This window comes from Crinia signifera, chromosome 1 (genome assembly GCF_055691185.1).
Source record: "Crinia signifera chromosome 1, ASM5569118v1, whole genome shotgun sequence".
NCBI lineage: Eukaryota > Metazoa > Chordata > Amphibia > Anura > Myobatrachidae > Crinia > Crinia signifera.
In genome coordinates this window covers 477,084,760-477,228,938 of record NC_139217.1, presented here as the reverse complement: position 1 = coordinate 477,228,938, position 144,179 = coordinate 477,084,760, and the positions used below count along the sequence as shown (strand labels likewise).

The window sequence follows — 144,179 nt, the reverse complement described above, 5'->3', positions numbered from 1 at the left end:
ACCATGTTTATGTGACTTCCCTGGAATGGGGGGTAAGGTAATCCACTGACTCTGGCAGACAGGACAGATAAATCCTGCATTGTATTGCAGCCAGCTGTGTGGACACATTCTCCAGCATAGATGTTATACCGCTGGCCCATGTAGTCTCCTGAGAGTCCCCCTGTGACACCCCACTGGGTTGTGGGGACACAACACTGAGCTGGGGTGACATACATTGCTAACAAGTGACCTGCGAGGTAGATGCAGGGGTGAATTCTGTGCTTCATATTATACATGTTATCTTTCTCACCTTGTTGGAGACTTTAAGCTTCCCACACATGCACACACAGTGTATATATATCAGTGTGATATATATATACATTGGTTGCTATGAAGCAACACACAAACACACACCACCTTATATACATATATGTATCCCGGTGTGTATGTATCTATGAATGTTATGCTTAAATAACACGAGTGTGATGGCTATGGTCCTGCTAGGAAGGTGAGTCAGCCACAGAAGGGATATAGAGGGCTTTCAATTAACTGATACATACTTGCAGGGGAGCAGAGGTGCCCCCCTGGAATCAGGAGCCCAGTGGCAGATGACTCTGTTGCCTTCCAGAGTTACACCTCTGTGACAGTGTATAGAAATCTACAGTATGTGAAGGTCTCTATCACTTGTGTGCCCAAGGTTTAACAAACTCATGGGAATAGGACTCCGAGATACTGAAGGGGACCAGTACACCCTTAACCGCAGGTCCCAGATTGAGGAGCTGGTTATGCTGCATAAATAAAACCACAGTAATATAAATACAATAGAAGTGAACAGTGGCGTAGCTACGTTTTGGGCGCCCCCCCGCCGCTGCCCCGCCAAGCACCCCTACCCCCCTGCCCTGCCGCCCCGCCGCCTCGCCGCCTATGCAAACCCCCCCCTCAATCCCCCACAGACTTACCTATCGCGCTGGTCCCGGCGGCTCCGTTCTGCTGAGGACCACCACAAAATGGCTGCCCCCATACAGCAGACAGTTTCAGAGAACTGTGTGCTATATGGGGGCGGCCATTTTGTGGTGGTCCTCAGCAGAAGAACGGAGCCGCCGGGACCAGCGCGATAGGTAAGTCTGCGGGGGATTGGGGGGGGGGGGGGGTTAACTATAGCTCTGAGCAAATCCCACAAATTACAATGGTGCTCGTGCTTTTGCTAATACTTATACTGGTGCCTGCTGTGAACAGCATATTTGTGGTAAAACTTGCCCTGGTGGCAAGAGCCGAATTTCCCATTAGGCACGTGAGGCACGTGCCTAGGGGCGGCACATGTTTGGGGGCGGCACTTCGATGCCTGTGATAGTACTGTCAGCCCAAAATGTACCAATAACTGCAAAATATCCACTGTACTGTACTATATTCCATCTTATATAGAGTGTAAATGGACAGGACAAGCAGATACTGCCCCTATAAACTGTCCTACTTAGTAAAGTATTCATAATAAAGAACATGTCACAGTTACTGGCTTTTTTATAAATCCATTATTTTGGCTATTATCAAATGAGGGCTTATATGTAATCAATAATACAATTAGGCGGGGGTGGGGGAGGCGAACATTATTGTTGTGCCTAGGGGCGCCCTCATCCCTATATCCACCCCTGCTGGTGGCCCAGTGGCAGTACCCAGCATCCAGTCTGAGCAGAGGGCTTGCGGCCCCTGTGCAGGGACACCACTGTCGCTGCTGCCATCTTGCTGCACAGTAAAACTGGGGTACACCTCTGAGAGGACCCCAGGTAATACTCACCACAGACGTCTTTGGACTGACCCAGGGGTGTGCAGCATGCTGGGGGTGTGCTCGCTGCAACACAATGCCCATGGTGACAGTGGTCCTGCAGCAGGGATAGTTTAGTACCAACTGTATCCTTCCATGGGAAGGATGAAGAAAAACTCTCTGGAGCTCCAGCAGTGTGCATCCTCTCCTGAGGGCACATTTTTCTAAACTGGCTTGTGGGTGGGGTCGTAGAGGGGAGGAGCCAGTACACCCAGCTGAAGATTTTTTTATGTGCCTGTCTCCTCCGGATTCCCCATTGTATTGAGACTATCCCAGTATCCCATATGGATGATAAAAAAAATATATGTTTGTATATTTTGATTACAACCTTTTATCCAGTGCTGGGCTATACTGACTGCAGGGTTCTCCCACCCTCACTGCTGGGATTACAGAGAGCTGCACCTCTTATCACCGACATGGAGCTCTACTCCTTACCCTTGTGCAGAGTACCAGGGGTGGACCTGCAGCCTCTGGCAGCGAACCCCACCTCACCAATCCCACCCCAGCCCACCACCTTAGCTTCAACCTCAGCCTCACCACTTCAGCATCCCCACCTCAGCCCCCCCACCTTAGCACCCCCACCCCAGCACACCACGTCTACCCCCATCTCAGCAACCCCACCTTAGCCCCCCATTTCAGCACCCACACCTCAGCCACTTACTTCAGCTGATAATGACAGCAGGGTCAGCCAGTTCTATTACATGTGCGATTTTTGGAATACGTGCAAATTTGGAAGTTTTTGACCAAAAATCACAAATGTAAAAAAAAATGGGAAGCAGCACCAGTAACCTGCAGCACTTGGCTTCTGTGATAGAGAAGGTGCTGAGCACTATAAGGATCTATGGGGCAACCAGCATGACTCCCCGGCTAAGCCACGCCGTTGTAGTGATGTCATTGGGGATCCTGCATGGCCACACTCTCTGTGTGAGAAGTAACACACCTTTTTCACACTGCATGACTTATTGAAGCCAGATTTATGAGGACACAGCTGTACAGGGGGGGCTATTGTGTCATACGCAGTGGTGGTTGTGTACTCGCTAATGTGATTCCTCTGTACGCCCCACTTTATATGGGGAGATACGGGGGGCAGCTATTACTGATTGTCCGTTGCATTCTGGCTGATTCTGCTTATTGTTATCCCCATGCAGGCTACATCGCTGTCTCCTGCACCTGCAGCCCGACCAACAGCTTGTGGGAAATCCTGGGGACGAATAGATGTCACTGCCTGTGCAGCAAGGTCTTGTGGACTACAGTGCGCTGCTGCAAGACGCAATGAGGAGAAGAAGAGAACGTCATGTATCACATTTATTGCATCTGTAACCCAATAAAATATAACTAAGCAACAAACGAGGTTGTGCTGACCACTGTGCTTACTGTACCATATTGTAGGTGTATCCTATCAGGGGAAGGGGGGGTCGCTTGGCACATATATACATGTACAGTATGTAATATAATAAAGTGCATAATGATTAAAAACATATACAAATATATATGAATCAATATCACAGGGATAGTTGACGTGATGTTTAAGTCACTATAGAAGAGATTGGTGACATGTAGAAGTTTATAGAACCATCCAAAAAGATCTTCTGTTATGTCATTTGTATCCAGAGTTCATGGTGGTGTCACGTGGGGACGTGGTAGTCCGGATTGATCTGTAATTTGAAGAGCTGAAGCCTCCCGTTTAGACGTTTCCTCTGTTCTGTAATATTAGGGATCATGCAGGTATCCCAATTGCTTGGTGATCCGGATTGTTTAGGACACCAGTGGGAGTGGGGACTGGTCACTCGGATGGATAAAGATGTGGCCAGCTGAATATATTACGTCTATGCGTTTCCCCGGACAATATACCTCCGGCTTCCTCAGGAACAAGTGTCTGACTGGTTTCCCAGTGCTCAGTTTTATACCAGAGTCCCAAGGTCTCATTGATTCACCTGCGAGCTAATTACTTCTAAAACATACTTAAAGAAAGAAAAGAACCATCTTGACAAACATATATTATCTATTTTGTTAGTATAGGAGGCAGTATACTACATAATCTAGTTATTTTGGGTGGCAGAAACATGTTAATGTTTATAAAAATACCCAAGTAACACAGCACAGCTGTTTAAATCGTATATAAGCACCACAAGACCCAGAAGTTTGCATTGTGTAATACCGCTTTCACACTGCCTAAACGTTTTAAAAACCGGTATTTTGAAATGGTATTTAACACGGGTCTGAGCCTTCACAGTGCAGTAGATTACCGTTTTAAATACCGTTTAAATACCATTCACATCAGTCAACCCGTTTAATCCCCTGAACCCGTTTCAAGGCAGAATGCAGGGGACAGCCAATCGCAGGTCTGTAATCTGTTGTTGTTACTAAATACCGTTTCAGAGCCATTCTCACTGCATAATAACCGGCTCTGTAACGTGTAGGACTCTGCTTTTAAAATGTTTTGAAATACCGGTTATCTTTATCCGGTAAATCAACTCTGGCGCTTTCCCACTGCAGCCTGAAATGTTTAGAAATGGAAAAAAAATGGCAATATACCGTTTAACAAATACAGTGTGAAAGGGGTATAAAACGTGAATTACATAAAGAAAACACAAAGAGTTACAAACCTATTGCCCCCATGTGACTCTAGACGTCCAGGGGACCCCACCGTCAGCCTCCAATTGCCGGTAGCAGCGGTGAAGACAGCGGGATCCCCATAGACACCCCGGGCCATGTCCGTCGCGTTGCCTGGCAATGGCGCCCGGTCACATGAGTACTCACGTGACATGGATGCTGTCCGGCATCAGAAGGGATGTCCCCCATATGCCGGGTTTCCCAAAGGGAGAACTCCATGCATAGGGTGGTTATGTCCATTCATCACGTGTGATGTGACGACAAGCTCCAGCGGCCGGGGAAGGTTCCCCTGTGGCAACACCCAACGGTAAATCTCCTAATGGTGTGAGATCAAGAAAAGGGGGGGGGGAACCTTTATAATGATGTAAAATACGTATAATGGTAATTAAATGAATATTAACCCCTTCCCGACATATGACGTATATATACGTCATATGTCGGTTGGGGGTGAATCAAGCCAGCTCACGGAGTGAGCTGGCTTGATAGAGAGCAGGTAATGGCTGTATATTACAGCCATGTCCCTGCTCTCACGGCCACGAGCGGCGAGTTCGCCGATCGCGGCCGTTTAACCCTTTAAGCACCGCGGGCAAAGCGCCCGCAGTGCTTAAATAGCTGATCGGCGCCGATCGGGGCCCCCCGCAGCGCGATCGGAGGGTGCCGATCGGTTGCCATGGTAGCCAGGGGTCTAATGTAGACCCCTGTGCTGTCCGTGTATTCATACCTATTACATCCTGCCTCAGGCAGGATGTAATAGGAAGTAAGTAATAGGAAGTGAAAAAAATCACTACGTTCAGCCATAGAGCTCTATGGCTGAACCTAGTACAGGCGATCGCGCCCCCTAGTGGTCAAGTACACTAGGGGGCCTTGTAGTAAAAGTAAAAAAAAAAAAAAATAAAGTTTAAAAATAAAAAAAAAATAATAAAATATTAAAAGTTCAAATCACCCCCCTTTCCCCATTTCCCAAATAAAAATAAATAAATAATAAAAAAAATAAACATATTTGGTATCGCCGCGTTCCTAAAAGTCCGATCTATTAAAATATAACATTAGTTATCCCGCACGGTTAAAGGCGTAAACGGAAAATAATCCCCAACGCCAAAACTACGCTTTTTGGTCGCATCGCCTACCCAAAAAAAAATAGCTAAAAGAGATCAGAAAGTCGCCCATATCCCATAATGGTATTAATTAAAAAGTACACTTCAGCCCGCAAAAAATGAGCCCTCACCCAGGTCCGTAGGTGGAAAAATAAAAAAGTTATAAGCCGCAGAACATGGCGACGCGACGCAAATTCGAAAAACCGTAACATTTTCTATTTTTTTTTTTAGTGGTAAAATGTAACGAAAACTATATAAGTTTGGTATCACCGGAATCGTAACGACCCATAGAATAAAGATAACCCATCATTTTAAACGAACTATGAACTCCAAAAAAACCGTAACCAGCGCAAAATTGTGGAATTGCGTTTTTTTTTTTTTTTACCCCACATTGAATTATTTCCTGATTCCCCAGAATATTATACGGTATAGTAAATGGTACCATTAGAAAGTACAACTTGTCCCGCAAAAAAAAAGCCCTCATGTGTCTATATAGCCGGAAAATTAAAAAAGTTACGCTTATTTGAACACAAGGAGGAAAAAAAAAAAAAAAATTACCTTAAAAGGCAATGTCGGGAAGGGGTTAAGCATATTACAATAAATCTGAATGAATGTTGGCTAAATGAACAGTAAAAAACATTGTCCAGATTAATGAAGATATGTAGGTAAATAAAATAATAATAATAATAATAATAATAATAATAATAATAATAATAATAATAATAATAATAATAATAATATACCAATAAAATAATGATAATTCATAGTGCATAATTAATTTCATAATAATGGCAAATATATATTATTAATAAAGAATAATAATACACATAAAAGAATGCATATATAATAATAATAATAATAATAATAATAATAATAATAATAATAATAATAATAATAATAATAATAATAATTTTTACTTAAATAGAAACATAGAAACATAGAATTTGACGGCAGATAAGAACCACTTGGCCCATCTAGTCTGCCCCTTTTATTAAACATGTTACCTCAAACCATATTTGATCCTTATTTTTTTGTAAGGATATCAATATGCTTATCCCAAGCATGTTTAAATTGTACTACTGTATTTGCGTCTACCACCTCTGTTGGGAGGCTATTCCACTTATCTACTACTCTTTCTGTGAAAAAATTCTTCCTCGCATTTCCCCTAAATCTTCCTCCCTCTAGTGTCAGTGCATGTCCTCGTGTTCTGCTGCTCCTCTTCCTGTGACTAATGTCTCCCACCTGTACCTTCCTCCCTCTAGTGTCAGTGCATGTCCTCGTGTTCTGGTGCTCCTCTTCCTGTGACTAATGTCTCCCACCTGTACCTTCCTCCCCCTAGTGTCAGTGCATGTCCTCGTGTTCTGCTGCTCCTCTTCCTGTGAAGAATGTCTCCCACCTGTACCTTCCTCCCCCTAGTGTCAGTGCATGTCCTCGTGTTCTGGTGCTCCTCTTCCTGTGACTAATGTCTCCCACCTGTACCTTCCTCCCCCTAGTGTCAGTGCATGTCCTCGTGTTCTGCTGCTCCTCTTCCTGTGAAGAATGTCTCCCACCTGTACCTTCCTCCCTCTAGTTTCAGTGCATGTCCTCGTGTTCTGTTGCTCCTCTTCCTGTAAAGAATGTCTCCCACCTGTACCTTCCTCCCTCTAGTGTCAGTGCATGTCCTCGTGTTCTGCTGCTCCTCTTCCTGTGAAGAATGTCTCCCACCTGTACCTTCCTCCCTCTAGTGTCAGTGCATGTCCTCGTGTTCTGGTGCTCCTCTTCCTGTGACTAATGTCTCCCACCTGTACCTTCCTCCCCCTAGTGTCAGTGCATGTCCTCGTGTTCTGCTGCTCCTCTTCCTGTGAAGAATGTCTCCCACCTGTACCTTCCTCCCCCTAGTGTCAGTGCATGTCCTCGTGTTCTGGTGCTCCTCTTCCTGTGACTAATGTCTCCCACCTGTACCTTCCTCCCCCTAGTGTCAGTGCATGTCCTCGTGTTCTGCTGCTCCTCTTCCTGTGAAGAATGTCTCCCACCTGTACCTTCCTCCCTCTAGTTTCAGTGCATGTCCTCGTGTTCTGTTGCTCCTCTTCCTGTGAAGAATGTTTCCCACCTGTACCTTCCTCCCCCTAGTGTCAGTGCGTGTCCTCGTGTTCTGCTGCTCCTCTTCCTGTGAACAATGTCTCCCACCTGTACCTTCCTCCCTCTAGTGTCAGTGCATGTCCTCGTGTTCTGCTGTTCCTCTTCCTGTGAAGAATGTCTCCCACCTGGACCTTCCTCCCCCTAGTGTCAGTGCGTGTCCTCGTTTTCTGTTGCTCCTCTTCCTGTGACTAATGTCTCCCACCTGTACCTTCCTCCCTCTAGTGTCAGTGCATGTCCTCGTGTTCTGCTGCTCCTCTTCCTGTGAACAATGTCTCCCACCTGTACCTTCCTCGCTCTAGTGTCAGTGTATGTCCTCGTGTTCTGCTGCTCCTCTTCCTGTGAAGAATGTCTACCACCTGTACCATCCTCCCCTAGTGTCAGTGCATGTCCTCGTGTTCTGCTGCTCCTCTTCCTGTGACTAATGTCTCCCACCTGTACCTTCCTCCCTCTAGTGTCAGTGCATGTCCTCGTGTTCTGCTGCTCCTCTTCCTGTGAATATTGTCTCCCACCTGTACCTTCCTCCCCCTAGTGTCAGTGCATGTCCTCGTGTTCTGCTGCTCCTCTTCCTGTGAAGAATGTCTCCCACCTGTACCTTCCTCCCTCTAGTTTCAGTGCATGTCCTCGTGTTCTGTTGCTCCTCTTCCTGTGAAGAATGTCTCCCACCTGTACCTTCCTCCCTCTAGTGTCAGTGCATGTCCTCGTGTTCTGCTGCTCCTCTTCCTGTGAAGAATGTCTCCCACCTGTACCTTCCTCCCTCTAGTGTCAGTGCATGTCCTCGTGTTCTGGTGCTCCTCTTCCTGTGACTAATGTCTCCCACCTGTACCTTCCTCCCCCTAGTGTCAGTGCATGTCCTCGTGTTCTGCTGCTCCTCCTTCTGTGAAGAATGTCTCCCACCTGTACCTTCCTCCCCCTAGTGTCAGTGCATGTCCTCGTGTTCTGGTGCTCCTCTTCCTGTGACTAATGTCTCCCACCTGTACCTTCCTCCCTCTAGTGTCAGTGCATGTCCTCGTGTTCTGCTGCTCCTCTTCCTGTGAACAATGTCTCCCACCTGTACCTTCCTCGCTCTAGTGTCAGTGCATGTCCTCGTGTTCTGCTGCTCCTCTTCCTGTGAACAATGTCTCCCACCTGTACCTTCCTCGCTCTAGTGTCAGTGCATGTCCTCGTGTTCTGCTGCTCCTCTTCCTGTGAAGAATGTCTCCCACCTGTACCTTCCTCCCTCTAGTTTCAGTGCATGTCCTCGTGTTCTGTTGCTCCTCTTCCTGTGAAGAATGTCTCCCACCTGTACCTTCCTCCCTCTAGTGTCAGTGCATGTCCTCGTGTTCTGCTGCTCCTCTTCCTGTGAAGAATGTCTCCCACCTGTACCTTCCTCCCTCTAGTGTCAGTGCATGTCCTCGTGTTCTGCTGCTCCTCTTCCTGTGAAGAATGTCTCCCACCTGTACCTTCCTCCCTCTAGTTTCAGTGCATGTCCTCGTGTTCTGTTGCTCCTCTTCCTGTGAAGAATGTTTCCCACCTGTACCTTCCTCCCCCTAGTGTCAGTGCGTGTCCTCGTGTTCTGCTGCTCCTCTTCCTGTGAACAATGTCTCCCACCTGTACCTTCCTCCCTCTAGTGTCAGTGCATGTCCTCGTGTTCTGCTGTTCCTCTTCCTGTGAAGAATGTCTCCCACCTGGACCTTCCTCCCCCTAGTGTCAGTGCGTGTCCTCGTTTTCTGTTGCTCCTCTTCCTGTGACTAATGTCTCCCACCTGTTCCTTCCTCCCTCTAGTGTCAGTGCATGTCCTCGTGTTCTGCTGCTCCTCTTCCTGTGAACAATGTCTCCCACCTGTACCTTCCTCGCTCTAGTGTCAGTGTATGTCCTCGTGTTCTGCTGCTCCTCTTCCTGTGAAGAATGTCTACCACCTGTACCATCCTCCCCTAGTGTCAGTGCATGTCCTCGTGTTCTGCTGCTCCTCTTCCTGTGACTAATGTCTCCCACCTGTACCTTCCTCCCTCTAGTGTCAGTGCATGTCCTCGTGTTCTGCTGCTCCTCTTCCTGTGAATATTGTCTCCCACCTGTACCTTCCTCCCTCTAGTGTCAGTGCATGTCCTCGTGTTCTGCTGCTCCTCTTCCTGTGAACAATGTCTCCCACCTGTACCTTCCTCCCTCTAGTGTCAGTGCATGTCCTCGTGTTCTGCTGCTCCTCTTCCTGTGAACAATGTCTCCCACCTGTATCTTCCTCGCTCTAGTGTCAGTGTATGTCCTCGTGTTCTGCTGCTCCTCTTCCTGTGAAGAATGTCTCCCACCTGGACCTTCCTCCCCCTAGTGTCAGTGCGTGTCCTCGTGTTCTGTTGCTCCTCTTCCTGTGACTAATGTCTCCCACCTGTACCTTCCTCCCTCTAGTGTCAGTGCATGTCCTCGTGTTCTGCTGCTCCTCTTCCTGTGAACAATGTCTCCCACCTGTACCTTCCTCCCTCTAGTGTCAGTGCATGTCCTCATGTTCTGCTGTTCCTCTTCCTGTGAAGAATGTCTCCCACCTGGACCTTCCTCCCCCTAGTGTCAGTGCGTGTCCTCGTGTTCTGTTGCCCCTCTTCCTGTGACTAATGTCTCCCACCTGTACCTTCCTCCCTCTAGTGTCAGTGCATGTCCTCGTGTTCTGCTGCTCCTCTTCCTGGGAACAATGTCTCCCACCTGTACCTTCCTCGCTCTAGTGTCAGTGTATGTCCTCGTGTTCTGCTGCTCCTCTTCCTGTGAAGAATGTCTACCACCTGTACCTTCCTCCCCTAGTGTCAGTGCATGTCCTCGTGTTCTGCTGCTCCTCTTCCTGTGACTAATGTCTCCCACCTGTACCTTCCTCCCTCTAGTGTCAGTGCATGTCCTCGTGTTCTGCTGCTCCTCTTCCTGTGAACAATGTCTCCCACCTGTACCTTCCCCCCTCTAGTGTCAGTGCATGTCCTCGTGTTCTGGTGCTCCTCTTCCTGTGAAGAATGTCTCCCACCTGTACCTTCCTCCCTCTAGTGTCAGTACATGTCCTCGTGTTCTGCTTCTCCTCTTCCTGTGAAGAATGTCTCCCACCTGTACCTTCCTCCCTCTAGTGTCAGTGCATGTCCTCGTGTTCTGTTGCTCCTCTTCCTGTGACTAATGTCTCCCACCTGTACCTTCCTCCCTCTAGTGTCAGTGCATGTCCTCGTGTTCTGCTGCTCCTCTTCCTGTGACTAATGTCTCCCACCTGTACCTTCCTCCCCCTAGTGTCAGTGCAGGTCCTCGTGTTCTGCTGCTCCTCTTCCTGTGACTAATGTCTCCCACCTGTACCTTCCTCCCCCTAGTGTCAGTGCAGGTCCTCATGTTTTGCTGCTCCTCTTCCTGTGACTAATGTCTCCCACCTGTACCTTCCTCCCCCTAGTGTCAGTGCAGGTCCTCATGTTCTGCTGCTCCTCTTCCTGTGACTAATGTCTCCCACCTGTACCTTCCTCCCTCTAGGGTCAGCGCATGTCCTCGTGTTCTGCTGCTCCTCTTCCTGTGAGGAATGTCTCCCACCTGTACCTTCCTCCCCCTAGTGTCAGTGCGTGTCCTCGTGTTCTGTTGCTCCTCTTCCTGTGAAGAATGTCTCCCACCTGTACCTTGTTAAAACCCTGATATATTTGAAAGTTCAGCATATAAAGGATATTAATGGCCTGTACTTCTCACCTCTGTTGCTGGTGCATAAAGGGCATCGGAGGGGCGAACGCTCTGACATCCACCCTATACACCACACTACATCACTACACTGCATACTGTGACGGAACAGAGGCCATGCCCCTTTCCGCTATGTGTTTTTTTCCGCCTCTTTCTTCGCTTCAGCAAGAGAATTGCAAAATGCCGGCGATAACCTTATATTATCACTGACTGTATTCACTTCTGGGCTGTATTCCCCAGACTGCTGTATACAGGGGACATCACAGGACTGTACGTCTGACAATAATAGGATGTTATACTGACTGTAATCACATCTGAGCTGTATTCCCCAGACTTCTGTATACCGGGGACATCACAGGACTGTGTGTTCTATAGTAATAGAATGTGACTTTATTAGATACCAGATGTATCAGGAAATAGTCCCTCATTTTTATAAGTATTGCGCCCATCAGGGAATATACCCCTGAGCCGGATATGTGTCTGTCACGGTGATGTATGGTTTACTGCATGTGTGTAATATTTTGTTGTCTAGTGTGGACCCAGCCAGGTAGTAGTAGTAGTACGTTTATTTATAAGGCGCCGCAAAGTGTCCGCAGCACTGTACATAGCAAACAAAAAACAAATTACAAGGTAACGTACAGGGTGTGTTGAAAAATACAGTATAAATAGGGGTATAGCTGGTAGAACTAAAATCAGCATCAGTTCAGTAGTAGGTGTCAAAATTGTCGAGTAGACTGAAGATGAAGTAGAGGAAGGGAAGAACAGGACAAGAGGACAGGTGAGGTAAAGAGGTAGGGTGAGTACGTGAGGAAGGAGGACCCTACTCATAAGAGTTAACATGTACTAAAAATAGGTGGGTGGACGAACGAAAAACAATAGGATAAGTAGGAACGGAGGGGAACGGAGGCAGGATAGAAGGATCAAAAGAGGTTAGGAGGAGGGATAGGCTAGTCGAAAAAAGTGGGTTTTGAGGGAGCGCTTGAAGGAGGTAAGGGAATCAGAAAGCCTGATGGGTGGCGGGAGGGGAACGGAGGCAGGATAGAAGGATCAAAAGAGGTTAGGAGGAGGGATAGGCTAGTCGAAAAAAGTGGGTTTTGAGGGAGCGCTTGAAGGAGGTAAGGGAATCAGAAAGCCTGATGGGTGGCGGGAGGTTGTTCCAGTGCAGGGGGGAAGCGCGAGAGAAGTCTTGGACACGGGAGTGGGAGGAGGTGATTAGGTGAGAGGTCAGTCGGCGGTCAGCGATGGAGCGAAGAGGACGGGAGGGAGTGTGGATAGAGATCAGTGAAGAGAGGTTAGGAGTGGTGGAGGAGGAGAGAGACTTGTAGGTGGTGGTGAGGAGTTTAAAGAGAACTCGGAAAGGAATGGGGAGCCAGTGAAGAGATAGATAGAGGGGGGAGGCGGAGGTAGAGCGGCGGGAGAGGAAGATGAGCCTAGCGGCAGCGTTAAGAATGGTTTGGAGAGGTGCGAGGCGGGTGAGAGGTAGCCCAGAGACAAGGATGTTGCAGTAGTCAAGGCGGGAGATGACAAGAGAGTGAATGAGAATTTTGGTCGCGTCAGTGGAGAGGAATGGTCTGATGCGTGAGATGTTGCGTAGGTGAAAGCGGCAAGACTGTGAGAGAGCACGAATGTGGGGGGTAAAAGAGAGGGAGGAGTCAATGATGACACCGAGGCAGCGCGTTTGGTCGGTGGGCTCGATCTCGGTTTCCCCAATGCTGATGGAGATAGTAGGAGAAGAGGGGATGTTCGGGGGATGGAAGATTAGAAGTTCAGTTTTAGCCATGTTTAGTTTCAGGAAGCGTTGGGTCATCCAGGCTGAGATGGCCGTGAGGCATTCGGAGACCTTGGGCAGGAGTGATGGGGATAAGTCGGGGGAGGAGAGATAGATTAGGGTATCATCAGCATAAAGGTGGTAATGAAAACCATAGGAGCTAATGAGGGTGCCCAGAGAGGTGGTGTAGAGGGAGAAGAGGAGAGGGCCAAGGACTGACCCTTGGGGAACACCGACTGGCTGCGGGGTAGTAGGAGAGGAGGAGCTCGGAGTGGAGACGGAGAAGGAGCGATTGGAGAGGTATGAGGTGAACCAGGAGAAGACCGTGCCAGTGATGCCAAAGGAGCGGAAGGTGTTGAGCAGGAGATGGTGGTCAACAGTGTCAAAGGCAGCCGACAGATCAAGCTGGATGAGGATAGAGAAGAGGCCTTTGGATTTAGCCGATAGTAGATTGTTAGTGACTTTGGTCAGGGCAGTTTCAGTGGAATATAAAGGGCGGAACCCGGATTGGAGGGGGTCTAGAATGGAGTTAGCAGTAAGGTGGCTTAGGAGACGATTATAGCTCAGACGTTCTAGGAGCTTGGAGGCAAAAGGGAGGAGGGAGATGGGCCTGTAGTTGGATGTAGAGTTGGGGTCCAGATTTGTTTTTTTGAGAATTGGGGAGACAAGGTGACTTTCCTGTGTGAGGAATACATAGGAAAGGCAGGGCTGACCTCCCCCCTGGTCACAATACCTCCCTGTACAGGAAACAGCAGTCAGCTGAGGGGGCTGTGACATCACGAATGACGACAAGGGGTTAACATGGCTCAGTAAAGGATCCCAAAGTGGACATCCCCCTTATCAGCATAATTACCTAGCCTTTTTACTAGCAGGGCTGCTGCCAGACTACACAGAGGGTCCCTGTACTGGCCTGAGACGCGTTCTAAAGGCCGCCATACACTATGCGATTTGGCCCCGATTTCACCCGATCCAGATGGATCGGGCAGTGAAATCGGACCAAATCGCAGGTTTTGACACCCGGTCCGATCCGATGCGCGGTCCCGTGCGCATCGGGTCAGAGTCGGGACGTCGGACCGGCTGCACATAAGATAAATCTTATGTGCAGCCGTGGGGACTCTGAGGACGCCGGCGAGGGAGGGGGGCGGGAGACGCCGGCGAGGGAGGGGGGCGGCAGGGGGAGCCGGAGCAGGGAGCTGTCATGCTCCGTCTGGGTAGGGGGGGACACGCCGCTAGTAGTGCGGACGCTGCGGGGGACACAGGCGGCAGTAACATAGAGCCGGGCGGGGGGATCCGGGAGCTGTCAGCACTGAAAAAAAAAAAGCCCATACAATGAATGGGCAGCCTGTGATTGGCTGAGCGCTCTCTCAGCCTGTCAGCAATTGGCTGAGAGAGCGCTCAGCCAATCACAGGCTGACCATTCATTGTATGGGCTTTTTTTTTTCAGTACTGACAGCTCCCGGCTCCCCCCGCCCGGCTCTATGTCACTGCCGCCTGTGTCCCCCGCAGCATCCGCACTACTAGCAGCGTGCGTCCGTCCCCCCAGCCGCCTTGCAGCATCCCCCGCCCGCCACCTCAATGTGCCCGGCCCCCCTGCTCGCTCCACATTGCAGCTCCCCGGGAGTTGCAAATGATACATCGCATGCGATGTATCATTTGCAAAACTTGGCACATCAAGTGCCAAATCGTGTGTCCCCCTCCCGGGGAGCTGCAGGGGGAAATCAGGTCCGACTTGTCCTTAGGACAAGTCGGACTAATGTATAGGGGCCTTAAGAGCAGGAGTGAAATCCCACCAATCAAGGCACTCTGCGAGGTCACCAGGTGAGAAGAGCTTCCTGGGAGTTTGGGAGGTTTTCAAGAAGTCTCGCACAAGGTTTTGGGAGATTGTTGAGTTTGAGAAACTGCAGAGGATAGGCGGCTGCCAGGAGAAACATCCCTGTCCACCTGGGACCAGTAGGTGGAAACACATCCAGGCGTATTGCCCACCAGAGCAATCACTGGTGCCTGGCTTAAGTGTGCCAGCTGGAGCTGGGTGACTTTTCCAGGGTGCCCTACTCCCAGGTATAGTGATTGGCGCAGGCCGAGATCAGCAGGACGACATCATCGCCCTCCCAGCCACCAACATCCGGCAGACGCAAGTATTCCCTGAGGTGGATATTCCCGGTATAAGGGCAGGGGTTCTTGCTTTGTGTGGTTCTAGTCATATTGGTCTATTCATAACTGTGTTCTATGTTAATGCTACCTGTATATATATGTACATAGTGTGGTTACGGTTTACATGTTTGATTTAGTCTTTATGTAATAAAGGTGCCGTTGTACCTTGCTATTGTGGTCTTTCTGTGCGATCTTTGGAACTCGGAAGGAAACTGGGGCCCATGCGAGAGGCATGTCGCGCTGCGCAGCTGCATGACCCCGGGATCCTCACAATTGGTGGCAAGCAGTGGGGATCACACAGGCCCGACGTCCGGGCAGAGCCAGGGGTCCGTATTGGTACAGTATATATGGCCAAGCTCTGAAGGCACAATAGCCCGTAACCCAGTAATATAGAACCACACAGACGAGAGCTCTTGTAACCCTAGCAGGGATTCCAGGGAGAAGAAAAAGGATCATGTGTTAGGGCATTAAGAGAGGGAAAAATTCTTCTTGTGCCCGCTTGTCTAGGGGGACTTTCACTGCAAGCAAGCTGACTTAAGGGGGTCCAGCAAGTGACGCTGACCGAGCTCTACGAGTGCAGCCCATGTGGAGAATGGCTCCAGGAAAAGGACAGAGACGTCCAAAGAGAGGCAAGAGGTGCTCCAAGTCGCCCAGAGCAGTGAGGCTCATAGATGAGGAATCGTCAAGGAGTCGTCTGGCTGAGGAATGGGACTGGAGAAGCCCATCCACGCTGATGCAGCCCCTATGGGAGGATTGGGAAGCAGCATATCGGTGGATTAATATATGGACAGGAGCTACTACAGAGGAGAAAGCAGCTTACCTGACCGATGAATTTGAGCAGTATGTATCTGAGGCTGCTGCAGGAAACCTGCTACATACTGTGGCGTGGAAGGCTTTTGTCACAGAAGTAAGTAACGCCATGCATCAGCTAATACATAGAAACCAGATCGTTGAGGCCAGCGTGCCAGCACCGGGTAAATTGGTTCCTGGGAAGGAGCCCGCGAAGAGAACCCAAAGAGAGGAGGAGTTGATGGTGCCACCTGGGTGGATGACCGAGGGGTCCACTACAGAGATCCCAGGTGGGGAGGCAGAGGAACGGTGGCCTGCAGAATCTGGAGCTCCATTAGCAAGAATGAGTCTGGAGGACCTAACTGACGAATGGAGGCTACGATGCAGCACACCCCCTGAAGGCCGCTCACACTGCACTCTTATCCGATGGGTGTACGAGCAACAAGAGGACCCGCTACATGCATTCAGCATGTATAGGAACTGTGTCCTGTGTCCAGGAGAACTGAGAAGTGTCCAGGAGCAGTTGCAGTGTCTCCTGCACTGTTATGAGAATGCAGAGAGGGTCGCCCTGGCACAGGGGCAGCTGAATTCCCCAGAGTGGCTGGACCAGTGTCAGCGGGGGGAGGCAGAGGAACAGCGGCTGCTGTGGCTCATGCATCCTCAGAGAGCCACAAAACTAGATTCCCCACTGACACAGGGAGAAATCACAGAACTGTTCCCATTCAGTGAGTTGGGAAATGAGGAACCAGCTGTGGAGGGTCCCTGCGATATTGCACCAGAGACCCCGGACTCTAAAGGAGCCCTATCATCATGGACTGTGATTGTGGCAGATGGATATCGGGAAGAGGATATTTATTCCCCCTGCATTGTGCCAAGTAGTGTGGCGGAGCTGGGCACTGTGGCCCCACATGGTGATGACGGACTGGTGCACATGGAGCCCGTGATAGATGGAGCAGTGCCAGTATACAGTGCAGGGGCTGCCCCAGAGAATAGCCCAAGAGCAGAGCAGATACTGTGATAGCTGAGTCCCCTGCAAGAGTGACTGACTGTAATTATGTGCCCGGGGAGCCGCTGCCGCAAACAGGCAGCCAAGCAAGCAAACATGGAGGGGATGGTCAGAGGCATAGCTCATCACCCCCCTGGGCCTCAGAGGAAGACACCTCACCACCCAGCATGGCACGAGCAAAAGAATGTGAGTATGCACCTGGAGCTGTGAGGGAGATGCCAGCAGTGCTGCCATACAGTGCCATCCTACCAGTCCCTAGGCCAGCCAGGCTGGGGAAGCAGTGCAAATGGAGGAAGAGGGAAGGTCACCCAGTTGAGGCCCAGCAGTTGTGGTCTAAATGGCTGGGGGAGGTGTTCAACCAAAGTTAGGGGTTTGTGGGGGCTTTTGAATGGGGGCATGGGGAGACTTGCGGATACTCCCTGCTCCTCTGCAGCCATTAAGGTGGGTCAAGGGGCAGGCTGGGGGTGGGTCAGTGGGTGGGCTGTGGGTGTGTCAAGGGGTGGGCCACTGTCCGGGAATCTCTCAACACAAAGGTGGTAACCCTAACTACACTACATTCAACCTATACACCACACTACATCACTACTTTCACGATCCGAGTACTGAAGCAAGCTCTCTTACTGGCTGGGTGTCTGTGCATGCTAAATTTGCGTTTAGGGTCCCGGTGCGGCAGGCGTCCTGTGTGCTGTGCGGCTCTCCTGCGGTCATCTCCCGGTTCTCTCAGCGCCGCTGAGTCCGTGGCTGTGCGGCGCATCGCTTCTCTCTCACAGAGTGACAGTGTCCAGTGCTCAGCAATCTCCCAGTCCGCCGCCATTGCTTCTGGCCACAATGGCGACTACAAACAGTAGCCTTAGCCTGACATGGGGGCTGCAATGTTCTTCCCAGTCACATGTCAATCCGGACCAATCATGCACAGACTGAACTCCCTGTCATACCTACCCGGCCAATCCTGGCCATCCAGTGGGTATAAGTTAGCTGGGAGCCCAAAGACCTTTGCTAGTGCTTCATTTGTCTTATGCAAGTGTTACCTGCTGATGTATGTGTTCTCTCTGCTGCAGTGTGATTACTCCAGGTGTTCGAGCTCCTGAGCCTCTCCAGGTATTCCATCTCCTGTGATCCGGTGTCCATTGCTAGACTCACCTCAGCAGCACCAAGCTTAGCTCCTGATTCCGATGTTCCTGTTTCCGATGTTCTGCCATCGATCCTGATTCTGAGATTTCTGGTTCCGATGTTCCGTCATCATTCCAGATAATCCCATCATTCCATATCTCCATCTGCTACAGTAAAGTACTGTATTGCATTCCTGAACAGTGACTGTTATTATCCAGAGACTCCATCTTGCATACTTTACTGCCCGTAAAATACAACCTTCCTGTCTTCAATAAACCTGGTTGTATTTTTACCACTGAATCATCTCTGGCTCTTGGTGCACTGTCGTAGAAGTGAATGTGCAAGGGTCTCCTGCAGCATCCCCGATTCCATTATCGGTCCAAGCCCCCACCAGAGGTCTTAGTCTCTGCGACTCAGACCCCTGGTGTGACAACTACACTGCACTACAACACTACATCCCACCTATTCGTATGTCGAATTACATGACTGCACTACATTCACCAGAATACCCTACTTGTGCCACCCTCCACATGATCTTACCATGGGGAAGTTTTCTATATGTCCTAAGGAGCTTTAGAGCAGAAGAAGGGCGACCCAGGAGACCGCTGGGCAGAGCAGGGCTTGATCCTAAGGCCTAGACTGGGCATAGAAGTCTAGACGGGAAATGGGAACTGGCTGAGCAGAAGAAGGGGCCCGGCTTTCTAGCCCCACTTTGCTGGGAGGGCAAGGCAGGGCACAGATGCCTGGGGAGAAGGGGGCGGGGCTTTCTCCTCTGACCCAGCAGGGTACAGAGAAAGCTGAGAGAGTTGGTTGCCTGAGTAAAAGGAGCAGGGCGTGTTACATGACGCAGCTGGGGCAGGGTACAGGGAAAGATGAGACTGGGTTGTCTTAGGGGAGGAAGGGGCGGAGCTTGCTCCCCCAAGCTGGGACATGCTGAGGAGCGCAGAAGAGAAGCAGAGAGAATTGCATGTGCGCCATCTCTGCAGGCGGCTGCTGAACAGCTGCTCAATACCACTGGTCCAGCCATTTATAAATGAATCAGCACTTTGGGGGTTATTCTAGTTCACTCTTTCTGACAAATTCCTTCTTAGATGGACAAAACCATGTGCACTGCAGGTGGGGCAGATGTTACTTGTGCAGAGAGAATTAGATTTGGGTGGGGTTTTTCTTCAAAGTGAGATCTATATTTCAGTGTAATAATAAAGCAGCCAGTATTTACCCTGCACAAATAACTCACCCAAATCTAATTCTCTCTGCATATTTTACATCTGCCCCCCTGCAGTGCACATGGGCCCTTATTCTAGTTGATTCGGACGGATGCGTATTTCGGACAGGAACCGAGTGTTCTTAGCCCTGCCTACCATATGGATCGCTCACACCGTCCAAATGCGGTAAGTCTCCAAGCAAACGGACCGCGAGTGGATGTTTCATGTGAACACCTCCCCCATCTGTGGGAACCTCCCCCATCCTCCGATGGTGGCTGACCATCGAATGATGGACCGAGCAGTCAGACAGCTCCGAGTGCTCCAGACCACTCGGACATTTCACAGTGCGAAAGCAGGGATATGGGCGGGCAGCTGACATCCGGCTATGTCAGCTGTCCGCCCCTCACACGTGCGTCACGGACGCATTACCATACGTATGCCCAGCATTTTCATGGGAACGCCCATGAAACGCGGGGTGTACGCATCTCAGCGGCATAACTATAGCACCGCAGCCCCCGCCACCGCGCGGGGGGGGGGGGGGGGGGCGCTGTGCATGTGGGGGCGCCGGGGGCTGCGGTGCTATAGTTACACCCCCCCCCCAATCCCCCGCAGACTTACCTATCTCGCTGGTCCCGGCGGCTCCGTTCTTCTGCTGAGGACCACCACAAAATGGCTACCCCCATATAGCACACAGTTCTCTGAAACTGTCTGCTGAATGGGGGCGGCCATTTTGTGGTGGTCCTCAGCAGAAGAACGGAGCAGCCGGGACCAGCGAGATAGGTAAGGCTGCGGGGGATTGGGGGGGGGGGGGTTGCATGGGCGGTGGGTGCTTGGCAGGGCGGCGGGGGGGAGGGTGCTTGGCAGGGCGGCGGCGGCGGGGGGGGGGCAAAACGTAGCTACACCACTGACGCATATGGTAATGAGCCCAAACATCCCTTTACGCCCCTCTCCACCCCCTGCTTAGATGGTTACAACTGATCATTTTCTGCACGGAACTCACGCCATGTTCGGACATGTGAGGCATTCGCACATGCGCAAATACGCCTCCGCACATGCGCAAACACCAAACATCGGCTATAAAAGAGGGGGTATGTGTGGTGCGCAATTAACAGCAGCCGGCACTAGGGGTGGTCAACCCCTAACAAAATAGAGGAACTAGAGATTTTTTTGTGTGCTGGCTCTGGCTGAATAATAAGGACAAGACGGTGAATCAATTGAAAGGTTTTACTAAACACAGTGGGTGACATTCTATGGGATGAGATTTTTAGACTTTTGCGAATTTTTTCGCAAAAACGGCCGAAATCGCATTTTTTCCCATTTTCGCATATTTAATGAGCTCCGAAAATGTGAAAAAAATTAGATTTTTGCCAACAAGTTGGACACACTGGAAATGCGATGGCTGCTTTTCGCAGAACATCGCATCCAGATGTTTTCACATGGAAAAGTATACAAATCGCATATTTAATGGTATGCGATATGTATAAAGTGTGACTATAATTCGCCCAAAAATCAGACCAGGTTCTGATGGGCGAATTAGCCAGAAACCTGCACAGATCGCAATGTTCTGTGCAGGTTTCTGGTGAAAAAAAAAATAAACAGTTAAAATAAAAAAAAAACGAGCGCGGGGTCCCCCGCCAGAGCATAACCAGCCCGGGCTCATTGAGCCGGTGCTGGTGACATAAAATCAGGGTCCCCGACAAATAGGGGTCCCCTTGATTTAATGAAACCAGCACCAGGCTCAAGGTCCGGCGCTGGTTCCCAAAATACGGGGGACAAAATGACTAGGGGTCCCCCGTATTTTAAGAACCAGCACCGGACCCAACCAGCCAGCGGGGTAATGCCACAGCCGGGGGACACTTATTATATAAGGTCCCGCGGCCAAAGCATTATCCCCGTGGCTGGTCAGCATGGGCAGGGGTCCTGGGGAAGTGGGGACCCCCCCAATGAAGGGGTCCCTCCCCTCCAGGACTTACCAGCCCTTGCTGAAAGTCCGGGGCTGTCCCCGATGCCCCTGGGCGGTGGGCAACGGGCTGATGGATTGTGTAAAAAAAAGAAGATAAACTATTGTTTTCTACTGGCGAACTATGAGTCCCAGCAAGCCTACCCCGCATGCTGGGACTTGGAGAACCACAAGTCCCAGCATGCGGGGCATTAAAGGGCCCGCTGGCACTTGTAGTTCTACAGTACAAAAAATAGTGAAATAAAACACACTGACACCCTGAAAAATAAAAGTTTAATACATACACAGCCCACACACACTGATACTTACCTACCTTGAGCCCGTAGGTCGGTCCCTGGATCCTGGGTCCGGGCTCCGGGGCTCCAGGGCTAAAGAGTCCGGTTCCGGGGCCTTGGTCCTGGTTCCGGGGCTGGTCCTGGGGTTCCGGGGCTGGTCCGGGGTCCAGGATCCGATGAAGTCCACAGGGGTACCTGAGGAAGGAAATCCTACTCACCTGCTCCTCGGCGACGACATCGGCATCCTCTCCGGCAGACGCGCTGCTCCCGGCTGCTGTGGTACCCGCTCTCGGACTGAAGAGGCGAAGAGATTTTCATCTTCCGCGCCTCTTCTCAGAATGATTCCATTGGCCGGGTAGCGGCCAATCAGGAGCCGAGAAAGTCGGCTCCTGATTGGCCGCTAGCCGGCCAATAGAATCATCTGGAGGAAAGGCACGGAAGATGAAAATCTCTTCGACTCTTCAGTCCGAGAGCGGGTACCACAGCAACCGGGAGCAGCGCGTCTGCCGGAGAGGATGCCAATGTCGTCGCCGGGGACCAGGTGAGTAGGATTTCCTTCCTCAGGTACCCCTGTGGACTTCATCGGATCCTGGACCCCGGACCAGCCCCGGAACCCCAGGACCAGCCCCGTAGGTAAGTATCAGTATGTGTGGGCTGTGTATGTATTAAACTTTTATTTTTCAGGGTGTCAGTGTGTTTTATTTCACTATTTTTTGTACTGTAGAACTACAAGTGCCAGCGGGCCCTTTAATGCCCCGCATGCTGGGACTTGTGGTTCTCCAAGTCCCAGCATGCGGGGTAGGCTTGCTGGGACTCATAGTTCGCCAGTAGAAAACAATAGTTTATCTTCTTTTTTTTACACAATTCATCAGCCCGATGCCCACCGCCCAGGGGCATCGGGGACAGCCCCGGACTTTCAGCATGGGCTGGTAAGTCCTGGAGGGGGGGGACCCCTTCATTGGGGGGGTCCCCACTTCCCCAGGACCCCTGCCCATGCTGACCAGCCACGGGGATAATGCTTTGGCCGCGGGACCTTATATAATAAGTGTCCCCCGGCTGTGGCATTACCCCGCTGGCTGGTTGGGTCCGGTGCTGGTTCTTAAAATACGGGGGACCCCTAGTCATTTTGTCCCACGTATTTTGGGAACCAGCGCCAGACCTTGAGCCTGGTGCTGGTTTCATTAAATCAAGGGGACCCCTATTTGTCGGGGACCCTGAATTTATGTCACCAGCACCGGCTCAATGAGCCCGGGGCTGGTTATGCTTGGGCGGGGGACCCCGCGCTCGTTTTTTTTTTTAATTTGCGCTTTCCTGCAAACGTGCGATTTTCAGACATGAAAATCACACATTTTCAGGACTAAAGACCACCTCGCACCTATTCGCACTATTTGGCTCGTTTTTCGCATCTCATTAAATATGCGAAAAACGGCCCAATCTTGCGATTTGCAAAAGTGCGAAGTGGTGCGATAAAAAAAACGCGATTTTATCTCATCCCATAGAATGTCACCCAGTAAGTTGCAAATTGACATAACACAATTACTTTATAATAAAAAAATAAAAACTGTATAAAATTGATGGAGATGACTTGGTATGTAGAACTCAGTCTCTCAAATAATCAGATAGTGGTTAAAATGTCATATATCAGCTGAACGGGAATTAATAATTCATATTACCATCCTTGGTCCTCCTCTTAGTTGTTACTGGAGGTGTTTACAATCCAAGGGTCTTCAATTGAACGGACCAGTGATTCCCAGTGCCCTATAATTTCAAGAGTTTAAGACTCCCATTGACTTGCTCACCCTGACATCTGATTGATTATGGATAGTGCTGTATCCCACAGGTTCTGTGTTTCTCAGATGCAGTGCAGTGTGGTGTGCTTGTAATCGGGAGAAGTGGGTAGGTCGCCAAAAGGTGTTCCCCGTCAGCAGATAATCATGATGCTCAACGCGTTTCCCCGGTATAGTAAATGTGCGACTCTCACCCACACATACTGTAGAGGACTCTCACCCACACGTGCTGCAGAGGACTCTCACCCACACGTGCTGCAGAGGACTCTCACCCACACGTGCTGCAGAGGACTCTGACCCACACGTGCTGCAGAGGACTCTCACCCACACGTGCTGCAGAGAACTCTCACCCACACGTGCTGCAGAGGACTCTCACCCACACGTGCTGCAGAGGACTCTCACCCACACGTGCTGCAGAGGACTCTCACCCACACGTGCTGCAGAGGACTCTCACCCACACGTTCTGCAGAGGACTCTCACCCACACGTACTGCAGAGGACTCTCACCACACGTACTGCAGAGGACTCTCACCCACACATACTGTAGAGGACTCTCACCCACACATGCTGTAGAGTACTCTCACCCACACATACTGTAGAGTACTCTCACCCTCACATACTGCAGAGGACTCTCACCCACACGTGCTGCAGAGGACTCTCACCCACACGTTCTGCAGAGGACTCTCACCCACACGTGCTGCAGACACACGTGCTGCAGAGGACTCTCACCCACATGTGCTGCAGAGGACTCTCACCCACACGTACTGCAGAGGACTCTCACCCACACGTGCTGCAGAGGACTCTCACCCACACGTGCTGCAGAGGACTCTCACCCACACGTGCTGCAGAGGACTCTCACCCACACGTGCTGCAGAGGACTCTCACCCACACGTGCTGCAGAGGACTCTCACCCACACGTGCTGCAGAGGACTCTCACCCACACGTTCTGCAGAGGACTCTCACCCACACGTACTGCAGAGAACGCTCACGACACGTACTGCAGGGGACTCTCACCCACACATACTGTAGAGGACTCTCACCCACACATGCTGTAGAGTACTCTCACCCACACATACTGTAGAGTACTCTCACCCTCACATACTGCAGAGGACTCTCACCCACACATACTGTAGAGGACTCTCACCCACACATACTGCAGAGGACTCTCACCCACACATATTGTAGAGGACTCTCACCGACACATACTGTAGAGTACTCTCACCCACACATACTTCAGAGTACTCTCACCCTCACATACTGCAGAGGACTCTCACCCACACATACTGTAGAGGCGCAGGTGCTGGGAGTCCTTGCTGTACTTAGAGGTTATACAGTACATTGCTTCCTGTGGGCTGCTGATACATGGGGACTGGTTTCTGCTTTCTCACCACTTCCTCTGATGATGTTCCCAGTATAACACTGGTAGTTACTGCCGGAGCACTCATGGCTGTGGTCTACGCCGATCTGAGGTTTGTGAGATCTTCCCCACAGACAGGTCAGTATCTATATGGGAACGCTGGGAACCGTTACTGGGAATTAGTGATCATTTGATGCGGGCAGATGTCAAGCAGAGTAATAAAACAGAGAGAGATAAAGTACCAGCCAACTAGCACCTAACTGTCATTTTCAAACACCTTTAAAACGGCCTATAGAACCTAAGGCTTTATCTCACTCACTGGCTTAGTACATAGTGGCAGATGTATTAAGCCTTGTAAAGTGCAAAAGTGTAAGGTGATAAAAACCCAATCAGCTGTGTTTGAAAAAATGACAGTTAGGTGTTGATTGGATGGTGTGTTATCACTTTCGACTTTATCACTTTACCAGGCTTGGTACATCTGCCCCATAGACTCCTATGTAAGGGAATGGGTTTTACTGATGTTGAGAGTGCGCAGAGTCTGGTGTCATCGTACGGACACGAGTGAGACGTTGGCTCTGAGATGGACACAGAAGGACCATAGAGAATACTCACAGGGCAAATAAACCTCAGGATTAAGGGAAAGATTGCAGCCTCCCCCCCTTCAAGACTGACCCTAACCCCCACCCTTCAAGACTGACCATAACGTCCCCACCTCCCGGCCTGACCCTAAACCTTCCCCCTCTAGGCCTGACGCTAACCTCCCCCCTCCAGGCCTGACCCTAACCTCCCCCCTCCAGGCCTGACCCTAACATCCCTCCTCCAGGCCTGACCCTAACCTCCCCAACCCCAGGCCTGACCCTAACCTCCCTTCCCCCATACGGGCCTGACACTATCCTTCCCCTTCCAGGCATGTCCGTAACCTCCCCCCTCCAGGCCTGACCCTAACCTCCCCCTCCAGGCCTGACCCTAACCTCCCCCCTCCAGGCCTGACCCTAACCTCCCTTCCCCGCTCCAGGCCTGACCCTAACCTCCCTTCCCCCCTCCAGGCCTGACCCTAACCTCCCTTCCCCCATCCAGGCCTGACCCTAACCTCCCTTCCACCATCCAGGTCTGACCCTAACCCCCCTCCAGGCCTGACCCTAACCTCCCCCCTCCAGGCCTGACCCTAACCTCCCTTTCCCCATCCAGGTCTGACCCTAACCTCCCCCCTCCAGGCCTGACCCAAACCTCCCTTCCCCCCTCCAGGCCTGACCCTAACCTCCTCCCTCTCCAGGCCTGACCCTAACCTCCCCCCTCCAGGACTGACCCAAACCTTCCCACCTCTGGGCCTGACTCTAACCTCCCGCTCTCTGGGTATGACCCTAACCTCCCCCCTCCAGGCCTGACCCTAAATTCCCCCCTCCAGGACTGACCCTAACCTTCCTCCTCCAGGCCTGACCCTAACCTCCCTCCTCCAGGCCTGACCCTAACCTCTCTCTCCAGGCCTGACCCTAACCTCCCCTCCTCCAGGCCTGACCCTAACCTCCCTTCCCCCATCGAGATCTGACCCTAACCTCCCGCTCTCCAGGTTTGACCCAAACCTTCCCACCTCTGGGCCTGACTCTAACCTCCCCCTCTCTAGGCCTGACCCTAACCTCCCCCCCAGGCCTGACCCTAACCTCCCCCTCCAGGCCTGATCCTAACCTCCCTTCCCCCCTCCAGGCCTAACCCTAACCTCCCCGCTCCAGGCCTGACCCTAACCTCCCTTCCCCCTCCAGGCCTAACCCTAACCTCCCCCTCTCCAGGCCTGACCCTAACCCCCCTCTCCAGGTCTGACCCGCGCTGCAGTGCCTAAACCTAACATCAATCCCCCCAACAGCTTAATCCTGACTCTTCCTTGGAAACTCATGCTTGGGACTCCAAATGTTGGGATTCCAGTGTCGGCGTTGTGAGCATTGTCGGTATTTCACCTGCCAACATCTCCTCTGCTTTTTCCCTGCATCCATCTGGGATCTGACTGAGCAGAAAGCAGCATTTCTTAGGAAATTGGGGCTCTTCATAAGATTTGTCAAGAAATGCTGCCTTTTGTGGGATCTTTGCAATTTGATGGGAAGCACCAATCGGGATTTGTTCCTTTATAAGCCTAAAACTCTGCACATTTACCAAGTAGGGATACTGTATATTCCACTGGGCCCGGAAGCGTTTCCTCATTGTTCCTCCTTTACCACAGGTACATGTGAGGATATTGCTGCTGTGATTTGTCTGCCATAATCCCCCATAAGTCTCATGTCGGGTTTAATAATAGTCCATGAATATGTCACGTGTTACAGTTACCAATAGGGTCCTCACATGGAGCATTATACACAGAGGAATCATTGTGTTCTAGCTGTTGGTATATTCTGTGTGCTGGGTGCTGATTCTGGGCCACCTTTGTGTTCTCCTGCTCCCTTACAAGCAACCAGATAGTAAATCCCGACAGCTTGTCCTTCCCCGGACTAACCCTTAATACATACTACGGAGAGAGGCAAAGCAAAAAGAGGGGTTTACCAGTCGCACTGGGAAAGTTTACATGAATGATATGATTTGATAACCCCTTTATTCAACTGTTAAATAATATCAAATGTGGGGTGTGCTGCCATTGGACAATAGATACACCAAATTATAGAGAAGAAGAAAGATTGTCACATAGAAGGCGCACCTGAAGAAATGAAGAATCAATGATAAAATATAACTTTTATTCTTTATTTTTAAGAATTGCGACGTATAAAAAACACATTTAGGGGTAAGACAAGGTAAGTATTAAAAAGGTATATTAATCCCAACGTAGTGGATCCCACATGTCCCCGTATCGCTTGTTTTAATTTTAATACCAGATTGGATCAATGTGTCTTATAGTGTATTGACCAGTGTGTGTTCACTTATATCTTTTGGGCAAATTGACAAGTTTAGGTTAAATATTCTTATGTGATGTTGATATACAGATTTCCATCTGCTAATATTGCACCTAAGAGCACAATAGTGACTGTTGTAGAGTATCCGCTGTACATATATGCCGGGGGTATCTACTATGAGTCACTACTGCTGTGTATATCGCGCAGTGCAAATATAATGTCTGAGCTGTTGGGCGCCAGAATCTGTGGGTATCTCGTGGTCAATTTTCCTGCAATGCCCACACCGGTAGAGCTACATCGTGCACTGGCTTCTCCCTGTGTTGTGGGAGAAAGCCGCGCCGGGGGCTGTCTACACGTGCGGCGCTGCACTTGTCTGGTGCCGGGTCCCTGTGATATCGCTAGCAGTGTGTGTTTCCGCAATTCACACCCGGTCACCTCTCTTTTGCCACAATCTGGTGCACGCTGCCACAGGTATTACAGATCAAAATACATTCAGATCAGTGTAGTGTCCCCATTTCACATTGTACCACCAGATCATATTGTTATGCCATGCTGTAATGCCCCAGTTCACATTACGCCACATGGTTCCCCAGGTCACATTATTCCACATGGTGCCCCAGGTCACATTATGCCACATGGTGCCCCAGGTCACATGGTGCCACAGCACTTGGTTCCCCAGGTCACATGCCACCTGGTGCCCCAGGTCAACTTTTGTCACAATGTGCCCCAGGTCCCATTATGCCATGTCGTGACCCAGGTCCCATTATGCCACATGGTGCCCCAGGTAACATGCCACATAGTGCCCCAGGTCACATTATGCCACATGGTGCCCCAGGTAACATTATGCCACATAGTGCCCCAGGTCACATTATGCCACGTGGTGCCCCAGATCACATTATGCCACATTGTCACAAGGTGCCCTGGTCACATTGGCCCTTATTCTGATCGGTGCGGATATATCCGCGTGCGTTCGGCCCGCCGATGTTTTGTGTCTGCGCATGTGCAGAGGCGTCTCTGCGCATGTGCAAGTGGGGCGTACGGCCAAATTCCGCATGATATGTGAACACTCCGAACAGGGGGTGGAGAGGGGCGTGAAGGGCTATTTGGGCTCATTACCATATGCATACGCCCCGCGTTTCATGGGAGTTCCCATGAAAACACTTGGCGTACGTATGGTAATGCGGCCGTGACGCACGTGTAGGGGGCGGACATATGACATCGCCGGATGTCAGCTGCCCGCCCAGATCCCTGCTTTTGCACGGAAAAATGTCCGTGTGGTCTGAGGTTGCGGGTGCTGGTGGAGCACTCGTTCCAGCATTCGATGGTCTGCGACCATCGAATGATGGGGGAGGTTCCCTTAGATGGAGGAGGTGTATTCCGTGAAAAATACACGTGCGGTCCGTTCGGACAGCTTCTTACCGCATACGGACGGAGTTGGCGATCCGTATGGAAGGCGGGGTTTCGCACGCACGGTCCTGGCCGCATAATCGGCTCCGGCCGCACCGATCAGAATAAGGGCCATTATGCCATGTGGTGCCCTGGTAACATTATGCCATGTGGTGCCCCAGGTCACATTATGCCACATGGTGCCCCAGGTCACATTTTGCCACATGTTGCCCAAGGTCACATTATGCCACAAGGTGCCCCACATCACATTACACAACATGGTGCCCAAGGTCACATTACACAACATGGCGCCCCAGGTCACATTGTTTTACAATGTGCCCCAGGTCACATTATGCCACATGGTGCCCACGGCACATTATGCCACATGGTGCCCCAGGTCACATTATGCCACATTGTTCCCCAGGCCACATTGTATCACATGGTGCCCCAGGTCACATTCTGTTACATGGTGCAACACGATATTGTGCCCCAGGTTACATTATGTCATGTTGTGCCTTAGTTCACATTATGCCACGTTGTGCCCCAGGTAATATTATGTCACATTGTGCCCAGTTCACGTTATGCCACATGGTGTCCCAGTTCACGTAAAGCCACATGGTGCCCCAGGTCACATTACACCACATGGTGCCACAGGTCACATGTGGCACCAAAACTATGAAATTGCTCCAATACAAATTCTATTCAAAGGGAGATAAGGCAGACTCTTTATTAGCTCATAGAATTCGGAAAAGAAGACAAAGAGATCGTATCCTAGCAATAAGGGATGCTAGAAATAACCTTAACTACCATCCACGCGGCATATCACAGTGCTTTAGAGATTTATATGACAAATTATATAATATTCCAAATAAAATCAACAAAGAGGAATTTGTGAGCCAGTTCGATAGTTTCATGTTATCATGTAGATTACCGACCTTGACTGACCCTCAAATTGTTATACTAGAAGCCCCAATTTCCCAGGAAGAAATTGAAGTTACTATTAAATCTTTAAAAAATGCCTCCGCACCTGGCCCAGACGGTTTTTCTGCTATGTATTATAAAACATTTAGTAAAATCGTTGTCCCACAGCTAAAAGTACTTTTTGCCTCGGTCTTGGAAGGCCAGCCTATGGATTCTGCAACAACTACTGCCAGAGGCGTAACTAGAATGATGTGGGCCCCATAGCAACATCTTGGCAGGGCCCCCCACCCCCCCATTTTTGGAAGGGGGGGGGGTAGAAGAAAGAGTGAGAGAGTAATAGACAAAGGGGGGGTTAGAGAAAGGAGGAGGGGCTTCATGGAAAAAGAGGGAAAGAGAGAGTAGAGAGGGATCAAGAGAGAAAGGGAGGGGGCGAGTAGGAGTGATATTAGGGAGAGAAAAAAAGGGGAGCAAGAGATGGGGAGAGAGTGTGTCAGTGAGAGACAGGGTAAGCGAGAGAGAGAGAGGTTACTGGGAAGAGATAGGGCTAAAGTTAGAGGGAGGGAGAGGCACTGTGTGCCTCCTACTTTACTCACTTTCCTTTAAGGTGCAGCTGTGAACCTTTTAATTTTAATACAGGTGCTGTGGTGTACAACATCCCATTCACATCCACCAAATTCATAGCTTCCTATAACATTTGTGCTGAAAGGATTACTATTTGTATAAGCTCTCCCAGCCCCTCGCTGATCGCCTGTATTGAAATTTACTCTCGTCAGCTGTAGGTGTGCTCGCGTTAAAGTGTGGCAAAGTGTGGCAAGTATATTAACAATAACATCTGTAACAGGAGAGTGTAAATATTACCGGTGATTAGAACGTGTACCAGTTGATAAGTACACCAGACACACTGGGCGGGTCTATACACCGCACATACAGTAAGTGCCGGAAGCTGCGCGCCGGGTCTCCTCACCTCCACACTGGGTCCCTGCAGCACACATGAGAAGTGTTGGAAGCTGCACCTGCACCGGGTCTCCTACCCTCAGCACCGGGACTCCTCACCGCACAGCTCCAGACCTAAAGCTGCACAGGCAATCGTGCGCTTTTATATTTCGCGCCGGGGCTGGTGACGTTAAGCCCCAGGAGGGAGGGGGAGGAGACGTTACAGTGCTGCGCTGTCACTGATGCGGCCAGCTTGCCACTGCCTGCGGCATTATTGAAAAAATGTAAAGGGTGCAACGAACTTCAACCTCATAAGGGTGCAGGGGATTGCTAGCTTGGGCTCGGGCCCCCCCAGCCGCCGGGCCCCATAGCAACTGCACCCCCTGCACCCTCCATTGTTACGCCACTGACTACTGCAGATATAACAGTTATACTGAAGCCTGACAGAGGCCCATCTTTGTGTAGCAATTATCGCCCTATATCTTTGTTGAACTCAGATGTTAAACTCTTCGCCAAAATGTTGGCGAATCGTTTATCAAGGGTAATAACTTCATTAATACATCCAGACCAGGTGGGCTTTATTCCAAACAGACAGGCATTTGAAAATATTAAAAGAGGAATTGATACAATCCTGTTTATTAATGGCTCCAATACACCGGCTATAATTATGAGCCTGGATGCGGAAAAAGCCTTCGACAGGGTTTCCTGGTCATATATGAATCAACTTCTTCCGAGATATGGAATTGGTGGACGTTTCTTAACTGGAGTTCAGGCTTTATATAAAAATCCTCTGTCAGCAGTGACAATAAATGGTCTCAAATCTCCTCTGTTTAAAATAAATAACAGAACTAGACAAGGGTGTCCCTTATCTCCGATAATCTTTGCCCTTATGATAGAACCTTTGGCAGCTAAAATAAGAAACGAAAAATAAATAAAAGGTATTAATATAGGCATGAAGGAATATAAAACAGCTTTGTAAGCTGATGATATACTCTTAACTTTATCTGACCCATTAGATTCATTAAATAAGCTATTTGAGATAGCCCATGACTTCAGTATTATATGAAATTTTAAGATAAACACAGAAAAAACGGAAGTGTTGGATTTCAACCTCCCGTCGATTTTAAAGGAGAGCATTACTTATCAGCATACTCATTTAAGTGGAAAAAATCCCACTTAAAATACCTGGGAATAAATCTAGCAAAAAACTCTCACCAACTCTACAACTTACATTTTCCCCGTTTAGTAAGGGAGATTACAAACGACTTGAAGGGCTGGGCCAAAATTCAGCTATCTTGGACTGGTAGAGCAAACATTTTAAAAATGAATGTCCTACCTCGCATGCTCTACTTATTTCAATCACTGGCCATAAGAATACCGGCCATTATCTTTAAAAATTGGCATAGTATGCTATCACGATTTCTATGGTCAGGTAAAAGACCCCGGGCCAAATGTAATAGGGTGAGAGTTTCAGAAAGTGAGAGATTTGGGAGAGTTTTCCCATGTTTTTTAAAGCAGCAATCAATTACACTGCAAAACCAGGTTGATTTTGCCATGTAATTGATTGCTGCTTTAAAAAACATGGGAAAACTCTCCCTGAAACTCTCACCCTATTACATTTGGCCCCCCGGGTCCGTCTTAAAACCTTACAAAGTGGAAGTAGGGAAGGTGGCTTGGGGGTCCCAAGTTTGAAATATTATTATTACGCAGCGCAGATGGCACAAATAATTCTCTGGCACTCCAATACTGGGTCTTGTAGATGGGTACAACTGAAGTCAGATTTACTAAACGTATATACGATTACAACCTTACTCTGGTTCCCAAAAAAAATCATAGACCCAATATAGCTAAAAAAAACGCAGTTATTGAGTTTTCTATATCATTATGGGATCAATTAAATAAATATTATAAATTAATTACTATTCCAACTACATTACAGCCAATGTGGGACAACACCCAATTCCCTGTCAGCAAAGATCATAATTTTAAAAAGACTTGGGTAAAAACAGGTATCTTATTCATTAATGATCTGGAAGTATCTGGTAAATTTCCTTCCTTTGCGGAGCTACAATCAAAGTATGAGGTTCCAGAATCCGGATTCTACCAATACTTGCAGATTCATAGTTAATTTTCCCGCACTCAGAGGGGGCAAAGTGCCCAGTCAAAAACAAAAATTGAAGGGTTGTGCCAGAAGAGGGTTTCCTCCAAAGGCTTAGGGGGAAATTTACTAAAGGAAATTTGTAAAAAATAGGTGTATTTGTATCCAGAAATACACTTATTTTTGACATTTACTATCCCGAAAATACGGCAATTCGTATTCGCATTGATAGCACATCAATATGACTACGAATTGCCGTATTTTCGGGATAGTAAATGTCATAAATAAATGTATTTCTGGATACAAATACAACTATTTTTTACAAATTTCCTTTAGTAAATTTCCCCCTTAATGTCAATTATTTATCAATTATTGTTAAATTATGGAAAACAGAAGCAAGCCCCATATGAATTAAGGTGGGAAGCCGAGCTGGGGAAACAACTAGATCCAGAGGTGTGGGATAGAATTAAGAAAAATCTGACGTCTGTATCTCAATCCTTACGATTTAAAGAAAACACTTTTAAGATCTACTGCCGGTGGTATTTAACTCCAAAAAGATTAAAACGTATTTATCCCGGGGCAACAGATTGCTGCTGGCGAGAATGTGTGAATAAGGGTGACTTACTACACGTATTTTGGGAATGTCCTCGGATTCAGGAGACCTGGAAATTTGCCCTGGACTTAATCCAGCAAACAGTAGGAATCAATGTTCCAAGGTCACCTGAATTCGTACTATTCCCTTTAAATATCCCGGGAATCAAGTCCCCAGCTCAAAGACTCATTTGGTTTGTGCCGAGTGCGGTAAAAATAAAAATAGCCACTCACTGGAAGACGGATAGGGCACCATCCAATCTGGCTATAAAAGAGATGATCTGGTACTTATAGCACATGGAATACCTCGCCAGCATTGTGGAGGAGAAATCTGACCTTTCTAGAGAAATATGGTCCCCATGGATAGCATATCATAATCTTACCTAAGATTAAGGACTATAAGTGTGGGTATAATTTGAGATGTATTATTGTTATCATCATCTTCGGATTACATAGACGTGGTGCCGAATGTGTCTGATATACATTATGAAAGACGAAGCAGTACTTGAGCCTTAGAACACCCTTCCCTTCCCTCCCCTCCCCTCCCTTCCCTCCCTTCCCTTCCCTTAATTTAAGTATTCTATGTATGGCAGACATTTATTATATTTCTTTAGCCTTATTGCAAGTTTCATCTCTGCAAATTCATCTCTGTATTGTACTACGTCATCTTGAATGGATGTATTTTTTTTTAAATATACTTGAATAAAAAATGTAACGATAAAAAAAAAGTGACTTTTCAGTCACTTACATTTGCGTGCACGCTGGCGCGGATATGGGCGGGCAGCTGACATCCGGTGATGTCAGCCACCCGCCCCCCACACCCGCGTCACTGCCTCATTACCATGAGAACACCCAGCGTTCTCATGGGAATGCCCATGGAACTCTGGTCGTTCCCATATGGTAATGGGGCAGCCCGGCGCACCCGCCCATCTCCGCCCCCACGCCGCCATGGGTGCGTGCACTCGGCAAACCGAAAGGTCACCGTGGGTGCACGCACCATACGCCTGCACATGCGCAGATACCCGCCTGCGCATGCGCAGATGCGCAACATCGGTCCTGTGTGTGAATGCATGCAGTACCGGCAGGCCCGGCAACAGGGGGGGTCAAGGGGGACAGTTGTGACGGGCCTCATCGATCTTAGGGGCCCCAGAGCATATTTTGTGCCGCCAGCCACTCGGCTGCTGTTGTTTGCTCACAGACGTCTCTCAGCATCGCCGCACTTCTCTCATCTGGTGCTCCCGGACAGTCACTGAATGGACGGAGGCAGTGACTGTCCGGGAGCGCCAGAGGAGAGAAGTGCAGCGGTGGGGGTCACATGGAAATCTGCTTCAGCGCCGCGGAGTGCAGCGAGTGGGTAAGAAGGCAGGGGGAAATGGGAGCAGCACGGAGATGCGGCTGCTAAGGGCTCAGTCTCCACTGCCCGCCACTTCCCCTGCTGCTGCACTGAGACGCGGCCACCGGCGCCTACACACAAAAGGGGGGGGAGGTACCTTGTGCCACATGGACCGGCAGGACAGTGACCTGCTGCCCGCAGCTTCTCCTCCCGAGTCCCGCATTCACGTTCAATGAACAAGATGGACTGCTGTCAGCCAACTGACCCCAGCAGAGAGAGCTGGTCAGTTACAGCATATCCATTTCTATTGAGTATGTTTTTTTATCTGGGCTTCCTCTCCCCACCCATGTCCTCTATCCCTGGCACAGGTCTAAGCCTCTCACCCCACACTCCTAGTTCCCACTCATCCTGTCACCCCACACATCCATTGCTTCCCCTGCCATCTTGCTCACAGCTTGTCACCCAACGCTTATCCCCACTCATCCTACCTTCTTGCTTACACAACCTGTCATCCCATGCTCCTTATCCCCACTTATCCTGACACCCCACAAATGCTACCCCCACCTTCCTGCTCACAGCCCATCACCCCACACTCCTTGTCACCACTCATCCTGTCACCTCACACATGCTACCCCCACCTTCTTGCTCACAGCCCGTCACCCCATGCTCCTTATCCTCACTCCTCCTGACACCCCACAAATGCTACCCCACTTTCCTGATCACAGCCCATCACCCCACACTCTTGTCCCCACTCATCCTGTCACCCCACACATGCTACCCCCACCTTCCTGCTCACAGCCCATCAACCCACTCTCTTGTCCCCACTCATCCTGTCACCCCACACACGCTCCCCCCAGCTTCTTGCTCACAGCCCGTCACCCCATGCTCCTTATCCTCACTCATCCTGTCACCCCACACATGCTACCCCCACCTTCCTGCTCACAGCCCATCAACCAACACTCTTGTCCCCACTCATCCTGTCACCCCACACTCGCTCCCCCCACCTTCTTGCTCACAGTCCGTCACCACACGCTCCTCGTACCCCACACCCATTAGTGGCTAAACAGTCCCTGGGATGACGGCTCACAGGGGTGCAGTGTTGCGGGGCAGTGAGGGTATTTGGGGAGGTAGGGGGGCCCCAGAGGTATAAGTGTATGGGGCCCCAAGATTTCTATTGCCGGCCCTGAGTACCGATGAGATCTGAATGAGGCCCCATGTCCGCAGACAGATGAGAACACAGACACAGCAGCCTCCCATCACAGAAACTCGAGGTGGATCTCAGTCTAACCCAAATCGCTGGGCCTTCAATCTGATACCTGGTCCATATGGGTTCATTGGTTCTAGAGATATTGCGGGTAAACCAATTTTTTTTTTTCATTTCTGAAATGTAATTTCATGGCTGTTCATGTTGTTTGAGGACAGATTTCTCTGGAACCAAACGGCCCAGTTTCACGGGACCAAAATAATTCGAAGGCTACATGTAAATGGGTCAGTTGGTTCTGAAGATATAGCTGGTTGTTTAAAGGGGGGGGGGGGGGGGGGCGGGGGGGGGTTTCTCTCCCCCTCACACCAGAAAATGCAGGGACTAGGCTGGTGTAAAAGGGGCCAGTCCGAGAATGTCCCTGCATGATCCTGGGACCATATTCCCTGCATTTTCTGGTATGAAAGGGGTATTATTTCAAATAGCCGGGACATGCAGTCGGGCATGCAGCCGGACAGCCCCCTGCTCTCTGCCCAGCTGTTAATGGCTGTCATTTCTGCCCGGCGGCGACTGTCCCCCAGTTACCGCGAGCATGTATTCCCCCTTGGCAATGAGCATGTAATTCCCACATGGCAACGAGCATGGAACCCCTGGCAATGAGCATGGAACCCCTGGCAATGAACATGGAACCCCTGGCAATGAACATGTAGGTAAGCAACACATATGTAGCATCATTTTTAATAGGCATTATGGTGTTTGGCATAATACGTAATGGAGATTATGGTGTGAGGCTTAACATGTAATGGGCATTATGGTGTACATTTTTAATGTGCGCCTTTGGCGCGCAATGCCCCTATTTGTGAAACATATTGTGCATTATTGCTCAATCTGTTTGGTATAGTGCAGGCATGTCCGAACTATGGTCCTCCAGCTGTGGAACTACAAGTCCCATCATGCATTGCCACAGTTTTGCAATTAGGGAATGCTAAAACTATATCAAGGCTTGCTGGGACGTGTAGTTTCACAACAGCTGGAGGGCCACTGTTTGGACATGCCTGGTATAGTGTGTATTTTGGCTCAATCCATGTGGCAAAATGTGAATTTTACCTTAATCTGTGTGGCATAACGTGAATTTTGACTCATTCTGTGCCATAGTGTGAATTTTTGCTCAATCGGTGTGAATTTTGTCTCATTCCATGTGGCATAATGTGTAAGAAGCAAGTACAGTATAAGGGGGTTCCTATTGTGTTGCATGATTTGTATAAGGGGTTATATGTTGTGGTAAACTAAGGTGACACATAAAAGGTGCTGACATATTGTCTACCAAGTTTCGGTTTTCAGAATTTTTTTATGACTGGAGTGCCGCCTCACCCCGCAAGTATCTTAGGACATCGGCATCCTGCGGGTGCACCTTTGGAGTGCACCCGCCAATATATCTATCTCCCTGCCTTTTACAGGCATATATAATTAGTTGAAAGTATTTACACAAATAGAGACACACCCATGAGCAGACCACCCAACCAGAACACTGGTCACGCCCCCCACATTATTAGGTGCTGGCCACAACCCATATTATTGCGCATAATAGGCCCGTGATCATTTTCAGCTCCAGGCCCATTTAGACCTTAATCTGGCTCTGGCTGTCCTTAGACATTGCCTATCTATCATCCGAATACCGAGCGGATTACTATTATAAGATACAGCAGTATTATAACATAGATACGTCCTCTGGATCCTGATTATTAGACACAGGAGTATTTAAGGCATCACATTCCCACAATGCAGTATATGCAGACACGGACAGACTAACGCATTACATACTGTATACAGTAGTTCTTGTCGATAAATGAGTCTCCCAAACCCGTCTCTATCTGTCATTGTAATATCTCACTGGATCCATCGTTATTGATACTGACAATAATATTATAAATGGTATTGTACTGTGTATCTATAAGTGACTCCTGCTTCCCCTCTGGTGGATATATAACTACTGTATGCTTGGGGTCATTACCCACCCCCCCCCCACCCCCCGGACTGCTATTTAAAAATGGCCATCAATGCCTTTGCAAAAGTGCAACTGGCCATCGATAGTGTAGAACTATGTATTGGACGACCATCAATGTTTTCACATATCGAGGGTCCTCCACTTTCGGGGACTGATTGGCCTGTGGCCCAATCAAAATACAGGGGTGGGGCTTCATAAGTGTCAGGGGTGGACTATGCTCCGTGTCCCAGCCCCTTAGGTGTAAAGCAAAACAAAACTATTCATTGAAGGTTTCTATCGATGGTGTGAAACCATCTGGTTCTCCAACATCGATGTCAAAGCTATTCAACATCAGCCATAAACCATCGATGATTTCTAATCATTGATGGTCAATGCCCACGTACTGCTGTTACGGTTATACAGCTGTGCGAGAGGCTGAGACATGTGAGAGAACACGGTTTCCTCTCGCCCACATAACCCATGCTACGCCCCACACACCAGGAAAGAGGATGTGAGAGTCACAGCGTATTATACAGATGTATCCTCATGCACTGTGGCTTCAGCCCCTCTCCGCGCTCCGGCGCATGCTCTCCCACCACTTGGCCACGTCAGGCGCTCTTTTCTAAAATCTGGAAACAAGAACAGGACTTAGCTGGATGACACTGATCCCCTCCATGTGCGATACCTGTGTGTGAATGAGGCTGAATCTCTATACGCACTGTATATAATCACTTCCATGCTGTAGCTGTAGTCGTTCTGTCGCACCGAAGCTCCGTTGTGCGTCATCTGCGACTTTGGACTGGAGGGCTGCAAAGCTGTGCTCTGTTGGATACACTCCATTAATACTGTACACTATAACTCACACCATATACTGACCCTATATATACTGCACGTCACACCATATACTGCACCTATACACTGCACCTCACACCATATACTGCCTCTATACACTGCAACTCACACCATATACTGCACCTATATGTACTGCACCTCACACCATATACTGCCCCTATACACACTGCACCTCACACCATATACTTCCCCTATACACTGCACCTCACACCATATACTGCCTCTATATACTGCAACTCACACCATATACTGCCCCTATACACTGCACCTCACACCATATACTGCCTCTATACACTGCAACTCACACCATATACTGCCACTATACACTGCAACTCACACCATATACTGCCTCTATACACTGCAACTTACACCATATACTGCCCCTACACATACAGCACCTCACACCATATACTGCTCCTATACACACTGCACCTCACACCATATACTTCCCCTATACACTGCACCTCACACCATATACTGCCCCTATATACTGCAACTCACACCATATACTGCCCCTATACACTGCACCTCACACCATATACTGCCTCTATACACTGCAACTCACACCATATACTGCCACTATACACTGCAACTCACACCATATACTGCCTCTATACACTGCAACTCACACAATATACTGCCTCTATACACTGCAACTCACACCATATACTGCCTCTATACACTGCAACTCACACCATATACTGCCCCTATACACTGCACCTCACACCATATACTGCCCCTATACACTGCACCTCACACCATATACTGCCTCTATACACTGCAACTCACACCATATACTGCCCCTATATACACTGCACCTCACACCATATACTGCCCCTATACACTGCACCTCACACCATATACTGCCCCTGTATGTACTGCACCTTACACCATATACTGCCCCTATACACACTGCACCTCACACCATATACTGCCCCTATACACTGCACCTCACACCATATACTGCCCCTATACACTGCACCTCACACCATATACTGCCTCTATACACTGCAACTCACACCATATACTGCCCCTATACACTGCACCTCACACCATATACTGCCTCTATACACTGCAACTCACACCATATACTACCTCTATACACTGCAACTCACACCATATACTGCCTCTATACACTGCAACTCACACCATATACTGCCTCTATACACTGCAACTCACACCATATATTGCCTCTATACACTGCAACTCACACCATATACTGCCCCTATATATACTGCACGTCACACCATATACTGCCCCTATACACACTGCACCTCACACCATATACTGCCCCTACACACACACAGCACCGCACACCATATACTGACGCTATATATACTGCACGTCATACCATATACTGCCCCTACACACACTGCACCTCACACCATATACTGCCCTATATACACTGCAACTCACACAATATACTGCCCCTACACACTGCATCTCACACCATATACTGCCCCTATACACAGCACCTCACACCATATACTGCCCCTATACAATGCACCTCACACCATATACTGCCCCTACACACACGGCACCTCACAACATATACTGACACTATATATACTGCACGTCACACCATATACTGCCCCTACACACACTGCACATCACACCATATACTGCCCCTATATACACTGCAACTCACACCATATACTGCCCCTACACACTGCACCTCACACCATATACTGCCCCTATACACAGCACCTCACACCATATACTGCCCCTATACACTGCACCTCACACCATATACTGCCCCTACACACACGACACCTCACAACATATACTGACACTATATACAATGCACGTCACACCATATACTGCCCCTACACACACTGCACATCACACCATATACTGCCCCTATATACACTGCAACTCACACCATATACTGCCCCTACACACTGCACCTCACACCATATACTGCCCCTATACACTGCACCTCACACCATATACTGCCCCTACACACACAGCACCTTACACCATATACTGACCCTATATATACTGCACGTCACACCATATACTGCCCCTATATACACTGCAACTCACACCATATACTGCCCCTATATACACTGCAAATCACACCATATACTGCCCCTATTCACTGCAACTCACACCATATACTGCCCCTATATATACTGCACGTCACACCATATACTGCCCCTATACACACTGCACCTCACACCATATACTGCCCCTATATATACTGCACGTCACACCATACACTGCCCCTATACACACTGCAACGCACACCATATACTGCCCCTACACACTGCACCTCACACCATATACTGCCCCTACACACTGCACCTCACACCATATACTGCCCCCTTTATATACTGCACCTCACACCATATACTGCCCCTATACACACTGCACCTCACACCATATACTGCCCCTATACACTGCACCTCACACCATATACTGCCCCTATATACACTGCAACTCACACCACATACTGCCCCTATATACACTGCAACTCACACCACATACTGCCCCTATATACACTGCACGTCACACCATATACTGCCCCTATATACACTGCAACTCACACCATATACTGCCCCTATAAACTGCACCTCACATTATATACTGCCTCTATATACACTGCACCTCACACCATATACCGCACCTCACACCATATACTGCCCCTATACACTGCACCTCACACCATATACTGCCCCTATACACTGCACCTCACACAATATACTGCCCCTATACACTGCACCTCACACTATATACTGCACCTCACACCATATACTGCCCCTATACACTGCACCTCACATTATACTGTATACTGCCTCTATATACACTGCACCTCACACAATATACTGCCCCTATGCTGCCCCTATACACTGCATCTCACATTATATACTTCCTCTATACACACTGCACCTTACACCATATACTGCCCCTATATACAGTACATGTCACACCATATACTGCCCCTATACATTGCATCTCCCACCATACACTGCCCCTATATACACTGCCACAATACACTGCAACTCACATCATATACTGCCCCTATTTATACTGCACCTCACACCACATACTATCCCTATACACTGCACCTTACATTATACACTGCCTCTATACAATGCACCTCACACCATATACTGTCCCTATAAATACTGCACATCACACCATACACTACCCCTATATACACAGCAACTCACACCATATATTGCCTCTATACAATGCACATCACACCATATTAACCTTTCTGCACTGCAGGGGTGAGGGGAGATGTAACATGTGCAGAGAGAGTTAGATTTGGGTGGGGTTTATTCAAACTGATATCTATATTGCCGTGTAACAATAATGATTGAGGATAATAATTGAGGATATGTGTGCGATTTGGGAGACATGTTAATCTGCATTTTTGTTTTAAAAAAACCATCACGTGGTCCCCCCTCCTGAGCATAAGTAGCCCCGGGCTTATTTAGCTGGACCTTGCTCCAAAAATATGGGGGACAAAAAAACTGGGGGTCTCCCATATTTTGGAACCAGCACCGGACCCAAACAGCCTGCTGTGTCATGCCACAGCCAAAGGTCCCCCGGCTGTATCATGTTCACTGTGGCTCCTTGGGGAGGCCTACAGCCAATCAGGGCTGAGAGCTTGTGTAGCACTCTGACAGCGGAATTCTCCAGGCAGCCGGCTCACCTCGCAGTCAGTGCGGTGTAAGCTGCTGCAGCTGACAACACTGGTACCTGGGTTTGTGAGTGTAGGTGTAAAATTAGTGTATATATAATAAAGTTTTACTGTTCTCTGTTTGTGTGTTGTTTCTTATTAACTTTCTTTTACAGGTGGACTTGAAGACCAAGAGGGGCTTTCACTTTCACCTGTAAAAAGCAATGTTTAAAAAAAAAAAACTTTTACACGTATCTGCCAGGCGTCCACTGCCCACGGATGCTGGGGACAGCCCCAGGCTTTAGCCCTGGACGGGTGAAGCATGAGGGCACCCCTTTATTGGGGGGGGGGTGGGGGGGGTCCCCACTCCCCATGCCATTTTTTTACATGAACTTTTACACATATTTTCAAATTCGCCTGTCAGAATCTGGTCTATTTCTTTGGCGAGTTTTAGTAAACATTTACCAACATTTGCATTCCATTAAATTTGCGAGTTGCATACTTGATAATGGGAAAACTTCTGGATGCGAATTGAAGTGTGACTAAAAATCACCAAATTTTCCCCGCAATGCGCATCCTATAAAATGTGCGATTTTTGTGAAATGTGCAAATTCGGCTGTTTTTTGCGTTAATATTGAACCTTATTAAATCTCACTCATTACTTCTGACCCACCTGCAGTTAGAGAGAGAATTTTCTTTTGAAATTGCACCAGAACCAGGCCCAATATTCCCCACTCAATGTACACGCACAGACAGTCTAGGGTTAATTTTGTTGGGAGCCAGTAACTTACCAATATATATTTGGATTGTGGGAGGAAACCCATACAAGCATGGGGAAATATACAAACTCCACACAGAAAGGGCCATGGTGGGAATCAAACCTATGACCTCAGTGCTGAGAGGCAGAAATGCTAACCATTACACCATCTTTATTGCCCGAATCATTGCTGGACTTCATCGCACTACAGCTTCATGCATGCGTACTGCGAACTGTATATACACACAAACACACACACAGTTTATTATGGTTTTCCCAGAAGCTTAAAGAGACCCAGCGACTCTCGCACTGACCCAGTGTCCCATCTCTCGCACTGACCCGGTGTCCCATCTCTCGCACTGACCCAGTGTCCCATCTCTCGCACTGACCCGGTGTCCCATCTCTCGCACTGACCCAGTGTCCCATCTCTCGCACTGACCCGGTGTCCCATCTCTCGCACTGACCCGGTGTCCCGTCTCTCGCACTGACCCGTGTCACATCTCTCGCACTGACCCGGTGTCCCATCTCTCGCACTGACCCAGTGTCCCATCTCTCGCACTGACCCGGTGTCCCATCTCTCGCACTGACCCGGTGTCCCATCTCTCGCACTGACCCGGTGTCCCATCTCTCGCACTGACCCAGTGTCCCGTCTCTATCACTGACCCAGTGTCCCGTCTCTATCACTGACCCAGTGTCCCATCTCTCGCACTGACCCGGTGTCCCATCTCTCGCACTGACCCGGTGTCCCATCTCTCGCACTGACCCAGTGTCCCGTCTCTATCACTGACCCAGTGTCCCGTCTCGCGCACTGACCCAGTGTCCCATCTCTCGCACTGACCCGGTGTCCCGTCTCTATCACTGACCCAGTGTCCCGTCTCTATCACTGACCCAGTGTCCCATCTCTCGCACTGACCCGGTGTCCCATCTCTCGCACTGACCCGGTGTCCCATCTCTCGCACTGACCCAGTGTCCCGTCTCTATCACTGACCTAGTGTCCCGTCTCGCGCACTGACCCGGTGTCCCATCTCTCGCACTGACCCAGTGTCCCGTCTCTATCACTGACCTAGTGTCCCGTCTCGCGCACTGACCCAGTGTCCCTTCTCTCGCACGGACCCAGTGTCCCGTCTCTATCACTGACCCAGTGTCCCATCTCTCGCACTGACCCAGTGTCCCATCTCTCGCACGGACCCAGTGTCCCGTCTCTCGCACGGACCCAGTGTCCCTTCTCTCGCACGGACCCAGTGTCCCGTCTCTCGCACGGACCCAGTGTCCCATCTCGCGCACTGACCCGGTGTCCCATCTCGCGCACTGACCCAGTGTCCCGTCTCTCGCACTGACCCAGTGTCCCGTCTCTCGCACGGACCCAGTGTCCCGTCTCTCGCACGGACCCAGTGTCCCGTCTCTCGCACGGACCCGGTGTCCCATCTCTCGCACTGACCCGGTGTCCCATCTCTCGCACTGACCCGGTGTCCCATCTCTCGCACTGACCCAGTGTCCCGTCTCTATCACTGACCCAGTGTCCCGTCTCGCGCACTGACCCAGTGTCCCATCTCTCGCACTGACCCGGTGTCCTATCTCTCGCACTGACCCGGTGTCCCATCTCTCGCACTGACCCGGTGTCCCATCTCTCGCACTGACCCGGTGTCCCATCTCTCGCACTGACCCAGTGTCCCGTCTCTATCACTGACCCAGTGTCCCGTCTCTATCACTGACCCAGTGTCCCATCTCGCGCACTGACCCGGTGTCCCATCTCTCGCACTGACCCAGTGTCCCGTCTCTATCACTGACCCAGTGTCATGTCTCGCGCACTGACCCAGTGTCCCATCTCTCGCACTGACCCGGTGTCCCATCTCTCGCACTGACCCAGTGTCCCGTCTCTATCACTGACCCAGTGTCCCATCTCTATCACTGACCCAGTGTCCCATCTCGCGCACTGACCCGGTGTCCCATCTCTCGCACTGACCCAGTGTCCCGTCTCTATCACTGACCCAGTGTCCCATCTCTATCACTGACCCAGTGTCCCATCTCGCGCACTGACCCGGTGTCCCATCTCTCGCACTGACCCAGTGTCCCGTCTCTATCACTGACCCAGTGTCATGTCTCGCTCACTGACCCAGTGTCCCATCTCTCGCACTGACCCGGTGTCCCATCTCTCGCACTGACCCAGTGTCCCGTCTCTCGCACTGACCCGGTGTCCCGTCTCTCGCACTGACCCGGTGTCCCGTCTCTCGCACTGACCCAGTGTCCCGTCTCTCGCACTGACCCAGTGTCCCGTCTCTCGCACTGACCCAGTGTCCCTTCTCTCGCACGGACCCAGTGTCCCGTCTCTCGCACGGACCCAGTGTCCCGTCTCTCGCACGGACCCAGTGTCCCGTCTCTCGCACGGACCCAGTGTCCCGTCTCTCGCACGGACCCAGTGTCCCGTCTCTCGCACTGACCCAGTGTCCCGTCTCTATCACTGACCCAGTCTCCCGTCTTTATCACTGACCCAGTGTCCCGTCTCTCGCACTGACCCGGTGTCCCGTCTCTATCACTGACCCAGTGTCCCGTCTCTATCACTGACCCAGTGTCCCGTCTCTCGCACTGACCCAGTGTCCCATCTCTCGCACTGACCCAGTGTCCCATCTCTCGCACTGACCTAGTGTCCCATCTCTCGCACTGACCCGGTGTCCCATCTCTCGCACTGACCCGGTGTCCCATCTCTCGCACTGACCCAGTGTCCCGTCTCGCGCACTGACCCGGTGTCCCATCTCTCGCACTGACCCAGTGTCCCGTCTCTATCACTGACCCAGTGTCCCGTCTCGCGCACTGACCCGGTGTCCCATCTCTCGCACTGACCCGGTGTCCCATCTCTCGCACTGACCCGGTGTCCCATCTCTCGCACTGACCCAGTGTCCCGTCTCTATCACTGACCCAGTGTCCCGTCTCGCGCACTGACCCGGTGTCCCATCTCTCGCACTGACCCGGTGTCCCATCTCTCGCACTGACCCGGTGTCCCATCTCTCGCACTGACCCAGTGTCCCGTCTCTATCACTGACCCAGTGTCCCGTCTCGCGCACTGACCCAGTGTCCCATCTCTCGCACTGACCCAGTGTCCCATCTCTCGCACTGACCCGGTGTCCCATCTCTCGCACTGACCCGGTGTCCCATCTCTCGCACTGACCCGGTGTCCCATCTCTCGCACTGACCCAGTGTCCCATCTCTCGCACTGACCCAGTGTCCCATCTCTCGCACTGACCCGGTGTCCCATCTCTCGCACTGACCCAGTGTCCCGTCTCTATCACTGACCCAGTGTCCCATCTCTATCACTGACCCAGTGTCCCATCTCGCGCACTGACCCGGTGTCCCATCTCTCGCACTGACCCAGTGTCCCGTCTCTATCACTGATCCAGTGTCATGTCTCGCGCACTGACCCAGTGTCCCATCTCTCGCACTGACCCGGTGTCCCATCTCTCGCACCGACCCAGTGTCCCGTCTCTCGCACTGACCCAGTGTCCCGTCTCTCGCACTGACCCAGTGTCCCGTCTCTCGCACTGACCCAGTGTCCCTTCTCTCGCACGGACCCAGTGTCCCGTCTCTCGCACGGACCCAGTGTCCCGTCTCTCGCACGGACCCAGTGTCCCGTCTCTCGCACGGACCCAGTGTCCCGTCTCTCGCACGGACCCGGTGTCCCATCTCTCGCACTGACCCAGTGTCCCGTCTCTATCACTGACCCAGTCTCCCGTCTTTATCACTGACCCAGTGTCCCGTCTCTCGCACTGACCCGGTGTCCCGTCTCTATCACTGACCCAGTGTCCCGTCTCTCGCACTGACCCGGTGTCCCGTCTCTATCACTGACCCAGTGTCCCGTCTCTCGCACTGACCCAGTGTCCCATCTCTCGCACTGACCCAGTGTCCCATCTCTCGCACTGACCTAGTGTCCCATCTCTCGCACTGACCCGGTGTCCCATCTCTCGCACTGACCCGGTGTCCCATCTCTCGCACTGACCCGGTGTCCCATCTCTCGCACTGACCCGGTGTCCCATCTCTCGCACTGACCCGGTGTCCCGTCTCTATCACTGACCCAGTGTCCCGTCTCGCGCACTGACCCGGTGTCCCATCTCTCGCACTGACCCGGTGTCCCATCTCTCGCACTGACCCGGTGTCCCATCTCTCGCACTGACCCAGTGTCCCGTCTCTATCACTGACCCAGTGTCCCATCTCTATCACTGACCCAGTGTCCCATCTCGCGCACTGACCCGGTGTCCCATCTCTCGCACTGACCCAGTGTCCCGTCTCTATCACTGATCCAGTGTCATGTCTCGCGCACTGACCCAGTGTCCCATCTCTCGCACTGACCCGGTGTCCCATCTCTCGCACTGACCCAGTGTCCCGTCTCTCGCACTGACCCAGTGTCCCGTCTCTCGCACTGACCCAGTGTCCCGTCTCTCGCACTGACCCAGTGTCCCGTCTCTCGCACTGACCCAGTGTCCCTTCTCTCGCACTGACCCAGTGTCCCTTCTCTCGCACTGACCCAGTGTCCCTTCTCTCGCACTGACCCAGTGTCCCTTCTCTCGCACGGACCCAGTGTCCCTTCTCTCGCACGGACCCAGTGTCCCGTCTCTCGCACGGACCCAGTGTCCCGTCTCTCGCACAGACCCAGTGTCCCGTCTCTCGCACGGACCCAGTGTCCCGTCTCTCGCACGGACCCAGTGTCCCGTCTCTCGCACGGACCCAGTATCCCGTCTCTCGCACGGACCCAGTATCCCGTCTCTCGCACGGACCCAGTGTCCCGTCTCTCGCACTGACCCAGTGTCCCTTCTCTCGCACTGACCCAGTGTCCCATCTCTCGCACTGACCCAGTGTCCCATCTCTCGCACTGACCCAGTGTCCCGTCTCTCGCACGGACCCAGTGTCCCTTCTCTCGCACTGACCCAGTGTCACACCAGGGGGGCTCAGTCGACGAGACTGAGACCTCTGGTGGGGACCTGGACCGGTGAGGTTGGAGAGGACCCTTGCGCATGGAGGACGCGACAGTGCACCCAGAGCCAATAAGCAGTCAGAGGTAAAATACAACCGGAGTTTATTTGCAGATGGTTGTAATATAAACAGACAGTAAAGTATGCAGGAGAAATAACAGAGTTCATGCAGATTGCAATACTTTACAGATGTGATGTGATGTGGGATCGATGGTGGAACATCGGATGTGAAGACTGTGGGTCCGGAATGACGGACAGAAGACTTGAGCTTGACTGTGGGTCCGGAATGACGGACGGAAGCTTGGCTTGGAGATCCGGAATATCGGACTATCGATGATGATGTGGGAACATCGGATTCGGGTATCGGATATGGAAGGAGACTGTGGGTCCGGAATGACGGACGGGAGATGACTGTGGGTCCGGAATGACGGACGGAAGCAGGAGATCCGGAATATCGGACTAGCGATGAAACATCGATGGTGGATGATGCTGGAGCATCGGAAGGACCAGAGTCCCGGAGCTAGGCTTGGTCGCTGGGCTGAGAGGCAGGATCACAGGCGGTGGAATAACCTGGACTTCACAGGAGATGGAACAACCTGGAACACACTGCAGCATGGAAGACAACACCAGCAGAGAAATACACTTGCACGGAGACAAGGACAGCTGACCATACACTGGAGACAACTGAAGCACTAGCAATGGTTCTGAGAGCTCCCAGCATACTTATCCCCACTGGGTGGCCAGGATTGGCCGAGGAAGTATGACAGGGAGATCAGAACCAACAGGATTGGACAGCACAGACATGTGACTGGAAAGAACATGGCAGCCCCCATGTCTGCTATGGCGGGAAAGTGTGTTTGTGCACACCATGCTGGATACTGGGAGCAATGGCGGCGGACAGGTGGATTGCCGTGCACTGGGGACTGTCACTGGGAGACAGGAGGCCGGCAGAGATGACGTCTGGACCGCAAGCTTAACCTGCGGAGGCACTTAGCCGGTAAGAAAGTCTGTCTGACAGCTCGGTTTGTGACAGCACCCCCCCCTTTAAGGGTGGCCCCAGGACACCTTTTAGGCTTGCGGGGAAACTTGGAGTGGAACGCCCGGATGAGTCTGGGAGCATGGACATCGATGGCATTGGTCCATGATCGCTCTTCGGGGCCGTAGCCCTTCCAATCGATCAGATATTGCAGACGACCATATCGGATGCGAGAGTCCAAGATTTTACTGACCTCATATTCTGTTCCACGCTGGGTGCAAACTTTAGGAGCCTTGGGGAGCTTGGAATGAAAGCGATTCAGAACCAGTGGCTTGAGCAGCGAAATGTGGAATGTAGCTGGCACTTTCAAATAGGGCGGCAACTTGAGCTTGTAAGCTACTGGATTGACGACTCGCTCAACTGGGAAAGGACCAATATATCGGGGAGCGAACTTCATCGATGGCACTCTCACAACCGAAGATTCTTGGTTGACAACCAGACACGATCTCCTGGACGGAGGGCTGGCACAGCTCTGCGTTTCCTGTCGGCAAATTTTTTGTACCTGCTTGAAGCCTTCAGAAGTGAAGAACGAATGAGCTTCCAGGATTTGACGAATTGCCGGATGGTCGTGTCGACCGCTGGAACAGAGGACACAGGTTGCAAAGTGAAGTCAGGAACTCGAGGATGAAACCCATAATTGGCAAGGAATGGAGTGACATTTGATGAAGAATGATATTGGTTATTATGGCAGAACTCTGCCCATAGAAGGAGTTGAGCCCAGTCATCTTGGGAAGAAGAGACATATGTGCGGAGAAATGCTTCAAGGTCCTGATTCACCCTCTCCGTTTGGCCATTGGTTTGAGGGTGGTAGGCTGTGGAAAACTTTAACTTGATATGAAGCAAGGAGCACAGGCTTCGCCAGAACTTGGCTACGAATTGGACTCCTCTATCGGAGATGATTTCAAGAGGCAGCCCATGAAGCTTGAATATCTCTTTGATGAAGAGCTGGGACAGCTTGGAAGCTGACGGAAGACCGGTGAGGGGAACGAAGTGAGCCATCTTGGTGAACCGGTCAACAATCACCCAGATGGTGGTGAATTTGTCAGACTCTGGAAGATCAGTTACAAAGTCCATAGAAATATGCGTCCAAGGACGATGTGGCACTGACACAGGAGGAGGAGACTGACGACTCACAGGAGGAGACTGACGACTGATCTTGTGCTGAGCACATTTAGCACAAGAGGAAACAAAGTCCTGTACATCCTGTTTGAGGGACGGCCACCAGTAGGACCTGGTGATAAACTCGTAAGTTTTCTGAATGCCTGCATGGCCAGCGAATTTTGAAGAATGCGCCCAACAGAGCAACTTCTTTCTTAGAGCTGGCTTTACATATCTTTTCCCTGTAGGGGGCGTGAGATTTGAAACTCTCGTTGCGGAGAATGCCACTGGATCAATAATAAAGTGTTGATGTGTGGACTTAGACTCACTTTCTTGCTCCCATGAGCGGGAAAGGGCATCAGCTTTTCGGTTTTGTGTCCCTGGACAGAACGACAGCTTGAAACGGAACCTGGAAAAGAAAAGTGTCCATCTAGCTTGACGGGGATTTAAACATTGAGCAGACTTGAGATACAGAAGATTCTTGTGGTCTGTGATAATTGTGATCTCGTGAACAGCGCCCTCTAGAAGATGGGGGAAATTTACTAAAGGAAATTTGTAAAAAATAGGTGTATTTGTATCCAGAAAAACACTTATTTTTGACATTTACTATCCCGAAAATACGGCAATTCATATTCGTATTGATAGCACATCAATACTAATACAAATTGCCGTATTTTCGGGATAGTAAATGTAAAAAATGAGTGTATTTCTGGATATAAATACACCTATTTTTTTTACAAATTTCCTTTAGTAAATTTCCCCCGATATCTCCATTCTTCTAATGCCAACTTGATGGCGAGGAGCTCTTGGTCACCGATGGCATAGTTACGCTCTGCAGGCAGGAACTTACGGGAGTAGAACCCACAGGGATGAAGACGACCATCGGGCGCTTTCTGCGAGAGGACTGCCCCAACACCCACGGAGGAGGCATCAACCTCGAGAATAAAGGGCAAGGTGGTATCAGGTTGTCTTAAAACAGGAGCGGAAGTGAACCTCTGTTTCAACAGATTGAAGGCTTCGATGGCTTCTGCCGGCCACTTCGCTGGATTAGACCCCTTTTTAGTCAAGGCAGTGATGGGAGCCACAATAGAAGAGAAGTTACGAATGAATTTTCTGTAATAATTGGCAAAACCCAGGAAACGTTGAATACCTTTCAGCGAAGAGGGAATTGGCCAATCTTGGATGGCCTGCAGTTTTCCTGGATCCATTTGAAGACCAGAACCGGAGACAATGTACCCTAGGAAGGGTATAGACTTCACCTCGAAGACACACTTCTCCAGTTCACAGTAGAGATGATTTGCTCGCAGCCGGGACAGAACCTCTTTGACCCAATAACGATGTTCTGTGATGTTATTGGCGTAGATTAAAATGTCATCGAGATATACAACTACATGACGATACAGAATGTCCCGAAAAATCTCATTGACATAGTGCTGGAACACGGCTGGGGCATTGCTGAGCCCGAAGGGCATGACGAGGTACTCATAGTGGCCGTCTCTGGTATTAAACGCCGTCTTCCACTCGTCGCCCTCTCGTATGCGGATGAGATTATATGCACCCCTCAGGTCGAGTTTCGTGAAGATGGTTGCACCGCTGACACGGTCAAACAGCTCGGTGATGAGGGGCAACAGATATCGGTTCTTTACTGTAATGTCATTGAGGCCGCGATAATCAATGCAGGGACGTAGGCCTCCATCCTTCTTCTTTACGAAGAAGAACCCTGCGCCAGCAGGAGAAGTCGAAGGACGGATGAATCCCTTTGCCAGATTTTCCTTGATGTAATTGGTCATGGCTTGAGTCTCTGGAAGAGAGAGAGGATAAGTTCTACCTCTGGGTGGTTCTTTGCCTGGGATAAGGTCGATAGGGCAATCCCACGGTCTGTGAGGAGGTAGGACATCAGCGCCAGACTTGCTGAATACATCTGAGTACTCTTGGTAGGGAAGAGGCGGAAGGTCTGCTGCATCGGCTGAAGAATGACAAGCTGGGAGTACCTTTTGGAGACAGGTACCGGAGCAGGAAGGATCCCAGGAAAGGATTTCCGATGTCTTCCAATCAAGACGAGGATTGTGAAGACGGAGCCAGGGTAAACCCAGAACCAGAGCATGAGTGGCTCGGGGTAAAACCAGGAAGGACAAAAGTTCAGTGTGCAGGACTCCCACTTTTACTGTAAGTGGCAAAGTTCTGCGGGAGACTGTCGCATCAGGAATCCTACTGCCATCCACAGCAGTAAGGAAGACAGTCTTGGAAAGACTTTCAGTGGGTAACCCCCACTTGCGGACCAGTTCTGCAGTAACGAAGTTGCCAGCGGCACCGGAATCAAGAAGTGCGGAGACAGTCTTGAAATGCTGACCAACTTGTAGGGAAACTGGAAGGACACAATCAGTTGCTGATGGAGAGGACTTAATTACTCCTAGCCTACCCTCTCCTTGACGGGCTAGGAGGAGGAGTTTTCCTGACGCTTTGGGCATGCAGAAATTTGATGTGCAGGATCGGCACAATACAGGCAGAGCTGTGCCAACCGTCGACGTCGACGTTCTCCTGGAGACAAACGGAAACGGTTTATCTCCATTGGTTCTTCTTTGGAATGGACTGCAGGAGCAGTGGGTAAAGAAGGCGGAGGAGTTGGCACTTTAACTGGAGCGCTCTTGTGACGTTCTACAGCCCTTTCTCGGAAGCGTAGGTCTACTTTGATACACAATGATATAAGGTCATTTAGACCTGAGGGTAAGTCTCTGGTAGCGAGTTCATCCTTAATATGATCGGATAGGCCATGCCAGAAAGCTGCGTATAAGGCCCCATCACACCAGGAGAGTTCAGACGCCAGAATCTGGAACTGGACCAGATATTGCCCGACGGAGCGGGATCCCTGTCTGAGACGGAGGAGTTCAGTGGAGGCAGATGCTGATCGCCCAGGCTCATCGAAGATGCGCCGGAATGTTGACACGAAGTCCTTGTAGTTGGACAGGATGGCATCAGATCTTTCCCATAAGGGAGACGCCCATTCTAACGCTGCTCCACACAGGAGGGAGATGATGTAGGCGATCTTGACCCTTTCAGTAGGGAAGTTGCTGGGTTGCAGCTCGAAGTGAATCTCACACTGATTAAGAAAACTTCGACAGGTCTTGGGGTTCCCATCATACTTGGTGGGGACAGAGAGATGAAGGCGAGGTGCAGCAGCCATTACAGGAGGATGAACTGGACTTGGAAGTTCTCTGACAGGCTCAGGGCCACTGAGAGTGGTCTGTAGCTTATCCAGCCGGGAAGACAGATCTTGCAGACAATGATTCACTTGGCTCTGCGCAGCCTCTTGCTGATCCAAGCGAACAGCCAGTTGCTGTACAGGGCTGGGTGGAGATGCTTGGTTTGCGGCTGGATCCATTTGGCTAGTGCTTACTGTCACACCAGGGGGGCTCAGTCGACGAGACTGAGACCTCTGGTGGGGACCTGGACCGGTGAGGTTGGAGAGGACCCTTGCGCATGGAGGGCGCGACAGTGCACCCAGAGCCAATAAGCAGTCAGAGGTAAAATACAACCGGAGTTTATTTGCAGATGGTTGTAATATAAACAGACAGTAAAGTATGCAGGAGAAATAACAGAGTTCATGCAGATTGCAATACTTTACAGATGTGATGTGATGTGGGATCGATGGTGGAACATCGGATGTGAAGACTGTGGGTCCGGAATGACGGACAGAAGACTTGAGCTTGACTGTGGGTCCGGAATGACGGACGGAAGCTTGGCTTGGAGATCCGGAATATCGGACTATCGATGATGATGTGGGAACATCGGATTCGGGTATCGGATATGGAAGGTGACTGTGGGTCCGGAATGACGGACGGGAGATGACTGTGGGTCCGGAATGACGGACGGAAGCAGGAGATCCGGAATATCGGACTAGCGATGAAACATCGATGGTGGATGATGCTGGAGCATCGGAAGGACCAGAGTCCCGGAGCTAGGCTTGGTCGCTGGGCTGAGAGGCAGGATCACAGGCGGTGAAATAACCTGGACTTCACAGGAGATGGAACAACCTGGAACACACTGCAGCATGGAAGACAACACCAGCAGAGAAATACACTTGCACGGAGACAAGGACAGCTGACCATACACTGGAGACAACTGAAGCACTAGCAATGGTTCTGAGAGCTCCCAGCATACTTATCCCCACTGGGTGGCCAGGATTGGCCGAGGAAGTATGACAGGGAGATCAGAACCAACAGGATTGGACAGCACAGACATGTGACTGGAAAGAACATGGCAGCCCCCATGTCTGCTATGGCGGGAAAGTGTGTTTGTGCACACCATGCTGGATACTGGGAGCAATGGCGGCGGACAGGTGGATTGCCGTGCACTGGGGACTGTCACTGGGAGACAGGAGGCCGGCAGAGATGACATCTGGACAAGCTGAACCTGCGGAGGCACTTAGCCGGTAAGAAAGTCTGTCTGACAGCTCGGATCGTGACACCCAGTGTCCCATCTCTCGCACTGACCCAGTGTCCCGTCTCTCGCACTGACCCAGTGTCCCGTCTCTCGCACTGACCCAGTGTCCCATCTCTCGCACTGACCTAGTGTCCCTTCTCTCGCACTGACCCAGTGTCCCGTCTCTCGCACTGACCCAGTGTCCCATCTCTCGCACTGACCCAGTGTCCCATCTCTCGCACTGACCCAGTGTCCCATCTCTCGCACTGACCCAGTGTCCCATCTCGCGCACTGACCCAGTGTCCCTTCTCTCGCACTGACCCAGTGTCCCATCTCTCGCACTGACCCAGTGTCCCTTCTCTCGCACTGACCCAGTGTCCCATCTCTCGCACTGACCCAGTGTCCCATCTCTCGCACTGACCCAGTGTCCCTTCTCTCGCACTGACCCGGTGTCCCATCTCTCGCACTGACCCAGTGTCCCTTCTCTCGCACTGACCCAGTGTCCCTTCTCTCGCACTGACCCAGTGTCCCATCTCTCGCACTGACCCAGTGTCCCTTCTCTCGCACTGACCCAGTGTCCCATCTCTCGCACTGACCCAGTGTCCCGTCTCTCGCACGGACCCATTGTCCCATCTCTCGCACTGACCCAGTGTCCCTTCTCTCGCACTGACCCAGTGTCCCATCTCTCGCACTGACCCAGTGTCCCTTCTCTCGCACTGACCCAGTGTCCCATCTCTCGCACGGACCCAGTGTCCCGTCTCTCGCACGGACCCAGTGTCCCGTCTCTCGCACGGACCCAGTGTCCCATCTCTCATATTGACCAAGTGTCCCGTCTCGCGCACTGACCCAGTGTCCTGTCTCGCGCACTGACCCGGTGTCCTGTCTCTCTCACTGACCAAGTGTCCCGTCTCGCGCACTGACCCAGTGTCCTGTCTCGCGCACTGACCCAGTGTCCCATCTCTCGCACTGACCCAGTGTCCCATCTCTCGCACTGACCCGGTGTCCCATCTCTCGCACTGACCCGGTGTCCCGTCTCTCTCACTCACCAAGTGTCCAGTCTCGCGCACTGACCCAGTGTCCTGTCTCGCGCACTGACCCGGTGTCCCATCTCTCGCACTGACCCAGTGTCCCGTCTCTATCACTGACCCAGTGTCCCATCTCTCGCACTGACCCAGTGTCCCGTCTCTATCACTGACCCGGTGTCCCATCTTTCGCACTGACCCAGTGTCCCATCTCTCGCACTGACCCGGTGTCCCATCTCTCGCACTGAAACAGTGTCCCGTCTCGCGCACTGACCCGGTGTCCCATCTCTCGCACTGACCCAGTGTCCCGTCTCTATCACTTACCCAGTGTCCCATCTCTCGCACTGACCCGGTGTCCCGTCTCGCGCACTGACCCAGTGTCCGATCTCTCGCACTGACCCGGTGTCCCATCTCTCGCACTGACCCAGTGTCCCATCTCTCGCACTGACCCGGTGTCCCGTCTCTCTCACTGACCAAGTGTCCCGTCTCGCGCACTGACCCAGTGTCCTGTCTCGCGCACTGACCCGGTGTCCCCTCTCTTGCACTGACCCGGTGTCCCATCTCTCGCACGGACCCAGTGTCCCATCTCTCATATTGACCCAGTGTCCCAGTGTCCCGTCTCTCGCACGGACCCAGTGTCCCGTCTCTCTCACTGACCAAGTGTCCCATCTCGCGCACTGACCCAGTGTCCTGTCTCGCGCACTGACCCGGTGTCCTGTCTTTCTCACTGACCTAGTGTCCCGTCTCGCGCACTGACCCAGTGTCCTGTCTCGCGCACTGACCCAGTGTCCCATCTCTCGCACTGACCCGGTGTCCCATCTCTCGCACTGACCCGGTGTCCCATCTCTCGCACTGACCCGGTGTCCCATCTCTCGCACTGACCCAGTGTCCCATCTCTCGCACTGACCTGGTGTCCCGTCTCTCTCACTGACCAAGTGTCCCGTCTCTCTCACTGACCAAGTGTCCCGTCTCGCGCACTGACCCGGTGTCCTGTCTCGCGCACTGACCCGGTGTCCCCTCTCTTGCACTGACCCGGTGTCCCGTCTCTCTCACTGACCAAGTGTCCCGTCTCGCGCACTGACCCAGTGTCCTGTCTCGCGCACTGACCGAGTGTCCTGTCTCGCGCACTGACCCAGTGTCCCATCTCTCGCACTGACCCAGTGTCCCATCTCTCGCACTGACCCAGTGTCCCGTCTCGCGCACTGACCCAGTGTCCCATCTCTCGCACTGACCCAGTGTCCCGTCTCTATCACTGACCCAGTGTCCCGTCTCTATCACTGACCCAGTGTCCCATCTCTCGCACTGACCCGGTGTCCCATCTCTCGCACTGACCCAGTGTCCCGTCTCTATCACTGACCCAGTGTCCCGTCTCTATCACTGACCCAGTGTCCCGTCTCGCGCACTGACCCAGTGTCCCATCTCTTGCACTGACCCGGTGTCCCATCTCTCGCACTGACCCAGTGTCCCATCTCTCGCACTGACCCGGTGTCCCGTCTCTCTCACTGACCAAGTGTCCCGTCTCGCGCACTGACCCAGTGTCCCGTCTCGCGCACTGACCCGGTGTCCCGTCTCGCGCACTGACCCGGTGTCCCATCTCTCGCACTGACCCGGTGTCCCATCTCTCGCACTGACCCTGTGTCCCATCTCTCGCACTGACCCAGTGTCCCGTCTCTCGCACTGACCCAGTGTCCCGTCTCTATCACTGACCCAGTGTCCCGTCTCACGCACTGACCCAGTGTCCCGTCTCTCGCACTGACCCGGTGTCCCATCTCTCGCACTGACCCGGTGTCCCATCTCTCGCACTGACCCAGTGTCCCATCTCTCGCACTGACCCGGTGTCCCGTCTCTCTCACTGACCAAGTGTCCAGTCTCGCGCACTGACCCAGTGTCCTGTCTCGCGCACTGACCCGGTGTCCTGTCTCGCGCACTGACCCGGTGTCCCCTCTCTCGCACTGACCCGGTGTTCCATCTCTCGCACGGACCCAGTGTCCCATCTCTCATATTGACCCAGTGTCCCAGTGTCCCGTCTCTCGCACGTACCCAGTGTCCCGTCTCTCTCACTGACCAAGTGTCCCATCTCGCGCACTGACCCAGTGTCCTGTCTCGCGCACTGACCCGGTGTCCTGTCTCTCTCACTGACCAAGTGTCCCGTCTCGCGCACTGACCCAGTGTCCTGTCTCGCGCACTGACCCAGTGTCCCATCTCTCGCACTGACCCAGTGTCCCATCTCTCGCACTGACCCGGTGTCCCATCTCTCGCACTGACCCGGTGTCCCGTCTCTCTCACTCACCAAGTGTCCAGTCTCGCGCACTGACCCAGTGTCCTGTCTCGCGCACTGACCCGGTGTCCCATCTCTCGCACTGACCCAGTGTCCCATCTCTCGCACTGACACGGTGTCCCATCTCTCGCACTGACCCAGTGTCCCGTCTCGCGCACTGACCCGGTGTCCCATCTCTCGCACTGACCCAGTGTCCCGTCTCTATCACTGACCCAGTGTCCCATCTCTCGCACTGACCCGGTGTCCCGTCTCGCGCACTGACCCAGTGTCCCATCTCTCGCACTGACCTGGTGTCCCATCTCTCGCACTGACCCAGTGTCCCATCTCTCGCACTGACCCGGTGTCCCATCTCTCGCACTGACCCAGTGTCCCATCTCTCGCACTGACCCGGTGTCCCATCTCTTGCACTGACCCGGTGTCCCGTCTCTCTCACTGTCCAAGTGTCCCGTCTCGCGCACTGACCCAGTGTCCTGTCTCGCGCACTGACCCGGTGTCCTGTCTCGCGCACTGACCCGGTGTCCCATCTCTCGCACTGACCCAGTGTCCCATCTCTCGCACTGACCCGGTGTCCCATCTCTCGCACTGACCCAGTGTCCCATCTCTCGCACTGACCCAGTGTCCCGTCTCGCGCACTGACCCGGTGTCCCATCTCTCGCACTGACCCAGTGTCCCGTCTCTATCACTGACCCAGTGTCCCGCCTCGCGCACTGACCCAGTGTCCCATCTCTTGCACTGACCCGGTGTCCCATCTCTCGCACTGACCCAGTGTCCCGTCTCTCACACTGACCCGGTGTCCCATCTCTCGCACTGACCCGGTGTCCCATCTCTCGCACTGACCCAGTGTCCCATCTCTCGCACTGACCCAGTGTCCCGTCTCGTGCACTGACCCGGTGTCCCATCTCTCGCACTGACCCAGTGTCCCGTCTCTATCACTGACCCAGTGCCCCGTCTCGCGCACTGACCCAGTGCCCCGTCTCGCGCACTGACCCAGTGTCCCATCTCTCGCACTGACCCGGTGTCCCATCTCTCGCACTGACCCAGTGTCCCATCTCTCGCACTGACCCGGTGTCCCGTCTCTCTCACTGACCAAGTGTCCCGTCTCGCGCACTGACCCAGTGTCCTGTCTCGCGCACTGACCCGGTGTCCCGTCTCGCGCACTGACCCGGTGTCCCCTCTCTCGCACTGACCCGGTGTCCCATCTCTCCCACTGACCCAGTGTCCCATCTCTCGTACTGACCCAGTGTCCCATCTCTCGCACTGACCCGGTGTCCCATCTCTCGCACTGACCCGGTGTCCCATCTCTCGCACTGACCCAGTGTCCCGTCTCTATCACTGACCCAGTGTCCCGTCTCGCGCACTGACCCAGTGTCCCATCTCTCGCACTGACCCGGTGTCCCATCTCTCGCACTGACCCAGTGTCCCATCTCTCGCACTGACCCGGTGTCCCGTCTCTCTCACTGACCCAGTGTCCCATCTCTCGCACTGACCCAGTGTCCCATCTCTCGCACTGACCCGGTGTCCCGTCTCTCTCACTGACCCAGTGTCCCATCTCTCGCACTGACCCAGTGTCCTGTCTCGCGCACTGACCCAGTGTCCTGTCTCGCGCACTGACCCGGTGTCCCCTCTCTCGCACTGACCCGGTGTCCCATCTCTCGCACTGACCCAGTGTCCCATCTCTCGTACTGACCCGGTGTCCCATCTCTCGCACTGACCCGGTGTCCCATCTCTCACACTGACCCAGTGTCCCATCTCTCACACTGACCCAGTGTCCCGTCTCCAGCGCTGACCCGGTGTCCCATCTCTCGCACCCGCAGATGCAGCACAAGGCTCCGCGCATGAAGACTGGGATATTACATATGAAAATGTGACCAGCTGGAGAGAAAATGCAGAAAGAGAGAAGAAGACTCCACCAATAGTAGAACCTGGACGAGGTCACGTTCACAGTAAGCGCTATTGTCATTGTCACATTTCTATCTATAGCACCCACATGGTCCAAAGCGCCGCACAGTAATAAGTGCGATGACACCATGCAGGTGCTGAGGATGATGAAGGTAATGAGACATATAGGGGGAAATGTACTAAGATGGAAGATCTATTGAAGATGGGACGTTGCCCATAGCAACCTATCAGATTCTACTTCTCATTTATTTAGCACCTTCTAGAAGATAATAGATAGAGGGCCAGATTCTCTAAGCTTCAAAAGTGATAAAATGGAGAGTGATAAACAGCCAGCCAATCAGCTCCTGCCTGTCATGTCACAGACTGTGTTTGAAAAATGTCAGGCAGGAGCTGATTGGCTGGCTGTTTATCACTCTCCATTTTATCACTTTTGAGGCTTAGAGAATGTGGCCCAGAATCTGATTGGTTGCTATGGAGAATATGCCATCTTAGTAAATTTCCTCCATAGAGTTAGCGGCACACATGGAGGAGAGAGTCAGTTGGCGTTCCCAGCTCAGTATGTGATACATACCTCCCAACTTCTTCTCCTTTACAAGAGGGCTACTCATGCAGCCAAAAAGGGGGGCGTGTTGTATGCAAAGGAGAGTGTGCCATATGCAAATGGAATGCCATCTGGCCACACCCTCGTTGTCCGCCCTCTGCGTAGCTGAATAGACGGGTCTATTCCATCAGGCTGTGGGGCTCCCAACTGACACCCCCCTCCACCGTGGGACACTGCCGGCCCTGGGTGGGGGACGGGATCATCCCCAAAAAACGGGACGTTTCCACGAAAAATGAGACAGTTGGTATGTGTGATATGTGTATATATATTTATAGTATATGTACAATATTGTAGTCACTGCATAAGTGACCATATGTTATAAATCTGTCCCTGCTTGCATACAGGTGTATGTGACCTTCTCTGCCAGTACGTCACTGCTGTCCTATTCCTCCTGGTTCTCACTTCCCTGGCTGCCACCATCGGACTGTCCATACGCTGTGAGTATCACCAATGGTAACTAGCAGGGGACCGACTGCCTGCCATCTTGTGTTCCCAGCTTACTGCTGCCAGCCATCTTGTGTTTCCAGCTCACTGCTGGCAGCCATCTTGTGTTCCCGGCTTACTGCTAGCAGCCGATGGTACTTGTGTACTATCACGGCGCCCATCGCATCGCAGACCATATCGCATACGACGGTATGCGATGCGATATCGCGCGATGTTCCACAATGTCATACAATTTAAAAATTGTATGGCATTGTATATGGCATACAATGCCATACAATGCGATGGGATGCGATTATAACTTGTATAAGCACCCTAATGGGTGCTTACAATGTTAAATGCACCCCCACGCCACCCCCCAAGTATAAACGTGAACCCGAAGCGCGGCGAGCGCAGCGAGTCCACAAGGGGCGGCGGTACGCATCCTACGACCTTTTCATACCACCACTATCCACGTCGGCGTGGAGTTTATTTGATATAGTGTGGCGAGCGCAGCGAGCCACTGAGGCTGAAGCGTGGCGAGCACAGCGAGCCCCGCGAGGGGACGCGCATAACTTCACATATATACGTGTGCGCTCGCCACGCTTCGGGCTCGGTGGCTCGCTGCACTCGCCACACTATATAAAATCAACTCCACACCGACGTGGATAGTCTGGGTATGAAAAGGTCATAGGACGCGTACCGCCGCACCTCGCTGCGCTCGCCACGCTTCAGGTTCACGTTCATACTTGGGGGGTGGCGTGGGGGTGCATTTAACATTGTAAGCACCCATTATGGTGCTTATACAATTTAACATCGTATATGGGGCATATAGTCGCCCGATTTTTTATCGAATCGCATGCCATCTGGTGTATGGCATGCGATGCGATCAAGAATCGGGCGACTAATTATCGTGGGCTCCATGCTAGTACACAAGTACCCAGCCATCTTGTGTTCCCGGCTTACTGCTGGCAGCCATCTTGTGTTCAGGCTTACTGCTAGCAGCCATCTTGTGTTCCCGACTTACTGCTAGCAGCCATCTTGTGTTCCCAGCTTACTGATGGCAGCCATCTTGTGTTCCCGGCTTACTGATGGCAGCCATCTTGTGTACCCGGCTTACTGATGGCAGCCATCTTGTGTTCCCGGCTTACTGATAGCAGCCATCTTGTGTTCCTGGCTTACTGATGGCAGCCATCTTGTGTTCCCGGATTACTGATGGCAGCCATCTTGTGTTACCAGCTTACTGATGGCAGCCATCTTGGCCCAAATTTACTAAAATGGGAGTTCTTTTTCACATGGGATTTTGCTTTGGTCAACCAATCAGAATCTATTTCTTATTTATTTAGCACTTCTATAAGATTATAGATCAGGCATTCCCAACCACGGTCCTCAAGGCACACCAACAGTGCAGGTTCTGTAGATATCCAGGCTTGAGCACAGGTGACTTAATTAGTACCTTAGTGACTCTGATTAAACCATCTATGCTGAAGCCTGGATATCACTAAAACCTGCACTGTTGGTGTGCCTTGTGGACCGTGGTTGGGAATGCCTGCACTGTTGGTGTGCCTTGAGGACCGTGGTTGGGAATGCCTGCTCTAGACAGTATCTCATACATACTTGCCTACCTGATCCTCTCCATGAGGGAGACAATGCTCTGTTCCTGGACTTCCCTGGTAATGTATGTAGGGTTACCACCTTTGTGTTGAGAGATTCCCGGACAGTGGCCCACCCCTTTACAACCAGTGACCTGCCTCTAGTCCCATCCCTTTACCTGCCTTACCATGTTTTTTTTTTTTTTTTACATTTGCTTCAAATCTATTCTTGATTTTGCACAAGTTAATGCCATATACACATTGGGGAAAATTTACTAAGAATACAAAAAATCGTATTCTTATTCTTAATACGAATGAATACGACTGTGTCAGCCGTATGCAAAGTCGTGTTCCGGAGGCGAATTTACAAAGCAGTCATATATGACTGCTTTGTAACCCTCCGATGGCGTAACTATTTCGTACAGGCAGTCTGCACGGATCAGTCAGATCCATCATATCAGTCAGATCCATCATATCAGTCAGATCCGTCATATCAGTCAGATCCGTCATATCAATCAGATCCGTCATATCAGTCAGATCCGTCATATCAGTCAGATCCGTCATATCAGTCAGATCCGTCATATCAGTCAGATCCATCATATCAGTCAGATCCATCATATCAGTCAGATCCATCATATCAGTCAGATCCGCCATATCAGTCAGATCCGCCATATCAGTCAGATCCGCCATATCAGTCAGATCCATCATATCAGTCAGATCCATCATATCAGTCAGATCCGCCATATCAGTCAGATCCGTCATATCAATCAGATCCGTCATATCAATCAGATCCATCATATCAGTCAGATCCGTGCAGGCTGCAATGTGTAAAAAAAATAGAAAAATAAATTTAAGCCGTTACCAGCACCAGGCTGAAAGAGCCGGGGCTGGTATAAAAAAATCAGGAAACCCGGCAAATAGGGGTTCCCCAATTTTTTAAAACCTGGACTGGTTCCCAAAATATGGAGGACAAAATGACTAGGGGTCCCCCGTATTTTAAGAACCAGCCCCAGGCCAAACCAGGCATATTCTATCGATGGAGGAAAGGAAAATCAACCTAGGTTGATTAGGAGCGCTTCCCACCAGCTGTTCTCTCAAGGGTTAAGCAGCTGCTGTAATAGGGAGTAGTCAGTTCCCTTACAAAATACACAGAAAAAAAGCAAGATAGCAGCGCTATAAACTTTACACCAGTTAATAACAAGTGAATCAAATTAATAAAAATTATAACAATTTAATGGCACATAATACACAATTTTATCCGGATATAAAATATCATAATAAAATAAAGTTTAAAATCAAGACTTGATATAAGTGGATTTTTTGTTATATCATATAACCTGCACTGGACGAGTCCTATATGGAGAAGTCCTTAAATGAACCACTGGATTGGGGAAGCCGCTGGAGGTTTTTTTGGAATCCTTCCCTGCGTAAAGTGTAAAAATGCGAAATCTATCACCTCATCCTTTCGAAAATACCTGCGATAGCAGGATGATACATTCTGGCGATACTTTATTTTCACGGTACTGCCTGGTTATCGCATCATTTTCCTCACTCCCCCCTTGATAAATGCGGCCCTAACACTTTAACACTTTCACACAGATGCTGACACACTGGCAAATGCTTGCAGACAGGGGCAGATTAGGATGTAAAACTAGCCCAGTAAATTTATGGAAGCAGCACTGGGGGTGGGGTTTGCTGAGGGGGTGGAGTCTGTCAAGATGGGGGGGGGGATCCCTGCTAATAGAATCTTATTCATCATTGCATGAAGTTGCGGCCTTCCTTGTACTTTGCAAATGCAATTTTATGCTAATGCTGTTATACTGCCACCATTGGATGCATAATTAAAACTTTTACAAACCTAGGCGCAGATCATCCTCCAAAGTGAGAAATCAGCTTCTCTGTACACAGCCACTCCCATAACACGCCCATGCCACTCCCATAACACGCCCACGTCACTCCCATAACACGCCCATGTCACTCCCATAACACGCCCATGTCACTCCCATAACACCCCCATACTGGCTCCTTGTGACCCCAAGGAAAGCATGACACATATATAATACACTTTGGTGCTTGCACCTCAACTCTGTATGAACACCATTACCATAGCCCCAAAGAAATAAATAAAAAGCATTGACCCCACATGAATAAACACAATGGCCCCCAAAGTAAAAACAAACAAGCATTGGCCCAAACAGAAAACAATACACGTTGGTGTCCACAATAGGGGAAAAACACACTGACACCAGACAAAATAAAATGTAACATTAGCACCCCACAGGAATAACATAAAAACACATTAGGATCTACAATAGCAAAAGAAATAGGGTGGAAAGTATAGGTCCCTAGGTTGGGGGTACTGCATCTAGGAGGCCGTGGGGTTGCTGTGCATGCATACTCCTTGTTTTTGTATGGACCATATATGTACCTGAGGGCAGGGGTATGGTCAGTAGTGTATTTTCCTGGGGTTGGGGCAGGTATACTGTATATCTAGGAAGGGGGGGTATATTTTAGAGGCTGGGGTTAGATCAGATTGCGGCTATGTATGGGGGTGATGTATGGTGAGGCCTGGAGAAAAGCAGGGGGCAGGCTGGAGTAGTGGCAGTGCAGATAAGGGCACAGGCTGAGAATGGTAGTGGTAAGCAGGAAGCAGGCAGGTAGTGGTAGTGCGGATAAGGGGGCAGGCAGGTAGTAGTGGTGGGGAGAAGAAGACAGGCTGGATTTAGTGGCAGTGCAAATAAGGGCACACGCTGAGAATGGTAGTGGTGAGCACGAAGCAGGCAGGTAGTGGTAGTGTGGATAAGGGGGCAGGCAGGTAGTAGTGGTGGGGAGAAGAAGGCAGGCTGGAGTAGTGGCAGTGCAGATAAGGGCACACGCTGAGAATGGTAGTGGTGAGTACAAAGCAGGCAGGTAGTGGTAGTGTGGATAAGGGGGCAGGCAGGTAGTAGTGGTGGGGAGAAGAAGGCAGGCTGGAGTAGTGGCAGTGCAGATAAGGGCACAGGCTGAGAATGGTAGTGGTAAGCAGGAAGCAGGCAGGTAGTGGTAGTGTGGATAAGGGGGCAGGCAGGTAGTAGTGGTGGGGAGAAGAAGGCAGGCTGGAGTAGTGGCAGTGCAGATAAGGGCACAGGCTGAGAATGGTAGTGGTAAGCAGGAAGCAGGCAGGTAGTGGTAGTGCGGATAAGGGGGCAGGCAGGTAGTAGTGGTGGGGAGAAGAAGGCAGGCTGGATATAGTGGAAGTGCAAATAAGGGCACAGGCTGAGAATGGTAGTGGTGAGCACGAAGCAGGCAGGTAGAGGTAGTGCGGGAAGAAAAGGGCAGGCTGGGAGTAGCAATGGGAATCAGGGGCAGGTTGAAGTAGTGGTATTATGAATAAGGGGACAGGCTGGGAGTAGTAGTGTGGGAAGTAGGAGACCGGTGAGAGTAGTGGTTGTCAGGGGATATGGTTAGAGTTAGGCTGCAGAGGGCTATGGTTATAGTTAGGCTGCAGGTGGGGAAATTATGCTTAGGCTGCAGGGGGGGGGGCGGTTAGAGTTAGGCTGTGGGGGGTGTAATAGCTACGGCTAGGCTGCAGGGGTGTGTGGATGGAGATAAGATACAGGGGGTGTATGGCTAGGGAAAGGCTGCAGGGGGTGTGAGGCTAGGGGTAGGCTGCAGGGGGTGTATGGGTAGGGATAGGCTGCAGAGGGTGTATAGCTAGGGATAGGTTGCAGGTGGTGTAACCCATAGAGGTGGGAGAAAGAGGCACAAAAAAACAACAGCAGAGAGACACAGTAGTCTTCAATCCACCACCAGAGATAATGCTGCTTAATTGTGGACTGTCATTCGTCCCAACTCTAAAAAAAACTCCATTCCAGTGGCAAGTGGATATTTTTAAATTGGGATGACAATTACACCTAAGAGACCACTTCCAGAGACACCCACAACCCACCACCGGGGAGCCCCTACCTACATCACAACAACTGACACTTAAGTGCAAGGACACATTTGACCCCCCACTGCCAATCCTGCAATTAACACATTCATGAGGGTCCTGAAAAGGGACACCAACCCATTCATCCTAAACCAGAAAACCTCCCACCCCAACATTAGTTGGGAAGAGAATGAAGTTATCAGAACTCTCTTAGAAGATAGGAAACTCATAATCAGAGCTGCAGACAAGGGGGAGGAATTGTCCTTCTTGACCACAAATATTGCGTCTCTGAAGCTTTGGCACAACTATTCAATGAGACATGCTATGAGAAACTAGACATTGTTCCCACATGAAGGTTCAAGAAAATGATCGATCATATTATCACACTGGGGTGTAAAAACAACTATATTAATAGGGAAACAGCCGATTTCCTTACTCAAGCACATCCTATAATTCCCATACTGTACACACACCCGAAGTGCTCAAGTCACTTACAGAATTACCAGGAAAACCCATAATTTTGGCCAGGGGGTCTCTCTAACAGCCCCTTTCTCAATTGGTTAACTTCCACCTACAGCCTATGGTAAAAAAATATATGCTCCATAGGTGATGTTGCCCCTACAACCTTGATGGTGACTATGGATGTATCAAGTTTGTATACCAATATACCCCAAGTGAAAGGACTACAAGCTTGCCAAGAGATGCTTATGGCCTGTAAAAAATATACAGGACCCCCTGTGGAGTACTTACAGCTTCTAATGGATACGATACTCACAAGGAAGTATTTTCTTTTGAAAACAGGGTCTACCTACAAAAACAGGGGACAGCTATGGGGTCAAACATGGCCCCATCTTATGCCAACATCTTTATGGCCAACTATGAACTGAGGCACATAACGGGAAATTAAACGTACTAGAGTGATATACAACCGTATGTTCAATACATCAAGTGGCTACGATAACTCAGATGTAGACACGGCACTCTCCAGGGTGATCAAACTGGACCATGATGAGCTACTACAAGCCAAAGGAAAGAACACAGAAACTAAGATCAGCAGATTGAATCTGTGTAGTACATACACAGTGGAATACAACCATATTTGACAAAAGGTTAAAGAACATTGGCACATTATCATGACAGATTGTACTCTGCCCACTGAATTATCAGGACCCCCGAGATTTGCCTATAGGAGAGGCCCTAGTCTTAAAGACCTTTTGGTGGTGACAGATTCCACTCAGAAGAAACCAGGCGTTTCCAACTGGCTTAACAGGAGAAAAGGGACATTCACATGTGCTGGTTGCACTAACTGCCAGTTCTAACTGACAGGGATACAGTTCATCAACCCTAAGGATGGCTCAAAGTATTCCTACCATTTCCACCTGGATTGCAATAGCAAGTATGTTATATATGTGCTACAATGCCCGTGTAATCTCCTCTACGTTGGCAAGACCACTACGATGTTAACAGAATGGTTGAGCCAACATCGCTCATCAATCAAAAAAGACTGCTCCAGCCTGAGCATGCAAATTGAGACTGTGACGGAACAAATTAGGACTTCACTTCCTGTGGGAGTGACTGAGCTAATTATTTTTTTTTGTAGTGCAGCTTATTTTCTACATTATGTAGAAAATAAGTTGCACTACAAAAAAAATTGTTCAGTCACTACCACAGGAAGTGAGGTCATAATTTGTTCAGTCACTCCCACAGGAAGGGAGGTCATAATTTGTTCAGTCCCTCCCTCAGGAAGTGAGGTCATAGAGATATCCCCATATAAACCCCTCTTGATCAGCCCTCAGTCACACTCAGGTTCTGCAAGTGAACACACTCACCACTTCAGTACTCTGGTAGGTTGCTCTCTTTTTTTCTTATGATATTGTTATTATATTGTAGATTCTATGGGCAGTATTCAATGTGAATATTCGGCATGTGATGCAAATCCTGTTTAGGATTCGCTGCACAGTCACCGTGTTCCGGAGGGCTGGACCATTCGCTGCCAGCCCTCCCTGTCACCGTATTCAATGCCGCAGGGGCTCGAATGCCGCAGGGAGCTGGGGGACGGCGGCAGGCAGGGATATGGAAGCCTCCCTGCCTGCGCTGGACATTGTGGGGGAGCATGGAGGGCTCAAGGGGACACAAGCAGCAGCAGCTGCCCCCCGGGAGAGCTAGCAGGGGATGCGGGTAGGGACTTGCACTGCTCCTGATAGTGCATATGTAATGATCGGGAGCAGTGAATATATGAATATCTAATGAGCAGCTCTCGGCTCTCGGCCCCGTGCTGGCTGCTATGTGTAAAAAAATTTTTGTTTTAAATAAATATATATATTCATGTGCTGTAAATAAAAATAGCATGCTCCTTCACATGACAAAATTCCTGATTTTTTTTACGCCAAATTTAAAAACAAAAAAAATACTTTATTTTAAAAGTTCACATTCCAGTTCACCATAAAAAGATGGCGATTGCTACATGGTGACACACGGCGAAAATAACTTATAAAGCAATTCGCCATCTGATCATTGAATACACTCACGGCAAATCACATTGAAAAACCCATTTAAAAACCACAGCGAATTGCGGTGACTATCATTCACTGTTCGTCGATGGTGAATATTGCTCGTTGAATAGGGTGATTCACTTTTTTACACAAATAAATCGCCTTCCAACAAGACAATAGCGCACAGTCGCCGTAGAACATGGCAAATTAGCCTCATTGAATACTGCCCTATATGATGTTGTCTCTTATAAAGTGAAGGATACATTCTTTAAGGGTAACAATGTAATATTCTTACAATTAATCTTTCTAACTATGGATTGTGTACGATTACCAAGTTTTATAATATTTGAGATTACATTTTTTTATAATGTTGTATTTTTTTCAAGGCGGAAAATCTTCCTATGAAATCCATAATTGAAAAGTATGGCTCTTTTTTTAGGGTACTTATAATTTTTTCTGTGGTTTTATAAAATCCACGCTACACTAAGTTATTTTTGGTACTGTAGGTATGAATTTCCCTCCTCTTGGAAAAAGCTAACATCTACATTCTCTCCTCCCTACTCCCTATATATACCTGGTTTAATATTTACAGGTACTTTTACAACTCCTAAGAGTCTAAACAAATGGACCTATTTAATATTAGGAAAATTCCCTATCTCTGTTATGACGATATTGGGTATGTATATTTATATCTACTTTACATCTTTTGAAATATTAAGGAGTATAAATGGCTATATACATATACATGTTGTATAACTCCTAGAATGTACACCCCTGATGAAGTCGTCATGACGAAACGCGTTGGGTTTCCAGGCTATCATTTCATCAAGCACTGACTGTTAAATGGCGTGTTAGGATAAATACATTTGTTTTATTTTATGTATTAATAAATACATTATATGGAAACAAATGGTGTAATATTGTTCTGTTGAGAAATCACTCCCATATATGTGGTGGAGGTATACCTCTGAGCGAGCTGTATTCTTTGTATTTCTGTTTCCCCTATCCTCTACCAACAGGGAGGACATATGGAGCTGCTGCCATTCCAATTAGAGCAAACTAAGGTTATTCCTTTTATATAATTATATATATATATATATATATATATATATATATATATATATATATATATATATATATATATATATATATATATATAATATATAATGGGGGGACAAAACTTCATCACAGGCAGCCACTTTCATGCACTTACACTTGTGTAAGAGACCCCCCCCTGCATACCAGCAGAGACCCCCCTGCATACCAGCATAAAGAACCCCCACCTCCCACATGCAGTGCATGTCTCCACTTTAAAATCCGCAGGCTCCAAAGACACTACATACACACATACATATATAATGTATATATTAAAATATTTTTTTAAGAGGAGGCCACAAAACTCCATCCAATTCAACAAAGCTAAAGAAACCTCCATATCAATCAAACACATAAAAAAACATGGCAGTCATCTTACACGGTCATGCCACTTCCCCCTCTTCTGCGACTCTGCTCGAGGCCACTCAGCCTTTCCATGCCGCCGCCGCTCAGTCCTTGTAGTGGGTGGGTGTGCAGTGCCGTGGTGACATCACTTGAGCACCTCATATATAAAATGCCCCTGCTTACAGATATTAATACACTAGCCCATTGCAGGACCCTAGGTGGACATGACATTAAGACCTGTATGTGTGGGGGCCCCACGATGTCCACCCCTATTGCCCCTCCTTTAATGTACAATGTACATCGCAAGTGTTCAATGAAGCAGATGCCTGCGGGCGCAACTTACTGGGCAGGGTGCCGAGACTTCTGCCAGTTCTACATTTTATTAAGGCAAGTTCTGAAAATCAGAAGAAGCCCAATAAACTCCCTAGCTAGTAAATAGGTATATAGGTAAAGCTGATTAAATAATATTACATGTTTCATTATTATATTATACTTGCAGTTGCAATGGTAGGAACTAAAGCCTGATATCATATAACTTGTGGTTGGACAGCAGCCATTAATGGGCCTAATTCCGCCTCAGTTGTAGCTTTGCAAAAAAAAGGGCAGCATGACAGGTCTGTAGATTCATTGCCGTCACAGTACCAATGAGTGATACATAACAGGTTTCTGGTGCATGTCCCAGTATCACAGGTGACCCAGGACAAGCAGGACCTAACCACCAGCTTACAGGACCTGTGGGGACAGCACGATGATCTGAACCTCAGCTTGACCAGTAAGATCCACAGGAAGGACGCTGATGCTCAGGAGCTTGGGGACGTCCTAAGGCGGACCAAGTTGGAACTAGAACAGGCCAAGAACTCCCTGGAGAAAAGCCAGGAACAGTGGAGAACCACCACCCAGCAGCTGCAGAGGACCATACAGGAGAAAGAAGAACTGGAGTCCAAATCTAAGAGCCTCCAGAACAATGTGTGGAACATAGACCAGAAACTGCAAGAGAAGCAGACTGAGTAAGTCCAGCAGCAATCTTACAAAGTGTATGAGACATAGCCTTAGTCACACTGTGAGCAGCATGCAAGGACATTCATAATAATATGATGTTCTGCTTGGTCTGCATTAGAGATGCTCATGCCAGTGGGGAGGCTGGGGGCAGCACCCAGGTGTCTCCCTCCGACCATGACTCCATCTCAGGGATGTAATGTGCCTGGAAACCACCCAGACTGGGTGAACAGGGATCCACCTCCTTCTCACGAGACCACACCCCATACCCACAAAGCCCTGCCCCTTTTGTTGCCAGCACGTGAACAGCAGTCACACCCCTAACCGGGGACATCACTCGCTGGCACTGATGTATCCTCCAATTGGTAGACAGATTGTAGCCAGGACTTCTCGATTGGTTATTGGTTAATCAGATTTCTGTGGTAATAAGAAGCTGGTTCCCCTGGTTGGTAGGATACGTGCACTATGACAGCTAAATTAAAACACGTGTTGGCTCTTACATGGTGACACCAGAATTAGCAGTCCAAAGTGTCCCCAAAGTGCTAAAGAAAGCCTCCACTGCAGCCCCTCATCTCTGACAGCAAGTAGACCCTGACATTATGCCAGAGTGTACTGCACATGCACGAGTCTCCAGGAACATGGCGCCCGCACTTTGTTGCCGGGGACGTATCCAGTGTGCATGCTCAAATCATTCAGAAATGGCTGCAGCAGACATTTTTTGAGTGATTTGTGTCTCTGGTGCTGAGATGACGGTACGGTACTCGAGATGGGGTAAGAATAATATAGGGGTGCAATGTGTGGGGGGCCCTGCACCAATGGGCCTGTTTGCACTGTGCACACTGCACTCATTATAGAAGCACCTATGTGTAGTCTATGGGCAACTCATCACAAAGCTACACAAACAAAAACGTGGGGCGCTCTTGGGTACCAGGATGATAAAAATTTATTAAACACACAGTATTACAAATAACACACAATTAATACACAATAATGCATGAAAAATAAAAAAATTTAAAAATAAAAATAATAAAAGTAAACAGTTGGTAGATAAAAGCACATCCGATTAATTAAGGTGCAAATATTTACTCAGATTTTTCCACAAGTGTGACTTTCTTCTTTGCCCTTTTATTAGGGTCTAGCAGATGGATATACACAAATGTATAGGATTCAGTTCCTTATATAGGGCTTACAGTGTCCACTTATTTTACTGAGACCAGGTGTAGATACAGATGGCTAGTGTGCACACTATAATTAATGTTGCAGGGTAGTGCTTGGCAAAAAGCGGTATTTTTGAAGCCAGACTGGGAACAAGGACTAAATATGGTGAAACAGTGTCCGTCCTATCCCCTTTTAAGCTCTTACCAGTAAATGTTTGCTGGCGTTTCAAACTTTCACTGGATGGAAGGGTCAGCACCGCAGCGCCCGCTCTCTCTTTCCTCCGCTTGGCTTTAGGAAATGATGTTGCCGTTCAGCCGGTTAATGAGATGCAGCAAGAGCCGCTTCCTCCTGCAGCCTTCTCCGCTTGGAGACTCACACGGCGCTCTGCCACAGCGTCCGTGGGTAGCGATGGACTTTGCGGCTTGGAGGGAGTGTATGTAGTCGGCTCAGCGTCTAGCGGGTAGTCTGGTGTAGAGAGCGTCCTTCCTATGGTCCTTGCTGGAACGCGTTTCGCCGCACACTGGGCGGCTTTCTCAACCGAGTACCACAAAGCATCACAAAGCTAGCCGGCAGAGCGTTCCTCTAAAAATGGCCACTGCAGAAGTCCCAGCAGCTCACATCCCAGGGACCGGCTACTTTAAGAGCACCTTTCTTACACATTGCAATGTGATACCAGGTGCTAATGTCTTGCCCAGATAACATCAGTGGTTTAACTTGGAATTTGCGCCCTCTGCCCAAAACAGATTCCTCCCCCCCCCCCAAAAAAATGATTGCCTGTTGCCAGAGTTACATGCTTATTGTCAGGAGTTACATGCTTGTTGCAAGGAGTTACATGCTCATTGCCAGGTGTTACATGTTCATTGCCAGGAGTTACATGCTCACTGCCAGGGGTTTCATGCTCATTACTAGGGGTTTCATGCTCATTGCTAGGGGTTTAATGCTTGTTGCTAGGGGTTTCATGCTTGTTGCTAGAGGTTTCATGATCATTGCTAGGGGTTTCTTGCTCCCGGAGTCTGGGAAGTACAAACAGTTTTCCAGAATGAGTGGCATTAGGTGCTTCAGACTTAACATGGAGAACTTTGACAAACAACCCCTGGGTAACCCCCTACAACAATCCGAGAACACGGAATGATAGGTTCCAGCAAGGAGTTAATCTCCTGGACCACTGCAAGACTCCTGGACAGAGCATCTGGCCTAAAGGTCATAATGAAATTGAAGTGGGTGAAGAACAATGCACACTGTGCCTGCCTGGCATTGAGCCTCTTGGCTGACTGTAGATACGAGAGGTTCTTATGATCTATAAAGATGTTTACTTGAAACTTTGCCCCTTCCAAACAGTGCCTCCACTCCAAAGCACACTTGATGGCTAGAAGTTATCTATTCCCCACATCGTAATTGCACTCGGTAGAGACTTTCGTGAGTAACTGTCACAAGGATGAAAGAGACCATCTGAAGTATCAACCTGAGACAGTACAGCCCCGACCCCAATTTCCGAGGCATCGACCTCAAGAATAAACAGAAGGTCTAGATTGGGGTGAAGCAGAACACGTGCGGACAAAAATGCCTCCTAGAGTTTCTTAAAGTCCCTGAGGGTCTCTTCTGACCACGAGGAAGGGTCCACCCCCTTCTTGGTAAGTGCTACAATAGGAACGCCAATAGAAGAAAAAGAAGAAATAAACCTGCAATAATATTTAGCAAAACACCAAAAACCTATGGATGGCTTTGAGGATAGTGGGCTGGACCCAGTCCACAATGGCTTGAACCTTAACTGGGTCCATTTGAAAACCATGAGGGGAGATTATGTAATCTAAAAAGGATATACTAGTGACCTCAAATTCACACTTCTCAAGTTTGGCAAAAAGATTATTCTCCCTAAGCCTTTGAAGAACAGCCTGCACATGTCCCCTATGCTGTTCTAAAGAGGAAGAAAAAAATCTAAATATAGTCTAAATAAACAGTCAGAGAGGTTCCGCAATCCTCCATGAGGTTTAGTCCTTTTGAGCTCCTCTATGGGAGACAGCCTAAAGGAATATTCTAGATCTCTTAAAAGAAGGGTGGGAAGAACAACCATGCCAGGTCCCTAACATCAGTTTGTGGTCCAGGTATACGGCTGTATAAGGCAGATTACACCACATCCGCATGAACACATGGAAAGGGCCCTACAACGTCACAAACAAAGGTATGATGTTTCCTCATTCAACTGGTCCTTTAACCTGGTAGACCAAGTTTTAGTGCTGTACCCACCAGAGAAGCAAGATGTATGCACAATGGTGGGGCCCTTATGAGATCATAGAGGAGTTGGGACCAGTCAATTACAAGGTTCGACAAGAGGGTAGGTACAAATCTACCATGTAAATCTATTGAAACCCTGGAAGGAAACTACCAGTCAGCCCTCTTTGGTAGCTAAAAAGATTCCATAATGCCAGGTGCCCATTGAAGTGGGTGTGGTATAATTACCCGACAGTCGGGATTCCGACAGTCATTACTCAGACGTCGGAATCCCGACTGCACAGCGTGGGGAGCGCAATGAAGCCCCTTGCAGGCTCGCTGCGCTCGCCACGCTGCGGGCACGGTGGCGAGCTGCGCTCGCAACCTATTTTATTCTCCCTCTATGGTGGTCGTGAACCCCCACGAGGAAGCAGTCGGGATTCTGACTGTCGGAATCTCGCCTGTCGGGGAGCCGTCCGGCACCCATTGAAGTCACTCTTACTCCTGGCAGAAAAAAATATACAAAATTGCGTCCTCTGCTTCCTCCACACAGAGCGCCACAGAATGATGATGTGTGATATCTTTAGACACACATCCACCCGTGACACTGTGCGGGATGGAACAGAGACTCAAAATCGGGCGCACATTAACCAATACACTTTCCTTAAATAATTATAAAGTGTTACACTTGCAGCTCTTAACTGGGGAGTGTCTGCAAAACCCCAAAAGTAGATAAAAAATTTCAAAGAATATCACAAGAATATATAAAGAGCGCAATTGTGACACTGGAATTACTGGTAAAAAATATGTTTTTTATTTTTTGTTAATATAATATCTTGATCTTTATAAGTAGCACACACCTAATCAATAGGCAGACAAGCTAGTATGCCATCTTAAAACACATGTAATACATTATACATATAATAGCAAGAAAAATATATATAAATAAAATACAGTTTAAATGAAGAACATGGACATCCAATAAATTGTTAGGCTGGCCAGCTCAACTTTAAAACACTTAAATGAGTGTGTATATTTCTGAATTTGAACAATAGATTTCTCCAACCGGTATTTGTTAGAAAGCAATCAAATGTGCATTAGCCAAGAACTTGAGGCTTAATGGGCCACTTTCAACACAGTCTTTTTAGATGTTATTTATTTGCCCATATTTTTAAAGGCTTTTTATGCAAGGATGATGCTTAATTCAAACAGTCACGATAGAACCATAGTGGGAAAAGCTTGTTCTCTGTGCTGTATCAGATGTTTTACAGCAGACCTTCAATGAGGTTAGATAGTAATGGCTTTGTACTCCGGGCTACAGGTGCTGACAGTGGTTTTTTTTTAGATCAGGGAGACATATAGATAAATTGTGGTTGCTGCTTACAGAATAATGAGTGCAATATAATATTTGATTTTTCCTGCACTCAAAGGCTGTCCGTACTCACTCAGCTGGGGACGGACGCCTGTGGGAGCAGACTTACGGCCACGATGTTTCTCCTCACTGCATGCAGAAGTGTGGTATTCAGCATCCACCCGTCAGAGGTAAGTAACCGGCACCGTTGTGATGTTTGTAGAACAGCACCGGGACCAGGATGTTGTAAAGACACAGCCACACACGGTAGTTGGAGTCCACGTCCTTGCACAGGAAACAATGCCTGTCAGGGGGGCTTTCTTGACTAGTTTCTCCGACTCCCAACAATGTCGGTTTCTTCAGAAGATCATCTGTGCAAGGACGTGGACTCCAACTACCGTGTGTGACTGTGTCTTTACAACATCCTGATCCCGGTGCTGTTCTACAAACATCACGACGGTGCCGGTTACTTACCTCTGACGGGTGGATGCTGAATACTATACTTCTGCATGCAGTGAGGAGAAACATCGTGGCCGTAAGTCTGCTCCCACAGGCGTCCGTCCCCAGCTGAGTGAGTACGGACAGCCTTTGAGTGCAGGAAAAATCAAATATTATATTGCACTCATTATTCTGTAAGCGTCAACCACATATTATCTATATGTCTCCCTGATCTAAAAAAAAAACACTGTCAGCACCTGTAGCCCGGAGTACAAAGCCATTACTATCTAACCTCATTGAAGGTCTGCTGTAAAACATCTGATACAGCACACAGAACAAGCTTTTCCCACTACGGTTCTATCGTGTCTGTTTGAATTAAGCGTCATCCTTGCATAAAAAGCCTTTAAAAATATGGGCAAATAAATAACATCTAAAAAGACTGTGTTGAAAGTGGCACATTAAGCCTCAAGTTCTTGGCTAATGCACATTTGATTGCTTACTAACAAATACCGGTTGGAGAAATCTATTGTTCAAATTCAGAAATATACACACTCATTTAAGTGTTTTAAAGTTGAGCTGGCCAGCCTAACAATTTATTGGATGTCCATGTCCTTCATTTAAACTGTATTTTATTTATATATATTTTTCTTGCTATTATTATATGTATAATGTATTACATGTGTTTTAAGATGGCATACTAGCTTGTCTGCCTATTGATTAGGTGTGTGCTAATTATAAAGATCAAGATATTATATTAACAAAAAAGAAAAAAAACATATTTTTTACCAGTAATTCCAGTGTCACAATTGCGCTCTTTATATATTCTTGTGATATTCTTTGAAATTTTTTACTCCTGGCAGAAACAGGAAGTGGTGAATGTGGTGAAGCGCTACCAAGAAGTGTTTTGACTTCCGGTGGGGGCCGAGGATGGTCGCACGAACTCGGAGCTCCCTCGGAGCTCCCTTTTCCCACCCAAGGAGTTCCCCCATCCTCGGCCCCCGGAGAGGAGTGGTGGAGGCGGACGAGGCGTCGGGAGACGGACGGGAGAGGATCGGAGGCAGCCGGAGGAGGCGAGGAAGCTGGAGGGGCAGAGCACGCTAGCTCCGTCCTCCAGACTGATGGGGCAGCCAGAGGCTGCTGGGGTCGGTCCCAGGCTCCCGCTCCATTCCTCGGAGCTCCCACCCCTGGCGCCCCCCCCCCTCCCCTTACCACACGAGACGGGCAAGCTACGTGCAGGCAGCGGACCGAGATCCCCTCGGTGCAGCAGCGGACCGGGATCCCCCCGGGCAGCAGCGGACCGGATCCCCCGGGCAGCGGCAGTCCGGGCCGAGCAGAGGCCCCACATGACCTCATCCACCAAGCAGCCCCAGCCCCGGCCAGTGGACCACGGGCACAGCGGCAGAAGAGGTCCCCCCCACGACCCACTGTGAGGTGAGGAGGATCTGGCATGGACACCAGCAGTGCCAGCCATGGCCCCAGGCTCCCTGGCTCACCCCCTTGCAGGCCGGTAGGAGAGGAGGCCTCTGCTTTGGAGGACACCGGCATATGCTACCTTCCCTGCAGGCCCTCACCCCCGGCCCCCTGCCTCACCTAGGAGATGAGACCCCCTGCCCCTGGATGCCTCACCAGCAGCTATCAGCAGGGTCGAAAAGACTATCGGGCAGCAGCATGGAACTCAGCACAGGGAGGGCCCAACTCCAGCCCCAGGCCTCACTGACTCTCCCCAGGCCTCACTGACTGACTCTCCTCTCCCCTCCCCCGCCCCCCCCCCCCCCACCGCAAATGGCGCCACTAATGGCTGCCTCGGATCTGTGCACTCAGCCACATGTAACCTCTTATCCCCTGTCCCCCGTGTGATAATTGTACTGTCTTTGCTTTAACTGCAATGTCTCTGCTCATGCTGTTACCTTCCAGGCTGCTGCAGCGACCAGTGGCGCCGCTGATGGCTGCCTAGGCGCTGTGCAGCCTGGCGGGTATATGTTCTCTATGTGCCAGTACTGTCCCTGCTTATATTGTAACCTGGCTGCTGAAGCGACCAGTGGCGCCACGGATGGCTGCCTAGGCGCTGTGCAGTTTGGCGGGTATGTGTTCCTTGTGTGATACTGTTCTGTACCTGCTTTTACTGCTACCTACCCGAGTTGGTGCAGCGACCAGTGGCGCCGCAGATGGCTGCCTAGGCGCTGTGCTGCTTGGTGGTATGTGTTCCCCGCATGTAACGTCTCAATGTAATGTATGTAATTCCCCCCCCCCCCCCCCTTCATCCCTGCTGATGCTGTACTGTATATCCACAAAAAATTGCACATGGCCAATAAAGTTGATTCTATTCTATTCTATTCTATTTCTATCATCCCGGGAAAGACACAGATCATCCAACATGATGTTGTGACTCCAACCCAGAGTGGTCATTAAACAAAGGCAATATGGCATACCCGAAGCAAAGCGGGCTGCAGTAAAGCAGGAGGTGGAAGAGATATTATGCCTAGTGGTTATAGAGTGAGTGGAATATTCCAATTGTCTTAATACCTAATCCTTCAGGTGCTTTAAGGTTTTGCACTGACTTTCTTAAACTAAACCAAGTGTCCCAGTTTGATTCTTACCATATGCCCCAAGTTGATGAGTCTGTCAAAAATTCAGCCAATAGTCAGTATCTCACTGCACTTGATTTGACAAAAGGTTATTGGCAGATTCTGTTAACAGAAGCTGCTAAGACAAAAACAGACGTCCCTACCCCAGAGGGCCTTTTCCAGTATAAAGAACTTACATTTGGTTTACATGGTGCCACATAAACCTTCCAGAGAGCTAAAAATTAGTTGCTGAGGCCCCACAGGGAACATACAGCTGCATATGTAGATGACATTGTTATTTCCTGCTCTGACTGGGACTCACACCTACCAATGGTAGAAGCTGTTTTACAGTCTCTACGGGCACATGGGTTTACAGCCAACCCTGAGAAATGTGCTATTGGTATGATTGAGGCTAAGTATTTGGGGTACATTGTGGGCAGAGGACAGGTTAAACTATAGCCTAGTAAGGTAGAAGCAGTCCACACCTGGTCTAAACCTAAATGTAGGTCACAACTTAGATATTATCGTAGGTTCATTCGAGATTTCGCCACTAGAGCGGCTCCACTAACCGAATATCTTAAGAAACAGTCCCCAGACAAGATAACGTGGTCTAGACCAGTGGAAACTGCTTGGCGGGATTAAGACGAGCTTTGTGTACTGAGTCTTGCAAGCTCCTGACTTTAGAAAACAAATTGTGTTGCAGATTGATGCCTCTGGGACAGGATTAGGAGCAGTTCTCTCCCAAGAGGTAGATGGAGAGGAGAAGCCCATCCACTACATTAGCCGTAAATTATTGCCCAGGGAGCGCAAGTACTCAGCTGCTGAGCAGGAGTGTGTGGCCATTACGTGGGCATTTGAGTCATTAAGGTATTATTTATTGGGACAAGAGTTTTTTTTTGGTCACAGACCATGCACTCTTACAATGGATGCATACAAATAAAGAGCTACTGTAAATGCCCATGTGACCCGTTGGTTTTTGGCCTTGCAGACATTTAAGTTTGAGGGAAACAGCACCTCAATGTTGATGCCCTTTCCAGGAGGTTTGTAGGTCCTGATCCTCCAAGCAACCATATGATGAAGCTAGGGGAGGAGGAAGGTGAGGCTGAGAGCTCACCTGAAAATTGTGTAACTTCACCAGGGTGGTTGAGGCTAAGGGGGGAAGAGTGTGGTATAGCCTGCATTCCTCCACATGAAAGTAATGTGGAGGATCCAAACCAGGTTTTGGTAGCAGTAGCAGAATCCATGGTGTAATCAGCAGCACCTGGGTTTTCTTGATATAAAGTTTCCAGGGCAGAGTCTCCTTGCTCCCAATGGTTGAATATCTACCCGATAGGCCAGGGGTGTTAGCATAGGGAGCACTGGAGCCTTTTAAGAGTCTGCTATACTGAGAGAGCCTTCATGTTACTGCCTGTAATACTGACTGCATATGAATGTAACCGGCTATGCTGTAACCTGCTGTGATGTAACCTGCTGTGCTGTAACCTGCTGTGCTGTAACCGGCTGTGCTGTAACCTGCTGTTGAGAATAAATAACAAAGTCATCATTTGAGACCCTGTGTTTTTTGATCCTTGACACAATAGACAGGGACGGATAATGGATAAACATCCCTTTGCTGCCTTGGGTGCGGGAACCAAATTATTTGATGGTCGCCGACCATGGAACGATTTAGTATGTGGTCTTGTGTGCACCCTGTGCAGGAACCGGATGGGCAGCTGACATCCGGTGATGCCAGTGTCCAGCCCCTGGCAGCCGTGTCATTTCCAAATTTCCATGGGAACGCCCAGCATTTGCATGGGAGCACCCATGAAACACTGGGCATTCCCATGGGGGCATTGTCCCATCGATACTTCCTGCACACAGGTGGGTGTGAACGGGATGGTAACCTAGCAGCTTGCCGTGCCCGTTCCCACCCAATGTATGCACATGCGCACTAGTAAAACATCAGTCCCCCATGCTAATGTGTGCGGGACAGTGTGAACTAGAATCAGGCCCTTGGTTCCTTCTCTACTATCCAAGTGGACATATACAGTAGGAATATAATAGTGGGCCAAGCATAGCAAGTGAAGCCTGTGCACATACACAGGGGGAAATTTACAGGTCATGTTGCTACGGGCAACCAATCAGAAGCTACTTCTTATTTATTTACCACCCTCTAGAAGATAGTAGACAGGATGTGATTGGTTGCCCATAGCAACATGACCTGTGAAGTGTATTTCACATCTTAGTAAATCTCACCCACAGTGCCCACGGGCACCTCTCTGCACCATAAAAAGAAAAACCAAAAAACGTGTTGACCTTGCTACTGTTGACCAGGTTCCAATTTTGGCATCTAACTAGACGCCTTTGGCCACTAGTGGTCGATGATGGTATTGTCGACCTGAACATGGTCAATTCCATATACCATAACCCCAGTGAGGGTAGTAGTGCAGGGGTCGGAGAGGGCTTCTAGCTAATCACCTCAATGATCTGAAACTTCAACCTCAGAGATGGGCTCCAGGATCTGTATGTCTGTCAGTGCCAAGTGTGCCCAATGAGGGAGAGGCAAGCCCAAACTCCATGCAACCAATGCCAATGGGACATCATAACACCATCATGTCATCCAGCGTATACAGTGCAATAAATCATTTTACCCTCAAAACTCTACACACAAAACCCATAATGACAATGTGAAAAACGTTTTTGAAATATCTTTGCAAATTTATTAAAAATAAAAAATCACATAAGTATTCACAGCCTTTTCTCAATACATTGTTGATGCACCTTTCACAGCAATTACAGCCTCCAGTCTTTTTGAATATGATGACACAAGCTTTGGCACACCTATCTTTGGGTCCATTCATCTTTGCAGCACCTCTCTAACTCCATCAGGTTGAATAGGAAGTGTTGGTAATCAGCCATTTTAGATCTCCCCAGAGATGTCCAATCAGATTCAAGAGCTCTGGCTGGGTCCCTCAAAGTCATTCACATAGTTTTCCTGAAGCCACTCCTGTGATACCTTGGCTGTGTGTTGAGGGTCGTTGTCCTGCTGAAAGAAGAAATGTCGCCCCAGTCTGAGGTCAAGAGCACTCCAGAGCAAGTTTTCATCCAGGATGTCTCTGTACATTGCTGCATTCATCATTCTGTCCAACCAGACTAGTCTCCCAGTTCCTGACGCTTATCTCTACAGCATGATACTGCCACCACCATGCCTCCCAGTTCCAGCCGCTGATCCCCACAACATGAAGGTGCAACCACCATGCTGTAGGGATGGTATTGGCCTGGTGATGAGCGGTGCCTTGTTTCCTCCAAACATGATGCCTGGCATTCACACCAAAGAGTGTCTCTTCAGACCAGAGACATTTGTTTCTCATGCTCTGAGAGTCCTTCAGATGCATTTTGGCAAACTCCAGGCAGGCTGCCATGTGTTTTTTTTTTAGTAAGGAGTGGTTCCTACTGGAAGGTTCTTCTCTCTCCATAGAGGAATGCTGTAACTATGACAGAGTGACCATCGGGTTCTTGGTCACCCCCCTGACTAGGGACTTTCTTCCCCAATTGGTCTGTTTAGACGGATGGTCAGCTTTAGGAAGAGCACTGGTGGTTCTGAACTTCTTCCATTAATGGATGATGGAGGTCACTGTGCTCATTGGGACCTTCAAAGCAGCCGATATGTTTCTGTCCCCTTCCCTTAGTTTGTGCCTTGAGATAATCCTGTCTCTGAGATCTACAGACAATTCCTGTGACTCCATGCTTGGTGTGTGCTCTGACACTTCCTGCACACAGGTGGGTGTGAACCTGTGGGACCTTATATACTGTAGACAGGTGTGCGCCTTTCCAAATCATCTCCAATCCCCTGAATGTACCCCAGGTGGACTCTAACCTGTAGGAACATCTCAAGGATGATCAGCGGAAACAGGATGCACCTTAGCCCAATATTGAGCTTCATGGCAAAGGGTGTGAATACTTATGTACATGTGTTCTTATTGTTTTTATTTTTAATAAATTAGCAAAAAATTCCCCAAAACTTTTTTTATTTTGTCATTATTGGCCCTCATTCTGGTTGGATCGCTTCCCTGCACATTTGCACAGGGGAGCGATATTGTGTGACTGCTCCTGTTTATAAACATTTCTGCGCATATGAAGCCTCTTTGTGCGAACAGGCGCGGCAGAGTGTCCATGGGAACGCCCAGTGTTTCATATATATTGGGCCGCTACTTCAGTGCTGTGAGAGAATAAGAGAATGTAGTAGATATTAGGAAAGATGTGTCAGCAAATATAGTGACGGATCTTTACCCCGGTCTACACTCCAGGTGTGACAATAAGCTGCGTCAGTACACTACGTGTGCTCAGACACTTAGTAACACAAGAAAATCTCTGTCTGAAACTGAGGGGAAATTGCGCACAACTGCAACTAGTTTATCCAACAAGGAAAGAGAGCTGTCTTTGGCAAAGGGAGACCTGCAGACAGCCAACAACCAACTGTACTGGAGCAAACAATCTGCAGAGGAACAGCGCAAGAGCATCAGTGACGCAAACCAGAAGCTGAGCAGCGCAGAGGAGTGTCTCCGCAACAGCTGTGAGTATGGATTGTATGTGTATAGGTGTATGTGAGTATGTGTATGGGTGTGTATGTGAGTATGGATTGTATGTGTATAGGTGTATGTGAGTATGTGTATGGGTGTGTATGTGAGTATGGATTGTATGTGTATAGGTGTATGTGAGTATGTGTATGGGTGTGTATGTGAGTATGGATTGTATGTGTATAGGTGTATGCGAGTATGTGTGTGTATGTGAGTATGTGAGTATGGATTGTATGTGTATAGTGTATGTGAGTATGTGTATGGGTGTGTATGTGAGTATGGATTGTATGTGTATAGGTATATGTGAGTATGTGAGTATGGATTGTATGTGTATAGGTGTATGTGAGTATGTGTATGGGTGTGTATGTGAGTATGGATTGTATGTGTATAGGTATATGTGAGTATGTGTATGGGTGTGTATGTGAGTATGTGAGTATGGATTGTATGTGTATAGGTGTATGTGAGTATGTGTATGGGTGTGTATGTGAGTATGTGAGTATGGATTGCATGTGTATAGGTGTATGTGATTATGTGTATGGGTGTGTATGTGAGTATGGATTGTATGTGTATAGGTGTATGTGATTATGTGTATGGGTGTGTATGTGAGTATGGATTGTATGTGTATAGGTATATGTGAGTATGTGTATGGGTGTGTATGTGAGTATGGATTGTATGTGTATAGGTGTATGTGAGTATGTGTATGGGTGTGTATGTGAGTATGGATTGTATGTGTATAGGTATATGTGAGTATGTGTATGGGTGTGTATGTGAGTATGTGAGTATGGATTGTATGTTTATAGGTGTATGTGAGTATGTGTATGGGTGTGTATGTGAGTATGGATTGTATGTGTATAGGTATATGTGAGTATGTGTATGGGTGTGTATGTGAGTATGGATTGTATGTGTATAGGTGTATGTGAGTATGTGAGTATGGATTGTATGTGTATAGGTGTATGTGAGTATGTTTATGGGTGTGTATGTGAGTATGGATTGTATGTGTATAGGTATATGTAAGTATGTATGTGTATGGGTGTGTATGTGAGTATGTGAGTATGGATTGTATGTGTATAGGTGTATGTGTATGGGTGTGTATGTGAGTATGGATTGTATGTGTATAGGTATATGTGAGTATGTGTATGGGTGTGTATGTGAGTATGGATTGTATGTGTATAGGTGTATGTGAGTATGGATTGTATGTGTATAGGTGTATGTGAGTATGTGTATGGGTGTGTATGTGAGTATGAATTGTATGTGTATAGGTATATGTGTATGGGTGTGTATGTGAGTATGTGAGTATGGATTGTATGTGTATAGGTGTATGTGAGTATGGATTGTATGTGTATAGGTGTATGTGAGTATGTGTATGGGTGTGTATGTGAGTATGGATTGTATGTGTATAGGTGTATGTGAGTATGTGTTTGGGTGTGTATGTGAGTATGGATTGTATGTGTATAGGTGTATGTGAGTATGTTTATGGGTGTGTATGTGAGTATGGATTGTATGTGTATGGGTGCGTATGTGAGTATGAGGAGTATGTCAGCTGCCCACCCCCTGCACCTGCACCACAGATTCATTAGCATTGGAACGCCCAGCGGCATTGCAATTCTTTAAACCCTGCGCCCTGACTCCAGTCACTTCCTGTCTTGCAGGTGCGAGTGGCAAGACTCCGTATGACCTGGGACACGGTAAGCTGACCTTATAGGTCCTATCACCTTACAGAAGAACTGAACCATCAAGTTAATGAGATGTGTTGGAACTCGCCCAACTGTAATGCGCTCACTGTATTTGTGGTGTCATCAGACGTTATGGATTATTAGGTCAACAGTGGTATTGGTCGACCATTTGACTGTCAACCTTTATTGTGAGTACCCTATGACCCATAACTGTGGAAAAATGCTTGCCCAGATAAGGAAAGGTGAGTGCCCCATCAGCCCTTTGTCTTTCCAAGAGTAAATCCTCCTGAGACTCTCCATGGGTGGCATGGCTTCTCAGCCAAGGGTTAGGTACAAAGGCATTTTGAAGGACAATTATTTATTTTTTATTAACATCCTGGTTCAGTTGAGGAATTCCTTTTTGCAAGATAAATATTGGTACCGTGGACACAGAACCTTAACTGTAAAACGCACTTCATTCATGACAGCTATCGGAAGCAGATCTAATACTTGCAAAGCTCTTATGTTGTTCGTGATCTTCTTTACGACTACTGACAGCTGTAATTGCTTTCTTTTTGCAATACTACAAGGGTCTTCTTGGTCCCCTTATGTGACAAAGATCTACTCTCAGCTGCTGCACAAGAGGTTCTAATGCTCAGAAATTCTTACAAGGAATCCTGGACAGGACAGGAGTTATATATCCTTCTCAAATTTGATAAAGGACCTTTTACGATAATTGTTGAGGATATTGAGGATGACGGTGTTGGAGGTGGGGATTAGAGGTTCTGGGATTTAGCTGAGAGAAAGGAGATAGCAGATACTGGATAGATTGTTATTTTTTAAGCATAAGTTTCCGATGCTGACAAAAACCTTTTAATTAACTCGCTGCAAACGATGTAACAGGCAGAAGGTTCCTAGATGGTTAAGGTCCCTACCACTACTTACTATGTTACAAATGACTAGATAATTGTCAGGATTTGGGTATAAATAATTCCATACATAAAAGCTGGAATTTTTGGTCCTATATCAAGGCATGACAATGTCCGGCGTTCTTATGAGGGTTACCATCAGCTTTCAACAGTATCAGAAAGGTCAGGCTCATCGATAGATGAGAAGCATAAGAAGAACCGCTACTTGTAAGCAAAGGCTAAGGGCTGAGCCTTCCATTGACACGTTATTTGGTTAAAGGCATTTTGTAAATGTAATGTTTTTCTGCAGCAATCATACCCTTCACAAGAGGTGCTTTCTCTTTACCACTGTAAACAGAATTATTTATTTTAGATGCTCTGTATGCTCTTGGGCATTGTCCTTAGATGACATTAAAGGACTAGTGTCACAATTACTGGTGGCACTGAAAGCAACTGCAGTGCTAGTATTTTCTTGCTACTCCTACTCTTTTCTCAACTGATCATCGTAATCAACAGTAACAAACACACATAAGTAGAAAAACAATAAAATTGAATATTTTTTTGTTGTTACTTTTTCATAAATTACTACTCACACTTCAGGGTTACACAGTGTGAAAACAAATGCAGTGGGGTGGAACACTTATAAGTATTAGTGCAAACAATAGAATAATATATATCTTTCTATACTCTAACACACAAATGTACACATCGCTTATATATCAGTGAACAACCACAGCCACAGTGTGGTACAGCACACATATCTACATGAACATTGTGGAATTATACAGCTTGTATTCACACTAGTGACCTACCTAGGCAGCCATTCCACTACATTCCCCCTGCTTCTCATTACACTCCCCTTGCCTCAGCCACCCCACTCTATACCCCCTGCTCCCCATCACACACACCCTGCCTCAGCCACCCCAGTCTATGCCCTCTGGTCCCCATCACACACCCCCTGCCTCAACCACCCCACTCTATTCCCCCTGCTCCCCATCACACACCCCCTGCCTCAACCTCCCCATTATAAACACCCTGCTCACCATCACACAACCCCTGCCTCAGCCACACCACTCTATTCCCCCTGCTACGTTTTTGCGATATGCCAGAGATGTGCCATTACCACCATATTTGTATCTGTATTTGCAGTTATACCTATGAATCTATCGCATATTTAGGCTGTAAAGTATATACTGTGTGATGTATTCCATTTTTTGCCCGCTTGTTGCATATAATGTTCGCCAATGATGTCTGGCTGTGTAGCCAGCTTTTAACATTGTTTGTCAGTGCCGCTGTTTTTGTGTATAGCGTCTCCATGGTGATTGAACGCCGGCTTGACGGAGATCACGCACGAGTCATGTGACCGGGTGCGTCGTGACGTCACTGCTGGGCGCCGATCCCCGAACACGGCGTGGTGCCGGGATAGCCTTGGTGATCTGCTATATAAGGTAATTGTGTGTTAGTATGCTTTTAGCCTGAGGACAATGCAGGATTTGCATTGAAACGTTGCTGTTTTGCCTTACATTAAAAGTTAAGTTTTATTCGTTGGCTTGGAGTGCTGCACCTCTGTTCCCTGTATACCTCCCCTTAGTGCAGGCACCCAGCGTGGACAAACTTCAGTGGCTGTGCCGGACCCCTGGATTAATATATATATATAATATATATATATATATATATATATACTTGCAGGGGTTGGAGCGGCACTCTCAGCAGAAAGAAGAAACAGGTACACGTTGTTATAAGAGCGACGTTTCAACGTCCTTTATTCGGACATTTTCTTCAGGCTAATGTTCATTGGAAAAAACATGGCTTTATACACCTCCGTGCTAAGTTGCGTCACCAGCCGCCACGCAGGGCGGCGCAATGCGCATGACATCATAAAAAAGTGCTACCATCACCATGGATACATACAACAACATACTCCCCATTCACTGAAGTACTCAGCAAATGGGACAAAAAGACATGGATAACAGTAAATGCAAAAATACTTAATAGGGCAGTAGATGTACACTACAAAACACGCTTATGAAGCCGCTATAAATACGAGTGTTAGTGACAACTAATTATTACGCTAAAACTAAATGCGTTTAGAATACTCACAAGGCGAGATCATATGAAGTTCAGCATGTAAAAGGACCCGAAAGCCTTTAGATACAGGGAGATGAACAATGCAAGTCAAGTGGATATGTCCAACTGTATATTAATGCTATAAAAACCAATAGGCAAAACAATTAAGAAATTTTTAAGAAATTTTTAAAGCAAAAGTTTAGACAGAATTTAAATTAGTAAGGCTAGGAATATCAATAATGGCGGACAGATAATGAGTGCATGTGCACTCATTAGCTCAACTGGATTTAAATAACAGAGTAAACAAATGTTGTTATTTGCGTGTCAAACAGCTAATACCTGCCAGCTCATTGAGGCCACGGGGGGCCAATGTGTCCAAGCGGTGTGTCCACCGTGACTCACACTTCAATAGTTGCAAGCTACGATTACCACCCCTCAAATTTAGGGGTATGTGATCTATCATGCGATACCGTAAAGAGGGTAAGGTATGTTGTCGGGCATTACAATGGAAGGTGATCAAGCATCAGGTGGTTATTCTCACCCCACCTATCCTTTGGGAGATATTAACTGCTTCACTCCAGAAGACGCAGAAGCTATCCTACGTGACCCTGATTTGTGTGATCTTTTTGAACCACCTTCACTTGATACTTTGTATCACGATTTATTAAAGCATAAGAAGAAAGAAATCGATTTGCTTTTTCACGCTATGACCCTCAGCGATTACTACCGGGCTAAAAAGATCCCGAGGGGTCTGAGGGTCAGAAACGCCCCGACGTTGGGTAAGAAGGATCCAATTTTCTGCAGAAAGTGGGTAGCCACTTTAAATAAGTGCTCATTCGACCTTATGCTACTTATTATTGACTTTACCTCTAAAGAAGCGGCAGCTTTAAAGGTCAAAATTGACCAATTTGAAACCATCCATAAACCAACACTCATTGCCGATTTGGATACAAAGTGGTACGATAAGTTGGCGGGCCAGATTACTGCATACAAACGTGAATTAACCCGGTTCAAAAAAGGGAAAAGAGAAAAGGTCGACGCAGACTACGATGGGAATACAGTCTATAATTGGACATCATCTACCCGTAGTGACCGACGTCCCTTTTTTAGACAAAATCGTTATCGTGGTTATGTTACATCTGACCAGTCGTCTGACAATCACTCTTCTAACAGTGATGTAGACATGGCTCCTAGGAGAGGCAGGGGTCGTGGACGACGTCAGCCAACTGGCCCTTTAGCTGTGATGACGCGCCAGAGATACAACAACGACGGCGCCGGCGATTCACTAGGAGGGGCCGCCAGTGGCAGAGACAAGCCAAGTGGCAAAAAAACCCCGATGCCGACCAAAATTTAGTCGTCAACTTATCCTCCTACCCCCTATTTGACGAAGAGAATGCCATCCTATCAAAAGGACTATCATATGTTCCGTCAATTAACATGGATTCACTAGATTAGCAGGTAGAGAAGTACTCCCTGTGTCGATTATTAAAATTGAAAGAACATTTTGCGTTGTCTCCTGGTACCAGCACCCGTGAGACACCGGTAGTTCCTATTCCCCCACAGTTGGCTAAATTACAACCAAAGTCGACATTCGACCCCCAGTCGACCAACCCGTCGATTAAGACCTACATGCGTCTTCTGGATGTTCAAGTGGAAGAAACCATGTCTCGGACTCGTCCTCAACATTCTAATATGTCGTCATTTGAAAGAAAGACCTTGAGAAATTTATCTAACAACACAGAACTTATTTTTCGACCCGCAGATAAGGGCGGCGCCCTTGTAATAATGGATTACAAATACTATAAAGATGAATTGGATCAACAGCTCGCCGATACAGCTACCTATAAGAAATTGTTATATGATCCGACAGCTGAGTATCGCAAAGAACTATGTGCATTACTTCAACAGGCTGTCGATGGACATGTTATCGACCGGGATCTGATGTCGGCACTGATTCCAGAACATCCTGTGGTACCGGTAATTTATAGTATTTCTAAAATCCATAAGTCTTTAACTGCGCCCCCCGGGCGTCCAATTATTGCAGCCCGCCGGTCTTTGTCACAGTGCATTTCAGTCTTTATAGATGCCATTTTGCAGCCATTTATTGTACGCCAGCCTTTCTATCTATTGGACACTACCGCGCTCCTGGTGGCACTTACGGGACTACCTATCCTGACTGGTGAAATTTGGCTTGTTACACTTGATGTCAAGAGCCTCTACACCATCATCCCTCACGGTGATGGTGTTGAGGCTTTTCGGGTATTTTTGTCCCAATTGCCTGACTATACGGGACCTGATATTAATTTTCTGATTGCATTATTAAGATTTGTGTTGTGTCGCAATTATTTTCTGCATGATGGAAAATTCTGGCTGCAGCTCAATGGCTGCTCGATGGGCTCTAATGCCGCTCCGGCATACGCCAACATATACATGTTTTATGTTGAGCAAATATTATTCTTTCAAGTACCAGCAATAGCAGCCAGAATTCTCCTTTACCGGAGATTTATTGACGACCTGTTGTTGATTTGGTCCGGTGGTATCCTTGACTTGGTGACCTACATTGAGACTCCTAATGCTGGCCCTAGTACGGTGAAATTAACTATTACATATAGTCAAAGTGCCATCAATTTCCTTGACGTCACATTGAAGATTGCCAATGGTGTTATATCCACCTCCCTGTTTCAGAAGGAGACGGATAGGAACAATTTACTACATGGAACCAGTTGTCATCCTACTAGCCTCATGCAGGGGTTACCATTCTCCCAAATGGTGCGGGTTAAGCGCATTGTGTCGGACCCAAGTGAGTCTGACACACAAATAGACAAATTGATACAGAAATTTCTTTTACGTGGTTACAAACTTCAGAATCTCCTTGCTGCTAGGGATCGTGTAGCAGTTATACCCAGAGAAGATCTTTTAGTATCTAAAGCTGTTACACCACTGACACCCATGATCCCTTGGGTAACCACTTACACCAAGGCTAGTCCGGTCATCAATAAGATTTCTAAGAAACTCTGGCCTATAGTCAAAACTGATAAACAGATTAACATCCCTAATACTAGGCTCATGGCGTGTTACCAGAGGGGCCCTAATATGCGCGACATATTAGTAAAAACTGACATCACAGGCTTTAATGCTCCTCAAAAACCTCCCCCTAGAGATTGTATCCGGTGCACATGTACGGTGTGTACCTGTATGATACCAGGTAATACGTTTTACCATCCACTTCAGGGTACCAAATACACTATCAGACATACCTTGTCATGTCAAAGCAGGTTCGTTGTTTATCAGTTAATTTGCCCGTGTGGGTTATCTTATATCGGTAAAACTGAAAGAACTTTTAAGGAACGGATAACCACACATCGCTCGACTATTAGAGCTGCATTAGCAGGTGGAAAATGTGACTTGCCCGTGCCCAAACACTTCGTATCCCGACAACATACCTTACCCTCTTTACGGTATCGCATGATAGATCACATACCCCTAAATTTGAGGGGTGGTAATCGTAGCTTGCAACTATTGAAGTGTGAGTCACGGTGGATACACCGCTTGGACACATTGGCCCCCCGTGGTCTCAATGAGCTGGCAGGTATTAGCTGTTTGACACGCAAATAACAACATTTGTTTACTCTGTTATTTAAATCCAGTTGAGCTAATGAGTGCACATGCACTCATTATCTGTCCGCCATTATTGATATTCCTAGCCTTACTAATTTAAATTCTGTCTAAACTTTTGATTTAAAAAATTCTTAAAAATTTCTTAATTGTTTTGCCTATTGGTTTTTATAGCATTAATATACAGTTGGACATATCCACTTGACTTGCATTGTTCATCTCCCTGTATCTAAAGGCTTTCGGGTCCTTTTACATGCTAAACTTCATATGATCTCGCCTTGTGAGTATTCTAAACACATTTAGTTTTAGCGTAATAATTAGTTGTCACTAACACTCGTATTTATAGCGGCTTCATAAGCGTGTTTTGTAGTGTACATCTACTGCCCTATTAAGTATTTTTGCATTTACTGTTATCCATGTCTTTTTGTCCCATTTGCTGAGTACTTCAGTGAATGGGGAGTATGTTGTTGTATGTATCCATGGTGATGGTAGCACTTTTTTATGATGTCATGCGCATTGCGCCGCCCTGTGTGGCGGCTGGTGACGCAACTTAGCACGGAGGTGTATAAAGCCATGTTTTTTCTAATGAACATTAACCTGAAGAAAATGTCCGAATAAAGGACGTTGAAACGTCGCTCTTATAACAACGTGTACCTGTTTCTTCTTTCTGCTGAGAGTGCCGCTCCAACCCCTGCAAGTATACTATCCATCAGTGCAGGCACCCAGCCACCATCACCTGCATAGTTGCTGTGGATCGTGCCGGTCTCCTGGATACATATATATATATATATATATATATATATATATATATATAGCGTGGATAACAAAATAGGCGGCACTCCGAGGATTTTCAAGTAAAAGTATATTATGGTAATGACACCAACGTTTCGGGGCTAGCGCCCCTTTGTCAAGGTGATAAAACAGTGAATGAGGAATCAGTACAAAGTCTTACCTTAAGTAAGGTGAGTATCACCGCCCCTCCTTCTGTTCAGTCAGCGCTGGCTTCCCTGGTACCTTCCGTGTCGCATAGCACCGGAAGTGGCTATGACATATTGTCACTTCCTGGAAACGACTTGAAACGCAAGCTAGGATACTAGCTGGTTGGCGTGGAACGCATGATGATGTAATGTGCTGTGTTGCGGACACTTCAAGCTCCGTGGGACAGACCGGCTGCTGAGGGGAGAAGGAGCGTTTACATATAAGTGCATTCAGTGACACAATACATAAACTGTGCAAACAAGATGACATGATAAAAAATAATCATGATAACTGGTGAAACTTAATAATGTGACACATAAAAAAATTACTTATATGTGAACGGACAAAGGAAAAAGTAAAATATACGGTATATTTAGTGTGGGATGGTACAGGTCCTGTACTATGTATATATACAACTGAGTAACCTTGTACTGTACTATTACAGCGGTTATAAAAATCGATTATCAACTTATTATCTATGGGATGTACTCCAGCCCTAAGTTAGCTAAAGGTATAGATTAATGTACCCTGTTAACTGCTATGTAACCTTAATAGACACTAGATTTAGAGAAAAAAAACTGGATATAGAAAAAAACTGGATTTAAAGAAAAACTGAAAGGGGCAGTTTATCATTGAGACCAAATGGTTTTATCGAGTTCAGTCGATGAATCCAGGTGGCTTCCAAACGTAGTAACTTTCCTTCTCGGTCTCCTCGGCGTATAGATGTTGGTACATGATCTATAGCCATGTGTTTTAAATCGGATAGTTTATGATGGACTAAAGCAAAATGTTTGGCCACTGGTAAATCTGTGTTTTTTGAGTTGCCTGTAAGCGCTTTTTTAATGGATGACCGATGATTTGACATGCGTTCCCTCATTGGTCTGTTCGTTTTGCCCACGTATATGAGTCCACAAGGACATTGGATGATATAAACAATGTAGGGGGACATGCAATTAAGAATGTGATTAATAGGATATTCCTTTTTTTTAATGGGATGAATGAAAGCCGGACCCGTAATCATATCTGTGCATGTGGTACATTTTATGCACTTGTAACATCCATTCGATTTGGTTAGGATGTTAATATGAGGATCTTTTTTGTGTTGGTCATATCCCGTAATATCGGTATGGACAATCACATCTTTAATGTTGCGACCTCTCGTGTAACATAACATGGGACGTTTGTTTTGGAAACACGTTAGTTGTTTGTCCGTTTTAACTATAGGCCAAAGGGCCCGAGTGGCCCGCGGAAGAATCTTACTCGCTGGGGTAAGTTTTGAGACAAATGGCATCGGTTCGTCTTGATCCTTTCTGGAGACCTTTGAAGAATGAGTTAGTAACGTAGCTCTGTTCATATTTAACACTTCTGCCTTTTGTTCTTTCAGTTGTTTTGGGGGATATCCTCTTTCCATAAACTTGGTTACAAAGGTGTCCAATACTGCTGGTAGTTGGTCTGATTGGCTGGTAATCCTGGCTGCCCGTATCATTTGTGATTTGGCCAGGGATTTTTTTAGAGCCAAAGGATGAAAACTGTTAGATTTCAATGTTGTGTTCCTGTCCGTGGGTTTTTTTTTTTTTTTTTAAATTCTTTTTATTCATTTTCAAAATTCAAAGAAAAAAACATGTAAATACATATAAAAGACAGAAATACAAAGTACATCTAAAACATTACATACAAACATATACTTCTACTCGTGTATAGCCAGTCAAAGGTTTATCTCTAGATTAGGTAGCATTAGATACAAATCCCAAGTCTCAAGCAAACACATCTATTAACGCTTTTTGCATCCTGTTTCTATCCGAGAGGTCCTTATTAAATTTTTCTTCCTCACCCCAATAAAAAAAAAAAAAAAAAAAAAAAAAGGAGAACAACAAAAGAAATCCTAACCTAATGAAAATAGTGATACAGTGTTTTATACTTATCCATTTAGAATTTCCTAATCCCAACCTCCCATGCTTTATATTATCTTTGAGATCTACTTTATATTCAATTTTCCAGTGCATTCTCTAATTTATTCCGTGCCCTCCCCTAATAAAAAAAAAAAAAAAAAAAAAAGAGGAAAGGGAGAAAACGTGCTTTAATCATACCCCAATTTATACCATTCACCCCAGATCTCATAAAATTTAGTGACATTATTTCTAGTTATATATATATCTCTCTCGTGTTCTATCGTCGTGTTAACCAATTTAACCCACTCCTTGTACTTCGGACCCTCTTTCGCCAACCAGGATCTTGCGATAACTACTTTTGCTAGGGCGCAGAGGTTCACGGCTAATTGCCTCATATTTACACTTATTCTTGCTCCTGACCATATACCCAAGATACAGCTTGCAGGCTGGATCGAGTCACAAGGGATTCCCAACTTCTCTAGATCTTTACTGATCAACCGCCAATAAGCATTTATCTTTTGACATTGCCAGATTAAATGATAAAAAGTGCACCCAAGTTCCTCACATTTAGGGCATTTGTCAATATAATTATCAACAAATTTAGTCATTTTGTCAGGGGTCAGATATATTCGATGAATAAGGTTAAACTGAACCTGCTGAATTCTATTTGAGTTAGTTATTCTTTTAATCTGCTTTAATACTACTGTCCAGTTTTCCTCCCCTATTCCCGGTATCTCCCGGTCCAATTTGTCTTTTAACTCTGGAAGATAATCTGTGTGGTGAAGCTCCATTAACATAGTATATAATTTAGACAGCTTTTTATTTTTACCAATGTCTCTAAGGGACCTTTTGATTGGTGATTCACGGATTTGGGCGTTGCTTTTGTCCACTATCGCTCTCAATACACTTCCTATTTGTAGGTATCTGAAGGACATGCTATTGGGCAACCTATATTCCTCCTGTAGCTGTTCAAACATCTTAATCCCATTATGCCCGATAAATTGACCTATTGAATTTAACCCTATTTGACTCCAAGCTTTAAAACCTTGTTCCTTTCCCAGGCCCCGTGCTTCCCTAAAGGAATAAACGGAGGTTTCAGGATCTAGACCCTCAAAGGATGCCAGTTTATTAGCGTGCTTCCAAATTTTATAGGCTTGAATAATAAGCGGTGGCATGTCCCGCCCACAATCAGGTCTGAGTAATATTTGCAGTGGTGTGTAGCCAGGGGCTATTAGCTCAATTATTCCCCTAAGTCCTCTAGGTTCATCGTTTACACTGATCCAGTCAACTATATGAGCAAGTTGGGATGCCCAGTAATAAAATTTAAAATTGGGGAGGGACAGACCACCCTTCTCCCGCTTCCTGGTCAATGTGTCACTTTTAATTCTTTTCCTTTTATTACTCCAGATAAATGAACAAATGATACTATTCATCCTCCTGAATACGTCATTTGAAAGGTAAATCGGAGACTGGTGAACAATGTAGAGAAATTTTGGGAGTAAGACCATTTTAACTAAGTTGATCCGCCCTAGTAGATTCAAAGGAAGCTTCATCCATCCTTTACATTTTTTTTTAAATTCATCTATCAGAGGGACAACATTATCCTGATAGAAGCTCTTAGGATCATTTGATACTACTATCCCTAAGTATTTAAACCTTTGGGACTCTAACATCTGGGTTTGGACCCCGTCCACCCTTCCATTCTGATGATTTATTCTCATATAATGTGATTTATTCCAGTTGACCGTTAGACCAGAGTACTGACCAAATTCCACCATTGCATCTACCACCCTAGGGAGGTTGTATTCCGGGTGTACCATCCCTACTAGCAGATCGTCTGCATAAAGGGAGACACAGTTATTTTCATCCGGCCTGAAATCCTCTCCCATCCCCAGGAGCCCCCGTATCTTACATGCAAGTGGTTCCACCGCTACTGCAAACAGCAGTGGGGACAGAGGGCAGCCCTGCCGGGTACCTCTTTCAAGTGGGAAGGAGTCCGATACGTACCCGTTAACCGCCACCCTTACTGATGGTCTTTTATACAACATAAAGACCCATTCTACAAATCTGGGGCCAAAACCAAAAGTATTCAGCACTGTACGTAGATAAGGCCATTCTATCGAGTCAAACGCCTTATTGGCGTCAAATAAGGCAATAACTGCCTCCTTTCCATTAATGTCCATTCTCTGCAAATAAGTAAATACTCGCCTGATGTTAATGGCGGTTGATTTACCTTTAAGGAAACCTGTTTGGTCGGGATTGATTAAATCCGTTATGACTCGATCCAACCTGTTCGCCAGAACCCTGGCGAATATCTTAGCGTCAGCGTTGATTAACGAAATTGGGCGGTACGAATCAACATACACCGGATCTTTGCCAGTCTTCGGAATGACCGTTATAACTGCTTCACACATTGATTCAGGCAGCCCCCCTTCATCACCCATTTTCTGAAATAACTGGCAGAGGTGCGGTATAATGTACTTCCCAAATTTCTTATAAAGTTCCCCCGGCAGGCCGTCCAACCCTGGGGCTTTCCCATTTGCCAAGGATTTAACAGCGGCCTCTATTTCCCAAAGGGCAATTGGTACTTCCAGACTGTTTCTGGCGTCCTGAGAGAGTCTGGGCACTGTGATGGTTTCGACAAAGTTTAGTATGTTCCTTTCATCCGAGGGGTAAAGCCTAGATCTATAGACATCTTTGAAATGTTTAACAAATACCTCCCCGATCTGCGCCGACTTATTAACTATCTCTCCCGTATCTGACATAATTCTGGCTACTCTGTTTGAGGGTCTGTCATTTTTGGCAAGCATGGCCAAAAATCTCCCAGCTTTGTCCCCGCTGGAATATAAAATATGGGAGTTCTTGAGGATTCGGTATCTGGCCATTTCCTGCAAGTGCTCTACCCAGTCCTTTTGCGCCCGAGCCCAGGCCCCTCTATCATCCTCTTTCCTACCCAATACATATTTCTGCTCAAGATCCCTCATTCTTGCCTCCAATGTGAGTGCTTTATCTCTTACTGCCTTTTTCACCGTGGAGACTTTCTTGATTATATTTCCTCTAAAACAAGCTTTGAATGTGTCCCACACTATGTTTGCGTGGGATGTTCCCTCGTTTAGACCAAAGAACTTTTTAATTTCCTCTGCCATATCTCCAGTATCGTCCATCTTTTCCAGCCAGGTGGCTTGACACCTCCAGTAACGATAACCCCCCTCCTTTTCTGTATTTAGATGAACGAATACCGGAGAGTGGTCAGAGATACCTCGGGACTTATATCCTATCTCTATAACATCATTTAACACATTCTCCGAAGTAAAAACCATATCAATCCTTGAGAAAGAGTTGTTACTTGGGGAGTAACACGAATACTGTCTAGACAAAGGGTATTTCTCCCGCCACACATCCCTCCACCCAACTTCTCTAATAAAGTCCGCCAAGCCTGAGCTGGGTTGTAGAGACCTCTGTTTATTACTCCATCTGTCGACCTCAGGATGCATCACTGCATTAAAATCGCCCAGACATATGACATTGCTGTCAGGGTGATGGGTGGAGTAGTCAACCGCTTGTTTAATAGTAAAATATGTAAACGGGGGGGGAACATAAAGTGCCATTATGCAACATCGTAAGGAGTTAACGTTGCAATCGAGAAAAACGTACCTCCCATCTTTATCCGCTTTAAAATCTATACAATCAAATGCAACCGTTTTCCTAATCAACACTGAGACGCCCCGGGAGGCAGATGTAAACGAAGAATGATAGGACCAACCTATCCAGGGGCGTCGCAGTGTCAATAGCCTGTCTCCACATAAATGGGTTTCTAACAGGCATATAATGTCAACCTCAATATCCTTACAGTACTTAAGAACTAAGGCCCTCTTCACCTTATCGTTCATGCCCCTCACATTCCAGGCAGCTATCTTAACCATACTCCCAAGATGTTACAAGATTTTCAAGCTTCAGGGGATCCTTAATAGGTTCTGGCTGGCTCCTACACGTACAGAAAACACAAACACACATAACACATAACAAACACCCCCCCCCCTCCCCCCAACCTGTATAACTTGACCCATCAAGCATACCTAAGCCCGATCTACTCCCTCCCTATCTACCTCCTAATCTTCACCTTTAAACTAGTAGAGGGTTTAAAACTATTAGGCCACAAGAACAAAAAAAAAACCCCGTCCGGCTCTCCAGTATATCTACTAGATCTTTTGCAGTAGTTAATACATTTCCCATGCCCCTTCTTATCTTTAGGGACCACAGGTAAAGCAAGGGGAGAAAGCATATTGCCTTCTCTCATCCCTTTGCTAACACACCTTCCCTTTTACTCGTTGTTACCTCCGGGTCCCCCAGAGTCAGTAAATATTCTGTTTGAACCCAGGATTCAAGGCCAGGTAATCAGTTTTATTCCACCGTGATCTGCTTTTTCCCTGGATAATTTAAATCCAGCCAATTGGCTGCATCCTTCTCAGACAGGAAAAATTTTGCTGCTCCATTGCAGATGATTTTCAGTTTAGATGGATACATCATGGAGTATTGGAGCCCCAAGTCTCTTAATCTCCTTTTAATGTCCCGGTACTTGGCTCTCTCCTGACGAATCTCAAACGGTAGGTCCGGGAATGCCGCAATCTTAGCCCCTCGATATCCAAAGTCTCCTTTTTCTCGGGCTTTTCTCAGCACAGTATCGCGGTCTCTAAAGTGGAGAAATTTTGCAATAAAAGTTCTTGGGGGGGCACCAGGAGGGGGAGGCCGGGCCGGTATTCTGTGAGCTCTCTCCACCGCAAACTGTGCAGTAAACACACCTTCTCCCATCTCCTCTTTTAACCATTCCTCCAAGAATTTTTCGGGTGTAACCCCTTCCACTCTCTCCTCCAGGCCCACGAATCTAACATTATTGCGCCTCATGCGCCCCTCAGCATCAACCATCTTGTTGCGGAGTTCGAGTATCTGGCCTGTCATCGTTTTCACCTGCTGTTGCAGCGGGCCTGAAGCATCCTCAATAGAGGAGACCCGATTCTCTAGCTCCGTGACCCGTTCCCTGATCTTTTGGGCATCACTCCTGATCAACATAATGTCAGTCTGTACTTGATTGATCTGTTCAGATAGGCGAGCTTCGCATTTATTTACCGCATCAAGGACTTGCTGTAAAGTCACTTCCGGAGATTGGGAAGGGCCACTGACTTTGGTGGGGGTTGACTGTGGGGTGGTGGCTTGTGAGCTATTTGCTGCGGTGCTCTGTGTACGGGCATATTTTTCTAGCCTTGCTGCGGCCGAATTCTGGCCCGTTTTTCCCATGTTGACCCTGTAGCTGGGCACACTAATTAGGCTGATCTCCTCCTGGGGGATGCAGGGGATGGAAAATCACAGGGAAAACCGTTATGCAGAGGGATATGCCCGTAATTTCCAGCGACAAACCACTCTTAGGTGCTATAGATACAGGCACTTTATAACCAAACACCCTTAAGATTCACAGGGTTCGCAGAGCCCCTCACTTTCCTCCACCCACACCTCCAGGTCGCAAATGGTCACAGATAGTCCAAGATATCTTTCCCAGAGTTTGTCAAAGAATTACACTGTCGTCAGCAGCTCCCACGTAAATCTCACACAAATATGGCAGACCAGTCTCTTACCTCTCTTCACAGAGGCAGCTACTCCAACGCACGGCGTTCGGTGCTCACCCACCACTTCTTACCGGCCTCCGCCCCCGCACTTATCTGCACATCCACCGGCGTCTCTCACTGTCCCCGAGAGCGATGGTCTGTAGGAGCGGGCGCAGGTATAGCTTCCCCCGCCGCACACTCCAACGCAGCGCCGGCGTTTCACCCTCCTTCCTCTCCTCTCGCGCCTGCAGCCGCGTCAGTTCTGGCACGTCACTTCCTCCTCCTTCCAATCCCGCAACTGCAGCTCAGCCGTTTTACTGTCGGAGCCCCCACACAAGCGCGCTGGGCCTTTCGCTCACTCTTCAGCTACCCAGCTATGACTCCAACGCTGAAACCTCAGGCACGGGGCATGTATTATTCCCGCTGGGGGCCTGGAGAGCCGGCACGCTCCTTACTCCTCCACTCGGGTTGCCGTGGCCACACCCCCTGTCCGTGGGTTTTACATAGAGTTCCGTCTGTATAAATTTTTTGGTGATCTTGACACACACATCTAGGTAGTTGATGACACTAGTTGATTGTTGATATGTCAGTTTACTCGTGGAAGTCCTGTTGTTTATGTCTTCAATGAGATGTTGAAGTTCATCCTCACTCCCCACCCAAACCATAAACAGGTCGTCTATATATCTATTAAACGTCAGTATTTTACTGGAAATTGTATCATCACTGAAGAACATCTCCTGTTCCTGTTGGAACATGTAGATGTTAGCGAATGATGGCGATATTGGACTCCCCATTGCACAGCCGGTGTTCTGGCGGAAAAAATTGCCATCAAATAAAAAATAGTTTTTGGTAAGAGTTACTTCCATTAGTTTCATGAACAGCTCCAATTGAATATCCTGCATATTATGTTCTGTCAGGAAGGATTTCATCACTGTTAAACCATGTTCTTGTGGAATGCTAGTATACAGACTAGCCACATCCATCGTGACCAGTCTGGCATTATCTGGTATCTGTGTGATGGTAGACAGCGAATTAAGGAATGCAGTGGTGTCCTTGATATATGATTGCTGTTTGATGATAATTGGCTGAACAATGGAATCTAGGAATTAAGATATCGGATGGCAGATGGAATCGGGAGCACTGATAATGGGACGACCTGGGGGGTTTTGGAGGGATTTGTGTATTTTGGGGACCGTGTAAAAAATGGGTACCCTGGGCGACTTCTGAGACAATGCTGTGCATAATTTTTCTGAAATTAAGCCATCTTTGGTGGCTTTAGTCAGGATGGCATCGACTTCCAATTTGTAGTCGTCAGTTGGATCACCTTTCAATAGTTCATAGGTAGCTTCCTCCATCAACTGCCTATAGGCTTCTGCTTTGTAATCCGTTAAATTTTGGATTATGAGCCCTCCCCCCTTGTCCGCTGGTCTAAATGTGACATCTTTATATTCTCCCAGTTGTTTGAGGGCTATCTGTTGAGATTTGTTGAGATTATAATGCTTCGGGTGGGGCACTTGTTGGTATCTGGTCATGGAATCATCCACTAGTCGTAAATAGGATGCTATGGAGGCATTGTGGGATGGTGGATCAAATGTTGAGAGGCTACGTTTTTTTATGAACTCATGCTGGACAGGGGTAACACTTGAAATGTTGGGTGATGGTTGATGGAAATATTCTTTCAGTCTGAGATTTCTCCCAAAGCGATGTAAATCAGTTTTCCACTTTAAATCATTGTGTTTGGTTGTAGGGACAAAGGATAGTCCATGGTTTAATACCTGCATCTCAATATCAGTGAACTGCCTGTCGGAGAGACTGTACACTATGGATTCTGCGTTCCGGCTGCTTTTTTTGCTGCTGCTCCGCGCGTTTTGGCCTCCCCTACGGGTGGTCGGCCGCTTGCTTTTCTGCTGGTAGATTTTTTGCTGGTGGCTGGGCCTAAAGGGTCCCTGGGTTCAGGGCTGGAGTACATCCTATAGATAATAAGTTGATAATCGATTTTTATAATCGCTGTAATAGTACAGTACAAGGTTACTCAGTTGTATATATACATAGTACAGGACCTGTACCATCCCACACTACATATACCGTACATTTTACTTTTTCCTTTGTCCGTTCACATATAAGTAATTTTTTTATGTGTCACATTATTAAGTTTCACCAGTTATCATGATTATTTTTTATCATGTCATCTTGTTTGCACAGTTTATGTTTTGTGTCACTGAATGCACTTATATGTAAACGCTCCTTCTCCCCTCAGCAGCCGGTCTGTCCCACGGAGCTTGAAGTGTCCGCAACACAGCACATTACATCATCATGCGTTCCACGCCAACCAGCTAGTATCCTAGCTTGCGTTTCAAGTCGTTTCCAGGAAGTGACAATATGTCATAGCCACTTCCGGTGCTATGCGACACGGAAGGTACCAGGGAAGCCAGCGCTGACTGAACAGAAGGAGGGGCGGTGATACTCACCTTACTTAAGGTAAGACTTTGTACTGATTCCTCATTCACTGTTTTATCACCTTGACAAAGGGGCGCTAGCCCCGAAACGTTGGTGTCATTACCATAATATAATTTTACTTGAAAATCCTCGGAGTGCCGCCTATTTTGTTATCCACGCTATTCTACTCATCTGGAAGGCACCGGGGTACGTCCCTGGAAGGGAGAGTGCCGGACCGCACACCCACACATATATATATATATATATATATATGAGAGAGAGAGACAGAGAAGTCCGGCACTCTTTAATGACTGAGTGCAGTAAAGCACAAGTGGCAAATGCTGGGGTGCCTTCCTTAAATAATCAAGCGATAATCCAAACAGTACTCCAATGAAGGCGCTCTTCACACCGGCGTAAGTGGCTGTGCCCCCATGATAAATATGGTTAGAATTGTATGACAGATGGCCTGTATTGCAACTTGAGTTATAGGTGAAATGTGTTACATAGAGAGCATATGATGTGGAAGGGGGTGTGTATTGTTTTATTTAATTAAAAAGCGGTTACAGAGTAAGATGTACATTGATAGTGTGGAGGGTACAGTGACATTTGTGGGTGTGGGGGGGGAGGGGTGCATGCATGTATCACACTGGTCTTTTCCCTGAGTGGTGGGTTTGTGTAGAACACTGGGCGGGAACGTTATACACTCAGGGGATGAGTGTCTTTTTCCCTGGGGGGGGGGGGGGTTGTGTAGAACGCTGGGCGGGAATGTTACACACACAGGGGATGAGTGACAGATCTGGCTAAATATATAAGATATATATACAGTATAACCCCCCTCACATACAGTATAACCATTCTAATACACAGTATATCCCTCCTAAAGTACAGTATCTCCCTCCCCATTCCACCCTAATACACAGTATAACCCTCTTAGTACACAGCATAACCCCCTAATACACAGCATGACCCTCCTAATACACAGTATAACCACCCTATTACATATGACCCTCCTAATACACAGTATAACCACCCTAATACATATGACCCTCCTAATACACAGTATATCCACCCTAATACATAATATAACCCCCCTAATCCTCCTATTACACAGTATAACCCTTCTAATACATAGTATAACCACCCTAATACACAATATACACCTTCTAATACACAGTATGATCCTCCTATTACACAGTGTAACCCTCCTAATACACAGTATAACCACCGTAATACATAATGACCCTCCTAATACACAGTATACCACCCTAAAAACAGTATAACCACCCCAATTCATAATATGACCTCCTAATACACAGTATAACCCCTAATACACAGTATGATCCTCCTAATACACAGTATAACCACCATAAAACACAGCATGCCCATCCTAATACACAGTATAACCACCCTAATACATAATATAACCCTCCTAATACACAGTATAACCACCCTAATCTCCTAATACACAGTATGACCCTCCTAATACACAGTATAACCCTCCTAATACACAGTATGACCCTCCTAATACACAGTATAACCGCCATAAAACACAGTATAACCCTCCTAGAACACAGTATAACCCCCCTAATACACAGTATGACCCTCCTCTGTCTCCCGCAGGTGGCTTTGGCTACTGTCAGGGCGGCTGGATGGAGATAAATGACCAATGCTACTATTTCTCCACTGAGAAGAAGAGGAAGACTGATGCCGAGGACGACTGCAGGACCAGGGGGGCGACACTGGCCAAGATACAGGAGACTGACTCTACCATAACGGTACCAGGCCACATGTGTGATGTATATAGAGGAGAGTACCTGTATATATAGGAGGGTATATAGAGGAGAGTACCTGTATATATAGGAGGGTATATAGAGGAGAGTACCTGTATATATAGGAGGGTATATAGAGGAGAGTACCTGTATATAGAGGAGGGTATATAGAGGAGAGAATAAAGAGAAGAGTATGTAGAGGAGCATATAAAGAGTGTATATAGAGAGAGAAGAGGGTACTTGTTTAGATTTACGGCGGCAGCGCATGCCGCTCTAGCTATGAATCTTGGCAGCTTGCCAGACTGCCTTAAGCTACGTTATCAGTGCTGCGCCTGTTTGAATCCTGGCAGCTTGCCAGCTGCCTTACTTCTGTAATCTATGTGTGACCGGACGCCTGCCCTTACGCTCTGGCTGCGCCCTTCGGGTCCACAGATAGCGGTTCCTGGTCTCACGGGACCTGGCCAATAGGGGATTCCCTGTTACCATCGGCAACCGCCTGTTACTGACTCCGCCCACTACGCAGTGGGCGGGGTTATCGCTGGCACCACCAGACTCCTCCTATGTGGCATCTGGAACCACGGTTACTGACTCAGGCCCAACCGCTGGCACCTGAGTACTACCTGCGTAGGGTGTGTGCCAACACGCTGCTGACACACCCCTGACTGGCCTTGCTTGGTTCCCCACTGGTCACGGACCAGGCCTCTGCTTTGGTAGCTGGCAGGGAGGACGCTGGATACTGGTACCCAGAACAGCCGGAGAACGGAACTATTGCAATAATTCTGTTGGTCGCAAGAAGGAAGTAGTCGTCTTGAGGCAATAGATGGTTTATTTGCTCAAAGTAGAAGCTCTACTGCACGCTGCCCTGGGAGCCAGGGGAAAAGAGGGGGCCACCAACAGGGTGTGGGTGCGCGGCAGCCCAGGACAAAGGCTGCGGCGGGTGGCATAAATGTTTAACCCCCGGCACGCTGGAGCGAGGGGGAAGCGGCTGTTCCGCAGGAGACCCAGGGACTGGGGGGAAAGGAGACTGTGTGCACACTGCCAGCAGGCTGGGAGCTTGAGGTAGCCAGCTCCCAGCACAAGGGAAGGAGCCCTGCAGGCAGGATGGCTTTCCTGGGCTGCAGGGTTAAGGGAGCCCAGCGCTGGGCACAGTGTAAAACAAAATTCTTGTAAATTATATGTGCAGGCACTAAGCTGGGACTACAGTGCTGCAGGTGAATGAAGCCTGTGCAGGGGCACAGGCTTGAAACAATGTATAAAATGTACAATGTATTTAAAAGTATTGTGAATGTACTGCCCTTACTGTGTCTTCTGTGTCCCTGGGGAATTCAGAGTCCTCTGTGGGCTGCTGGATCCCCCTCCAACTTTAACCCAAAAAACTGAATACTTTCTCAGGCAGCCTCCAGGCTTGGAGCTGCTGGGGTGGTAGCAGGGGACCTCAGCTTTCCAACAACATACCTCCCAACTGTCCCGCTAAATGCTGCGGGGGGAGGCAGTTGGGAGCCCCCCCAATCTCACAGAATAGACGCTGTGCGCATGCGCACATCATCTATTCGCGGCCGAAAACGAGGGCATAAGTTACATAAGCCGCACCCTCATTTGCATATACCACGCCCCCTTTTCAGGCGCTCATGCGGGGAGTGTCCCTATTCTGCACTTCAGAAAGTTGGGAGGTATGCAACAAGCTGAGTGGTTCCCTGGAGCTCCATGGGGCTCTACATCAGCGGGCAGGAGACCCGGGCAGGGGATCTGGGCTGCCCATCTCTGGAGCTCACGTCTGGGCCAGAGCTGTTCAGCTGTTCCCCTGACCAAATCCTGTAAGTAGGTTTTGGAGGGAAACATTCCCCCTAGCCAGACAGCCCGGCACCTGGGTGGTACCTGCCCCCCCCAGGTGGGCTGTGGCTCAGAGGAGTAACCACTCCCCTCTGTCTATAGGGGTCAATGCTGACCATGCATGTGCCCAGTACATGCACGTCTCATGCACTTAAGTTGATTGGTTAAAGACCACAGGGTGGGCTTACCCCCTGTGGTGATGTGTGTTGTATTTTGGATAAAAAGGCACCAAGTCTGCCTGGTTTTTGTACAATCTTGGTGGAATCGTTACCACGTTTGCTAATGCCATCGCCTGGTGTCAAACTGCCAGACTACAGTCGTTACCATCAACACCAGGACAACCCAGCCCAGAGGAACAGACCACAGCGGCCAGACAACTGCCAGCACAGCCAACCACAGCATCAACCAGCCCAGAGGAAGAGACCACAGCATCGAGATCAGCGCATCTCCCCAGCATGCCTTTTGCCTCTGGTGTGCCTACGTCACCTAGCAACGCAGAGGATGTGTGTGCCAGCTTGTTGTATCCTGTGAGGGTGCCCAGCGATGCTCCTGTTCCTAGTGGTTTGCCAACTCCAGCGGTGAGTATGAGTAATCACACTGACCTGTATATGACTGAGCCAAACCAGAATGTCCCTAGACATCCCAACCTAGATCCCCCTGCAGAGTGTCCCCCTTTAGGAGAAAGTGAGGGGCACTTAGCGGTGGTTAGGGAGGCGCCACTCTCTGATCAATCCCTGACAGGCATAAGATGCCAAGCTCGCAGCGGCCTTGATGAGGTGGGGGTAGGGAGTGTGCCCGGGCAGGAAGGGTTCAGGCCCAGCGTAGTCAGGAAGGTAGAAGGGGATACACCAGACAGGGTGGGTTCCCCAAGACGTAGGTACTTTGAGGAGGACAGGAGGGCAGGTCTGACGGTTGTTGCAGATGGGTGCCCGGGAGAAGTGACAGTGCAGTGCCTGGAGGATAGTGTGGGAGGAGACAGGGGTAGGCCCAGACCAGTGAAGGTAGAGTCGACCAGAGGCTGTCCCCGGCCCAGATACTGGTCAGACAGGTACTGACCTTACAGACCAGTTGTCCTTGACTCTAGTTTGGTAGTGATGTCCCATACAGTAGTGACTAGAAAGGGTCTTCCCAAGACAGTGGACTGTACACCTGCTTGTGAGTTGGCATTCCAGTCGCTGAAGGAGGCTCTGGTACCAGCTCCAGTGCTGATGACACATATTTATTACCAGGACATTGTGGTACAGAGTACTGCGTCACTGCACGGACTGGGAGCAGTACTGAGCCAAGAGGAGTCATATGGGCAGGAGCACCCTGTGGCTTGTGTGAGCAGGATACTGCTATGGTGGGAGGTGGGGTATGCCACAATTTGGACACACTGGGTGGCAATTGTGTATACAGCAGACCAGCTTTGGCACAGATGGTGCCACTGGCACCCCACTGGGGTGAAGGAACACCCACCTGATGAAGGTTTGCCCCCTTCATTGGGGAAACCAGACAGACTGTTGTGGTGGGGCCTTGCAGTAGCGTACGCAGGTTGGGTTTCTGAGTACCCAGAAACCCCCCAGGAGTCTAATGACCCTAGCCTGAAAGCTGAGGGTCCCCTCTTTCCATAGGTACAATAATTTGGGAACCGGAGATATCTGACTTTAAAACAGTCGTCCCCATCCAAGCTTGTTAATTGCTGTTCCCAATCAGATATTTCAGGTTCTTTCTGACTTAGAGGGTATATTCCAAAAGCAGGGACTCTCCCCCTTTGATGGACACTAGTAGCTTGTCGCTACTGTTCCCAGAACCAGAGATATCAACCTTCCAGCAGCTGGTTACTGCCCCAGCTCCACACACCTGGTATGTAGTTTTATATCCTCATTGGCAGATTGCTCTGCCTCCTGAACTCTGATCCCCTAGTCCCCAATACCTCTTTGTAGGTGGGATCCTCTAGTGTTTAATTCCATTAAAATCTAAGAAATCTATTTCCGGGAACTGGAGATATCTGCAGTCAAGCTAGCTGTCCTCCCACCAGAAAATTATGAATAATAAGCCCACTCCACAATACACCCCTCCTCTGCGTATTAAACATCCTCTACCACCCTGGAAGTTATGTATCAGGGCCCCTTCATTCAGCCCAATGCCTCTTTCTCCCACCCCATCTCCCACCATCTGTGCAGTAAAGGGGTAATAAGTGGAAATTACTGATCCAGGCCCTACATGCTGAGCGGTTGATATAATACCCCCTACCACCCCGGGACATCAAAGCTTCCCCCACCCCTACCGCTGGAGGATCGGTAGGGGCCCCAATACATTTATATGCCTAGGGGTCTACACTGCTGTTGACACCCCTGTATTTATATATATATATATATATATATATATATATATAAATCCACTTCAGCGGCACTCTCGGATACAAAGTACAGTTCACTCAGCTGTAGTTACCAACGTTTCGAAATTTTATTCATTTCGTCATCAGGGTATAAAAACATAATGCACACTCTTACCTTATATACCACCAGCACCAGAACACCCGCGAAAAGTTGCCGGCGCAGACGCTACCGGAAGTGCGCGCCCACTGGTGACGTCACACACATCGGAGCCTGTTGCTCGGCAACCTCAAAACATAAACATAGTGGACGATCCACATATGCAAAAAACCATCCGCAATATATTAGATAAACACCCGGAGGTGAAATAACCATATAAAAGTGAAAAACTGTATATAAAGAAATTTAATTGAAAAAATAAATAAAAATAAAAATCGAAAAAATCTAAAAAGTATAAAAAATCAAAATCGCTCCAGCAAAAGGCAGGTTTGTATGATGGTGCTGATGGCCACAAGGTTTACAATAATTAGATTGAATACAATAGCATAATATATTAAATCAGACATTACATAACACGCTAGAAAAATATATATCACACAAGAAAATCTGACCGATGTTTTCATGCAAATGATATTAGTCAATCCAGAACATCGTAATCAATATGCTATATACAGTGAACAGTTATATAAATATTATCACAAGAATGCCCCTAGTCCACGTTGTTCATTAAGTCCCCAATCTATGGATCCAGGTGGCCTCTCTCTGTAAAAGCAATCTAGACCTGTCCCCCCCTCGTTTCAATGGGGCGATATGGTCAATTATAGTATATCTCATTGATGCAAGATTATGTCGATTTAGGGCAAAGTGACGAGCCGGTATCAGCTGGGAGGCACCGCCGCCAAAGGACGAGGCGAGGGGGCCAAAATAAGAGGACAAGCCCGCAGGGGGCGTCCCCCCAAATCAGGCAAGAGACAGTAGTTAATTTGTCGACCTATGAACTATCTAAGGTGGAGGAGCGAGTATTGAGCCGTGGTCTGTCTTACGTACCATCTGTGAGATTTAATTCTATGAAATGGGACGTTGAAAAATATTGTTTGCATCGAAAATTAAAATTACATGAGCATTATAATAGTAATGATTCTTTTTCTCAGGTACCTGTTGTGTCGACTATTCCATCTGGTGTACGTAGTCTATTACCAAGATCGCAATTTGACCCCATGTCAAATAGCGCTTCAATTAAAACATTCATGCGCATGCTTGACCATGAGGTTAATCTTGACATCGATAAGTTGAAACATGATGTGAGACGTGATAATTTATCTAAGTGTGAATTTGCCGCCTTACGCGATTTGTCTAATAATTCCAGTATCATCATCCGTCCACGCTGACCCAAATTATAAGAGGGAGATTTATAACCAGCTGTCTGACAGCAATGTTTATGCGAAACTACCTGGGAATCCTACAAATATTTTTTCCAAAGAGCTGAAATCTATTTTGTGTCGACATGTGGCAGAGGGGAGGATTGATCGGGAGTTGGCCGATGCGTTGTGCCCTCTGAAACCTGTCACCCCTCTTATCTACACGTTACCGAAGATACACAAGAGGTTGGTTGATCCCCCTGGTCGCCCGATTATTGCGGCCAGGGGTTCTCTTTTTCAGCCAAACTCTGTGTATCTGGACTCTTTGTTACAGCCGTGTGTGGTGGGACACCCTCGCTACTTGTTAGATACCACTACTTTTTTAAAGCGGTTGGAGGAATGTAAATCTAATCTGCCTGCCAATTGTTTTTTATGTAGTGTCGACGTGTCGTCACTTTACACAATTATCCCCTACGGGGAAGGGATTGACGCGGTCAAGCGTCTGATTGATGGTAATCCTCTGTATTCTGGTCCCAATGTGGAAATTGTACTGGAATTGCTCAATTTGATTTTGACTAAAAACTACTTTATGTATGATGGCAATCATTATCTTCAGCTGGCGGGGGGTGTGCGATGGGGTCCAATGTGGCCCCATCGTATGCCAACGCCTATATGTTTAGTGCAGAGCAAGACATCTTTTTAAATGTACCATCGATTAATAGGTTCATCTTTTTTTATGCCAGATACATCGATGACCTGTTCATCATCTGGTCCGGTGGGAGGGAGGATTTTGAACGGGTCATCGATGAGCACAACAACTCTGGCAGCCCTATTAAGTTCACATATAATATCGATGGTTCGATGGTTAATTTTCTTGACGTGCAAGTGGTGATCAATGATGGAGTGTTAACTACGTCATTATACAGCAAACCGACAAATAGGAATACAATTCTACACGCTGCCAGTTTCCACCCCCAAGGCATTGAAATATGGATTGCCCTATTCTCAATTTATCAGGGCTTGTCGGGTATGTAGTGACTCCACGATTGCAGCTAAACATATAGACATTATGATTGCAAAATTCCTTGACAGAGGTTATCAGCAAGACCAGCTCCTTTGTGCAAAAGAGAGGGCCTTGAGCATACCCAGGGAAAACCTTTTGGCTGCTAAGGAGATTAAACTGCAGCGGAAGAGATTCCCTTGGGTCAATCATTACAACGAAGCTAGTACGGCCATCAATGCTACCACGAAACGATTGTGGCCAGTTGTGAAGACTGATCCCTTGCTTAAGTTGGGCGACACTGACATTATGCCCTGTTACAATAGGGGCAAGAACATCCGTAGTTGGGTGGTTAAAACGGATGTTACAGGTATGGGTGATCTTGCCAACACCGGTTTTTTAAGTTTGCGTCCGGGCTGTTTTAAGTGCATCAATTGTATAACCTGCAGAGCACTTCTGACTGGTACCACGTTTAAACACCCTTCCTCGGGCAGAGTATTTCAGATCAGACACCGTGTGACATGTACTACACAGTATATTGTTTATTTAATTCTGTGCCCTTGTGGAAAGGGTTACGTGGGGAAAACGGATCGCACACTGCGTGAAAGGATGGCGGGGCATAGATCCTCCATCCGAGCGGCAATCGAGACAGGGCAGAGTGACTAGCCAGTGGCTCGTCACTTTGCCCTGAATCGACATAATCTTGCATCGATGAGATATACTATAATTGACCATATCGCCCCATTGAAACGAGGGGGGGACAGGTCTAGATTGCTTTTACAGAGAGAGGCCACCTGGATCCATAGATTGGGAACTTTGTCCCCAATGGGACTTAATGAACAACGTGGACTAGGGGCATTCTTGTGATAATATTTATATAACTGTTCACTGTATATAGCATATTGATTACGATGTTCTGGATTGACTAATATCATTTGCATGAAAACATCGGTCAGATTTTCTTGTGTGATATATATTTTTCTAGCGTGTTATGTAATGTCTGATTTAATATATTATGCTATTGTATTCAATCTAATTATTGTAAACCTTGTGGCCATCAGCACCATCATACAAACCTGCCTTTTGCTGGAGCGATTTTGATTTTTTATACTTTTTAGATTTTTTCGATTTTTATTTTTATTTTTATTTATTTTTTCAATTAAATTTCTTTATATACAGTTTTTCACTTTTATATGGTTATTTCACCTCCGGGTGTTTATCTAATATATTGCGGATGGTTTTTTGCATATGTGGATCGTCCACTATGTTTATGTTTTGAGGTTGCCGAGCAACAGGCTCCGATGTGTGTGACGTCACCAGTGGGCGCGCACTTCCGGTAGCGTCTGCGCCGGCAACTTTTCGCGGGTGTTCTGGTGCTGGTGGTATATAAGGTAAGAGTGTGCATTATGTTTTTATACCCTGATGACGAAATGAATAAAATTTCGAAACGTTGGTAACTACAGCTGAGTGAACTGTACTTTGTATCCGAGAGTGCCGCTGAAGTGGATTTATATTGTGTGACCCCATCCCGGGTTACTTTGAGGGCACCGGAGCCAACTTCTCATTTCAATACGTGAGTGCCGATTGGACTGTGTTTGTATATATATATATATATATATATATATATATTTTTTTTTTATTATTATTATTATTATTATTATTATTATTATTATTATTATTTATATACATTTGGTCTATCTATGATACTTTAACTGACCCGGCATATACTGGGTCACCTAAGTGTCCATCTCCGTGCTTTGCTCCGCCCCTCTGGAAACCCCCTTCTGAAAATCCTGCGTTTGCCCCTGCCTTGGAATTGGACGCTATGGTGACTGAGGACTTTCAGCACCAACCACAAACGGTCCACTGCAATCTGGATGAACTGTCTAGGCTGGGGGCCAACACCCCCAGGCACTCCCCGTAACCTCCAAATGGGCTGCGGGACCAGGAGCCAAATCGTTGGGACATGGCCCTCTGGTTTCCTGCTTGAAGGGGGGGGTGGAGAAGTGTGGCCGGAGGCCCCGGCACAGGAACAATGGCGGCCACGGGACTGAAAGTGTTAACCCCTTCAGCCCCGGCCACCAGACAAACAAAGGGTGCTTGGTGCCAAAATTCAAATTGCAACAAGGACTCACTGTTTAATTGTATTGAGCGACCCAATACAATGAGTCTTGGCTTCAATTTGAATTTTGGCGCCAAGCACCCTTTGTTTGTCCGGCGGCCGGGGCTGAAGGGGTTAACACTCTCAGTCCCCTGGCCGCCATTGTCCGTGTGCTGGGGCCTCAGGCCACACTACGTTATCAGCGTCCTACGCGGACTCCGCGGCAGCCCAGCGCTGGTACTCCTAAACTCCTGTCAAGTCTAGTGAGCGCGTCTCACACAGCGCTGGAGCCCGCATGATATCCTCTCTTTTGTGGAGAGGGGATCATGCGGGCGTTGGCGGAGAGGCTCTCCATCTGTGTGAGACGGAGGAGCATCTCATACGCTCCAGCAATGAGACGCTAGAAACATCCAGCGCTAATGACTAACATGAACGCACCCTGTATGAAGACGGGCAGAGACGAAATAGTGAAACCGAGGCCTGACACGCAGTTGTCAGGTCTGATGACACTCGCACACCATCCCCAATCAGCTGGATGGCTTTGAGCGAGGCCTGACAATTCCGGTAACAACACACAGACGGCAAACCGAGTACCCTATATAAACGAGGGCTTTCCACGTGATGGATACACTTGATCTTTGATAAAGCCGCCGATATACCTACGTAGGAAACGCAGGAGTCTGACTTGAACCTGGGCTAAAGTCTTTTTACAAACAAGGCACTCTGGCATTTATCGGCTCATTATAGCCAACACTTTGGATTTATAATTGGATACATTGTTTTAAACATGCAAGTGACTGAATGCAGTGGACTGTTTATTGGCTTTTTAACCAGACACAAGGAAACCCCCTTGATTCCTGATTTTTCAGCCTGTTTATCAAGTCTTTTTTAATTTACTGTATATATTTTCCATTTTTATTTTTATATTTTTTGACCAATATTGTTGATGTTTTGACTGTTACATATAAATTATTAAATGTGATTATATCTATTGTTCCTTATATGTATGTCCTGTTAATGAATTAATATAACTGTTTTATTAACTATATTTCATGTGACTGTCTCTTATGGTCTCTACATGGTAACTGATCACGTACCAGCATCCACTCGCAGGGGTAATCGTTCCCAAAAACTACTACAATGTGAGGCTCAGTGGATACAGCGACGTAATACGCTGACTCCTAGAGGCTTCAATGAATTTCGGGGATGACATCGCTTTCTTTAATGGCGTTTATTTGAGGTCATTTGGGAATTTTATAGGTCAGTGGTTCCCAACCTTTTTCTCTCCCGTACCCCTTGATTAGGCTTTTGATTGTAGAGTACCCCTTCCTCTCAATTTGAAATATAGACAGTACTTACGAGTGGAGAGGAAGTGAGCGTTATGCCTATCCTTATATTAAGGAGTAGCGGATAGGAATCGTGCCCTTCCATGTCTGGCCACTGGTTGTGTATTGTATCCAGGGTTCCCACTCACACCTGTAGGATTAATGCCGCTGCTTCTTCCACCTGTGTCAGCGCAATGTAGATGATCGCTGATGTCTGAGGGCAGCATGGGAAGCTCCCCGTGGATTGCTGGTCAGGCAAAAGCACAAGGAGACACTGATGACGCTAAAGACAGAACCGTAAGTGACAAAACATGGTTCTTCTCCATAGCAATGGGTCTTCTTCTGCCATCAAAATACTTTTTTTTCATCTTCTGCCATTACCAATATTATTTTCAAGTACCCCCAACTGGTCTGCAGAGTACCCCCAGGGGTACTAGTACCCCAGGTTGGGAACCACTGTTATAGGTAATTGAGTTTCCGCTTAGTAAGTCTGTTTGACAGATAAGATAACTTCAGTATTGTCTGGTTTCAGGATTTATACTATATACAGTATATCGATAAACATGCTTTTGTGATATAGGGCCTTATTCTAGTTCACTCTTTCTGACAAAATCCTTCTTAGATGGACAAAACCATGTGCACTGCAGGTGGGCAGATGTAAAATGTGCAGAGAGAAATAGATTTGGGTGGGGTTTTACCTCAAAGTGAGATCTACATTGCAGTGTAAAAATAAAGCAGTCAGTATTTACCCTGCACAGAAACAAAATTACTCACCCAAATCTAATTCTCTCTGCACATGTTACATCTGCCCCCCTGCAGTGCACATGGTTTTGTCCATCTAAGAAGGATTTTGTCAGAAAGAGTGAACTAGAATAAGGCACATAATGTAGCAGCCAGTCCTTATATATCTCATGTGTCTTTTTGACTTTTTCTCACTCTTTTCTCATGTATTATTCTTAATGTTTTCCCTGATGTTTGGTGAACCGCGTATGAGACTCGGGGGAACTATTATAACTGACATTGCCGAGACTCTTGTTTACTATTGCTAGGGTAACCCGGGCTCCCTCCGGCAGCATGATATATATATATATATATATATATATATATATATATATATATATATATCTATCACACACACATGGGGGACTATTTACTCTGGGTGGCATATTCCATGCCATCTTACCACCCAGAGTGGCATCACAATGTGTAATCCCATCAGTGGCATTTATCATGGAACATATGCAGGGAAAGAGTTCATCCCTGCGAGTCACTCAGCTGGGTGCCGGGGGTTCTACACATGTGCGGTCAGTGCTGACCCCCAGCAATCCGCTGACCGCACCGCACAGCAGCCATTCTGCCAGAAGGGCGGTGAGAAGCCCATAGGCTACAATGGCATCCGCCATTCTGATATGGCGATAGCCACAGTAGTATCGGACAACATTGTATCCCCTATAAACAGGAGGGACCCCGAAATGATACATGACGGCAGTACTTAATGTTTAGGACTAACCCCTGAATTAGCCGCAAATGATAAATGGGTAGAGAGATCCCACCTACTACAGCACATCACAGCGAGTACTGCGCAGGGGCAGAGCCAACCACCATGTTCCCTGTGTCTATTCTCTGTTTCAGGATTTGATTGAGACGTATAAGAAGAATTACTGGGTCGGTCTGCAGAAGGTGGACAAGACATGGAAGTGGCCGGACCAGTCCACCCAGTGAGTACCCCAAGTGTTCTCCTCTATATACAACTGGGTTAGGGTGAGGGGACGTGCCTCATGCCTCCGCTCCTCTGGAGCTGCACTGTACATACACACCGCCTTCCCCACTACGTTTCCGACACACCATCCTCCCCACTACATGTCCGACACACCGTCCTACCCACTACGTTGCCGACACACCGCATTCCCCACTACATGTCTGACACACCGCCTTCCCCACTACATGTCCGAGACACCGCCTTCCCTGCTACATGTCCGACACACCGTCCTACCCACTACATGTCCGACACACCACCTTCCCTACTACATGTCCGACACACCACCTTCCCCACTGCATGTCCGACACACCACCTTCCCCACTGCATGTCCGACACACTGTCAAACCCACTACATGTCCGACACACCGCCTTCCCCACTACGTTTCCGACACACCATCCTCCCCACTACATGTCCGACACACCGTCCTACCCACTACGTTGCCGACACACCGCATTCCCCACTACATGTCCGACACACAGCCTTCCCTACTACATGTCCGACACACCGTCCTACCCACTACATGTCCGACACACCGCCTTCCCCACTACATGTCCGACACACAGCCTTCTCCACTACATGTCCGACACACCGTCTTACCCACTACATGTCCGACACACCGTCCTACCCACTACATGTCCGAGACACCACCTTCCCTACTACATGTCCGACACACCACCTTCCCCACTGCATGTCCGACACACCACCTTCCCCACTGCATGTCCGACACACTGTCAAACCCACTACATGTCCGACACACCGCCTTCCCCACTACGTTTCCGACACACCATCCTCCCCACTACATGTCCGACACACCGTCCTACCCACTACGTTGCCGACACACCGCATTCCCCACTACATGTCCGACACACAGCCTTCCCTACTACATGTCCGACACACCGTCCTACCCACTACATGTCCGACACACAGCCTTCCCCACTACATGTCCGACACACAGCCTTCTCCACTACATGTCCGACACACCGTCTTACCCACTACATGTCCGACACACCGTCCTACCCACTACATGTCCGAGACACCACCTTCCCTACTACATGGCCGACACACCGCCTTCCCCACTACATGTCCGACACACCGCATTCCCCACTACATGTCCGACACACAGCCTTCCCTACTACATGTCCAACACACCGTCCTACCCACTACATGTCCGACACACCGCCTTCCCCACTACATGTCCGACACACAGCCTTCTCCACTACATGTCCGACACACCGTCCTACCCACTACATGTCCGACACACCGTCCTACCCACTACATGTCCGAGACACCACCTTCCCTACTACATGGCCGACACACCGCCTTCCCCACTACATGTCCGACACACCGCCTTCCCCACTACATGTCCGACACACCGTCCTACCCACTACATGTCCGAGACACCACCTTCCCTACTACATGGCCGACACACCGCCTTCCCCACTACATGTCCGACACACCACCTTCCCCACTACATGTCCGACACACCGCCTTCCCCACTACATGTCCGACACACCGTCCTACCCACTACATGTCCGACACACCGCCTTCCCCACTACATGTCCGACACACCGCCTTCCCCACTACATGTCCGACACACCGTCCTACCCACTACATGTCCGACACACCGCCTTCCCCACTACATGTCCGACACACAGCCTTCCCTACTACATGTCCGACACACCGTCCTACCCACTACATGTCCGAGACACCGCCTTCCCCACTACATGTCCGACACACCGCCTTCCTAACTACATGTCCGACACACCACCTTAACCACTACATGTCCGACACACCACCTTCCCTACTACATGTCCGACACACCGCCTTCCCCACTACATGACCGACACACCGTCCTACCCACTACATGTCCGACACACCGCCTTCCCCACTACATGTCCGACACACCGCCTTCCACACTACATGTTCGACACACCGCCTTCCCCACTACATGTCCGACACACCGTCCTACCCACTACATGTCCGACACACCGCCTTCCCTACTATGTTTCCGACACCCCATCCTCCCCACTACATGTCCGACACACCACCTTCCCCACTACATGTCAGACACACCGCCTTCCCCACTACATGTCCAACACACCGCCTTCCCCACTACGTTTGTGACACACCACCTTCCCTACTACGTTTGTGACACACCATCCTCCCCACTACTTGTCCGACACACCGCCTTCCCCACTACTTGTCCGACACACCACCTTCCCCACTACGTGTCCGAAACACGGCCTTCCCCACTACATGTCCGACACACCGCCTTTCCCACTACATGTCCAACACACCGCCTTCCCCACTACATGTCCGACACACCGCCTTCCCTACTCCGTTTCCGACACACCGTCCTCCCCACTACGTGTCCGACACACCGTCCTCCCAACTACATGTCCGACACACCGCCCTCCCCACTACATGTCCGACACACCGCATTCCCTACTACGTTTCCGACACACCGTCCTCCCCACTACATGTCCAACACACCGTCCGACACACCGCCTTCCCTACTACGTTTCCGACACACCGTCCTCCCCACTACATCTCCGACACACCATCCCCCCCACTACATGTCCGACACACCGCCTTCCCTACTACGTTTCCGACACACCGTCCTCCCCACTACATGTCCGACACACCGCCTTCCCCACTATGTGTCCCACACCGTCCTACCCACTACGTTTCCGACACACCATCCTTCCCTACTACATGTCCGACACACCGTCCTGCCCACTACATGTCCGACACACCGTCCTCCCCACTACATGTCCGACACACTGCCTCCCCCACTATGTGTCCGACACACCGTCCTACCCACTACGTTTCCGACACACCGTCCTCCCCTCTACGTGTCCGACACACCGCCCACCCCACTACATGTCCGACACACTGCCTTCCCCACTACATCTCCGACACACCGTCCTGCCCACTACATGTCTGACACATCACCTTCCCTACTACATGTCCGACACACCGCCTTCCCTACTACATGTCCAACACACCGCCTTCACCACTACGTGTCCGACACACCGTCCTCCCAACTACATGTCCGACACACCGCCCTCCCCACTACATGTCCGACACACCACCTTCCCCACTACATGTCCGACAAACCGCATTCCCTACTACGTTTCCGACACACTGTCCTCCCCACTACATGTCCAACACACCGCCTTCCCTATTACGTTTCCGACACACCGTCCTCCCCACTACATGTCCGACACACCGTCCTCCCCACTACATGTCCGACACACCGTCCTCCCCACTACATGTCCGACACACTGCCTTCCCCACTATGTGTCCGACACACCGTCCTACCCACTACGTTTCCGACACACCATCCTTCCCTACTACATGTCCGACACACCGTCCTGCCCACTACATGTTTGACACATCGCCTTCCCTACTACGTTTCCGACACACTGTCCTCCCCACTCAGTGTCCGACACACCGCCCACCCCACTACATGTCCGACACACTGCCTTCCCCACTACATCTCCGACACACCATCCTCCCCACTACATGTCTGACACATCACCTTCCCTACTACATGTTCGACACACCGCCTTCACCGCTACATGTCCGACACACCGCCTTCCCCACTACATGTTCCACACACAGTCCTACCCACTAAATGTCTGACACATTGCCTTCCCTACTACATGTCCGACACACCGCCTTCCCTACTACATGTCCAACACAATGCCCTCCCCACTATTTGTCCGACAAACCGCCCTCCCCAATATGTTTCCGAGACACCGCCCTCCCCACTATGTGTCCTGCACACCGCCATCCCCACTACTTGTCCTGCACATCGCCCTCCCCACTACTTGTCCTACACACCGCCCTCACCACTACTTGTCCTGCACACCGCCTTCCCCACTATGTGTCTTGCACACCGCCTTCCCCACTATGTGTCTTGCACACCGCCCTCCCCACTACTTGTCCTGCACACCGCCCTCCCCACTACGTGTCCTGAACACCGCCCTCCCCTACTCTCCCACACCATAATGCCCATTTCACAGTATGGCACACACCGTAATGTCCATTATAGGCTGTTATAGACAAAACAAGAGCACAGGACACTTACTAGTAGTAGCTAGTCTTGCAGTGTGTGGCACTGGCAGCACAGCAGGACGGATCTGACTACACCACACACGAGACCCTCTGCTTAAACAGTACCCCACCGTGGTGCGGTGCAGCTTTTTCCGCCAATGGGAAATGAATGATGTATACCAGGGATGGGCAATTATTTTAGCTGGGGGGTCGCTTAACACTTCCAGTGAATATTTGCCACTCACAAAATATCTTATATATACAAGCTCCCCTCTCCCCCTCTCCCCTGGACCCATATAGCAGTCTTTATCCCCCCTTTCCCTGGACCCATATAGCAGTCTATTTTACTCCTCGCTCCCCTCCATCCTTGGACACAGATTGCTGCTTCCTCCACATATTTAGCACCCCAACCCCCCTCAATAAGCAGCACGGGTGATACTTCAGCGTACCTGTGTTGTTGATGATAAGTTTGTCCGCCGCTGTGTCCACTTCCTGCGTCTTCCAGGCCGCCTGCACTGTCCTGCTCACACTGTCACCTGTGTCCTAATCCACCCCCATCCAGTGCACAGCTCCCGGGCAAAGCTCTGGCCGAAGCTACGAGAGGCCCTGTCGCAGGGCACCATGCCTAGGCTGCGGGCTACGTCACTGCTCTTCCGGTAGCATATGCTAATGACGCGGGAGCAGTGCAGCGCACAATGATGCCCAGGATGCTACTGCAGCAGTCTTCACAAAATTTGCCATCTGGCATTTGCCAGAAGTGCCAGATGGCCAGTCCGGCCCTGGGTGGGAGACATTCTTTACAGGAAGAGGAGCAACAGAACACGAGGAAATGCACTGACACTAGGGGGAGGAAGGTACAGGTGGGAGACATTCTTCACAGGAAGAGGAGCAGCAGAACACGAGGACATGCACTGACACTAGAGGGAGGAAGGTACAGGTGGGAGACATTAGTCACAGGAAGAGGAGCAGCAGAACACGAGGACATGCACTGACACTAGAGGGAGGAAGGTACAGGTGGGAGACATTAGTCACAGGAAGAGGAGCAGCAGAACACGAGGACATGCACTGACACTAGGGGAAGGAAGGTACAGGTGGGAGACATTAGTCACAGGAAGAGGAGCAGCAGAACACGAGGACATGCACTGACACTAGAGGGAGGAAGGTACAGGTGGGAGACATTAGTCACAGGAAGAGGAGCAGCAGAACACGAGGACACGCACTGACACTAGGGGGAGGAAGGTACAGGTGGGAGACATTCTTCACAGGAAGAGGAGCAGCAGAACACGAGGATATGCACTGACACTATAGGAAGAAAGGTACAGGTGGGATACATTCTTCACAGGAAGAGGAGCAGCAGAACATGAGGACATGCACTGACACTAGAGGGAGGAAGGTACAGGTGGGAGACATTAGTCACAGGAAGAGGAGCAGCAGAACACGAGGACATGCACTGACACTGGGGGGGGGGAGGTACAGGTGGGAGACATTCTTCACAGGAAGAGGAGCAACAGAACACGAGGACACACACTGACACTAGGGGGAGGAAGGTACAGGTGGGAGGCATTCTTCACAGGAAGAGGAGCAACAGAACACGAGGACATGCACTGACATTAAGGGGAGAAAGGTACAGGTGGGAGACATTCTACACAGGAAGAGGAGCAGCAGAACACGAGGACATGCACTGACACTGGGGGGAGGAAGGTACAGGTGGGAGACATTCATCACAGGAAGAGGAGCAGCAGAACACGAGGACATGCACTGACACTGGGGGGAGGAAGGTACAGGTAGGAGACATTTGTCACAGGAAGAGGAGCAGCAGAACACGAGGACATGCACTGACACTGGGGGGGTACAGGAGGGAGACATTCTTCACAGGAAGAGGAGCAGCAGAACACGAGGACATGCACTGACACTAGAGGGAGGAAGGTACAGGTGGGAGACATTCTTCACAGGAAGAGGAGCAGCAGAACACGAGGACATGCACTGACACTAGGGGGAGGAAGGTACAGGTGGGAGATATTCTTCACAGGAAGAGGAGCAGCAGAACACGAGGACATGCACTGACACTAGGGGGAGGAAGGTACAGGTGGGAGACATTGTTCAAAGGAAGAAGAGCAGCAGAACACGAGGACATGCACTGACACTAGGGGAAGGAAGGTACAAGTGAGAGACATTCTTCACAGGAAGAGGAGCAGCAGAACACGAGGACATGCACTGACACTAGAGGGAGGAAGGTACAGGTGGGAGACATTCTTCACAGGAAGAGGAGCAGCAGAACACGAGGACATGCACTGACACTAGGGGGAGGAAGGTACAGGTGGGAGACATTAGTCACAGAAAGAGGAGCAGCAGAACATGGGGACATGCACTGACACTAGAGGGAGGAAGGTACAAGTGGGAGACATTCTTCACAGGAAGAGGAGCAGCAGAACACGAGGACATGCACTGACACGAGGGGGAGGAAAGTACAGGTGGGAGAAATTAGTCACAGGAAAAGGAGCAGCAGAATACGGGGGCATGCACTGACACTAGAGGAAGAAAGGTACAGGTGGGAGACATTCTTCACAGGAAGAGGAGCAGCAGAAAACGAGGACATGCAAAGACACTGGGGGGGAGATACAGGTGGGAGACATTCTTCACAGGAAGAGGAGCAACAGAACACGAGGACATGCACTGACACTAGAGGGAGGAAGGTACAGGTGGGAGACATTAGTCACAGGAAGAGGAGCAGCAGAACACAGGGACATGCACTGACACTAGAGGGGGGAAGGTACATTTGGGAGATATTATTCACAGGAAGAGGAGCAGCAGAACACGAGGATATGCACTGACACTATAGGAAGAAAGGTACAGGTGGGATACATTCTTCACAGGAAGAGGAGCAGCAGAACATGAGGACATGCACTGACACTAGAGGGAGGAAGGTACAGGTGGGAGACATTAGTCACAGGAAGAGGAGCAGCAGAACACGAGGACATGCACTGACACTGGGGCGGGGGAGGTACAGGTGGGAGACATTTGTCCAGGAAGAGGAGCAGCAGAACATGAGGACATGCACTGACACTAGGGGGAGGAAGGTACAGGTGGGAGACATTCTTCACAGTAAGAAGAGCAGCAGAACACGAGGACATGCACTGACACTAGGGGGAGGAAGGTACAGGTGGGAGACATTAGTCACAGGAAGAGGAGCAGCAGAACACGAGGACATGCACTGACACTGGGGGGAGGAAGGTACGGGTGGGAGACATTCTTCACAGGAAGAGGAGCAATAGAACACGAGGATATGCACTGACACTAGGGGGAGGAAGGTACAGGTGGGAGACATTCTTCACAGGAAGAGAAGCAGCAGAACACGAGGACATGCAATGACACTAGAGGAAGGAAGGTACAGGTGGGAGACATTCTTCACAGGAAGAGGAGCAGCAGAACACGAGGACATGCACTGATACTAGGGGGCGGAAGGTACAGGTGGGAGACATTCTTCACAGGAAGAGGAGCAACAGAACACGAGGACATGCACTGACACTAGAGGGAGGAAGGTACAGGTGGGAGACATTAGTCACAGGAAGAGGAGCAGCAGAACACAGGGACATGCACTGACACTAGAGGGGGGAAGGTACATTTGGGAGATATTATTCACAGGAAGAGGAGCAGCAGAACACGAGGATATGCACTGACACTATAGGAAGAAAGGTACAGGTGGGATACATTCTTCACAGGAAGAGGAGCAGCAGAACATGAGGACATGCACTGACACTAGAGGGAGGAAGGTACAGGTGGGAGACATTAGTCACAGGAAGAGGAGCAGCAGAACACGAGGACATGCACTGACACTGGGGCGGGGGAGGTACAGGTGGGAGACATTTGTCCAGGAAGAGGAGCAGCAGAACATGAGGACATGCACTGACACTAGGGGGAGGAAGGTACAGGTGGGAGACATTCTTCACAGTAAGAAGAGCAGCAGAACACGAGGACATGCACTGACACTAGGGGGAGGAAGGTACAGGTGGGAGACATTAGTCACAGGAAGAGGAGCAGCAGAACACGAGGACATGCACTGACACTGGGGGGAGGAAGGTACGGGTGGGAGACATTCTTCACAGGAAGAGGAGCAATAGAACACGAGGATATGCACTGACACTAGGGGGAGGAAGGTACAGGTGGGAGACATTCTTCACAGGAAGAGAAGCAGCAGAACACGAGGACATGCAATGACACTAGAGGAAGGAAGGTACAGGTGGGAGACATTCTTCACAGGAAGAGGAGCAGCAGAACACGAGGACATGCACTGATACTAGGGGGCGGAAGGTACAGGTGGGAGACATTCTTCACAGGAAGAGGAGCAGCAGAACACGAGGACATGCACAGACACTGGGGGGGGGGCAGGTACAGGTGGGAGACATTCTTCACAGGAAGAGGAGCAGCAGAACACGAGGACATGCACTGACACTGGGAGGAGGAAGGTACGGGTGGGAGACATTCTTCACAGGAAGAGGAGCAATAGAACACGAGGATATGCACTGACACTAGGGGGAGGAAGGTACAGGTGGGAGACATTCTTCACAGGAAGAGGAGCAACAGAACCCGAGGACATGCACTGACACTAGAGGGAGGAAGGTACAGATGGGAGACATTCTTCACAGGAAGAGGAGCAGCAGAACACGAGGACATGCACTGACACTAGGGGGAGGAAGGTACAGGTGGGATACATTCTTCACAGGAAGAGGAGCAGCAGAACACGAGGACATGCACTGACACTGGAGGGGGGAGGTACAGGTGGGAGACATTCTTCACAGGAAGAGGAGCAGCAGAACACGAGGACATGCACTGACACTGGGGGGGGGGAGTACTGGTGGGAGACATTCTTCACAGGAAGAGGAGCAACAGAACACGAGGACATGCACTGACACTAGAGGGAGGAAGGTACAGGTGGGAGACATTCTTCACAGGAAGAGGAGCAGCAGAACATGAGGACATGCACTGACACTAGAGTGAGGAAGGTACAGGTGGGAGACATTCTTCACAGGAAGAGGAGAGCAGAACACGAGGACACGCACTTACACTAGAGGGAGGAAGGTACAGGTGGGAGACATTAGTCACAGTAAGAGGAGCAGCAGAACACGAGGACATGCACTGACACTGGGGGGAGGAAGGTACAGGTGGGAGACATTCATCACAGGAAGAGGAGCAGCAGAACACGAGGACATGCACTGACACTAGAGGGCGGAAGGTACAGGTGGGAGACATTCTTCACAGGAAGAGGAGCAGCAGAACACGAGGACATGCACTGACACTAGAGGGAGGAAGGTACAGGTAGGAGACATTAGTCACAGGAAGAGGAGCAGCAGAACACAAGGACATGCACTGACACTAGGGGGAGGAAGGTACAGGTGGGAGACATTCGTCACAGGAAGAGGAGCAGCAGAACATGAGGACACGCACTGACACTAGAGGGAGGAAGATTCAGGGGAAATGTGAGGAAGAATTACTTCACAGAAAGAGTAGTAGATAAGTGGAATAGACTACCATCAGAGGTGGTAGAGGCAAATACAGTAGTACAATGTAAACATGTTTGGGATAGGCATAGTGATATCCTTACACAGAAATAAGGATCAAATATGGTTTGAGGTAACAGGTTTAATAGAGGGGCAGACTAGATGGGCCAAGTGGTTCTCGTCTGCCGTCAAATTCTAGGAATGACATTTAATGATATGCAAAAATGCGATTTGTGCGAATTTTAGGCAAAAAACATCAGAAATAGCACTTTCCCAAATTCGGGAAAATGTGTCTAAAAATCGCCACACATGCAGACCAGATTCTGACAAGTGAATTGGCCGGAACCCTCCACATATCATTGAGATCTGTGCATGGTTTTTATTTTTCTTAAACGGCTTGGGGTTCCCCCTCCTGAGCATAACCAGCTCCGGGCTCATTGAGCCGGACCTGGTTCCAAAAATACAGGGGACAAAAAGCATAGGGGTCCCCCGTATTCCTGGAACCAGCCCCGGACTCTTGGACCGGTCCTGGATCCAAAAATAGGGGGACAAAAATCTGGGGTTCCTCTGTATTTTGAAACCAGCACCGGGCTCCAACAGCCCGTTGTGTCATGCCACAGCCGGGGGACACTTTTTACATAAGGTCCCCCGGCCGTACCATGAGCACCGTGGCTGGTCAGCCTTGGACGGGGTACCTGGAGGAGTGGGGACCCCCCCAATAAAGGGGTCCACCCCAGGCTGAAGCCCAGGGCTGTCACTGGCGTCCCAGGGCTTTGGATGCCAGCCTGATAGGGTTAAAACAGTCATTCATAACATTGCTTTATACCGGTGAACTACAAGTGCCAGCAGGCCTCCCCCACATGTTGGAACTTGGTGAACCACAAGTCCCAGCATGTGGGCATTAATGGGCCTGCTGGGACTTGTAGTCCACCTGTAAAAAGAATGTTAAAATAAAACACACACAGAAAAGTATAACTTTATTATATACACACACACACACCTCACTTTTACACCAATATACTTACCAACCCACGGTCCAGCGCTGTCCTCCCTTCTCCAGAGTACTCGGCACACCCCCCCCCCCCAGGGTAGCGGCGCCGAAGTTCCTGGCACCCCCACCCCCCCAGTGTAGCGGTGCCGGAGTACACAGCGCCCCCCCCAGTGTAGCGGTGCCGGAGTACACAGCGCCCCCCCCCCCCAGAGTAGCGGTGCCGGAGTACACAGCGCCCCCCCCAGTGTAGCCTGGGGCGCTTCGGTGCCTTCCACCGGCCCCGGAGAAGGGCGGGGGCGCCCAGCGTTCCCATAAGAACACTGGCGTTAATATGGTGGTGACGTGGGTGCGGGGGGACTGGCAGCTGACATCACCGGATGTCAGCTGCCCCCCCCATATCTGTGCCAGCGTGCACGCACATGTAAGTGACTTCAAAGTCACGCATCATATCTTTCGATGGTCGCCGATCATCGAAAGATGTGGGCGGTTACCCGAGGCATACGTATGGATGTTAATGCAAAACATGCATTCGCAGCCTGTGCGGGCGAACTCGCACTTCTAGGGGGAGGCGGGTGAGTGTTCAATCGCCGGGCGGGGTTTGGTGGACTCGCAAGGCTGCGAATTCGCAGCCTTGCAAATCAACCAGAATAACCCCCTTTGTGTATGAGAATGCTGCCCCCATAGCCTTCTTATAAGATGCCCATGTGTCAGAAAGGTCTTGCCTTCAAGTCACTGCCCAGGATCACCCAACGCTTGGTCACTCCATTTCTGATACCAGAGATCCCAGGTGCAATAGCTCCCTATGTGCATGCAGTCAGGAAAATCCCTGCACCATATATTATATGCCACATTATATAATCACTCCACTGCGCCAACATCGGCACTGCGATCAGTTAACATCCACCCCTGATTCAGTGACCTCTATATAACATCCACCCCTGATTCAGTGACCTCTATATAACATCCACCCCTGATTCAGTGACCTCTATATAACATCCACCCCTGATTCAGTGACCTCTATATAACATCCACCCCTGATTCAGTGACCTCTATACAACATCCACCCCTGATTCAGTGACCTCTATATAACATCCACCCCTGATTCAGTGACCTCTATACAACATCCACCCCTGATTCAGTGACCTCTATATAACATCCACCCCTGATTCAGTGACCTCTATATAACATCCACCCCTGATTCAGTGACCTCTATACAACATCCACCCCTGATTCAGTGACCTCTATATAACATCCACCCCTGATTCAGTGACCTCTATATAACATTCACCCCTGATTCAGTGACCTCTATATAACATCCACCCCTGATTCAGTGACCTCTATATAACATTCACCCCTGATTCAGTGACCTCTATATAACATCCACCCCTGATTCAGTGACCTCTATATAACATCCACCCCTGATTCAGTGACCTCTATTTAACATCCACCCCTGATTCAGTGACCTCTATATAACATCCACCCCTGATTCAGTGACCTCTATATAACATCCACCCCTGATTCAGTGACCTCTATATAACATCCACCCCTGATTCAGTGACCTCTATATAACATCCACCCCTGATTCAGTGACCTCTATACAACATCCACCCCTGATTCAGTGACCTCTATATAACATCCACCCCTGATTCAGTGACCTCTATACAACATCCACCCCTGATTCAGTGACCTCTATATAACATCCACCCCTGATTCAGTGACCTCTATATAACATCCACCCCTGATTCAGTGACCTCTATACAACATCCACCCCTGATTCAGTGACCTCTATATAACATCCACCCCTGATTCAGTGACCTCTATATAACATTCACCCCTGATTCAGTGACCTCTATATAACATCCACCCCTGATTCAGTGACCTCTATATAACATTCACCCCTGATTCAGTGACCTCTATATAACATCCACCCCTGATTCAGTGACCTCTATATAACATCCACCCCTGATTCAGTGACCTCTATTTAACATCCACCCCTGATTCAGTGACCTCTATATAACATCCACCCCTGATTCAGTGACCTCTATATAACATCCACCCCTGATTCAGTGACCTCTATATAACATCCACCCCTGATTCAGTGACCTCTATATAACATCCACCCCTGATTCAGTGACCTCTATATAACATCTACCCCTGATTCAGTGACCTCTATATAACATCCACCCCTGATTCAGTGACCTCTATATAACAACCACCCCTGATTCTGTGACCTCTATATAACATCCACCCCTGATTCAGTGACCTCTATATAACATCCACCCCTGATTCAGTGACCTCTATATAACATCCACCCCTGATTCTGTGACCTCTATATAACATCCACCCCTGATTCAGTGACCTCTATATAACATCCACCCCTGATTCAGTGACCTCTATATAACATCCACCCCTGATTCAGTGACCTTTATATAACATCCACCCCTGATTCAGTGACCTCTATATAACATCCACCCCTGATTCAGTGACCTCTATATAACATCCACCCCTGATTCAGTGACCTCTATATAACATCCACCCCTGATTCAGTGACCTCTATATAACAACCACCCCTGATTCTGTGACCTCTATATAACATCCACCCCTGATTCAGTGACCTCTATATAACATCCACCCCTGATTCAGTGACCTCTATATAACATCCACCCCTGATTCTGTGACCTCTATATAACATCCACCCCTGATTCAGTGACCTCTATATAACATCCACCCCTGATTCTGTGACCTCTATATAACATCCACCCCTGATTCAGTGACCTCTATATAACATCCACCCTGATTCAGTGACCTCTATATAACATCCACCCCTGATTCAGTGACCTCTATATAACATCCACCCCTGATTCAGTGACCTCTATATAACATCCACCCCTGATTCAGTGACCTCTATATAACATCCACTCCTGATTCAGTGACCTCTATATAACATCCACCCCTGATTCAGTGACCTCTATAAAACATCCACCCCTGATTCAGTGACCTCTATATAACATCCTTTCGTTTCACAGGACAGATGTCACAGAGGACAAGTTGAGTCCCTGTGCGATGGCAACTCCCCAACTCCTCACCCAGTGGTGTTCTTCTCTATTACCCTGGATATGCCAGAAGAAAACGAAGAAATGTAACTTCGATGTGGACACACTGCGCTGTTTTGGTGAAAAAATTGGGGTTTTTGGAAATAAACTTCCAGGAGAAGCTGATCAATAAGGGGCCCCTGCTTTGATCCTCTGTGGGGGACCCAGGTCTGATCCTCTATGTTTGCTCCAATTCTGTCCTTCTATGAGGATCCACTTTCTCTGGTCCTCTGTGGATGCTACAGCTCTGTCCTTATGTCAGAAGTCACCTGCTCTGGTCCTCTGTGGGGGCCCCTGGTCTGATTATCTATGGGTGCCCCAGGTCTCCACTTCTGTGAGGAGCCACCTGCTCTGATCCTCTGTGGGGGCCCCAGGTATGATCCTCTGTGAGGGCCCCAGGTCTGATCCTCTGTGGGGGCCCCTGGTCTGATTCTCTGTGGGGACCCCAGGTCTGATTCTCTATGGGTGCCCCAGGTCTCCACTTCTGTGAGGAGCCACCTGCTCTGATCCTCTGTGAGGGCCGCAGGTCTGTCCTTTTGTGAGAGCCCACCTGCTCTGATCCTCTGTGGGGGCCCCAGGTCTGATCCTCTGTGAGGGCCCCAGGTCTGATCCTCTGTGGGGGCCCCTGGTCTGATTCTCTGTGGGGACCCCAGGTCTGATTCTCTATGGGTGCCCCAGGTCTCCACTTCTGTGAGGAGCCACCTGCTCTGATCCTCTGTGGGGGCCCCAGGTCTGATCCTCTGTGAGGGCCCCAGGTCTGATCCTCTATGGGGGCCCCTGGTCTTATTCTCTGTGGGGACCCCAGGTCTGATTCTCTATGGGTGCCCCAGGTCTCCACTTCTGTGAGGAGCCACCTGCTCTGATCCTCTGTGAGGGCCGCAGGTCTGTCCTTTTGTGAGAGCCCACCTGCTCTGATCCTCTGTGGGGGCCCCAGGTCTGATCCTCTGTGAGGGCCCCAGGTCTGATCCTCTGTGAGGGCCCCAGGTCTGTCCTTCTGTGAGAAGCCAGATCAAGGGAATGACCAGTGTCTTATGGGCGTCCCCATAAAAATGCTAGGTGCTCCCCTGGGAACGAACACGGGCGGGCCAATGCCTTCCACTGTGGGTGGCTGATGTCACATGACGTCGGCACCTGCCACCTCTTTGGCAGACACCACTAGGAAATATATCAATTCAGCCTGACTTTTATTTCGGAATAATTAAAAAAAATGCCGTGGTGTCCCCCCAAACCCCCATGGCCATAACCAGCTCCGGGGTCAAGGAGCCGGTCCTGGTTCTAAAAATTCACAGGGCAAACAACATAGGGGTTCCCCTGGAATTTCTACAACCAGCACCAGGCTCAAGGGTCGGTCCTGGTTCCCAAAATATGGGATACAAAATGACTAGCGGTCTCCTGTATTTTGAGAACCAGCACTGGGCCCAAACAGCCAGCAGGGTAATGGCACAGCCGGGGGAAACTTTTTACCTAAACCATTATACCACGTGCCAGAGTCTAGTGCCAGGACACATCCACCCACGTGCCAGAGTCTGGTGCCAGGACACATCCACCCACATGCCAGGGTCTGGTGCCAGGACACATCCACCCACATGCCAGGATCTGGTGCCAGAAAACATCCACTCACATGCCAGGGTCTGGTGCCAGGACAAATGCACCCACATGCCAGGGTCTGGTGCCAGGACAAATCCTCCCACATGCCAGGGTCTGGTGCCAGGACACATCCACCCACATGCCGGGGTCTGGTGCCAGGACACATCCACCCACATGCCAGGGTCTGGTGCCAGAATACATCCACTCACATGCCAGGGTCTGGTGCCAGGACACATCTACTTACATGCCAGGGTCTGGAGCCAGGACACATACACCCACATGCCGGGGTCTGGTGCCAGGACACATCCACCCACATACCGGGGTCTGGTGCCAGGACACATCCACCCACGTGCCAGAGTCTGGTGCCAGGACACATCCACCCACATGCCAGGGTCTGGTGCCAGGACACATCCACCCACATGCCAGGACACATCCACCCACATGCCAGGGTCTGGTGCCAGGACACATCCACCCACGTGCCAGGGTCTGGTGCCAGGACACATCCACCCACGTGCCAGGGTCTGGTGCCAGGACACATCGACCCACGTGCCAGGGTCTGGTGCCAGGACACATCCACCCATGTGCCAGGGTCTGGTGCCAGGACACATCCACCCACATGCCAGGGTCTGGTGCCAGGACACATCCACCCACGTGCCAGGGTCTGGTGCCAGGACACATCCACCCACGTGCCAGGATCTGGTGCCAGGACACATCCATAAGTGTGTGCAATCTATATAACTATTGTCTATGTGACTGTTTGCTGTGTACAGGACGCTGTGTGTACATCTTACAGTATATACTAAATAAAACTTGTACTGTATAGAAGTGTGTGATGTCATCTATAAAGTAACAATGGGGTCATTCAGACCTGCTCGCTAGGCTGCATACAGTACTATGTAGAAGTGTGTGATGTCAGCTATAAAGTAACAATGGGGTAATTCAGACCTGCTCGCTAGGCTGCATACAATACGCTGTGTGTACATCTTACAGTGTATACTGAATAAAACTTGTACTGTATAGAAGTGTGTGATGTCATCTATAAAGTAACAATTGGGGTCATTCAGACCTGCTCACTAGGCTGCGTACAGTACTATATAGAAGTGTGTGATGTCAGCTATAAAGTAACAATGGGGTCATTCAGATCTGCTCGCTAGGCTGCATACAGTACTATGTAGAAGTGTGTGATGTCAGCTATAAAGTAACAATGGGGTAATTCAGACCTGCTCGCTAGGCTGCGTACAATACGCTGTGTGTACATCTTACAGTGTATACTGAATAAAACTTGTACTGTATAGAAGTGTGTGATGTCAGCTATAAAGTAACAATGGGGTCATTCAGACCTGCTCGCTAGGCTGCGTACAATACACTGTGTGTACATCTTACAGTGTATACTGAATACAATTGTACAGTATAGAAGTGTGTGATGTCAGCTATAAAGTAACAATGGGGTAATTCAGACCTGCTCGCTAGGCTGCGTACAATACGCTGTGTGTACATCTTACAGTATATACTGAATAAAACTTGTACTTTATAGAAATGTGTGATATCAGCTATAAAGTAAAATTGGGGTCATTCAGACCTGCTCGTTAGGCTGCGTATAGTCACTAGAAAAAGGGCATAAAACATAACAAGTTATCTTTAAGAGGCGCTTGTTGAATGGGGGCTTCACCCAAGCTGCAGCAAATAAAGGAGAGTGTCAGTCTCCCAGCGGAAGTGGAAGGGTGCGAGCAGTCATTGTTTTCATATCCCACGTCACCTGTCCCAGGACCGTATAGCCACATCTCGCACTTGCTCTGTTTGCTGAGAAGATCTGGAAATCTACTCCTGGAGCACACCATATGGAATATCGGCATCGGAGGAGACTGGCATATCCAGCCCGCTGACACCATACAGCCTATGCCGTCTGACTAAAGGAAAGCCACCAAGTACAGAGAGAGACTTATCCGGATAAAACCTTGGACATTCTTGTCCCACAGAAACCTGGACTTGGTCCCAATACGAGTGACGGGTGACTATACTGTCTGACTATATTGCACCATAGGATTCTATATTTCAAAGCAACTTATATAAACTTTTTATGTAAATGATATCAATTGATATATACATTTTTTAATCTGTGTATTGATTTGTGTGTTGTGTATTAAAATTAAAATGTAATTATTTTATCTACTTCAAAAATAGCGCTGCAAAATCCTTTTTTTCTGTTTGGTGTGCGTACAGTCGCTGCCTGGCAAGCAGGTTAATGCCGCCCCAGCGAGTGCATGCCCAACGCACCGCCTCAATCACCACACTGTAACGGGAGCGGCTGTGCCCGCCCATGCGCCCACACAGGGCACAAATCATCCGATGGTTGCTCGCATAACGTGAGCCGCGACTTACTGTACTTTTATCCTGGCCGCTCTTGTACGAATTTGGGGAGGTCACTGAGGTCATGTGACGTCATCTGCCGACCCAAAACAGGCAGGGCCACATTTGTGTTCGCTGGTGTCCGCCCAGCATTTCCATGGGTGTGATCGTCATTTTTGTGGGAATGTCCATTAAATGCTTGGTGGACCCCAGCGACCACCGCCTGCCTGTCAATCATTCTGCAAACACCCCAGCGAGAGGAAAACTCGAGGTTATGTGATAGTGTGGTGTGCGGTTGTGTGGTGTGCATTGTGTGATAGTGTGGTTGTGTGGTGTGCATTGTGTGATAGTGTGGTTGTGTGGTGTGCATTGTGTGATAGTGTGGTTGTGTGGTGTGCATTGTGTGATAGTGTGGTTGTGTGGTGTGCATTGTGTGATAGTGTGGTTGTGTGGTGTGCATTGTGTGATAGTGTGGTTGTGTGGTGTGCATTGTGTGATAGTGTGGTGTGCGGTTGTGTGGTGTGCATTGTGTGATAGTGTGGTTGTGTGGTGTGCATTGTGTGATAGTATGGTGTGTGGTTATGAGATAGTTTAGTGTGCGGTTGTGTGATAGTTTGGTGTGTGGTGTGCGGTTGTGTGGTGTGCGTTGTATGATAGTGTGGTTTTGTGGTGTGCGGTTGTGTGATTGTGTGGTGTGCGGTTGTTTGACTGTGTGGTGTGCGGTTGTGTGGTGTGCGGTTGTGTGATTGTGTGGTGTGCGGTTGTGTGGTGTGCATTGTATGATAGTGTGGATGTGTGATGTGTGCATTGTGTGATAGTTTAGTGTGCCGTTGTGTGATAGTTTGGTGTGTGGTTGTGTGATAGTGTGGTGTGCGGTTATGTGATAGTTTAGTGTGCCGTTGTGTGATAGTTTGGTGTGCGGGTGTGTGGTGTGCGGTTGTGTGGTGTGCATTGTGTGGTTGTGTGGTGTGCCGTTATGTGATAGTTTAGTGTGCGGTTGTGTGATAGTTTGGTGTGTGGTGTGCGGTTGTGTGGTGTGCGTTGTATGATAGTGTGGTTGTGTGGTGTGCGGTTGTGTGATTGTGTGGTGTGAGGTTGTGTGGCGTGCGGTTGTGTGATTGTGTGGTGTGCGGTTGTGTGGTGTGCATTGTATGATAGTGTGATGTGTGCATTGTGTGATAGTTTAGTGTGCGGTTGTGTGATAGTTTGGTGTGCGGTTGTGTGATAGTGTGGTGTGCGGTTATGTGATAGTTTAATGTGCGGTTGTGTGATAGTGTGGTGTGTGGTTATGAGATAGTTTAAAGTGCGGTTGTGTGATAGTGTGGTGTGTGGTTATGAGATAGTTTAGTGTAGTAGTAGTAGTAGTAGTACGTTTATTTATAAGGCGCCGCAAAGTGTCCGCAGCGCCGTACATAGCAAACAAAAAAAACAAATGACAAGGTAACGTACAGGGTGTGTAGATAAAGTCCAGTATAAATAGGGGTATAGCTGGTAGAACTAAAATCAGCATCAGTTCAGAAGTAGGTGTGGAAATTGTCAAGGAGACTGAAGATGAAGTAGAGGAAGGGAAGAACAGGACAGGAGCACAGGTGAGGTAATGAGGTAGGGTGAGTACGTGAGGAAGGAGGGCCCTGCTCATAAGAGTTAACATACTAAAAATAGGTGGGTGGACGAACGAAAAACAATAGGATAAGTAGGAACGGAGGGGAACGGAGGCAGGATAGGAGGATCAAAAGAGGTTAGGAGGAGGGATAGGCTAGTCGAAAAAAGTGGGTTTTGAGGGAGTGCTTGAAGGAGGTAAGGGAATCAGAAAGCCTGATGGGTGGCGGGAGGTTGTTCCAGTGCAGGGGGGCAGCGCGAGAGAAATCTTGTGTGGTGTGCATTGTGCGGTTGTGTGGTTATGTGATAGTTTAGTGTGCGGTTGTGTGATAGTTTGGTGTGTGGTGTGCGGTTGTATGGTGTGCGTTGTATGATAGTGTGATTGTGTGGTGTGCGGTTGTGTGATTGTGTGGTGTGAGGTTGTGTGGTGTGCGGTTGTTTGATTGTGTGGTGTGCGGTTGTGTGGTGTGCGGTTGTTTGATGTGCAGTTGTGTGATGTGCGGTTGTGTGGTGTGCGGTTGTGTGATAGTGTGGTATGCATTGTGTGATAGTCTAGTGTGCCGTTGTGTGATAGTTTGGTGTGCGGGTGTGTGGTGTGCGGTTGTGTGGTGTACGTTGTGCGTTTGTGTGATTGTGTGGTGTGCGGTTATGTGATAGTTTAGTGTGCGGTTGTGTGATAGTTTGTTGTGCTGTTTTGTGATAGTGTGGTGTGCAGGTGTGTCGTGTGCGGTTATGTGGTGTGCGGATGTGTAGTGTGCGATTGTGTGGTGTGCGGATATGTGATAGTTTAGTGTGCGGTTGCGTGATAGTTTGTGTGCCGTTGTGTGATAGTTTGGTGTGCGGGTGTGTGGTGTGCGGTTGTGTGGTGTACGTTGTGCGTTTGTGTGATTGTGTGGTGTGCGGTTATGTGATAGTTTAGTGTGCGGTTGTGTGATAGTTTGTTGTGCTGTTTTGTGATAGTGTGGTGTGCAGGTGTGTCGTGTGCGGTTATGTGGTGTGCGGATGTGTGGTGTGTGGTTGTGTGGTGTGCGGTTATGTGATAGTTTAGTGTGCGGTTGTGTGATAGTTTGTTGTGCGGTTGTGTGATAGTGCGGTGTGTGTTGTGCGGTTGTGTGGTGTGCGGGTGTGTGGTGTGCGCAGTGACGTGCGGTGAGGTTAGTGTCAGGTGAGGCATGTGCTATTTGGGACAGTGACAGTGAGAAAGCGAGGACAGTGACAGTGAGGTGAGTAACAGCAGTAGATGGGGAAGAGTCACAGCGGACTATTGGGGACAGTGACAGTGAGGAGAGTAACAGCGGGGGATGGGGGAGAGTGACAGTGGGGGATGAGGGGGAGTGACAGTGGGGGATGGGGGAGACTGACAGCAGGTAGTGACCGTGGGGGATGGGGGTAGTGACAGTGGGGAGAATGATAGCAGGAGAGTAACAGTGGGGGATGAGTGATAGCAGGGAGAGTGACAGTGGGGGAAGGGGGGAGAGTGACAGTGAGGACAGTGATATCAGGGAGAGTGACCATGGGGGATGGGGGAGAGTAATAGCAGGGAGAGTGACAGTGGGGGATGGGGGAGAGTGACAGTGGGGGGATATGGGAGAGTGACAGTGGGGGATGGGGGGAGTGACAGGGCTGAAGTATTACTTACTTTTAAAGTCTACCAGCAGCATTGGCAGCCCAGTGACCCAGAGGAGGGGATACAGCCAGCCCAGGCTGCAGTGGAAGGTGGAGGAAAGCCAGAACTCCCGGCTGGGTCCGTTGCACACTGTAAACTGTATAAACATACAGCGCTGAGCTGCCACCCCCCCCTCTGCTACTGGGGGACTGGGGGGAAAGAGCTGACAGGAGAGGTGGAGTTCGGCGCCGGGCTGCGGGCGGCCAAGTCCCGTGGCATGGTGAGCACTACCCGCCGCTACCACCCCCACGATTATTAGAGCTGCAGCCCCGGCGGTGGCTGGTAGTGGCAACGGCAGTAGCGGTCCTCACTGCCTTTGCCCGCTACTCCTGCCAGCCCCGCTGCTGCGGCTGAACCTACTCCCACTGCTACTCCTGCCCGCCCCCTGCTTAAATTTAATTTGACATACAATCAGTGTGAGTGTGTGGGGATACGGGAGCCGACACTGCCACTACGCAGATCAGGGGCAGCGGGCAGGGGCAGATTGGGAATCATATCCGGCCCAGGAGATAAACTGGGGGGGGGGGGGGGATTGCTGGTGGAGATGAGGTGGGGGTGGGAGGGGGTTGCTGTTGGAGATAAGCAGGGGGGTAGGTAAAGTCTGTTGTATAGTGTTGATAGCAGTAATATAGACTGTATAAGCACTTAGTGATTAAAGTACGCTGGGGTGCGGGGAGACCTTGTTCCCCTACTACCTGGTTGCTGCACAGTGCCTTCCGGAGTTACTGTGTACGGGGGTCAGGAGTGTGGCCCATGGTCTGTGTAGGCAGCGGGAGATTCAGCGTAGTTCACTGACGCTTGTAGTTGTGCTCCTCCCGGCGTGCTGGCCGTTTCAGCTCCGTAACTCAGAGCTTAATCCCCTTCCTGGCAGCGCATGTAGCACTGGTCCCGGCTGGTGGAGAGAAGTGTAGTTCACTGACACTTGTAGTGGTGCTCCCCCCAGCGTGTAGGTGTGCCGGCCTTGTCAGCTCCGTGACTCGGAGCTTAATCCTCTTCCTGGCAGCGCATGTAGCGCTGGTTCCGGCTGGTGGAGATAAGCAGCAGCCGGGTGGGGGACGGACGCCGCGGCAGCTAACTGCTGTAGTAGCGTGGCCCATGGCAAAAAAGGGGGAACAGCGGCGGCCCAGTCGGGGGTGGGGGTGTGTGAGCGGCCACATCTGGACCAATCCGCCCCTGACAGCGAGTACAGGCTGTCAGTGAGTGACAGCCTGCTCCGCTGTCCTATCACATCTGTCTCAGTGACAGGGGCGTGCGTCCCTGTCACTGAGGCAGAGGAGTAGATGCCGCTTCCCCATCCATTCTCAATGGGCTTCTCAGCCTATTTTGCCCCTGCGGGTTATCCCCGCCCCCCGCTGCCCGACAGTCTTCAATTGTCAGCGGGAGACACAGCTCCCGCTGCCGCCCAGCCTCCCACAGTGTCCCACCTCATAACTATAAAAAAATAAATCAAATAAGGTATTTATAACACAGCATCTCTTATATATTTGGCTACATCTGTCACTCAAAGTGTGTCTGGAGCTATAACGCTGGGTGGAGCCTCTGACTCACATCACTGACTCACATGACAGAGAACCAGCCCAGTGAACCCACAGACAGTGCCAGACACCCTCTGCCTCCCCGTGTTACACAGCAAAGACACAGCTACTCACCAGACACAAGGGGTGAGCGCCCCACACCTCCATACCTCCCAACATGACCCTCTCCAGGAGGGACAGAATGCTCTGTTTCTGGACTTCCATCTTAATTTATGATTGTCATCACCTGTCATTTTAAACAGGGTAATTGATAAGAAAGGTGTTTAAGCACAGGTGATGGTAATCCATAAATTAAGAAGAAAGTCCAGAAACAGAGCAATGTGTCCCTCCTGGAGAGGGTCATGTTGGGTATGCACCTCCCTCCCTCCCTCCCTCCCCCCCCCCCATTCACTGCATCCCCACGATTAAATAGCACATGCAAAACACTGACATGGCTATGGTCGACAATGAAAAAGGTTGACAAGATTTATTTTTCACTTTTTGAATGTTTTCATATTCATTCTTATGTGTCGACATGGACACCAATGAAGTGCCACACTTATGTCAACATTTACATGTGTTGACCTTTCTGTGTTGATTTTTTCTTGTGGCGATTCGCGGCACCCCCGCGACCCCCCTCCCGTGATTTGCAGCACACCCCCCCGCAATTCGCGGCACCCCCGGTGACTCCTGCGATTCACAGCCCCACCCCGTGACACACCCCCCCCCTCCTGCGATTCGCGGCACCCAGCTACCCCCCCTCCCACGATGCGCGCCAACCCCCTGGGCCCCCCCTCCCTCAGTTCAGGGTGCCCCCCACGACCCCCCCTACCGCGATTCCCCACCCCTGACCCCCCCTCCTGTCATTGCGGCAACCCCCCGCCCCCGCGACCCACCCTCCCGCGATTCACTGCAACCCCCCGCGCCCCCCCATCCCACGATTTACGGCACCCACACCCCCCCGCGACCCCCCCACCCGCAATTCACGGCACCCACACACCCCCCGTGACCCCCCCACCCGCAATTCACAGCATCCACCCACAACCCCTCCTCCCGTGATTCGCAGACACCCCTCACCTCCTCCCCCCCCCACCCCCACGCGCGATTCACGGCAACCCCAGGATTAAATGGCACATGCAAAACACTGGCACGGCTATGGTCGACAATGAAAAAGGTTGACATGAGTTTTTGAAGATTTATTTTTCTTTTTTTAATGTTTTCATATTCATTCTCATGTGTCGACATGGACACCGATGAAGTGCCACACTTATGTCAACATTCACATGTGTTGAACTTTCTGTGTTGATTTTTTCCTGTAGCAATTTTTTTACAGTGACAACTATGTGCACGTCAACCTACACATCATCAACCAATTCTTTGTATAATATATAACACCTGTTCTGTTTTACTGTAGGTGCTTTAAGTCAGATCTTTTACTGCTACTATTACTGTTTATGTAAATGCATTCTGAATGACAGCAACATCCTACCATCCTTCTACAAGAATATATAACCAACTAGGTGATTCATCGCGCCCCGTGCCCCCCCCCTCCCGCAATTCACGGACCCCCCGCGCACCCCTCTCCCGCGATTTGCAACCCCCCCTCGCGCAATTCACGCCCCCTCCCACGCTTTGCGGACCCCCGCCCTCTCCCGCGATTCGACGACACCTGCGCCCCCTCCCTCCCTTGATTCACGGCACCCCCCACGCCCCTCCCGCAATTCACGGCACCCCCAAGCCCCTCTTTAGTCCCCCGTATACTCACACACCACTATCACTACCCAGCTTCCTGCTCTCCTGAACCGTAACTTCCACCACTGGGGAGTCGCTGACGCTGTTTTGCCCACATGCCCCTATCATGCCTCATAGCCCAGCCTCCTGCTCTCATGCACCCTAACTCCCACCCAGTAGGAGGAGACACTGACTAAGGGCCACCATCCTGTACTCCTGTACTGCCACGCTGGACCCTCACCCACTGGCAGAAGCTGCACAGTATCTCCCACCCTCCTCTTTAGTCCCCCTCATGCCCACACACCCCTATCACTACCCAGCCTCCTGTTTTCCTGTGTCGTGACCTCCGCCAGTGGGGAGCCGCTGACTCAGAAACACCCTACTATACTATTGCACACACACACACCCTACTATACTATTGCACACACAGCCTCCCCCCACACCCATAAATGTCACTGTACCATCCACACTATCAATGTACATCTTACTCTGTAACTGCTTTTAAATTAAACAAAACAATACACACCCCCTTCCACATCATATGCTCTCTATTTAACACATTTCACCTATAACTCAAGTTGCAAAACAGGCCATCTTTCATACAATTCTAACCATCTTTCTTATATACAAATGTTCACAAATTAAGGGGGGCGCAGCCCCTTACGACGGTGTGAAGAGCGCCCGTAGGGCGCGATGAATCACCTAGTATGTGTTATAAATATCATCTTTTTTTTTTATCAGTTATGACAGGGGAGGCTCTGCCTCCCCTGCCTCCCCTGACTGCACGTCCCTGGGTGTGCGGTTGTGTGATGTGCGGTTGTGTGGTGTGCGGTTGTGTGGTGTGCGGGTGTGTGATAGTGTGCAGTTGTATGATAGTGTGGTGTGCGGGTGTGTGATAGTGTGCGGTTGTATGATAGTGTGGTGTGCGGTTGTGTGATAGTGTGGTGTGCAGTTGTATGATAGTGTGGGGTGCGGGTGTGAGATAGTGTGCGGGTGTGTGATAGTGTGTTGTGTGGTAGTGTGTGGGTGTGTGATAGTGTGCGGGTGTGTGATAGTGTGGTGTGCGGTTGTGTGATAGTGTGCATGTGTGTGATAGTGTGCGGGTGTGTGATAGTGTGGTGTGCGGTTGTGTGATAGTGTGCGGGTGTGTGATAGTGTGCAGGGGTGTGATAGTGTCGTGTGCGGTTGTTTGATAGTGTGTGATAGTGTGGTGTGCGGTTGTGTGATAGTGTGCGGGTATGTGATAGTGTGTGGGTGGGTGATAGTGTGAGGGTGTGTGATAGTGCGGTTGTGTGATAGTGTGGTGTGCGGTTGTGTAATAGTGTGCGGGTGTGTGATAGTGTGGTGTGCGGTTGTGTGATAGTGTGCGGGTGTGTGATAGTGTGGTTGTGTGATAGTGTGCGGGTGTGTGATAGTGTGCAGTTGTGTGACAGTGTGCGGGTGTGTGATAATGTGCGGGTGTGTGATAGTGTGCGGGTGTGTGAAAGTGTGTGGGTGTGAGATAGTGTGGTGTGCAGTTGTGTGATAGTGTGCGGTTGTGTGATAGTGTGCGGTGTGTGATAGTGTGCTGTGTGTGATTGTGTGCGGGTGTGTGTTGTGCAGTTGTGTGATAGTGTGCGGGTGTGTGATAGTGTGCGGGTGTGTGATAGTGTGCGGTTGTGTGATAATGTGCAGGTGTGTGATAGTGTGCGGGTGTGTGTGTGTTGTGCGGTTGTGTGATATTTTGCATGTGTGTGTTGTGCGGTTGAGTGATAGTTTGCGGTTGTTTGATAGTGTGCGGGTGTGTGATAGTGTGCGGGTGTGTGTGTTGTGCGGTTGTGTGACATTTTGCGTGTGTGTGTTGTGCGGTTGCTTGATAGTGTGCGGTTGTGTGATAGTGTGCAGGTGTGTGATAGTGTGCGGTTGTGTGATAGTGTGCGGGTGTGTGATAGTGTGCGGGTGTGTGACAGTGTGTGGTTGTGTGATAGTGTGCTGGTGTGTGACAGTGTGCGGGTGTGTGATAGTGTGCGGGTGTGTGATAGTGTGCGGGTGTGTGATAGTGTGTGTGTGTTTTGCAGTTGTGTGATAGTGTGCAGGTGTGTGATAGTGTGCGGGTGTGTGATAGTGTGCGGGTGTGTGATAGTGTGTGGGTGTGTGATAGTGTGCGGGTGTGTGATAGTGTGTGGGTGTGTGATAGTGTGCGATAGTGTGCGGGTGTGTGATAGTGTGCGGGTGTGTGATAGTGTGCGGGTGTGTGACAGTGTGCGGGTGTGTGACAGTGTGCGGGTGTGTGATAGTGTGCGGGTGTGTGATCGTGTGCGGGTGTGTGATAGTGTGCGGGTGTGTGACAGTGTGAAGGTGTGTGACAGTGTGCGGGTGTGTGACAGTGTGCGGGTGTGTGATAGTGTGAGGGTGTGTGATAGTGTGCGGGTGTGTGATAGTGTGCGGGTGTGTGATAGTGTGAGGGTGTGTGATAGTGTGTGGGTGTGTGATAGTGTGCGGTTGTGTGATAGTGTGCGGGTGTGTGATAGTGTGCGGGTGTGTGATAGTATGTGGGTGTGTGATAGTGCGGTTGTGTGATAGTGTGGTGTGCGGTTGTGTAATAGTGTGCGGGTGTGTGATAGTGTGGTGTGCGGTTGTGTGATAGTGTGCGGGTGTGTGATAGTGTGGTTGTGTGATAGTGTGCGGGTGTGTGATAGTGTGCAGTTGTGTGACAGTGTGCGGGTGTGTGATAATGTGCGGGTGTGTGATAGTGTGCTGGTGTGTGAAAGTGTGCGGGTGTGAGATAGTGTGGTGTGCAGTTGTGTGATAGTGTGCGGGTGTGTGATAGTGTGCGGTGTGTGATAGTGTGCTGTGTGTGATTGTGTGCGGGTGTGTGTTGTGCAGTTGTGTGATAGTGTGCGGGTGTGTGATAGTGTGCGGGTGTGTGTGTGTTGTGCGGTTGTGTGATATTTTGCATGTGTGTGTTGTGCGGTTGAGTGATAGTTTGCGGTTGTTTGATAGTGTGCGGGTATGTGATAGTGTGCGGGTGTGTGTGTGTTGTGCGGTTGTGTGACATTTTGCATGTGTGTGGTGTGCGGTTGCTTGATAGTGTGCGGTTGTGTGATAGTGTGCAGGTGTGTGATAGTGTGCGGTTGTGTGATAGTGTGCGGGTTTGTGATAGTGTGCGGGTGTGTGACAGTGTGTGGTTGTGTGATAGTGTGCTGGTGTGTGACAGTGTGCGGGTGTGTGATAGTGTGCGGGTGTGTGATAGTGTGCGGGTGTGTGATAGTGTGTGTGTGTTGTGCAGTTGTGTGATAGTGTGCAGGTGTGTGATAGTGTGCAGGTGTGTGATAGTGTGCGGGTGTGTGATAGTGTGCGGGTGTGTGATAGTGTGCGGGTGTGTGATAGTGTGAGGGTGTGTGACAGTGTGCGGGTGTGTGACAGTGTGCGGGTGTGTGATAGTGTGCGGGTGTGTGATAGTGTGAGGGTGTGTGACAGTGTGCGGGTGTGTGACAGTGTGCGGGTGTGTGATAGTGTGAGGGTGTGTGATAGTGTGCGGTTGTGTGATAGTGTGCGGGTGTGTGATAGTGTGCGGGTGTGTGATAGTGTGTGGGTGTGTAATAGTGGGGGTTATTCTAGTTCACTCTTTTTGACAGATTCCTTCTTAGATGGCCAAAACCATGTGCACTGCAGGGGGGCAGATGTAACTTGTGTAGAGATAATTAGATATGGGTGAGTTATTTTGTTTCTGTGCAGGGAAAATACTGGCTGCATTATTTTTACACTGAAATATAGATCTCACTTTGAAATAAAACCCCACCCAAATCTAATTATCTCTGCACATGTTACATCTGCCCCACC

General features: G+C 49.1%; 1 protein-coding gene across 1 annotated transcript; it reads left to right on the top strand.

Moving 5' to 3' along the window:
- The first annotated feature begins 24,734 nt into the window (after positions 1-24,734).
- On the top strand, positions 24,735-133,626 carry LOC146024652 (uncharacterized). Its single transcript, XM_083155465.1, has 9 exons — positions 24,735-24,816; positions 59,861-59,989; positions 60,891-60,983; positions 71,083-71,407; positions 83,402-83,667; positions 85,321-85,356; positions 104,434-104,588; positions 116,147-116,232; positions 129,849-133,626. Exons 1-9 carry the CDS (start codon positions 24,765-24,767, stop codon positions 130,045-130,047), a joined length of 1,341 nt encoding a protein of 446 aa, XP_083011591.1. The 5' UTR covers positions 24,735-24,764; the 3' UTR covers positions 130,048-133,626.
- The last annotated feature ends 10,553 nt before the right edge of the window (positions 133,627-144,179 follow it).

Excerpts from the sequence above, each read along its gene's own strand:
- LOC146024652 (XM_083155465.1), top strand. The coding sequence starts at position 24,765 with ATGGCTGTGGTCTACGCCGATCTGAGGTTTGTGAGATCTTCCCCACAG. Across the intron at positions 83,668-85,320 it reads GGAGTGTCTCCGCAACAGCT|GTGCGAGTGGCAAGACTCCG; the intron begins GTGAGTATGGAT and ends CCTGTCTTGCAG. Across the intron at positions 116,233-129,848 it reads TGGCCGGACCAGTCCACCCA|GACAGATGTCACAGAGGACA; the intron begins GTGAGTACCCCA and ends TTCGTTTCACAG.